Source organism: Anas acuta, chromosome 4, assembly GCF_963932015.1.
Source record: "Anas acuta chromosome 4, bAnaAcu1.1, whole genome shotgun sequence".
NCBI classification, from domain to species: domain Eukaryota; kingdom Metazoa; phylum Chordata; class Aves; order Anseriformes; family Anatidae; genus Anas; species Anas acuta.
In genome coordinates this window covers 45,383,694-45,527,872 of record NC_088982.1, presented here as the reverse complement: position 1 = coordinate 45,527,872, position 144,179 = coordinate 45,383,694, and the positions used below count along the sequence as shown (strand labels likewise).

The following is a 144,179-nucleotide window of genomic DNA, read 5'->3' as shown; positions in this document are numbered from 1 at the left end:
AAATGAACAGTGTCAGGTCTCTGCTAGACGTGTGTTCTGGGTCTCAGCTCCACAATGCACCTGGCTGCTGAGCAGTGTGTTAAGAGATGTTAAGAAGAGAATGTTGTTTTTTCCCCTTGCAATCTACCAATGAAGTTGAGTAGAATAACAGGTTTTCTTTCTTTCTTTCTTTCTTTCTTTGTTTCTTTCTTGGGGGATCATCTCTCCCTTCAGGGGCCAAAATATCCAAATGAACCTGTTAATGTTGGTTACCATTTAATCTTATGCAATAGTAGTTTGTATTTGGATAAATACATTTGAATCAATGTATCTGAATCAATAATAATGAGCCAGCTTCTAATTCTGTGTCAGTGTCCCAACTGCTAGGCCAGTCATCTTGGAAACATTACTTTCTTCAGACCCTTGTCCAGCAGCCTGTGAGTAGTGTCTGAATGGTGTAAGATGGCATGCAACTCTTTGTTCCCTGTAAGTGATGCACAGCTAACCCAAACACTTCTGCCTTCATTCGAACAAGTGCTAAGAAGACTAAGACTGAGTCCAGTCATGCAACCAGCCACACACTGATCTTCAAATGTTCAGTCGTGTCAGTCATAATTGTATGGGCAATTTTCTCTGTGCAGTTTCTGCGTCTGATCTACTGGTACAGGAGCAACAGCAGACATGATGCCTTGTTACAGGTGGAAAACAGCAAGACTTAATATGCCTTAGCATGTCCATTTCTGACATGAAAGATTTCAATATAGGTGAAGTTTTTCAGTTAGGCTGATGGAACAAATTATTTACCAGTTTCTGCTAGTGTCTTCAAGTCACCTAAATTCACCTAAATAGTGTCTTCAAATCACCTAAATAGTGTCTTCAAGTCACCTAAATTAAGATCACCCGTATGGTGGACCAAGGGAAACCAGCTGATGTGATTTTTTTGGACTTCAGCAAGGCTTTTGACACGGTTTCCCATAGGATCCTACTGGACAAAATGTCCACCATACAGCTAAATAAAAACATCATACGATGGGTGAGCAATTGGCTAACGGGCAGGGCCCAAAGGGTTATGGTAAATGGGGCTGCGTCAGGCTGGCGGGCAGTCACCAGTGGGGTCCCTCAAGGCTCCATTTTAGGGCCGGTACTTTTCAATATTTTTATAAACGATCTGGATGTAGGAATAGAAGGTATTTTGAGCAAGTTTGCTGATGACACCAAACTTGGAGGAGTTGTGGACTCTGTTGAGGGTGGAAAGGCCTTGCAGAGGGATCTGGATAGGTTGGAGAGCTGGGCGATCGCCAACCGCATGAAGTTCAATAAGAGCAAGTGCCGGGTCCTGCACCTGGGACGGGGAAACCCTGGCTGCACGTACAGACTGGGCAATGAGACGCTGGAGAGCAGCCTAGAAGAGAGGGATCTGGGGGTCGTGGTAGACAGCAAGTTGAATATGAGCCGGCAGTGTGCCCTGGCAGCCAGGAGGGCCAACCGTGTCCTGGGGTGCATCAAGCACGGCATCGCTAGTAGGTCAAGGGAGGTGATTGTCCCGCTCTACTCTGTGCTGGTGCGGCCTCACCTCGAGTACTGTGTGCAGTTCTGGGCACCACAGTATAAAAAGGACATGAAACTGTTGGAGAGTGTCCAGAGGAGGGCTACGAAGATGGTGAAAGGCCTGGAGGGGAAGACGTACGAGGAACGGCTGAGGGCACTGGGCCTGTTCAGCCTGGAGAAGAGGAGGCTGAGGGGAGACCTCATCGCAGTCTACAACTTCCTCGTAAGGGGGTGTCGAGAGGCAGGAGACCTTTTCTCCATTAACACCAGCGACAGGACCCGCGGGAATGGAGTTAAGCTGAGGCAGGGGAAGTTTAGGCTTGACATCAGGAAGGGGTTCTTCACAGAGAGAGTGGTTGCACACTGGAACAGGCTCCCCAGGGAAGTGGTCACTGCACCGAGCCTGACTGAATTTAAGAAGAGATTGGACTGTGCACTTAGTCACATGGTCTGAACTTGGGTAGACCTGTGCGGTGTCAAGAGTTGGACTTGATGATCCTTAAGGGTCCCTTCCAACTCAGGATATTCTATGATTCTATGATTCTATGATTCTAAATTCAAGTGTATCTTCTCAGCTTTGTCATCATCATCACTGCCCGTCACCCTACAGCCTTCAGCTCAACACAATTACAAGCTGGTCACTGGTCCTATTTTTTGGCATAAAATAACAAATATGGATGTGAATATGGCCATGCAACAACTTTTCAATACTTGCATTATGTATGTTAAAGCAGCAGAAAACCAAATGAATACAAATAACAATTGTCAACACGGCACAGATGGCTAAGTGATGCCACTGTCAAAAGGCACAAGGATACATTTCCAACACCTTCCTACTTGTTTTGCTTATTGTCCTGTCAAAATTAAAGGGACCAGTAACATGTAAGTGAATTGCTAATGAAATTTTGAATCTGGAGGAATTGGAGGCAATGAATATACAAAGTCGTAGCAGAGCCACATAGCAGGGCACCTGACCCAGCTGTTTCAAATAACAAGACTATGTTCCTCTGTTCTAGTTAATCTCTAGAAAGATGCTTACCAATAGTAGCAAAGCTATAAAAATAGCCATTTTTAAGGAGTTGTTCCAGGGGAAAATGGGCATCAGGAGCAAACTGCAAACAGCTGGGTTCCAAAAGGTGTTCCACTTTTTCTTTTTTTTTTTTTCCTAATAAAATACTAAACATTTACAACATCCTTCTGAATGTTTTGTTATCATTCCCTAGGAGAGAAAAACAAACATAAATGGTACTGTTAAACACCAAATACTGGAACATATGCAGCCACAAAAACACAACTCCTGGACATGTAAAAGTGCAACCACATGGATGCTTTGGTAAGCTTGACTGTATATGTGAGGTCTGATGCTGTTTGAATGCTTTATCCTGGTTCTTAGTTGTAGTTCATGAAGTAACAATGCTACTTTATCCCACTTAGTGTCACATAAAGGTAATCAGTAGTTTTCACCTGGATTACCTAACAGGAAAAATAAATAAAAATAAATAAAAAAATCAAGAATCTAGCAGTCTGGACTGCCCAGGTGCATCCAGGTGTCTCATTCATTTGTGTGATCATCCCTTTACTAAGCTCCTGCCAGTACATTCATGCTACAGCAACTGCAGCAAAAATAGAAAAGAGATAGTTGTGTCCAATTTTTTGACAGTGAAGATCTGCCCAAATATTTCTATGCAGTGCAAACAAATAATTGAATTCTTCATTCAATTTAATGGTTAAATGATCCGGAACAAGATTTTTGTCCAAACACATCTCTTCCCCTCAATTCACTTTTAGGGAGGCTTGGATGTGACTGACTGTCTGGAAGATATTTATAAACCAGCAGGTCCATGCTTGATTTGCCTGTTGTCAGCAGACGAAGAGCAAAAGTTCTTCCTTTGTAGCTCATGCTCTATTTGGTTCTAATCAGTAAAATAAATGATAAAAGGGAGGGAGTTTTATGGAAAGATGTTTTGACTAATGTTGTTTCAAACTGCAGTAGTAGAAATACTAATGAGCTTGAATTGAGGGGAGGGAATAAAAATATTAAGAAAATGGGGATACTCTTTTTACAAGGCAACCATACTTTGAATTTTCTACCTTTGAAAATAGCATCTACATTATTAGGGCTGTTTGAAGAGGGGAAGAAAAAGGCAGAATCTCAGATGCTGGAGCCTAGCTGGTTAAGCATCTTTAATTCAACAGCAAATGCCTATCTTTACCACAAATGTGTCTTTCTAATTGCTATAGGGAGTGTAAAGCTGTTCAGGATCCTCAGACTGATTGATGGTAATGGTGAGCCTGTGCTTACTGCAGGGAATCTTTCTTTTTTTTTTTTTTTTTTGCCTTGCTATTCCTTACTAGGCAATGTCTGGAGCTGGAGAGACTCTTCAATCCTGTTTTAAATCAGCAGGGAATTGGGCTCTTTAAATTTACCTGAGGATTAGAGCTTATTGCTCTTAGGGTCAGGTCATCTGAAATCCTGGCACCTGCAGATATGTACTCAGAAGTGCTGATCAGCACTGACAAGCCAGCCATGGAGCGGCTGCATCTGAAAACTTCCACAGACTTTACATTAGGGCCATATGGCAGAGCATTATGGAAGCTATGCAGATATTCAGACCATACTCACAGCAGCTAATATTGTAGTTTCTTACCAATTTCCTGCCTAAATTTATAAAGGGCTTGCTATCTCATACCTGAGTTGTGCAAAGTTATTTTAGCAGAGACTGTGCATTGCAAATAATTTATACTCAGACTCACAGCCAATAAATTTTGCCCGTATATGCTGCTGTCTGTTCAAAGACAGATTTTTACCGAGAGCAATGCAATGTCTGCAGGTGAGACCAGGGCACAGACTTGCCTTGCATCACTGCTAATTCTTCACAACTTTGTCACCATTTACATTGTGCAGCACGACGGTGGCTTCAGTGACAAACCTCAGTTGCTTCTGCCCTGGTTCTGCTATGCCTGTTTCATTTTTTGATCCTTGTCATTGTTTCTCTTAAGGATTGTTATTGTCACTAGTTCATATCTTTCGGTTTTATTATTTTCTTTTTTTTTCTTTTTTTTTTCTTTTTTTTTCTTTTGTCTTTTTCTTTTCCTTTCTCCGGTATCTGCCTCTGAAATGATGGATATCTGAACAGATAATGCTTACACTAATGCTTTCCTTAGGCTTCAGATTTATTTATTTATTTATTTAATGAGCAAGGAAGATTTCAAACCCCAGTCATTTTTCAAGCTATATGTAGAAAATAGAGGAATAATAAGGTACAACTGAGCTAATTCTGGAATTTTGTCTTTACAAAGGCTTGCATTTGCACTAGTCTGTGTTGAGCTGGCCATATTTCCTGGGGAGGTGGGAAGATTTGGAACATCTGCTCCAAGCCAAGAAGTCTTTGTTTGTAGTAGCTTTTCAGGACACAACATCTCTGAAGTTGGCTGCTGAGCAGACTGCAGTCATTTTTAATGCATCTTTCAGTTACAAAGAGAGCCACAATAAATGAATCATGACATTAAAATCAATGCCACCAGTTACACAAAGGAAGCCTTTGGGCAAAACTTGCCCAGTGTTAAACTGTAGTAAAATCTAATTTTCTGCTGCAAGTAGTGCCAGAGTGGGGGACAGCCATGGTGCTTATCTTTCCTTCCTTCCCTCTTGCCAGGTGGCTCCCAGCCCCTCTGTAGATGGATGGGAACTGCACATGCTGCCCCTCATCTGCCTTTCTTGGAGGCACCCCATGCTACATGCCACATGACTATTATAGTTTGGGGCTTCCATGATGCTCCCTCATGTGCCCTGTCAGAACATGCCTTGCCATCATGTATGATGCACGTGGAGGAGGCAAGGGAAAGTGGTTTAGCTCATCTTTGTCATTATTACAGAAATATCTCTAGACTTCTAAACAGAATAAGTCTGAACTTCCTATAGTAAAATGATGAAAATTAAATTCCCTTCATGTTCAGGGTAATACTATGATACCTCATGGATGTTTAAAACCTAATGGAGCTTAGCCTTCTTTCTCATTTTGGGAAGGGGAGGGAGAATTTTTGTACATTGCAATAAAATGTAGCAGTACAAAAGCAATCAAATTCTGAATGCCAGGGTAAATAAACAATTATTCTTATTCACAGTCCTAGGATGATTGTGTAAAATTATGTTCAATAGCAGATTCAATATGAAAGAATATAATAGTTAAGAAATCATTTAAAGGAAAACTGCATCTTTCTGTGGAAAAAACGCTCTTCAGAAAAATAATGAAATCTGAAGCGAGTTTTTGAAAATCACTTTGTATCCTTTTGCTGTATGTAAAATTGAGAGAGGAGCAATTTCTAAGCCTCTGATGAATGATCCCTTCCGACCTTCCAAAATGCTTCTCTTCTGAATAAACACTTGAAACTACAGGTCATTTGTGAGAGTTAGGATATACTGGCCTAGGTGCTCTCATTGGTAATTAAATGATCTCTGCAAACTGATTTGCCATGCATCTGACTTGTGTGTGGGAGTAAGTGGCTCAGTGCACCGATAATGAGACTAAATTTTTATTATGAATTCCAACAAAGTTTCAAAACACACTGCATTCAACCAGATACTCAAGGATTTTAAATGAATTCCAGACAGAAATCAGGTCTTACCCTGGTACGTGTCCTAACTACTAAGCTTCAGCATTGTTCTGTTATTCCGTCTTAAACTTTCCTTCTAGTTAATGTCTTTCAGCTCTTTTGGGTAGTTAAATGCTGTGCTAATGGCAGGCAGTTCCAGAAGAACCTCACAGATCTGACTGGGAGGAAAAAAAGGAAAACAAGGCAGAAAGTTTTCAATGCAGATTACTCAGTTAAAGCAAAATAATGTCTCTAAAGAGAAAAATGAATAAATCTGTGCATATGAACTCAAAACTGGCAGGTGCAACTCCTGAAGGTGATGCCGAAATTGGACAGTTCTCTGAAGTCATAAGCAGGATGTGCCCTCAGCCAACACTAATACAGCAGTGGTGAGTGTTGGGAAGTGTAAAGGGAGTAGGCTGAATACTGGCCAGGATTATATGCTTTCCCTAATAGCACCTCATATTGATAGTCCAGAGAGATTCTACTTATTCTAGCAAGGATGCAAAATCTGTATTTCCTATCACCTGTTTGAATCCTAAACATAGCTGAAGTCTCTTACATAAAAATAAGTGAGTGGCAGCACCATCATCAATCCTTTTTTTTTTTTTTTTTTTTTTTTAAATACATACCTTCAGGAGAAGATTCTGGCCTAAATACCATTCTTGGGTCCTAAATATCATGTAACTACTTTAGTGCCTCGTATTTAAGTGTTGCAGTGGTGATAAGATTGGAAACCCTTGCTGTTTGCTTGCCTCCTGGAAATGACCCTGAAGTTAGCTGATGAAGGTAAAAATAAGCCTATTTCAGCAATCCTAGTGAAGCAACATGGTTCCTAGGTTTACAGGAAGATAAACACGTATCTTTGTGTACAAATCTGTGAATACCTCATATCATTTCCAAGAAATGTCTATTCCCAATTATGCAGATACATACAGAAATCATGATATAGATTAGGTATTTAGCCAAAACTCCCATCCTTGGTAGAGTTTTATCTAAGGAAGACCTTGTTAGCTATCTGGACTCCTAAAATCTTTTCCCTTGTATCTTTTTTCCCTCAGCTTGGCCCAGACTTTCATGATGTGACCACTTTTAACTTTAACTCTCCTTCCTGAAACACTGCCTAAATAAAAAGGCTCTAGGAAACACTGTGATTTTGGCATAAGTAAACGCAGCTGTGTTCTTTCAAGATGGCAAACCAAGTTTGCTCATGTCTTGATACTTAACTGCTTGTAAACAAGTAATTACCTGAATGTAAGGAAAACATTCTCCTTCAGTCGGTAGTTTGGCACTGAACCATCGTTTGTTTACATCAAGTCTTTATATTTGCCTAACACTTTTATTTCATTTAAACACAAAATTAACATCACCCTTCCGAAATGCAGAAGAATAACAAGTGGGAGGCATTACTAGCTGTTGATAACAGTCTATGAAGGTAAGCATATGTTCTGTGATGAGTGCAGTTGGACTGCCTGGTAGCTTAAGTAAGTTTTGAGGGATTACCAAACAATATTTAAACAAGACCGAGGAACTATCATGGTAGAGTGAATCCAATGTCCTGTATCCTGTTTGCAATAGCAGCTAGTACATGATGTGTCAGAGAAAGGTATAATCTAATAAGAATCTATTATGTCAGCTAAATTGGAACATAATGTTCCCTCCAAATTATTTGCTTGATTTATAATAGCAGTAAGACTTACTGAAGAATGGAGAGAGATCTCAAAAAGTTTGTAGATACCGAGGAGAAAATTTAGGATTAACTAAAACACAAGTCTTCAGCTGACAGATGCAGCTTGTTCTCTTTTTTAAAAAAGCTAATCAGAAACTGTTTAGAAAACTAGAAATTGCACTTTCATCACATGTACTGCTTTTCTGGCAATATTCAGAGCTGTGTTGCTGTAATATCCAACATCTGTAGCAAATTGGATCCTTAAGATTTATTACTGCTTTCTGAGTTTTAACGTGTGGGGTGTTTCCATTCCTTGAAAAGTTATTTTGGTGGTATCATATCACACAGCTGTGTGATCATAGGGGGTATGAAATTGAATAGAATGCATTTGATAACTTCTCCAACAGAGATTTTAAAGCTTTGGGTGGAGCAGATAACATAATGTTCTCTTCTCATATATGGAAATAACATTTAAAATTCCAATTTTACATTCATTGCTAGAGATATACAATGACTGCTGATCCATCAAATGGAGCTTCAGAGAAATCGTCAGATGTTTGGAACAATCCAGATTCTTTGTTCAACACTCAACTAGAGTTATGTAAATAAATAAGGCAGATTTGATATACACTTATGTCGCATTTCCATGTTACACAAGGTAGTAATAAAAATGCAAAATAGTATGATAGGATCTGTGAAATCTGTAAACAAGACTGAACTTTGTCTAAAGTCAGAGATTTCATTGGTTTTGAGACCAGTTTATTCATGGTAGAGGGTGACAACAAGATGTTTGTAGTAAGTATTAAAGGGAAGTTGATTTCTTTATTTCTTTTCTGTGGAATTAAACTGCAGTGTTCTGTAGTTTGGACTTGGTACTTCAGAAGACTAGCTATTGAAATAGGAAGATCGAAATGGTCAGTGAAAACTAATTTTTGTTACCTGTAAAGCTGCTCTGGTGTGTATGTGATAGAATCTTCAGCTGCAGCATCTCTCCTAGCTAAATTCTTATATCTATCTTCTGCAAGCATTTTCACACATTAAAAAAGAAAATGCAGGTAAATCATTTGTTGACAATATTAATAAATACAAAAAATTGTGAAACTGACCACTAGGAAGACAACAGTAAAATCAATCTAAAATGACATTTGGAGCATAGTTTACTTGCATACTTACTACTTTCTTACTGCAGAAATTTATCTGTCTCAGAGGAAGGTGAAATAAAGAATTATTATTTTTTATTCAGATCTGCACTTCCATCTGCTTATTCACCACTTACATTGGCACAATACTGAGCTGTTTGAGAAGCTGTTTGTCAGCTGTCATGAAGAAGAATGCAATGCAACAGGTAGGTATCGCCCATAAGATCTACTGTTTTGCAGTTCAGCCTTGCCTGAGACTGGCTGTGCCTCGTGGTGTGCAGTCCCTTGCTCCTTTCCTACACTGAGTCACTGTATCCTTAATCACAAATCTACCCTGAAATGTTCAGCTGGACCTGGCTGTCTTGGTCTGGAGCTATGCACTCTACTCCTGACTGAGGGAGTCCAGTGCAGAAGTGGCTGGTGCTGGTGTGGCAGGGCCTCCTTGTGCTTGGTGTTGCATCTCACCTGCAGGTCAGGGAGTAAGCATGGCTGCAACAGACGAAATTGCTGTCATGCCCTCCCCCTCCGCATTGTGAGATAGCTATTGGAGGGAAGCTAATGAAGGCCAAAAAATGGGAGATATTCCCACTGGCTTTCAAGAGTTAGGGCATACATTTCACTTGTGCCTAGTAGGAAATCTGCCCTTAAACTGTTAATTGCAGTCAGGTCTGAAAGTCTGCCCAGTTCATGCATTACTGCACAGCCTACCAAATAACTGGGTCAGGGTACTCAAACTGCTGTTGTTGAAACATTATCAACAGAATGATGCCAATGAGAGCATTTGCCCATGATGTTGTGTTGCTAGCTTAGAGGTTTCATTTCTGCTTGGAATTTTTCCTCTTGTGATGTCTCATGCTTCTGATGATCCTATCCTAGCATATAATGAGATCAGCAGCCTTCTGAGAATAAATACTGACAAACTAACAGCAACAATAGTTATAGCTTTAACTAACCATACACTCTAATTATTAAGTTCCCAAACTTTGAAATTTATCAAAAGACTAATTAAAGCATCACACAGGGCTATATGCAGAAAGTGTAGAAGATAATTATCAGGGATGCCATATTGAAATGTAGCCCTCCATTCTCAGCTTGAAAAAAAAGCTAACTGAGATATTCATGTGCATGTACATGTATTCCTATGTGTGATTACTCTATATTTAGCTTGTTCATGCTTCACAGCTTGAAAGGAATGTGTGCAGTGAAACAAACATATAACTCTTTAGTTTCAGATAGTTCTAAAAGATGACAGTGATTCTTTAAAAATAATAATAATTATCAAATCTTGTAAGCACTGAAGACACTGAGGGCACTATATCTACTGTCCCAAGCCAGACCAGAACACTTTACTGTACAGATGGTATCCATTTATTCCACATCAATAAGTATCAAGATTAACAGATATAGGAACATTAATGAGACTAGAATGAGGAGCAACAGTTATCAGAAAGAAGTTATTCAGAATATCTACTAGATCATTCATAATATATATCTAATGTAATGTATGAACCATAAAAGATTGCAAATTTCTTTAACCGAAGATGGCAAAATGTTGCATTAAAAGGCACAAAAGGCAAAGTTGAGGTTTATTTTTTTTATATATATATATGCAAAGAGCAGGTTAAAGATGATATTCTCCATTTATTCTCAGTTTGGTTGGACCTGACAAAATTTAAGCTTGAAGCAATAAACAAATTGCTTTAGCAGACATAACTGCTAGTGGTGATCCTAGAGTCTAGGAAGCTGTTTTTTCAACTTTTCCAAACACTGAGCTTATCTTGGAGAAGACAACAAAAAAGAGCAGCTGAAGAATTATACAGCTGTCATTTTAACAGATCCTGGAAAAATGCCAGAATATACTCAAATGATCAATTTGTAGGCATCTAGAAAATGATCAAGAGATGAGTAACAACTAGCATGAATGTACTAGTAACAAGTCATGTCAAGTTGATCTAATTTTCTTCCTTGACAGGATGAATAGGAGAGAAGCAGTAGGAGTCAAATAATTTGACTTTTACAGATTTTTATGCTCCCTCACCATGTCTAACAACTATACAAATATGCAGTAGGTGAGGCTATTAGGAAATGCAGAACTGGTAAGAAAAATTCAGTGGAAAAGCAGTGCTTCAAAGTCAAACCAGAAGGCTATATCAAACAGTATTCTTCAAGGATCTTGCTGGAATCTACATTCATTCAAAAAAAAAAAATACATTCAGAATTTTCATCAGCAAATCAGTGATTTAGATGAGGGAATAACGTTTTGCCTATGCAGATTGTATTAATTCAAAAGGCTATAAACACACTGGAGAACAACATCATGTTCTCAAACGCTTGAGAAACGATCTAAAAATTCACTTGAGATGAATGCTAGGATCAGAGGGACGGAGGGACAAGACTGCCTGGATTACAGGCAAGGATTTAAGCATTGCAGAGGATTGCAAGTTAAATGACTCAACAGTGCCATGCGGTTGGAGAGGGACACACCAGAGTGGATCTGAAGCAGAGTCTTGAAATAGGAGTCTCTTGCTTCCTCAGCACTGCATTCTGCAGATCAGGACGGATCTAAGTCAAATGTCAGAGTATGAAGTGGTGAGTGGTATGAGAGTATGAAGGGATCACAACACATCCTACAAGGACAGGTTGGGACAAAACAATAACTTTAAATTTAATGATGAGAAAACTGAGGAGACCTAAGTCTTCAATTACACAGAAGGGTGCAATGAAGAGAATTAAATTCCTCTCCCTGTGCTGCAGGTAGGGTAAGTAGTAATGGACTTACATGTAAATGATAGCAAGCAGACTTAGACAAGTCATTAGCAGAAATTAAGGAAAGGTGGCTTAGCACTGATATTGGTTGGGCACTAAAGAGATTATGGCACCCGGAGTGGGGGCTGGGGGGGAGGCTGGTTTAAAAGAAGGTTCTATAAATATTTATTAGGGATGACCGTTCTCCCTCTGGGCCAGGAGGTAGGGTAGCTGATATCGTGATGTCCATTTCTGCTCTTATAATTTCCTATGAGTTTTTTTTCTGCAGTAAAATTGTGTAAGAATGTTATCTAGTGATGTGGGTAACTTGTGTACTTGTTCTACTAATTGTTCCCTAGGATGCTGATAAAAGCAAAATAAACAAGAAGCAAATTGAAAAAGCTAGACCTAAATGCAGGTTAAATGTTGCTGGAGCCAAGTACCAAAAGGAAGGCAATGCTAGGAGTACATATCAGTTCAGCACCTTGTTCCAGGCAAGGGCTGCTTGAAGGCTTAAACAGCTATGCATGAATCACTTTGAATATTTAAGCAACATTTATTTTCTCCAAAATATGCACATATTGTATCAAGATCAAATACTTTGCTTAAGGTGATCTGTGTTGCTCAGTCCTCACTAATACTAAATCTGTATGCTCTAGTTCTGTAGAAAAAGTAGGTCATTTTGCAAAACTGAAGAAATCCCTTTAGGTTGCTAAATACCTTCTCATCCACAGGTGCCAGATTTCCTGCACCCTTCCCCTTTGGCCAATGTTGATTGCAGTGAAATAATGGATTGCTTTTTTAGTAATAAATAGGCAGTTGTTCAAAAACATTGAAAAGTGCTCTTTTGGAGAGAGATGGTCAAATAGATGTTGACTTGCTCACATTGCCATTGCAGTTATGATTGCCTTTAATTTGGGGGTGCCTTATGACCACCTTTAATGTGAACTGAAAAACTTTCTAAGATATGCAATGAAGACCTGCTTCAGACAGCCCAAATCTGCAGGAAAACTTCTGATGAGTGAAAGGTGACACCACTGATATAGATAAGCAGTCATACATTCCAGTGACATGACAAATATTCACTTGATAACTGACCTATATAGAATATTGTTAATAAGGTGAATAAGTACAATATTAGGAATATTATTTCTAAATCTAAACTAAATTAATAAATTTCACAAATTGATAAAACTTCCCTTTTCTTAGCATAAGATGAAGAAGATAAAGAAATATATCTTTGCTCACATTTATGTGAATACACTTTACTTTGAAGTCTTTTGGATGTATATAGTTGTTCAGTGTACTCTTGATGTTTTACCCATCCACACAAAAAGTCATTTAATGTGAATTTGGATTAAGTAAAAACTGTAACTGTAAAGACCAAGGCAAAGTGACATGTAAGAAAGCAAAGCAATCATCTTAGTGTGAGATTTTAATACGTGAATGAATACAACAAAATTGCCATCAGTCCCTTTTCCAGTAATCTGAAGTGCATTTGATCTCATGTAATCTCAGAGTAACAACTAGTTTAAAGGGCATACACAGTAAAGTATGTGCAGCTACTTTAATCTTTAGAGTTGTTGCTGACTCTCTCTGTATTAACATTTTTATGTGGGCACTCAAGAAAGTCTGCCTGATCCTGCTCCTTGAATGTGATTTCTTCCTGGTGCATGAATTGTTCTTTGATAATTAACAGAAGGATTTTTTTAATTCCCAATACAGGTATATCTACATAGGCTAATGAGTTTTCCAATGCCCCCTCTCTCTATTGCCAGTGTTAGTAAAATACATAGTTGCAACCACTACTGCTACTGCTGCAGCTTTTGGAAGGGGAAACATCCTAGTTGTGCTATTTCTCCCATTGTCTTTTTAATATGTTTTACACGAGCAAGGAGCAGTTTCAAAAGCAAAGTTTTTTTTGTTTGTTTTTGTTTTGTTTTGTTTTTTTGGGGGGAATGTGACAAATAATGTTACAAGTGTGAACATAAGTAGGTGGAAAAAGTGCATGAATGTAAAAGTGAGGCAGAGTGGAAGATACCTTAAATTTATGTAAGACAGTGATTGAACCCTTTTGAATGTTAGAGAACATTTTGATCAAAATATACTTGCATTAGAGAAATCACATATAACTATTTTTGTATTTTCTTGAAAAACGGGCTAAAGGATGAGAAGTCCATGTACCTCTCCATGGTGATACATTCTGGAAATACTTCTAGCATTCATTAGATTTTAATTAAAAGCTCAATAAATGTTTTCTGCTTGTCTCTTGGTATTAAAGATAATTATTCCAAATCTGTATTTTTTTTTTCCTTTATATGGTTCTAAACCTTAATATTTTTATTAAGACGGAAAGAGTCCAAACACTTTATTTCAGATAAATCTACTCACATATATTGATAATTGTCCTGTCAGTGTTGACAGTTAATGAGATTTCTATTAGATGAGCAAGTGTGGACTGCACTGTTACAGTGAAAAAGCCTGTGTCTGCAAACAACAGTTATTTGGTCTTTTTTACTCCCACAGGTACTGGACATCTTTCCTAGTATATTGCCAAGCAACAAAGTGGCATAATGCATATTTCAGGGCAAATTAATATGGAATGGGTCCAAGTTTTCACCTGAATTACCTGTGAATTGAATTTAGGTTGGGGTGGGCTACAGCACTTCATTATCAGAAAGCTATTTTTTAAATCTGGAGGCAAAAATAGAGCAAATCAAAATGGTTTAGAAATGTAGCAGACATGAACAGAGTATAGAACTTCAGGTCTGGAGTCCGAGCACCCTGCTTTGTGGCAACTGCGTGCAGATGAGATGAGTTGGAAATGAAGCAGAGTAAAATGGTCTGGAAGCATTTTGGGTCACCCACAGGGCAGTGGGGCAGCCTGAGAGAAGCGACTGGTCATAGTGTAGTGAGGTAAAGTTATTTATTTATTTATTTGTTTGTTTTCAAGTTCAATTTTCTTTTTATTGGCAGCTGGTTGGTTGCACACATTTGTCCCAGAGCAATTACAGGCAAGTTTTTGGCTTGAGGACTCCTCCTCAGCCTTGGTTTTGGGGAGTAAGGCTGCACAAAGGAGAGCTGGTGGAGAACAGTCGTTGAGCTTTAACTTCACATATGCAGTAATTTGCAGGAGTTCCTGTAGTTCAGCACCCAGGACTAGGGTGAGATCCAATTACTGTGAGTACATGTTACTTGCTATCATGATTTTGTAAGTGGCTGGGCGGTCAGAAGGAGAGCAGGATTTATATACAGAGCCTAAGCTGTACTGACTGAAGCTTTATCATAATGATTGCATATCTTTACAACCTCATCATTTTCTGCATGAGGAATCTGACTGTACAGAAACTGGTGTCAAGTGCACTAGGTAAACAAGCTGAAAAAAGAAACATTTTCTCTAATCAGTTATCCTTTCAGTCATCTTGGATTTCATTTGTAACAATAACAGATAAAATGCGTACAGACAGTCATATCGTGCCTTAAATAATGCAAAACCTGTGTCAAGCACAGGTTAGGTTAAATTTGTTTATCACCGTATTTATAATACTTGAACTGGTATGTATTTCATATCCATTATGAGGTCAAATAGTGATCAATCACAATATTTCAGAAGTGTCTAATCTTTACTTAGTTTCAATTGTTCTCTTCCTAATAGGTGAGATAGCAGGAAACTGTTTTTGTAGAAATGATTGAAAGAACAGTTCTTGATCTTCAGTCAGATGCTGTTTGCTTTTAATCCTTCCCCCAAATGTCTTTTACTGAGACTAAAATTGTACATTGCAGCAATGCTGAGACTGTTTTCTGTTTGGTACCCTACATGTGCATAGTCAAGCTGCTTTGTGCTCTACTTCTGTCTGGGTAGACGCACGCACTGCACAAAAATAGGTCCAATGCTGTTGCTGGAGCTCAGTCAGTGCAATATGCTTTGTACTTTCAGGCAGAGACCGTGCCGTGATGGCCTCAGGAATAGCTTTATCACTAGAACATGAAGATATTTATTATAAGCTAACCAGTTAAAATCTCTTTGAGAATATGCTTGTTAAGTTTTAATAAGTATATGTAATATGTATGTGTAAAATATACTGTAACACATTCATTACAGCAGTATATAGTTGATAACTACTGATAATCACCCATGTAAGGGTAAACCATGAAAGGCCACTGTGTAAGTTAGTTCTTCCTAGGCTTCCTGTTGCTGCCTCTGTCTAATTTGACACGTACATGTATGTGAATTGTAACAGGGCAAACTATGTTTTCCTTTCTATTTGATGGCACAGCTCCATAGAGAGGACCCAGGGCTTGATGTAGAATTATGTCCTTGGGTACTCACACAATACAAAATTATGAACACTGAATTGCCTGCAGTCCTCCCTGTGTGTCTTGATACAGTGGAAAAAAGACTGCGTAGGGGAAGTAGCTAATTCTGTATAAAGAAGGACAGGAGCTTTAAGAACTGTTAGGATAAAAAGAATATAACTCTGGGGACCTCTGATAGGCTGAAGAGTTAGGCAGTCAAACAGCAATGCTCAATGGGCAGTGGTACTCATTAGTGTTTGATCAACATATCTTATGAATGACTGCATAGTGGAGTCATACTTCAGTGGTATATCCGATGACTGATAGTGACTTTGTCATGACTGCATAAAGAAAATACAGTGACTTTATCTATTGGTGAGGGTTCTAGTCACCAGATTACAGAGAAATTATTAAAATGTTCAGTTTATAGGTGTGGAAGGTTTTGTGAGGCTAGACAGAAAGAGAAAATAGACTGGAAAGAGAAGACAGACTTATCAGTACACCCAGCCATGTTTTATGCTCAAGAGAAGGGTACCTGAAATCCCATCCACCTGTTCACAATTGTATCTGTTCATCTGATAAAACTGATCTCTTTCTACATTTTTTTTCTTGCTCTGTTGATACCAGATTACTTTTCTGCACTGTCAATGATCTTTGATAGATAGCTTTAGAATCATTTGGAAATGTTAAAATATGATTCCTCACCTGTCTAACATTGCCAGTTATAACTCTAGAGTTATATACACCATCTTCATCACAAAATTGCTCCACCTTCAGAGACACAAAATGTGTAGTTGGCAGTATGTTAACTACTGTGAAATAACTATTCTGATGAAAATCATACATGGAAACGCAATACTAGTAACAGTTACTGAATCAACTAAACAAAATCAATATATCAGCTAATGGGAGAACTTTATTAATAGTTTCTGTCAAAAATGTGAGACTTCAAGCAGTTCCATTATCCTCACAATCTCCATCTTGATACTCCAGCTTATAGTTCATAAAAAATTGTCCCCAAAATAAATTTAATACTTCATGTGAGGTCTAAGGAAAAAATTTAGTCAGCACAGTGAGTTGTTCTGCTTTGTCAGCAGTTTTAAAGATGTCATTTTTTGACTTGACTTAAAACTAAATCTTATTTTTAATTATTATTTTTTTAATTATTCTTTTAATTATTCTTTTTTGCACAGGTCACCAAATGAAAAAATAATAATAATAAAAAAAAATAAATAAATCCATGCGTTCAGACCTAGTTAGTACTACAAACCAGACAGAAAAGCTGTTTCCATGAAGTGACTGCAAGAAGAATAAATTATCTTATTCATAAACCCAAGCAAAATGATGGAACACAAAAGCAACAAAAAGACATTCAATGATCAGCCTAATTTTTATGTAGCTGTAAATAAAACCAATATGAAAATGCTGCAGCAGCTGGTCAATAGAAACTGCTATTCCAAAAAGCTTGGGCGAAGCTTTCAATTTAAAAAGGTTAAGAAATTTCTTTAAATATCCAACTTTGATTTGCCATATGTAAATGTGGCTTATCAATTATACCATAAAAATAATGGAGACAAAACATATATCACCTGTCCCATGTGAAGAAATGTATAGTTTTTATTTAGTCATTTATGTATTGCCTATTTCTTTGGGTTGTTTCTAGATAAAAATAAAGTTATTGGTGTCTTGGGATTTTTGGACCTGTAAAGTCCTGTGTGGTTTGAATTAATCTGTATTACTTAGAAGGTTCATTTTAGATAATGTGTGCTTAATATTTTTATTAGGCATCCATAGATAGGAAGGCAAACGATTCTGTTTTCCCTAAATGTCTTTTTCCTCCTTAGAAAATGTGGAGATGTAGCAGGTGTTATGAAAACTAGTGCGTGTTCACCCATACACATCTTTTGATTAATATGAACTTCTACTAAGTGTTAACAGCTGTCTCTGATATCTTGTTCTGCCCAAGGGTGCCAGTGGTTGAAACATAAATTAGATGCTCTAGATCATAATGGCTTTTACTTTAGCCTTTAGCTCGGCAAGTCAAAGAAATAAATCTGAAAACATTACAGTCAGAGAAAGGGAGATCACTGAAGTGATTCTGTAAAGTAGAAATGAAATACAGTTTCAGTTACTCAGAGATTCTTAATGGCATCAACAGGCTCACTGGAGTGCTTACAGATCTCAGATATGCACTGTGGCAGAACATGTGCTATAAATACCTTTCAAGAAAACATGAAGATAAAGGTCATGCTATGTAGCAAACACTTAAAATCCAAAGCATTGCAGCTCAGTTGCAGTCAGAGCCACAGTTTTCACACTGTTTGCTCTCACATATGTTTCCATTCTTAAAACGTGGAGGAAACTAACATTTCACTGTCTTGTTAACAATTTGCAGTAGAAGGAAAACCTATTCCTCCATTCCACCACTTTGAAATACACAAGTGGTGTGATGGCACATCAGTGCTCAGGAATGTGCATCTAACACAGGTAGGACAGTGGGAGATCATTGTTCCAGTGGGTATGAAGCCATTCCTCCTACTGACACCAGTGAGGAGGGGGGTGAGGCTCAGGGATGCATCCCGTGCATCACCGGCACCTTGAGGCTGGTGACTGCAAGGCCTCCAGTAACAACAGGGACCAGGGAGGGGGGAATGTGCCTTTGTGTGCATTTGTTTCCTGAGCACTCTGCTTGGATCCCTCTCTGGCATTTACATGATATTTTGAAGATATATTTGAAAATATATTGTTTTTAAAAGTGGTTTGGTTGAAAATGCATGTTTACACAAGGAGACTTTTTTTTAGTGATGTAAGAGCGTTTGTGTCTCTTCTGGGATTTGGCACAGTATCTAGTGAAAAGGGGCTGTTCCAGTTTGTTGCTTCCAACTGATATTTGGTTCTGTTGAAGTGCTTCTCTTATTCTGGAAATGTTTTCATGTATCTATGAGCATAGCTTAAAAAAACTAGTGCGTTCTGTTCTCTGATTTTCTAGGAGAAATATAGCTGAGAAAATTACAGATTTTTGGACGATGAGGGGATATGTAGGACACTGAAAGTGAGATGAAAATTAAATGCTTCTGATTTCTGAAATAGAACATGAAACTGAAAATTTGCATCCCTCTATAGCACTTCAGATGTAGCTGTAACTTATACTGAATAGCACTTACTGAATCTATGAAACCTCCAGGTTTTTCAGGCCATGGAAACACTGTAGCTCTATAAGTATGTCAGCTAAAGTAATGCTAGAAATCACACCGCACACTAATAACAAACCTCTTCTAAACTAGCTTTATTGCTGAGGTGTTCCTGATAATGAGCTTCGTCTAAGTTCCTTTGAATGAAGGAACTGGAATTTGCAGTAACTGCTTAACTTCTGCAAATCATATGATGTATGATGTTCAGAAATATGTGGAGATTTAAATGTTCCTTTTCGGAGTTTCTAAATCAATGTAAAAATCTAACAGCATAAACTTTTTTTCAGTAACCTGCTCCTTGCTAACAACCTTCCAAGTTAAAGATGCGAACAACCTGTGCAATCACAAATACCTTCACATGCAATTAAAGACTGTGTTTCTATTCATGTGCTCTATTCCCTGCTGTTACCTGATCACTTTGTTATGAACTATTTTCCGACTGGGAAGTGAACGTCAATTCACCTTTTGTTTGGTGTAGCAGAAAGCTAATGAGTGTTATGAACGTCTGTTGTACACAGCCATGCAGTTTGGGAAGCGTAGCTCCCTGTCTTCTGGCTATTCCTCAGGAAATGAAAGAATCTTCCCTGACTGTTTAAAGTGAGTTGCTGCAAGGTATGCTGCTAGCATTTAAAATGTGCAACTTAAAAATCTGTTCGTTATTTATGCTAAAACTGTACCTCTGAGGAATATTATTCATTTCATGCTGTCATCCTTCATTTTTCTGAACTATGTATGTTTAATTCAATTCCAAGTTAACCAAATTTTTCCGCTTTCAAACTATTCTTAAAACTGTTCAAGAGCAAAAGCGGAATGAAAGAAGAATGAACAATTGTCTTGTAATGATTTATATTACACTAAAATCCCTTAATACATAGTACGTATAAGGGTTTTTTTAAACCCATCATGCAATTTCTTCATATAAATTAAAGATCATTCTTGAAAGTACTTGATGCTGTTTGTGAGTCATGGACCCAGAGTACAAGAAGTACTCAATTTCAAGCAAATAGAATTCTAGACTTAGGGCTTATGGGCAAATTAGCCATTTTCTTAAGAAAAGTATCTACTATGATACGTGAAAACAGGAAGAACACAGACACACACACAAAAATAAAAAATAAAAAAAAATGCTGGTAAGGACAACTACTTGGAAGAGAAAATTCAGTGAGGTTGAAACTGTGTCTCAAAAGAAGTCATGTAACCAATTCATCTGACTGGTATTGAGCCTGTTTAGTAGTCTGGTCATTTGTGTAGTGGGTAAGATCAGAAACAGATTCACACTGAACCACCTATCTCAGCTGTGGTAGCATAAACCATTGTAGTGGGTTTACGTGGCAAGGTTTTGGTAGCAGGGGGCCACAGGGGTGGTTTCTGTGAGAAGGATCTAGAAGCTGCCCCATGTTTGGGAACGGCCCCACTGCTGACCAGAGGCGAGCCAATAAGCGATGTTGTTTTGCGCCTCTGTGAGAGCATATTTAAGACAGGGAAAAAAACGGTGCGCCACACAGCAGATGGGAGAGTGAGAGGAGTGAGGAACAGCCTTGCAGGCACCAAGGTCAGTGTAGAAGGAGGGGGAGAGGTGCTCCAGGCACCGGAGCAGAAGTCCCCTGCGGCCTGTGGTGAGGACCATGGTGAAGCAGGATGTCCCCCTGCAGCCCATGGAGTACCACGGTGGAGCAGGGTTCCACGCTGCAGCCCGTGGAGGAGACCACGGTGGAGCAGGTGGCCCTGCACCGACGGAGGCTGCCGCCTGTGGAAGACCCCTGCCGGAGCAGATTCCAGGCCAGACCTGTAGCCTGTGGAGAGGAGCCCACGCAGGAGCAGGTGACCTGGCAGGAGCTGCTGCCCGTGGGGGAGCCAGGTTGGAGCAGTTTGCTCCTGAGGGATGGACCCCATGGTACGGGCCCATACCTGGAGCAGTTCTGGAAGAGCTGCTGCCTGTGGGAAGCCCACACTGGATCAGTTCATCAAGGACTGCATCCCGTGGGAGGGACCCCACAGCACAGGGGACAAGAGTGACCGAGAAGGAGCGGCAGAGAAGTGCTGTAGACTGACCATAACCCCCATTCCCCCGTTCCCCTGCGCCGCTCAGGGGGAGGGAGGTGGAAGAGGGTGAATGGGGGGGAATGTGCTTTTGGTTTCTTTCCTTTGTTTCTCACTTCTCTAGCTTGTTAGTAATAAGTAATAAATCTTACAATCTCCCTATGCCGAGTCTGTTTTTTCTGTTACAATAATTACTGCGTGATTTTCTCGTCCTTATCTCAACCTTTGAGCCCTTTTCATCATATTTTCTCCCCATGCCTCTTTGAGAACGGGGAGTGAGAGAGCGGCTGTGGTGGAGCTCGGCTGCCCAATCGAGCGAAACTACGACAACCATCTTAGATGGAGAGTGATTTCCAGATGTTTTGCAAGCAAGTGAACAATTTTTTTCCTGCTTTGCTAATTTTCTGTAAAAGCTATCAATATGCCAACTGAAATGCACTAACAAAAAAATGTCCTGTGCTAACCATTAATTCCCACTAAGTACCCTTCGTTGACCATTACTGCTTAATAAAGGAGTCTTTTTCAAGATGAAATGCTCAGTCACTGTTGTCTTAGGGATATCTGTTCTCAACAGTCAAGCTACTCGCAAACAATAGTTCTGCCTTGATACTTTGCTTATAGCTGAAGTATATGTAGGAGGACAAACATACTTGGTGTCTTGAGAAGTATCTTGGTGTCTTTTTCCTTTTTTTTTTTAATTCCCCTCTCCCCTCCCCCCCCCCCCCTCCCCCCCCCCCATTCCTCAAGTAGCACATGGTTTGAAATGACAGATGACTCAGACTTATTATTATTTTTATGGGACCAAAACCCAAAGTAGTCTACTTTCTTATAAGGTATATCATACTGTGTGCTTAGTAACAGAAAATAAGACGACAGATTTGATACACCAGCTTCCTTTTCAGTACTTTCTGATTATCCACACTGAGTATAGTGGAGGGAATGCTGAATGCAGACTGTTGTGGATGTGACAAATTATTCAATTGTCCACACAAGTGGACGTGAATAAGGTACTGTACAGCACAAACAATATCCCTCTTCTACGGAAAGAAAGATTCAGCTTGATTCTTTAGCACCAACTTAGTGTGTAACTGATGGTAGGAGGTTTCTTTGCCTTCCTGACTTCTTATACAGCTATATATTTATAGAAGAAACCCTGGGATGAGTTTCTGCGGTCTGTTTTCTGTTAAACCTGATCACTGAATTGATTTTTTATGCACTTAATATTTGAGTCGGACTTAAAACCTGGAGCATTCCTAGTAAAGACTCGAAACTTAATGTTCTTTTGCACACTTTCCAGTTGAGTCAATTTCCAGATTCTCTGATTATGATAGTTACCAGATTGTGATCAACTGCATGAAGGAATCAGTATTGACCACGAAACCAGACAGTAATAAGTGAGATATTTTTTCTACCAAAGCATTTTCTTCCTCTACTCTGTGCTGTTGCATGCCTTCTCTTTGTCTGCTCTGGATCAGTATAACTAATCGTGTCTAGACTAATGAGCAGGTGCTGAATCTGCAGTTTCAGTAGTCTCCCAGAAGAAACTGGAAAAAGATGTTGCTCTAGATGCTGTACAACAAATAGGCTGATTTACCCTGGCAAAACTTAACAGAAGGTATTTGTCAACCACTATTATGAGTCCCATAAAAGGTTTTCTGTTCATGGTGTACAAGCGATCAACAAAGCTGCAATGGTAACTTCACTTAGTCCTTCATCATATGCACAAGTTATTTCACAATCTGGCAAATTTTTGACTGATTTTACCTCATTATTAGTAATAAATGTCACTAAAACATAGTCTGCACTTATTTACCATAGTTGCCTTGGTTCAAAATTAAGAGCATAAGAATGCTGCACTACTTTACTGATATTGGAACATCAGTAGGAATCACTCTGCATTTAGATTTGGACAAAAAGCAATACTGAAATAAGTAAATGGTTTACACTTCACTAGCAAAGAAATTGGCTAATAAAAGTTTTCATCCTGTTAACATCTATGTTAGCATGTATATGAGAAATAGCTATTCCTACAATCTCTTTACAAATCAAAAGCCAAATGCTGTTACCCTGGAAGACATAATCACATTTGTTGCTGTTTAGAAAAAGAGTAATGATTTTTTTTTTTTTGGTAAAAAGAACTGTAAATTCCGTGGTTTCCTTGTTGAAATCTCACCAAATGTACAGATCTCCAACAAACAAAACTTCTAGTAGCAGGTGTTATGCTGATGAGCATTTTGTAAAGTAATAAAATTTAGATAGAATGCCATATAGAATGTAGAATTTGCACCACTTACTGACACAATTCTTATTTGAACTAAACATTGAAGAAATGCCTTGCAAATACTAGACATATTTTGTACACATCTCTGATGCTTCAGGCAATCTTCATCATTGGCAGCTGAATTATCTAGAATATCTGAAAAGGCGTATAATGTACATTATGGGGAGGGAGGTGAGAAAAAGTCTATAAAGCCTTTTGCTCACTGTTTAAGGTCTGCTTTGCAGTTCTCTTGACAGATGCTAAGATAATGCTAATAACCTACTCTGGCATCTGATGATAAGAAGAGGGAGTTCGATTTAGTATACCGTATCAATAACTGCTGCTAAAATAACCTTTCCTAAATTGTGTGCCACTCAGCTGAAGTCTGCTCTTCCCACACCACTGTGCATTACTGAATCTTGATATATGTGATCAGGATGACCTGAAAGCAAATAGCAGCGTTGCAATATGATCCTTTTTGTGCCTCTGTTACCACACATGGCTAAGATTGTAATGTTGTCTAAAGATTCCCGTGAGTAATCTGAATTTTTAATAGATTTACACAAAGAAATAAGAAGGTTATTTTTTTAAAGCACAAGACGGTCAATGACACCTGGTTCTTTCCTTAGTGGTCTTTTATGGAAAAACATCCTGGAAAGTTGGCAAAGCTGCTGAAGATTTGAATTACTGGCTGAGGTCATTCAAGGTCTCTTAATGGAAACAGATGTGATGTACCCTTAATTTGGATGTCAAGACTGAGGTCTGAAATATATAGCACTTAATAAACTGTTGTCAGGAGGATCCATGAATGAATGGGACTTGCCAGTAGCAACCTTCGGGGAGCTACTTTACACCTGCTGCTAATCATTCATACATGCAGAACAGACTTTAGAACAAGCCTGAGCAGGCGGATAAAGGACTTGATTTATTGACCTGTTTTTCCAGTCTTACTGAAGTGAATTATAAAGTCTTCAGTTATTAATCCCTGTAAATTAACTAGTATGGAAGCTGTTTGTATTTGGACTTTGAGATAGAGATGAAAGCATAAGAGCAGGTCTTTTACCTTTGAAGGGACCCTTATATTTTGTTGTCTGCATTAACTTAATGATTAATCTTTTGTTCAATTTCCTGTTTCAGTGGAGTCCAGGAAGGCGACTGGCAATTTAGCAGTACTGATACATGTAGGTGATTTAGAGCATGAGGCTGCAATGCTAATAACTGTTTCTATAGAACAAATACTATAAATAAACTGATACAAAACAAATTCAGTCTTAGATCCTTCAGGAATTGTCAGATGTGTTATGGGCGCTGTAATTCAGGGACTGTTGATTGTTCAGTGTGAAAATAATCAGAAGACAAAAAATCCTCAGGAGAATAACTTCAGAAAACACAAAAATCACATATGAAACATGAAGCCAGTAGACTTCAGAGTTGCTTCTGTTCATCAAAGGCAAATTTCTTTAACTGTATGAAGGCAGTATGAATTCAAGCAGTGCATTTCCCTCAGTAGTTGGAGTCCTGCTAATTTAGGATAAGGCTTTAATGGTATGTGTATGTTGCAAAGCAGTTATAAGGTATCAGTATCATATCTATTAATTTTCAGGCAGTTCAAGTGAAATAGTTTGAGTGGAGAATAAAATATAGAGGGCCAAACAAAGTCTGCTTTGATTACTAATTGACTGACATTGGTTGACATTGATCCATGTCTTGAACACAAGTCTTTGTCAGATATTTATAGGTTGCTCTCCTGAGCTTATGTTGTCAATTGCACGAAGCAATAAATAATAAATAAGAAATAGCAAATAACAAATAATAATAATAATTAACATAATTTTTCCATTTCCTGCTGCAGTCATCTTAATAGTATCTTTTGCAGGTACATTTTGATGAGGTCTCTATATACTGTCAAAAAGGAAAGTCTGGACAATACGCTTTCATTCTGCTTGTCCTTTGTTGTCATCTCCTGTCTTAAATCTGAAAGAGAAAGCAACAAAGATGGTCACACTACTTAACAGTTCCATTTTGTTCAAGTCATCACAGCCAGAGTTATCCAAGTCGTCCGTTCTCATGCTGCTTGTTGCAAACACCTGACTGAACAGCACCATCAGTTGTTGGTGCCATCGTGTCCCAACGGCTTACCAGTAGGTCTCCAGAAAATGGCTCATACCCTTTTGAACAGCTGGGGAGAAAACAATCTTGGCCTGAAAGAAGAAATCAGTATTTATCCCTACAGCTTCTGTAATCTCAGACGCTGTCCTTTTATGTAATGGGGCACTAATCCAAGCTTTCCTTTTTTTTCTGGCTGCTGAGGCATTCCACAAGATGAACTTGGATGGACTGGATGCCATTTAGCGCTGCCTCCTGCCCACCCTGAGGACCAGTGCTGTTCTCCTGCAGGCAGTCCTGGTCTGCTGCCCTTGGCCAGTGATACCATTACTGCTGACAGACCCACTAAAGCTACTGCCATGATGCCGCATCCTGGGATGAAAGATTTCCTATCCATCTGGAGCCTGCACTCCCAATGAGCATGCTGATGATGCTTGTTATTGCTTATCACCATCTTAACATTTCAAATGGGACTCTCTTCTTTCAGTGACATTTATGCTTCCTTCTAAGGTGTTTCTGTGGCTTAGAGATACCCAGGTGGGTCACACTGGTGCCCCAGGTAACCTGTGCCAAAACAAGACAAAAGCATGAGGAGTGTAGTTGGTCTCATGCCTAAAAAAGCAGCTCCCAAGGCCAATTTTCCCTCCATGGGCTGGCAAGGGGCTGCTTCTCTGAACCAACTCTTCTTTATGTATTACACACACCATTACTGCCTTGCTTTGTTCACACCTGTCACTTGCTCTGTCTTTTCTTACATTTTCTCTGTTTTCACTAATTGCGACTAAGTTGTCTTCATTCACACACTTCCCTTATTTCTTATGGACTACAGGTTTTTCTTTCTTATGCTCTCCAGTCTCATTCACTGAGCATTCCTTTGTGTAGATCCAGGGGCTTGCTCATGACCAGTTTGTCATGAAAATACTGAACACCACTCTTTTAGTGGTAACATTATGTGTCAATAGAGGAAATTTGTGAAGCTTATTTTTCATCAAATATATGACGTTACTCTTGCCTTTCACCTCAATTATTGCATACTTTACTGCACAGTGATTTTTCCGATGGCAATTAGATATTAGAATGGAAAAATCTTCTTAGCCTTTCTGGGGAAGTGATCTAGTAACTTGTGCCTCTTCCTGGACAGTAAGACACTGAAGCAAGTTTTGCGAAAATATAGTAGACTTACTGTACCATCAGAGCATCTTCTACTGCAAATGATATGATTTGAGATGTACTGCAGTCTCGCTTTGAGATAGAATACTTCCTTTTTCCAAGGGGGAAAAAAGTACTCCTAGAGCCTAATTCCACCCAGATGGGTTTCCTGAGCCATGTGGAACTGCTGAGTATACTGAGTGCCTACTTCCATCAGAAGCTGAGTTCCTGCCAAAGCTGCTTTGAAAATGCTGTCTGTTTTGCCTGCCTACACTGAAAAAATGAATCCAAAAGACCTCCCTTTTCCCTGGAGGTGAAAACAGTCCAAAAAGAGTTTGTAAAAAAGTTGATCAAATTCCACTAATTACTACAGTAGTAAGAAGGCAAAGATGGCAACAAGTTAGTTCTGAGAGAGCTGCTCTTTATTTTTTAATGTTTTTGAGGTAGTCAAATGTATCCCAATTGCTTGTAGTGCTTTATGATATGTTTGACTTTAAATGCATGATTTATTTCCAGTGAGCACCGAAAGGCATGGTATTCAAAAGAATGCATTTTCTGACCAAAAAAAAAAAAAAATTCATGATTTGTTATGTATGGAAATTAAATCTCCCCTCTGCTTGTCAGAGATCACTGATTTTTCAATGAGGAAACTAAAAGTGGCTGTATTTCTTCCAGGGTCTTTGTGAAAAAATACTAATAACAATGGGGAAGAAAGATCTTGCAAAGGAATTTTGGTTAATGGTTTCACTGATGTGCTTCAATGAATACTTGCTTCTCTACCTGCTGGCATGAGACTTCCCACCCTGAAGTATGAAAAGCAACTCTTCTGTATTACCATCACTTCATGGAAAATCCTACAAAGGCCTATTCTGTAGTCATTGACTTGTAACCTGCTGTGTTATTGAAATAGGCTTTAAGAAAGGGACAGAAATACATAAATCTGTAAATAACCTGCCAGACCAAAGCTTTGGGCACATTCACTGAGTGCAAATGTAGCTGGGACCACCACAACTCTCCTGTGAATACATTATTTATTTGGTTTTTAATGTGCACTCTGTTTGATTTTCCTGCCTCCAAGAGTCTTTAGGGTGATTTGACAAGTGTGCAGAGCTGTGAACACAGCTGGCTGAATTCCCATTTGACTTTCATTCCTCATTTAAGTAAGGAAATGACATGATATTTTGTTTCACCCAGCAACAGAAGGATTTCCCTGCCTTGAAGTAGATTTGCTATAGTCAGTGTTACCCGCATGTAGAGATTAGATAAACAGCTGCATCAGCCTGCTTTGATCATTGATTGGTTCCAGGACAGCTCTCTTCTCTCTTTGAGTAGAAGGTACCAGCAGACTGATGTTCATGTACTGAGCCACATTTTTCTCCTAATTAAAGTGTGCAGCTACTCCCATGCGTACCAGAGCATAAATATGCTCAGAGCATGTAGCAATAGGATTTGGGGACCCGCTCTTTTGGGACAGTGTATATATTTTCTGCAACACCAAGCACTATGACAGTAAGGCAAGAAAATTAAAATTTAAGGATGACCTTTGAAAGTAACAGAACTCTGTGTTGTACTCTGTACAAGCTAAGTTGATTTTTCAAAGCTTTTGAGAAATAATATGAAAAAAAATAGTTAAAAATATGGCCAGGTGAACAGTGCCTAGGCTTCCATCACACTTTTATTTTCAAGAAAATTAAACATTTGCATCAGAACAAGATTTTATTACAATTCTGAAGCACCTGCTGTTGGAAAAGAAAAAGAAAAAAGGTGGAGAGGAAAGGGGGGTATCTTTGCTGATTCAAGGCTGTACTCTGTTGTTCTTGCCTACTATTAGAAAGAAAAATCTACAGAAATTATTTTCATCAATTTACTGAAAAGATAAGAGGTATATTCTTATGCTACTCATATCACTTCCTGAACAGTATCTGGCATGGAAAACCAGTCTCCTGGCTGTTACAGTTACATCTGTTGATTCTTCTGAGACCACTTTTGGGTTCCTTCTGTTCAGGAAGCTTCATCACAGCTAAACACAACTCCTCTCCATCTGCCTCCAACCCCTGCTGTACTAAAAACAAACTAAAGTGGGAAGACTAATGGCAGTTCATATTAAGGACTGAAGTTGTTTGACCGAGTCTTCTGAGTCTCTCTATTTTAATCCTGGAGTATGTGCTTGTTTCAAATTGAATTGCATTTCATTTGAAAAAAAATAAAAAAATATTTGCAACTGTTTTTCAAGTATAAAGAAAGAGAACTATGGAAGCTCAAGATTTGATCTTCTGAGTTATAGTACTTAAAGAGCTACAGGGGCCATTTTTTTTTCTTTCTACTCTGTGCTTAGAAACCCAAGTAAATTGACCTCATTTTCTTTCCTTTACTGAATTTTCTTTTCAGAGAGCATTAGCAACTGAATGCTATGCTTTCATTTTTGTACAATTATAAATGTTTTCAAGCACTAGTAAAGTCTGTAATACTTAAAACCTTTCTTTTCACCCATTATCTTTCCCCTATACTGTAACATGTCTACACACACTTGCTGTTCCAAATTCTGAAAAACTTCAAACTGAATCATGATTTCAGATTCTTTTAATAAAGCAGACATTGTCATAACTTTGACATTGATCTGGCTTTAAGCCAAACATCAACTTTTTTAATTATTATTTTATTATCAAGATGGAAGAATAAATGGCCTTTCAGAATATTTATGCAGTAAAATCCATAAAATAGATAAATAGGCTTGGAGGAATTTTCATATTCTGTGCAGAAAAAGTTAAGCCTTCATCGTGTTCTTAGAGACCTGCATTTTAAAGGTTTAGATTTAAAGGTAATTAATCTCAGCAATTTACAATAACCATTTGGGATCTTAGAATTATTCTCTGTAATGTGTTGGTGTTTTTTTTTTTTCTTCTCCTTTTTCCGCGAATAGCATCTGTTTAATAATTTCTGAGAGACAACTTAAGGAATGAATGGAGCATAGACATTTCCTTTGATACATCATGTAATTTGTGATGAGTTTTACTTATTGATCAATTTTGCTTTAAACTGGTTGGTAATGTTGTTAATGTATGGTATAAGGTATATATGAAGAATAGGTTTATTTCTTCAGTGGGTGACCCACAAGAGAAGTCTACTTCCAGCACCAAATATTTGACTTACTGTGTCAATGTAATGGTGATAGCTTCCCTCCCACCGGCATCTGGCTCCCAAATGTTCTACCTGTCCCATTCCACAGGTTTCAGGGCTGGAAGCTACAAGAGCAGGCAGAACACTTTTTTCTCAGACACAGAAGGGCTTGGTTTTCATTTCACTGTTGACTAATGCCTTTTTCAACACATTTAGAGTTCATACTTTTGTCTGATAAAACATAGTCCTCAGTGTTTCCCAACATTGTAAAAATCAAAGGATGTCAGCATTTCTGACACAATTGATAGAACATCTATAAAACACTGTAGTGGCAGGGTTTTTTCATCATCTTCTGCAATTTTTGACTAAACTTTGAGTTTTCATTTCATATTGTTGTTCTTGTCTTGTATGCTCAACTACAAATATGTATATGTATATGGTTTGGGGTACATTTTTTTTGTATATGTTTTCTAAACTACTTTCAGATGCTTTTCAAGATCACAGAATGTGAAAGAGCTTGAAAACAAATATTTGGAAGCCACCAGGAACACAAAACCTATGCTTTCCCTAAATCTTTCATGCCTCACTCTGTTAATATTTTTGGAAAATTGCATTGTGTCTGCACTTCAGGATCCAGCTGCTCCTGGACTCTCTATTAAGGTCACTAAATAAGAAGCTATTACTTAGTACTGCCGAGAGCACTTCAAAGAGTGATATGTTTTGCTCCTTCAGCACTGCCCTGCTTCTCAGCAAATTTTAATGTGAGTTAATCTATTTATCTAGACCATGTTTGCTACTATAAGGAAAATTAACAGTGAGGTTTTAATTTGACTGAATCTTTATATTACTAAGTTGAAATGGGAATTAATAGATACTAAAGGAGACTGCAGGGGAAAAAAAAAAAAAAAAAAGGTACATTAGCATCAGTGACTACTCATGATTCTGAACACTTACTTAATCCTTCTCTAACTTGAATACACCCATAATACACCCATTGCTTTGTTCACTTGCATGCTTTCTGAGGAGCAGAGAAAGAGAAAATTTAATACCCCCGTTATTGGCATGCAATTAAACAAAACTACTCTTCAGTTTTAGACGCACTTTTTGAGTGTGCAGTTACTTCATGTGTCCCTAAAATGCATTTACAATATTTCCGCATCCAATTTTGTACACCCCTCATCAGTTTCTGATGTGAAGAATGCTGAGATAGCACCGAAGTCTCCAAGGAATTTAAGCATTTAAGCATATGTTTTAATAAGACACATTTATAGCAAGGACAAAGCTAGTTAAGTTTAATCTTTTACATCAGAAGAAAAAAATCAAAATGCATGGGTCAAGCAAGGTTTCTATATTAATTCTAACTTCATGAAACAGCTTTTGGTAAGATTCACAAAAAAATCACTTCAGATGAGCATATTTCTTGTGATAAAAGCAAGACAGTGACTGGACTAAAGACATGATTGTCTCAGTCAATGAGTAAAATGAAAGGAGACAGAACATCTGTGACCACAGAAGAATCCACATAATATAAAATTGAGCACATTTTACTTTGGAAGACTTGTACTGAATCAAAAGAGTTGGATCTCACTCTGCCAGTTGTCCTTTCTGTGCTCATTCTGAACTCATTCATAATGAAATATATATTGGACATTATTTTCTGAAGACAAAATATTTTTCTTCTTCTGGCTGTTAGAAAAAATTATCTTGTAAGCTGCCAGAATATGCATCTTGCTACAAAGACTATATTTTGAAAAGTACTATAGAAAAGTACTTTGGTTATAAAATATTTCACAACTGAAAATTAGAAGTTTAATTTTAGCTCCGAAAAGCCTATTTAGCAAAACAAGAGCTAGGTAAGTACTGCTATGAAAGTGTAGTTTAGCACAGCATGCTTGCATAGTAACCTAATGAGTCAAAAGAGAAGATGATGGCATGTATGTAAGTATATTCTGGACATCATTATTAGGGTATTTCATATCATTATAAGGGGATTTTGAAAATCTGCTTTTAATTTGAAGACATGATGTAGTGCTTATCAAACAACCATGTTCATTACAAATACTTTAATCAGTTACTGGTACATGGTGTCATATACTTAGTAGAAGATTCCAAGCCACCAGTTGCAAATACAAAGTGAAAGGTTGGGTTTCATAGCCTTTAAGTGCCCTGGTATGTTATGTATTCCTTTATTCTTAGACTAATGCTGTGATCACTCAGCTGGGAATCTGATTCTTGGGTGTTTCTGTGGCACTCTGCAACGTCTTCAGCCTTGGTTTTGATGGCAGAAACTACAGGCAGATTAAAATCCCATCTTTTGTATTCTGTGTGTTTGTCCTTCCCCACCAGCCTGCCCTGAAGCTTTTTGGTGTTCATGGCAGTGGCACCACACATTCCAGAGTTGTACAAAATCCCAAGCCTGACTCAAAGGTCAAGAGACTTTTTAAAGAAGTTCCATGTTTTTATGTTTTGCTACTGGGGCTGTGGTTTTAAGCTCTACGGGAGAAAGATGAAATGACCTTTTATTTTTAGAGGAAAGCAGAATTTCCAGCATGCTGTTTAATACAAAGATCAGGGGGAGGGCAGGGGTGGGGGGGTGTTAGCAAAAAAGCATTCCTAACTCCTGTGATAAAATCCCACGAGCAGCAACCCTGATTTTGAGCTCTCTGATCAGACTCCACGACTCAGTCTCTGCTGGAACTACTCCTGCTCAGCCTGTGCTGGAAACATGCTCTCATATTTAAGGTGTTCAGCCTAATTCTGACTTAAATATACAAGCCTAGTTCCCATCAGTTCCCCTTGCACAGCTGTTACTGAAGAGAAAACTTCAACCTTTTTAACTTAGCTCAATGCTATTTATACTCAGTCACAAACCCTATAAATGACTTAGGAGAAAAGACAGTTATTCATATCTTACAATACTGTCCTTATCCACTGCTTATGTTTTGTTTGTTTTTGTTTGGTTTGGTTTGTTTGTTTGTTTTTGTTTTGTTTGATTTGTTTTTATGGCCAGGAGAGGGAGAACCATAAGCATGTTAGCTCTTCTGTTTGACTAGCACTCAGGAAAATAAATAAATAAATAAATAAAAGTTCCTTTTAGGTGTTTAACTGCTTAGTTAGACAATCTGTATTTGTACAAAAAGAAAAAAGAAAATTTGTCAATGGTTACTTTCTATTCACTTTCTATTATCTACCCTGGAAAATTTTTTGCTGCATTTTAACACAAACTTAGCTTCACTGTTCCATTTCCATCAATGATAAACAAAACAAAGTTGAACTTAAAAAAATATCATAGTCTTCAAAGCAACATGAAAATCAGTAAAAAATATGAAGTTTCATCAAATTATTTAAATCAATTTAAATCAATTAAAGTAATGAAGAGAATGTAGGGAATTATTTTAGATTAATATAATAACCTATTGAAACTAGACTGCACCTATATTTAACTGGCAGCATAAAATAATTATGGGCTAAATCTGGAAGAAGACTGTGATCCACCTAATGATTTTTAAATGAAATTTACCTTTAAAAACCACCAAAAACATGGCAGGTTTTCTTTATTATGGAGAGACAGAGATTTTTATATGTGTTTACGCTCTGAAAGAATGGTGATATATAATGTACCATCTGCTCATTTCTACCATTTCCATTCTTATCATCAGTAGAGGCTGAAGGTTTTACTTATAGGCCTTTCCCTTGGATTGACCATGCTGCCTGCTGAGCTTTCCTTCAGATGCCATACCAAAGCTGTAGCAGCTCCTGCAGACTTCAGTGATTAAGGACAGATACAGTTCTTCTTCAACAATGAGAAGCCTTTTCTTAGTTTTTGTTCATTACCAAGTTTCATGAATATGGTAACTTTCACAACAGTCAGGTTCCTAATTCCCTATTTTACTTACTGTGAGTCATCTCTGGGGATGAGCTGTTGCCAGTATTTCTAGTTTGTCCTTTTCAAAATGTTCAGCTTGATTTTTATTTTTGATTTTTGGAAAAAAAAAATAACATTTGGTGTGATCAAGAAAAAAAATCAGCTAGAGTTTTGCAAAAAAATGACCTCATTTTCTCATTTTCAGAGATGAAATCCTAGTAAATTTGAGTGATTGTATGGCCAAGGGATTTAGATAATTTAAGAGCTAGAAAAGATTCTGCTTCAAATATAGGTAGCTGAAAAAAAGGTAGAGAGTAGCAACCTGTGATCTCTCTTTCCCTTTAGCTCTCATTCACAAAGATAATGGGTAGGCATAGACAATTCCCATTAGGGAAAAATTGTAGTAGCAATGAAGAGATGAGTCTCCAATGAAAAGAGGGAGTAATGTGCTGATAATTTGTGTCGGTGATAAATGCACCTCTATACTCCCAGATGCATAAAGTGGTGAATATTTCAAGGCTTATGAATCACTATTGTCATGAATTATGAATCATCAACTGATAAAAAACAAACACACAGAGGTGCCAAAAACACCCTATGAAAACATACTAATAAAGGGGAAGGAAACCCACAAGACAAACATTTTGAGCCAACGTATGATTAATCTGAATGTTTATGGCTAATAAACCACCCTCTCAACTAATGTACTTCTAATCTGTATCATTTTTATCTGATTTATTATATGGTATTTGAGATAATTATCGTCTAGCTTGTTAATTAAAGAAGAGTAGCAATTGGAGACCGTGATATAGGTAACAATAATGTTTGAATTAGCTATAAAATATATTGTTAAATGATCTGAGTCTTTTTCACCATTAAAAAATATCACATCCAAACTAACAGTTGGTATTTCTCTTTCCACAGTGCTGATCTGGACTGAAAAACTGCATCACTCTAACCAAACTTCTCTGCAGTAGGGACCAAAAATGTTTGAGCTAAACAAATAATCTACAGTGAAGAACTTATTCCACAAATGAATAATTTTCTCACTATGTAACATGATAATCATGAATCTTACTAATTTGATCATTCTCTAGTTAGACTGGATTTTTGGTAAGGTAGGTATTGCAATTTTAACTGTGTATGCCCACCAATGGCAAACTCTTTCCTGCAGTTTCTCATAATTTAAAATACTTGGATTAGTTATTGCTACACAGATCAGTTCTGTAAATGCAAACTCTATGAGTACAAACATTCACCCTGAGAGAAAACCAAAATGAGCTTTGAAACTGCTGGTACATAAACTATGCAATTACATTTTTCATGAACATGGCACAATTAAAATTTAATTATTTGTGTGTTAGTTGAAAGTTAGCAGAAAAAAAAAAAATGCTAGTTTGAATTTTAATGTAAATGCATAATCACAGGATTTTGTGTTCATCCTTCTCTATAAAATAGTTTTAGTCAACATTTTATATTTACCTTGCTATAACTCAGACCAGTGCCACAGTAACAGAGGCTGTTGAATATTCTACAAGTTTTCCTGTTTCTAGAAGTCACTGGTGAAGAGCTAGGGCATGTGTCGAAAATGCTGTGACCTTCCTGGACAGCAAGAATATTGTACATGATTCCATGCAGCCCCAGGGACCAGGGATGGGGATCAGCACCTTGGAAAACGGCAGAAGGTTGGAGCTCATGAGGTGGTGGCTACAGCCTTTGTGATTCTGTGTCATGGGCTGGAGAAGCAATGTGTGAAGAAGCAAAAATGGACTTTTTCTTAGGAGTGTCAGACCTGACAGTAGACATTCTGTCATCAGTTGCAAAAGGAGAAATGAAAACCAACTGAACAACTAGTAATGATCTCCAGCGAATTACCTGGGTTGTGGGTTAACTGTTGCATGTTGTTTCCTCCCAGAAACTGGCACTTTGGCATGGAGCCTATCTGAATTTAAGAAGAGATTGGACTGTGCACTTAGTCACATGGTCTGAACTTTTGGGTAGACCTGTGCGGTGTCAAGAGTTGGACTTGATCCTTAAGGGTCCCTTCCAACTCAGGATATTCTATGATTCTATGATTCTATATTTCATCAGGTTTTATAAGTGTGCCAGCTCACATCAGCCCCTGTTGGGGAGTAACTGTAGATTACAGAGTCAATGACCTGTCTTTTCTTGCCTTGGTGTTATGTAGAGGTACTGCAGAGGTATCTTTTTGCTTTGCTTTCTGCTATACTGTGCTCTTATTCTCTTCTCTCTGTGTACTCTGGAAAACATAGAATTAACTCTGTGCCAATATGCAAAATAACATTAATGCAATACCATTCTTAAAAATCACACTGTGGACTTAAAAGACAGGCAATCAGCTACAAACACCAAATTGCCCTGAATTTCAGTTTAAATTTAGTTTAAATGTCAGAAAAGATGAATTCTTTAAAGACTGTGGATAAGCTACAGCTTGGCCATTTGTCTCAGTGTGAGCATTATCCTGGAACAAGCCAGAAAACGGGCTGTAATTGGAGCCACTGTTCCTTCATTGATTACTTTCTTTGACTTCTAAGCGTGTCCAGCAGAAAGGAGGGGAAGGAGAATAAATTCAATATTCTGCTTTTGTGCAAATCCTCAGGCTGTGCTGGCCTATACTGGCTGCACTCCTTACAGACTGGTAGGATCCTAGTCCTCTCAGTCTGACTTCTGTGAACTGAGGGACCTGAGCAGTGGTGACTTCTTCCCTTTTCTTCATTAAGGCAAGAAAAATGCTTCATAAAGGCAAGGGAAGGGGATTGCTGCTTTAAGGTTCAAGTCTGGCATATGCCTGAGGTTAGTCCTGTGTGCCATCTAGCATGAACTCGGCATCAGTTCATCCCCTCTCAGCACCACTCTGCATACACTGGCCAAAACCACAAAAGGGTCCAGGTAAGCAGAAACTCTCATTTCCTTCTTACTTGCCTACACACCGAAGGACATACCTGTGGGTAAGAAGGGTAAAAGAGTCTTTGGTCCACTGTGCAGCTCAGGGTGGTGACAATCTTACTTTGGGTAAATAAAGGACGTAACTAAAGTCTTGCATGTGCCCAGGCTGACCAGCAGCTGGTGTCCCCACCGGCAGCCTGCTGACAGGCTGACACACATCAACCTCACTTTCTGTCTGAGTCCCCTCCACTAGGAAAAGGAGGAGAGTGTCTGAAGGCTCCTTGTTGGTCTTGCAGCTGGATGTGGGGCTGATGTGGCAGTCTTTGATGTGGCCTCATTTCTTAGGAGAGCTCACATCCCAAGCAGCAACAGATGAAAGAAACAATGGTATTCCCAGGGCACAGCATTTCTGACTTCTCTTCAGATGCATGCAGAGAGTCTGACCTCAGATACAAAATGATGTTCACCCTGAGGTCCATGCTGGAGCTGAACACCACAGGCTTTCCGTGTCCTGGCCTGCAGCTTCACTGGGAGAAGTTCTGGTGGAAAATACAGGACTGGGACCAAAACAAAGGAGCATGAATGTAGCAATAAGTACATAGACTGAGAATTAGTCATGTGGTCTTTGTGTTCGCTGATAATATGCAGGCAGCAGCCACAACTGTACCTTTTACCTGATGTAAATTTTACCTTTAAGCAGTACTATATAAATAAGCAGTACTTACTATCCTTATTAATAATAGTGCTTCCATTGTCTCTCTATCAACAGCATGTATTGTTTGCATTCTCTTTCCTGACATTATGGTGGAGTTTTTTCTTTTAAAGTTATTTTCATATTTTTTTCCTGTTTTCTCTTCTTAAAAGTGGTCAAAACTTTACTGGGATATAGTAGCACTGCTGTCCCACTGAGAACAGCTAGCCAGGTTTAGTTTGTTTGTTTGTGTTTGGCTTCTGTTTGTTGTTTTTGTTTGTTTTGTGTTTGTTGTGTTGTGTGGTTTTGTGGGGGTTTTTTTGTTTGTTTGTTTGTTTTGTTTTTTGTTTTTTTTTTTCCAATTAGTGATTTTCTGACACTTATAGACATGAGAGAGAGAGAAAGAGATCAATTTAATTCTCATTTATGAAATGAGCTGGCATTTGAACCCAGCTAATTGAAAATGTTTTTTCTTTGTTTAGTCTGCTCAAGAAATTTAACCAAAGTCCCTGTCTCTCACTACTGGCTTTACAGCTCAGCTTTTTGGGTACACAGAGCAGAGAGATGTAACTTCTTATTGTGGCAAACAGATGTAGGGAAATCAGAAGCTCCTCTGCATGCAATTCCCTGAATTCATTGCCCATTCTGTTTTACAAGAGCTTTGTAGTTCCGTAGAGCTGCTTAGATTACCATAACTATTCGACATCCTGTAGATGTGTCTGCTACTGTCTGTTGTTACTCCACTCCTGCCTCATTTTCCTTCAACCTCAGCTTTATTTTCGTACTCTAAACATACTTTTGCCCATGTGGTATAATATCAGTAACACCATCAGTCATGCACAGGTTATCTAAAAGTATAAAAAATGAATAGCTATTCATCCTCAAGATGATGGACAAGGTCTGAGTTTTAAACCAAGAGGCAAAAACAAGGCACTGCTTAGCAATAAATTATTAGAACATCCTTTTGTGCAAAAGACTGTAACATAGTGGAGGAAGGGTAGAGGGAAAGCAGGTAGATCATTTGCTTTCTCTGGTTGACTGTCGCTCAGCTTTTCACCTTCCTCATCCTGTTACCAGCTCTGCCTGCAGGACAGCTGCCCTTTGCTGGGGCACAGATCCTCCTCAGCTGTCCAGCCAAGGTCCTGAGGGCCACCACCATCTGGGGAAGGATGGTGGAAAGCATGAGCTCTATCCATCTCCTGAGACAATTCTGTTCAGTCCCATTATTTTCTTGCTTTCCATGATTCACAAGCCTTGCAATGCTATTTGAGTCACCCTAGCATAAATATTTTGTTAAAACACTCATTTGTCTTTCTTTCCAGAGCCATCCTTTCCAGAGCTGCTTTCATTCCTCTCTGCTTCTGTCCTTGCAATTTCATCATGAATTTATTTCCAAACCTTTTTTCAAGGTATCCAGAATTATCAACATCAGAAAACGATTCTTTTTCTGAAGAGCCTGGACAATTTTTATTTTAAATATTGGAAGTCTGAGACTGTTTTTCAGTGGAAAAAAAAAAAAAGGAAAAAAAACTTTTTTTAAATGGAAAATAGGCACAGTTTATAGAGCTTTAATCAAAATCTCATTTTTTTCACTGAAAAAAAAAGTCATGATATAACATATTTGTCAAGTAAGCATAAGCAGGAAGTGAAATGTCTTTCCTTTGACAACATTGATTTAGTACTTCTAGCCTCTTGCAGTTCCTTACTCTTTAAATTTACACAATATGAAATTATTGTCAATTATGCTAATCTTTTTAATACACATTCTTAATGTTGATAATACTGTAATCTGTAAGACATTTAATTGTTTTCACATTTATCTTCCTCCAGGCTTGATAGGCAATGAATCCCTTTCCACACTTTCTTTACTTTTGGGCTTTCCGTTGTAAGGCATGTGGTCTTAACACAATTTGACCTAGTTCTGCATGTATCTAATAAATGCAGTTCTTCTGTAGCTAGCTCTCCTCTTCCACTTGCTTTACTCTCATCTGATTCTCAGAGGAAAATTGAAAGCCCCCAAATGCTCCTTTTTCAAAGAAAGGATAGGCACTTTTCCCAGTTATTTCACATTCCAGTAGTTGTAATTCTTTTCTGTGGTTTAAGCTATGTTGAAATAATGTTAAGAGACTACCATTACAAATTATTGGAACAATGAAAAAACAAAATTCCACAGAAAGCTGGTTTTAAATTTAAAGAAGTCATTTTAGATGTTTTTAAAGTTTTGCCACTTGTTTTTAAGAAATTAGAAAGCTTTCAGAAATCTTTATAAAGAAACATTTTTCACTTTCCTTAGAAGATTTCTTTGGCGAATGCCACTTTCTGCTCTGGAATTGTCAGCCTGGTTGTTTGCATTGTTCTCTCTCTCTCTTTCTGTGGAATAGAGACTGCAGTGTAATCCTATGGATGTGCCATCACAGACCGTGCCCATGTCCTTCTGTTTCTCTGGAAATGTATTCACAGGTCTGTGCAAAAAAATCATATTTCACTCAATTCATAATTTGACATTTTTATTGCTTATTTTTAAACAGTTCTTCCTAAAAGTTATATGCCTTTAATCCAGTTTCACTTATAGTTATTGGTAACTTTCATATTTGAGTCAGTTTTTTCTTAACATAATATTTTAGTTCTATGATCTGAGATTAAAAAATGCTCTTATCTCTGTTAATACTGCATGCTTTCAACATCACCATGGGGAACTGAGCAGCTCCTAGGACAGTATTTTGAAAATGTGTAGTCTTGCCTGTTAAATTGCTCATCTTGCAGAAACTTTAAATTAAAAATAAATGTAAACTAATACTATTTTGATTCTAAAGCTGAACCATTTAAATGATTCATTCTGCCCAACAGATAGGCAATTTTTCCTAACAGGAGGATATTGTTGTTTACTACTTTGGGGGAAAGGTACCAGAATGTGGCAGGCAATAGACAGAGACATCTACCTTAGTAGCAAAGTCTTTTTTACCATAAGTGGTATACATTTATTTTTCACTTTTATGAGGATACCTTATTGTATTTCTAGCTTTTGTCAAGCTTTGCAGAAAATGTATCTAATTTCTGTTTCAACTTCACAGTACTTCATAGTTCATTATGAATATAATATGCTGCCGGTGTCATTCCTGAGCAGCATTGTGTACAGAATCTGTAGAGTCTTTTGAGGAAATTGACTGTTTAGACACAGTGAATAAAGAGATTCAAATGAAAATCGCATGGGATTCATTCCAACTCTGATTTTTTCATCATCTAACTTGCTCAGGGCTTCATTTTTTTTTCCTTATCTGTAGTCAGATATTTAATTATTTACTCCTGAAAATCTTAAAAAAAAAAAAAAAATGAAAGAAAAGTCATTCTTCATATAGAATCAAGTGTATGTACATATTAAATAATTGGATAATAAATCAGATTAGAAGAGACCATGATTATAGGATGTGACAGCACAGTGTAATATCTCATTTTAAGAAATATTTGGTTCTTTATCATCAGTTGGTTATTATCACTGACTGGTCACTTTAAGGGGCAGAAAATGTTAAGAAAAAAATCCCTGGGCAGCCCTTCTTTGCCCTGCCTATTGTTTAATTTGACTTTTCTTCTGTTTATTCCATTGGAAACTGAAAGTGTCTTTTCAATTTTATGCAGAGGAATTTTGCAGGGCATTGGAAGAGAAGAAAAAAATCTCTAATGCACTTTTTTCTCCTACAATGCCAGACTGCAGTCTTGATCAACTTCCATGCTAGAGGTGTTAAGGATCCTTAACACAAGCAATAAATCTTCCCAACACAATGGAGAGAAGTCAGAAATTCAGATACCACTATTGGTAGGAACCATGACCATAATACCAATTTACTCCTCATACTAATTATGGTGTTGGTACACTTTTTTAAGCATTTAGGAAGAGGAAGATCTCTTCTCTTATACAGTTCTCTCCTCTCATACAGTTCTCATGCCCTGGACCTCTCTTCTTAAAACACATGCAAGACTGGAAGGTTTCACTGTTTTCCTAATCTGGATTGATGTATACTATAAAAGTAGGAGGGGGAGGACTGGGCTACAAAGTGAAAAGTGTTTTTAGTGTCCTTTTGAAAATGTCTGTGCTTTGTTCTTTAATCATAATGAATTGTAAAGTGTTAAGTCAGTACTTAAAGAATTGGCAAATAGAAGAAATTTTATATGCAGGAGGGAGTGATGAAGACCCCTGCTGAACTACAAAGGCAGAGATTACTTGTCTATATTGTGCCTAGTGGTCCTTGTTTGTATGTTTATGATAAAAAACAGATTTCTGGAAATAGACAGCCAGGTTTATAAAAACTGATGACTGAAACAGTGAAAGCATTAGTTTTCTCATTAAATGTTAGTTACTGATAACACTTGACTGACCTACATACGTCTTAAACAAGAACAAGGTATTTCTGGAATGCCTGGGGAAATTAGCCATTGCTAAATATTCTTTAGATTTCAGAAATTATGTTAATCACTTTCTGCCTTCAAGTTCCATAATGTCGTTTGAGTTAGGGCAGTCGTTACTTAGGCCATTGGTCTCATGCGATGCAGTAAGCTTATTGCCTGAAGAAGTGCTTCAGGATCTAGCAGTGTAGCAGTATATTAATGACCTGGCTTGCTAAACCTATGTGGTGCTAACCTATGTGGGTGAATAAAACCCAAAGAAGATGTGAAATACTGAATGAGCTTGTATAGAGCCCCTAGTGCGGGGCTAGCTCTTTACCTGTATTGCAGAGAAACCCTGAGTCAGCTCTAGGTGACTTAGCAGTCATGTTTAGAAGTTTTCTGTAACCTATGAAAAGGTTCTGGGCGCATCTGCCTGTGTACCTAAAGTGCTGGAATAATCATGTCTATGCAGCATGATAGTCCAATTTATTTTTGAACAAATAGATGTGATTTGGGACAGGCAGAAACTTTGAAGAAAAGTCTTGAATAAACCTCATCATGCTTCAACCACCTGCTTCAAACCTAGCATCCAGCTGGTAGAGGTAAGACTTCCAATGTTTAAGCAAGTATCACATATCCTAAGCCTACACTTCTGCACACAGAAGTCCTAATGAAGTACTCAGAGCAACCTGGGTTATGGGAAATGGCATTTCATTGGTGGTATACAAGAGGATGATTGGCAAGTGTTGTGCTGCCACTGCTCCTCCCAGTTTCGGTGGGTGCAGAAGGCAAGTTCTGTTTCTATTGATGCCAGGCCAGCACCTTTCAAAAGCAACATATTCATAGCACCAGTAATAACTACAAGCAGCAGAGGAAAAATTATGAAGCAGAAATATCTTCCTGTTACATTCTCGTGTCTCAAATAATGAGATGCTTGATGCCTGCCTTTCACTGATAGCTGGCCTACTGATTGCTTTTATAAGAACTGATTTGCTGACGAAAAACCAAGCAGAAAAATGCTGAATGTATTACTATTTAATTTTATGTGTAAAAGATGAAAACATCCTGCTCCTTGAATAATAACTAAATATTGATTTTCTAATGGTGTTTTATCTTCACCCAAAGCATCACTTATTGATGGAGACAGTCCAGTCTCTGGTTTAAAGGTCATTTGGTATAGTTTATGCAAGCTGAAAAAATTTGTATGACTGCTTGTAAAACCTTTACATATTGGAGTAGCTACTTTGTTTCCTATGTGATATCCTAACAGATCCTTAGTTAATTAGCAGTGAATACAGCTGTGCTAAAGGTGACAAGGAGAGGACGTAAGGAAATGTGGTTGAAAATGTGATACTCATAAAGTCATTATAATGCTAGTAGTTTCTGGGTTCCACAACAAAGGATGGAGTGACTCCTTTACTAATTTATTTTTCATATTTTCTGGAACTGCTAGAACAAACGTGCAAGATATAGATCTACACCCCTTGTTTGGTGTGTATCAGGGTAGCAAATAAACACACAGAAGGTTCAAGCTGGCAGAAGCTAGGCACCAGCTTCTGAGCCATGCCAGGTGTGGGAAGGTGGCCCAACCTGGTGCACCTTTGTGAAAGCCTACCCAAAGCTCTACAGGCGCCCTGCAGAGAAGACTGAGGGATTCACTGTGAAGGAATGGGCTGCAGACCCGTCTTCTCATGCCTTACTCGCTCTGGACCTTGGTTGTGAATAGTAATGGCTCTATGCAAACCAGTCTCCCCCTACTTCTCTTACAGTATAGCTTTGTGTAAGTAATTGATTGAGAAATTTTTTATCAATTGGCACAAGGCAATAGTATTTCAGACTTTGTGGTTGAAGTCACTGAGCTTTGATGAGGGAATCAGCAAATATAACTGACAACAATTAAAATGAAAGGAAACAAAAGGAGCATGTGTCTTTACTTCAACATGTAGTTAAGCCTTAAAATCCTTTGGCCAGAGAGTATTAAACATTTAAATGGGTTTAAAATGCAAGACAAGTTTTCTTGGACAGCTTTGTGGAATACAGATATATCTATTTTATAACATTCAAGCATTTATTTAATATAGAGATATTACTTCTGTCTCTAATGGTCCAATAGGTAGCTCTCCAGGGAATAGAAAATAACCAGGGATGTGTCATTATATGCCTGCTCTGTCACTGTTCGTCCCTTTCTACATTACTGACTCATCCCTTCTGGCCTTATGGCGTTAAACAGACCTTTGATCCAACCTTGTCCAGCCATTCTGATGCTCTAAGAAAATGAACTCTTGCACACTGCAGGTAATTTCCTGAGCGACCTTTTATACACAAGCTGCAATCTCTGATATAGGTGAGCCAATTCATGAAGTAAGAGTTTGCTTTGTAAGCCTGCTTGAGTCTCAGGTTATGCATATAAATGATACACCGAGTCCATGTTCAGTACTGAGAGAATTTCAGCTTCTAAGTCAGCTACAAGGGAAATGGAATAAATTGGTTCATGAGACACTAAGAGGACAAGAATACCAAGAGACACCAAGAATACTAAAATGGAGAGACTAGATTCAGCTGCCTCCTAAAACTAACTAAATCTAATTTTTAACTCTCTTAGCAGTTTTGAACTGAAATTACAGATTTTTGTAGAACAGATTTTAAGAAAAAGCAGCACTCACCATTCTTTGGCTTTTTATGACATGTGAAATTGCTTCCTTCCACTGCAAGTGAGAAAATGATGAAAGGAAAGCAAGTGCTCTTGTTAGAAGCTAATCTCAAATTAAAATCCTAAAATGTTCGTTATTAATGAAAACCACCAAGAAATCTCTATCTATATTACAATGCAAAAGTGTTATTGGAAATAGATGTTTCTCCCTCATGAATACAGACAAGAGTTGTTGTTTTCCCTCAGCCATTTTATTACTCCCGTCAATCACCAGCTCAGTTAGCTCACTCATCTTCTGTGTTAGAAATAGCTCAAAGCTACTGAGGCCTGAAGACTACAAGAATCATTGTCTCCCTGTATCAGGCTCTAAATTATCACAAAAGGCCATCAAAAATTTTGTGCAAATTAAATGAAATTATATCGCAATACAAAAAATAGCTCCCAGAATGGTGGTTTTCTTTTTACAGTAACTTTTGGGATGGGTATCTTCCCATTCTGTCAATAAATCTGGAGGCTGTTTTTTAACTGATGCCCACTTGATAGTGTAATGTCTCAATAAGAGAATGAGAGAATGTTGGCCTTTGAGGATGAGGAATGCCAGGAAATGCACACATTGTGGAAATACCACCTGCACCATTAGTCTGAATCACTGTTATTTATATATCATATATCTGTCTGCAAGAGCAGTGACTGTAGTACATAAGATCCACCAATTCTGAGGCAGAAGGTACCCCTGCCTGGGAAAATTACTGTATGTTTTCCTCTCCCTTTTGGCACTTTTAAATGCCAAGTAAAATTGTCTTTTTTTTTACAGGAATGTAAAAACATACATACACATTGGGCCAACTTCTGCTCCTCTACACTGTTAAAAAATAATTTCAGTAGGAATGAGAGCAATATATTGCCCAAAAGATGTGTGAGCACAAGCATTCTCAAGACAACAAGGCTGTAGCTTTTCACAAGATGGATATTACAAAAGGAAGAATTTAATTTCAGGAGCAAATGTTTTGATTGTGTCTGTCCATGGCATAATGAAAGAAACACAAACAATATATTCTGCTTCTTACTCATTAGAACAAATAAATACTATTAAATTACAAAGAGATTAACTCACACCAGTATTTTGTCATGCTTTTTATTTATTTTTTTTATCTGGTAAACTCATACTGATTTTTTTTACTACTGTTGACTCATTGTCTGTGTGCTTTTCTGAGGAAATATATAAATATCACTCTCCCACTTGAGCCCATACCACGCAGTTTTCACAAGATCTTATGATTCTGTAGCTGGTTGCTTGCATTCTGCCAGTTCCAATGAAAAAGAGCCCCAGGTCACAGATAACAAGTAGCACTTTATGAGTATCTTTGCTGTTGGTTTTTTTTGTTTGTTTTTGTTTTTGGTTTTTGGTTTTTGGACAAAGAAAAGAAGGAAAAGGAAAAGGAAAAGGAAAAGGAAAAGGAAAAGGAAAAGGAAAAGGAAAAGGAAAAGGAAAAGGAAAAGGAAAAGGAAAAGGAAAAGGAAAAGGAAAAGGAAAAGGAAAAGGAAAAGGAAAAGGAAAAGAAAAGAAAAAGAAAAAGAAAAAGAAAAAGAAAAAGAAAAGAAAAAGAAAAAGAAAAAGAAAAAGAAAAAAAGAAAAAGAAAAAGAAAAAGAAAAAGAAAAAGAAAAAGAAAAAGAAAAAGAAAAAGAAAAAGAAAAAGAAAAAGAAAAAGAAAAAGAAAAAGAAAAAGAAAAAGAAAAAGAAAAAGAAAAAGAAAAAGAAGAAAAAGAAAAAGAAGAAAAAGATGAAAAAGACAAACCTAAGTTTGTCTACTTTGGCCCTGTTTCTATGGGAACATACTTGAACAGATGAAAGAGCAACTGCCAGACCTCAGCTACATTGCTGAAACTCTGGCCAAGGCAACTGACTACTATGAGGAGCTTCAGGCTCCATTTGGACTGTCCACTGGGTTGCTAAGCTCAAACCAGTTTCATCGTCTTGAGGGAAGAAACAAAACTGTGTGTCAGGTTTAAATAACCTGATAAAGTGAAAATATTTTTCTGTAGGAAGGGGTCTACAAATCTTGTGTTTATCAGCACAACCTAAGAATAAAATATTTTTGACTAGAAGTAAGAACACAATGACAAGCAAAACCTTTCTGCTCAGGTGACAGATTGCCTTTGGACTTTCTTTTAATTTTCATAATACTTGCAAAGTATGGACGTTGGTGGGTACCACTGTTATTCTAAGTACATCAAATCTAACTCTTAGCTGAGTGAAAAGGACACCTAGTAGATATAGAATTAATGGGTCTATATTTTTATTTTTATTAAAATTTTTATTACTGATCCCTGACCATCTTTCCAGTCCCTGACTCTCTCTTACTACCAAACCACAGAATTGTTGTGGTTTTTTTTTAATCAATTTCAAGTTTCTGGTCCCAAGCCCTCTACTTCTCTTTCCTATACTTCATGCTTTCAAGCTCTTGTAAAAAAACAAGCAAAAGAACAAACAAACATCTTCTTGTAATCTTGGTCCCAGGCATCTCTGTTAGTCCCAAACTTGGCCTTCCACCATGAAGACCCCAGTCCCAGTCACTCACCACTCACATGCCCTGGTGTGATGGTTGCACTGGCTACCCTGGCTTGCAGACCCCATTTCCCCTCTGTTCTCTCTCCTGCTTCTGGGAGTATTTCCAGTATGAGGACATAAGCTGCATTTACCAACAATCCATCCAAACAGAGCTCCAAAGGCAGGAAAGTAGGACATGTGAAAAAGATCCATCATAGTGCATTTCTTTTTATAGACTTTACCTGAAATTGAGCATGTGAAGGGGAAAACTCTTCAGGCTGGTGCCACAATGTGATATAAAATGGGCTTAGTGTTATGAGGCGCACTGACCTAATTTATGGGAGCTGAGAATCTGGTCAGCAGCTTACAGTGCCTACTGTTATGTTTGTTTGCGCTCTGTTTTGGAAAACGCTGAACAGGAGTGTTTAGCTATGCCCTGTGCCAGCAAGAGTGTATAATGTAAATCTCTATTTGAGAAATTATTTTTCTTCTTTCCTGATCATTCATTCCTAGTCAGCATCATCTTCAGATACATTTGCCTGATTTCCTTCCCTCCTTTTTCATATAACATCTCTCCCAAGGTAAGCATCTCCAAGGGAAAAAAAAAAAAAAAAAAAAAAAAAAAAAACAGTCATGATCCAGATCTGTCTTAGGCAACTAATAATTTGTTTATTAAACATAACACAATAAGGAAGGGTAAAATAAAATAATAAGAAGATGTCAGGTTGGTCTTAAATTCTGTCCATGAAAAAGAATATTTTGATCTGGTATGATTTTACAGAGCTCAGTAGAGGTCTTCAGCATGGATTTACAAACCAATCATGACCTCAAGTGGCATGCTGTTCATCTGAATAAAATACCTGCTGAAGTGCATTAGGATTGGAGTACTCCTGAGTTGCTAGGTGCCTTAGTGTTCAGATCTACCAGGGTCTGCATTAAGTGTTTCCAAGATTATAAGCAATGGGAGCACATCTGTGCCTTAATAACCCACATCTCCCTTTTACCAGTCGTTTGGTCACATTATAAAAACATACTAGGAACACTGCCTACAATCATACTTTTAAAATGAGCTGCTGTAAAAATCAATTAATCCATATGTGTTAAAAAATGAAAACCCAATGAATTTTTGAACTCTGATAGCTAATTGACTGTGTAGTTTCTGTCTCTCTTTAAGGTTGGATGATGAAACTAGGCTGTTTGTGTTGGCTTTCAGCTTTCTCCTCCTGAACTGTATCCAGAGAGAAACTGAAATCTGCAGCAGGAAAAGGTTCTCAGCAGCCTCTGAGAGGATCACCCTCTAAATGCAGCTTTATATGAGTTTCAGATGTTATACAAATGAATTCACACACCCCTATTTCAAACGTTACCTGTGCTCAGCTTGTTTGTCATTTTAATTGCATAAGCAATTTCATGGCATTTTGAAGAAATTGTGTCCCTGATTTGTATCCATGTTACAGAACAGAATTGCCTGGAGATTAGAATCAGCAGCATTCTTCTAGGAGAAGAGTGGGGAAGCAGGGTGAGAGCTGTCTTGCCTGCAGACTCAAACCACCCAAGTGATTTCTGAAAGCTGAAACCTGACCTTGGTGACAGCCCTGAGGGAAGTACCCACTAGTGATCAGTAAAGCACCTCAGGAAATGAAGCAAGCTAAAAGCCTGGCCACACAAAAGACCTTCCTGCCTGTCATGCTTTTCAGGATGGTTATAGTGATGAGTCTCTTAAGAGCTGCTACAGAAAAATATACGGTCTCTAAAATACCAATGGAAATACCGCTGCACGTTTTTTCCAAACAACACTGCTGAAAGCCACTTTTCCACAACATCCTAAAGTGTAGGCTCTACTGTAAGGGAAGAAGTGCATCAAACTACACACACTGCATGCTTCCAATTAACTTTGCTGATGTTAGCCTTCGGGAGCCTGCTGATGGACTGGGCTGTTGAGTCATTCTCAGCCTTGCTGCATCCACATGGCATGGACCAGAATTTTACCAAGAAGAACCGGGCGCCTGCAAGCTTTCCATCCCAAGAGCACTCCAGCTTGTTCCTGAGAGTGTATGTGCTTGCTTAGGGCTTCAAAGGAGCCAGGTAAAATGAAGGCACGGTACTTAATTGCCTTCAGGCACAGCAGTGGGATAGATCCCATGAAATTTTAGTTGGATGCTGCTGATTCCTCCATATTACTGAAGGAGAGCAGGCTATGTGAGCTAACTATGCATGTAAAGGTATGAAATTGCTTATGGAGAGATTTTTAAAAGAGTATAAGGGATTGGAAGCCTAAATTCAGAACCATTTTTCAATTAAATTTGCCTCCCTACATCTCTCAGCACTTTTTGGTAACAGAAACCGGTATTCATCCATCAAAGTTCAGCAGTAAGCACATTAGCTTGCAAGAGTTCAGATATGGACACCGAACCCAGGAACGACAAGCCCAGTGGCACAAAAGATTAGAAGTGCAATTCAGTCTGTCTGTGTTGAAAAAACAGTCCTGTTAATTTATGTCTTTTATCAGCTTTTTGCCTTGGGAAATATGATGCTGGATAGGTAGAACTTCAGTAGAGGAACATGAGTGAAGTATCTAACTGAAATTATCAATGTAAGTAAAGTACACAAAAAGGCATCAGTGCTCTGACCTTCCCCATTTTACCTGTTTTCCTTTGACAAGTCAGCATTTCATTTGCTTTAAACAGGAAGCCCTGCTGTGATGGAGTTGTAGCTCTGTTTGCACTGTTGGCTGCTCCCTGCTGTTTAAATGTCAGTTGTTTTGGATTTGCAAAGACATAAGGCTGCGAAAGTGCCTGTGAAAGACTGTCACTTGTAGATCTCAAGAGGAAAATATCTTCCATAGTGAACTGGGTGGGGAAAGGTGCAGTGATAGGTTAGGAGGGGTGGGGGGATGTATTTCAAGGCCGCTATAGTACTGTCATCATCAAGCTCAAAAGCCTGTATATTCTGCTCACCCTTTCAGCAGCAGAGCCCATGATGAACAACTGCGAGGGCCAGAAGAAACAAGCATTCTGTGTACCAGGACAAAACAGATAAGGAAAACACCTTCTTGAGCCAAAGATCAGTATCTTTTGAGATACACTGCTCTCAGGAGGCAGGAGTGGTTCAGACTACCTCCTCCTGCCCTCCTGTCCTGTCCAACACCCATGCAGCTCTTTCTGCTGCTTTATTTGTGCTGAATTATTGTGTTTTGTGTAGTGATTTGAAATTGTAAGTTAAAGCTGTAGGTGGGAGGGGTTCATAAAAGAAATCAAGACTCAAATATTATGCATCTTAAGATTCGAGTCTTCTGTACAGTACCAAGCTAGTACACAATACATCCCATATATACTATCTCGTAGAAATATAGAAAATTTCTGGTATAACCTGTCTTATATTTCAGAGAAGTAGTAAACTGAGCAATAAAGATGAAGGATTGGATTTGCATTTACTTATTGGATTGGAACAGCTGTATTCTACCACAGGAAAATCAAAGAAGCAAGAAATGAGCTGTATCATACATATGCAACCCATGCATCTGAGATTATGAAGTGTTCTTGGAATTTGTCAGGAATATCTAAATAATAAAGACAAAGTGGGGTTAGAGGAAGTTACTGCCTGATCTTACAGCTCAAGCTAGAAGTGATTATGAAAGATACTAAGCAGCAGTTTATCAATAATATGGGTACACACTGTTGGGGGTTTTCAGCTATCTTAAGAGTCAGTAAAACATATTCTTCTGATGTTTAAAATCAACATTCCAAGCATAAGCTGAATGACTACTAAAAGGGAAAGGATGATGAATTGGACTGATAAACCTGCAAACATCCTTTTAGGGTATTTTTCAAGCTTAGGCTTTTGAATAGCAATTATGGAGGGCATTATTTTTCATTTCAGTTTATGTCCTGGTAATCAATTATACACGGAGTTGGATTGAAGCCCTTTTGCTTCCCCGTTAGATGTAAGAAAGCAAATAAAAATGAGATTACTGAATGTAATGAGTTCTTTTCCCTTCCTTTCTCTGTCTTTGATTCCAGTTAACTGAGCTAACCATGGATTTTCCACTTTGAAGGAAGCAAACTGGCCATATGCATTGAGGCCATCTTTGTCATATTCTAACCCTTACTTCATTTCATTTCTAGTTCTGCTCATTATTGCCTTTTTTTTTTTTTTCTTTTCTTTTCTTTTTTTTTTTCCTGGCTTAATTTGACTCCTGTAGGAGCTCAGCACTGGAGATCATAAACTGTGCAGTTCTATTGCTGATGTTTTACCAATCAACTACAATAGCAGGAATTAATCAGTTACCCAGCTGAACTTTCTTGACCTCTTGCATATCATACTAGCTGGTACATGCTCCATAACTCTTTGTGTTGCCAAGTCCCTCTACTGCAGGTAACTGCTATCTCTAAGCCTACACAGGTACCACTTGTACAAAACAAATAAACAGTAACAACAGTAATGAGTTAGACTAGCCACACAGAAAATAAGACCTTTTTTTTCACATTTTCATATTTTTGCTTTCAGAGAGCTACAGTGTCCTAGTGTCAACTCCACTATTTACTCACAGCAACCACAACTATACTGCTGAGTTAGCTTGGGGCTTGAGTGCAGTACTCAGGAAAATCCTTGCTGCCTACATGTTGGCTTACACAGTCTAGAAAGACTGAGAATTTCCTTCTCCATGCATGAAATTCATACCCAAAGGCCACATCACTATGCAATTGGGCCATGCACTGTTCTTCTGGCCCTGTGGTGAGGTGACATAGACTGGCAATAACTCTCCTTCAAAGTCTGATATTTAACCTTAGGTCACCTCTGCACCTCTTGTGGTATCCCTGTGTCCCGCAGACATTGCTTCAGAGACTTCAGGATCAAGGGAGAGTTGTGTTGCAGCCCACCAGGAAGGAGTTTTCATAGCATGATCCTGTGGGTATCTGCTGCATACCCTGAGAGGTGGCACTGAGGGCACTTTTGAGGGTGCATTGATAGGACAGCATTGGTGACTGCTGGCTGGCACAATTCAAAACAGTGCCTAGGGATCATACTAATGAAGTGGTTTGCTCTATCAGCAGTATACTGCTCAGCTTCTCACTCTATTCTTGTTTTATTTAGGAAAATAATTGTAATTAGAGGGACTCCCAGCCTGTTTCTACAGATAGTGTGGAAGCCTTCAGCCATCTGGCACAGCAAGCTGCGCCCACACACAGGCACTGCCACAAGCAGTGAGCTTAGCCCATATGACACCCAACAAGGCTTTTACTTGTCTGTGCCCTGGTTTTCCCATTTCCAGAGATGGCTGAAGCTGGCTGAACAACCATAAGCAAATTGACAAAGTCAAATTCAGGTTTTAATTAAAAAATCTACAGTCTTCCGCTTTCATTATAAAGCATCTTTACAATCTTAAGTATAAAATCCTATTGTTCTTGTGTGTGATTGCCTCTTGTAAGTAATGTAGTTTTCTCAAAATGTGTTATTCATAAATCTTTATTTTTACAGCCCTATTTGATGGTGCCATTTCAAAATAATCAGCCAGTAGTTAAATTGCTTTAGACATCAAGAATGCATGCAAACATAAGAAATCCCTGTGTGGTTCTGCACAAGCAGAGGTCCATTGTCCATCACAGTTTCAAAGGAACCCCCACTAAGTGCAAGGAAATCACTAGCTCCTCTGTTTGAGATAAAGTATAGATTGTAAAGTGTGTATTACTGTTTAGAATTAGTATTGGTATTGGTATTGGTATTGGTATTGGTATTAGCATCATGGGATTTTCATGAAAAAGCAAACATTGACCATTGACCATTCTGACAAACAAACGTGACCAGAAGGTTTATAGAAATATATCAAGATGTTCCACTGACTGTAAGAGCAGATTATATCAACAGTTTGTGTCCCATGAGATAAATCTGACAATGAAATATTGGATTTTAAATGGAGGCAGCTTTTCTGGAGGAGAAAGTTTGTTTTGCCCCTTCCTAGAGCAGCAGATGCTCCATGCTGTGGCAACAGAGGAGAGGTTATGCTGCTGCACACTCACATCCCACCACAGCTACACCCAGCTCTGCCTTAAAGTATTTATATTTTGGCATACCCATCTGTCAGGCAGTGTTTTTGTCAGGACAAGAACATTATCACTTCTTATGTGTAAAATATGCTCCCCAGTGGATCACACTGCCAGTTCATTTCTGTTAGGAGCAGGACTGCTGACGAGGGCACAGGGAAGAGCTGTGCTACTGAAGTGGCAGGGTTTCTCAGCACTCAGGTCACATATTATGGAGTGTCCACCAGTGTTTGGTGCCACAGGGCACATCAGTGCTAGCGTCTGTGGGAGATACCCTAGCTAGTCTGCAGCTAGCGCTAACATGGGCGGGACAAGCCAGACAAATTGATCCTTGCCCTGTCACTTACCTTCCGTGCAAGGATGTGCTCATTGTAGCGCTGCCTGTGGACACTTGATTTATTGACACCTTGATTTCAGCTGCATTTGAGCTTTAGAAACAGATCTATGCTGAACTTGAGAGGCTGTAGACATATGGCACTTAAGCTTTGTGGAGTCATCAGCATCAAAGTGTAGCTGGGATAAAATATCACCAAACACAAAGTGTATTGTCCTCACAGCAGAGACTTGCTGAAAAACTAATTCATGTTTCTCCAATCCCATCTGCTGGGAGTAATCACCACAATCCACCTCGGAAGGACATATCTCCCCCAGCTTGTGTCTTCAGGTTCAGTTGGGTGAAAATGGCTGTGGAGTTGTGGCCATGCTCCGCTGAAATGTGCTCATACTGCTCCAGTGTGCAGTGGGAGCAAGGCCAGCTGTTTCACCAGCTTGGTTACCTCAAATAAATTAAAAAGTCACAGTGCTGCCAGCAAACACTGAGATCCATTTTAGTACAAACAGCTCTAATTCTGGAGGATGGCAGTGAATAGGAGAAATGCCCTAGACCTCTATTTTTCTGTGCAACCTTGGAGAGCTAAGAATAGTTTGGCCCCATGTATATTTAAGCACAGATTCTACCATTGAAAAGGTCTTGAACTGCAGGGTTAGTAAATTATTGCATGAGAGTTGTGAAGTACACAAATAAAAGTCTGTTTCATATAAAGCCCAGTTGTGCAAATTCAACTCCAGGTTCAAGGGTCAAACCACAGTCTGGTTCTTTTATGCAGTATCAGCAAAAAATATATATATATACAGTATTTTTTTCAAACTAAATTATGCCTCCATCATCACATACGTAATTTCACAGTCTTTAAGTTTTATAGCTTGAAGTTCTCTTCCTTTCGGAAGTACTCAGTGAAGTCTGAGAGGGAAAAGATTTTAGCACAAACAAAGAATTTTTCATATATCCCATCTGAAATAAACTTTATGAGGGGTATGCATGCATTATTCATCTTCTGTACTATCTGGAATTAATAACACATCCATTGCATCTGACACATTATCACCACAGAGCTGTTTACCTATACTACATTCAGGTAAAATAATGTACGGACACAGACTTGCTTGCTTGAGAACATGACACGAACTTTAAGGCTCAAATTATTGCAGGAATTTCTCCTCAAAGTTCCTCAGTTTCCCCAGGCAACACTGTCCTTTGTGCATAGAAGTGATTTATGTCTTCATTTGCCCTGGTTTCATTTGAACACGTTTCTCTCACTGCCCAGACTAGGGGAAGAAGGAAAGTCTATAAATCAATTATGCCCTGACTAGCCCTGTTCTTGTCTCTTCCTTGCTTCATGATGGGGGGTTTTATTCTCTGACATTCTTAGTTCTCCAATTTTAACCGCTTCAGATTTCCTCACTACTGTCATACCAATTTTCTTTTTAAATAATATCTAGTTTAATATCTTCAAAAATGAAGATATGAAAATCACTATTGATTGCATAAATAAGCAATTTTAATGAAGCATAAAAAACATGTCTCTTCAGCAACACTAACTTTGCATGGATTTACATACATCTCCTAGCTTCTTAGAGCAAAGAACCTGGCACAAAGTAGCTCTGTTATTGTGGAGTGGTATTTATAATGATAGCACCAGGTAAATAACTCAGGAATTCAAAGACAAAATTTATCCCTTAAGGTCATTACCTGGATTAATACAAGAAAAGTCCCCAAGAGAGTTTAGAAACTACGAGGCAAGGATTATATTAATCTATGAATTCAGTGGTTCTTTTTGGGTCTGACAAATAAAATGCAGATAATAGTTTTCATTCAGTTATTGCTCTTAGTGTTATTAAGATGTTGGTAATGTATGTATGTCCATTACACATTTTATACAAGACATGATTATACCAACTATGGGGCAACAGTCAGTTATGCCCCACAACCAGCCTCTGCCCAGCCATGTGGCACAGTTTTATACACCAAAACATACATATACTAAGCCCGTTTTTGTGCAAGCCTAGCCCCTCTGTTTCTGTCGCTTATACTCTCAAACCTAATTTTGCTCAAATTCACTTTGACATGCTTTCTGCTTTGGCTACACTGTGTTGACACACACTGAATAGCACTGTATATATAATACTGAATTGTTATATATACAATAGAACAGCTCTAAGAAGATGTATATAGCTACCTGAGGAGAGGTGGCAGCGTGGTGGCTAAGTCATTCTCCTGAGAAATGAGGCCTGTCAGTTCAAATTCTTGCTCTGAATCAGCGATGACATTTCACCTTGGGTGTTCTACCGCCTCCTTGCAGATCCTTAAACGAGTATTGCTGCTGACATTCTTTGGCTTTGTATAAAGCTTGTACCTATTCAATGGGAAAAGAACATAGTGCTTAAAAAAAATAAAGTACCAGTGTGTGAATGGGGAGACCTAGGTTCCTATTTCACCGCAGCAGACGAAACAGGATCCTCTGCAGACTCCTCAGTCTGTTGGTTAGAGCCTGCTTATAGATTCATTTTCTCTTAGTAGGAAATGGGGACAAACCGTGGGTTTCCACATCCTTCTGACAGCTGGGATTTGGGGGAACTCTGAGGGAAGTTGCTACCTGATTGCTTTTGGTGAGAAAAATGCCTAATTTTCCTATGCAGCAAGATACTAAAGTGAACCCTTGCATAGGTAGCTGTTGAATCCACACCATGCAGTGGTGCACCACATGGAGGTCTGTCACCCTCAAACAGGCACTGTCTCAGGCACCACCTCACCTCCACACGGCACAGTGGAAAGCAATGGGATAAATTAGTGCAACTTTGGTACAAAATGATACTTCAGAGAAAGCTCAGGAAGTAGTAACATAAAGATGCCATGAATAGACAGAAAGATAATTTGTAATTAATCACTTTCATCCAGGATGATATAAAGCGGTCTTAAAATCATTGAGAATTAGCCCAGCAAGTATAACTTCAGCACACACTGTCATGGTTACTTCAAAACTCTTTATATACCACACTCTAACAGGCTTAAAAGAGTTGAAACAACTTTTAACCAGAGGTGGGGGGTGATGGGAAGAGGATTTACTTTTTAAATAAAGGATGCTATTTGTGGAAATAATACAGTTTTGATGAAGGGTTCAGAGTCAACTGTAACTGATACCTATGATTGATGTCCATAATAATCGCACACTTCTGTAATCCTTCCTCACCCGTAACTGTTTTGAGCTTACATTTTGGATATTATTAACACTCAGACAAAAATAACTTGTGGACAATATCATGAAAGTACATGGTTGAGAATTAATCTATTTTTGTAGAACTGTTTAAGAATGATGGATACTTTTTCTTCCTTAAGTAAACACCAGCTAATTCTCTAGACCTCCCTTCTCTGCTCATGAAAAATCCAAGTCTGAATGATTTCATGGATTTGTAAAGGATGATAGCAAGATACAGTATACACAAAGCTGAATTTCTCCACCTGACAAACATTTGACACCACTACATTGTTAACACTTCAGTACTGGAGTTTTGTTTGGTTTTGTTTTTGTTTTTTTTTAAATTTTTAAGAGAGAACACAAGAAATTTAGGAGCACTGAAAAATAAAAAAATAAATAAATAAATAAAAATGAGGAGGCTGAAATGTACCAGTAGAAAGAGACTCCAAGTGAAAGTATCACGTTTATTTTTATTCTTGATAAGCAACAGGGCAGTTTGGAATAAACAACAATTGAAATTTTCTTCATCTCTTTAATGAGTTCAAAGAGGCTAAGCAAAGACACAGAAGAGTTGAACATTGCTGTGTACAACACAGTAAACAGATTAAAATTTTATACCTGAGCAAAAAAGGAATTTAACTATTAACTACAGCATGCAGAATAACTGATAAGTTATCACATAAACCTAGCATACTGTTATTAGGTTACACTCATTCAGATGTTTTAATTTTTACAAAAGCTAAAGATGGAAAAAGCTCCAAGATGAGATGAGTGTGTGACATAAAACCACAATAAGGAAAAGCATATGACCATCTAGCAGCCTTTCCAGAGGATCAAAATTATCTGCTGTTTTATTATGCAGAGAGAAAGCAGCAAAAATTCAAAGCCTGCAGAGTTAATAATACGTTAGGCATTTAAGCAGGTCTTGAAAATTAAAATATTGGCAGTTTATGAAGTGTTCACAGAAGACCTGAGCCTGTATCTCCTGCCTTCAAATGCCATTTTACAGCTGTGTGTTTTATGAGCTCTTCCAAATGTGGAATGAAAGGTAGGGACCTGCAGGGAATGAGCCATCAGGTCACAGGCTTGCAGTTTTGTCACCAGAATAACCACAGCCGATTCTTAAGGAATGACTTTCTACCCCATTTGATCGGCCAAAGCCTACCTTTTCCTTTCTTCACACCAAAACTGGTATTTTTTCATTTTTGCTTTTTCTTTCCTCTAATCCATTTTGAATGCTTTCATTTGAAGTGCTTCAGTACAAGTCAAAAACAGTAACACATTTCTCATCCTAATTCCATTATTTTTGCAAAAGGTTCCTGTGGGAGAAAAGGGGTCTGAAAACCTTAATCTTTAACCAGCAGAGACCATTCTCCCCAGACAGATTTCATTTTCCCAACAGACTTCTATTCTCCCCAGTCTCCACATGCAATATACAAGTTGCCTGCTCCCATAGTATTTCTGTGCTAGAAATCAGCTGTATGTCTCCCTACAGCAAAAGCAGCAAAATCTGCTTTTGTCATTTAGATTTGTCATGAAGAGATGGGAAGGATGGGAGTGTCTCTTAGTATGAGACAGCCATAAATGAAGTCTCTCCCTTTTATTTCCTCAGCTGTATAGTCACAGCCTTGTGGTGACAATCTAATCTTCCCTCAAATCACACCACCTGCCTTGACTTCCCTGCTACTCTTCTTTCACCATTTATGAGTAAAACTATGCATTAAAAATGCATGTGTCAAAATGGATTTGATTCCTTTGTCCACAACATATGCATATCTTCCTTAAAGTCAGAAATTTTAAACATTAGTAGGTTGTGTGAAAGAGTCTCCAGGGAACTGACTCCTCTTTGCTTCCAGTTTCTTCCTAGCTTTGAAAGCTGCTGATACTTCAGGGTGGATGGAGTCCAGCCGCTGCTCACACTGAAAGGCTGTGAGGAAGGCCGTCCTGTAGTTGTTATTCATCCAGCCATAGAGAAGGGGGTTAGCAAATGTTGAGCACATGGCAATGACGTGAAACACCGTGTAGATCAGTTTGTACTCTTTCAGGTCTAGCACCTGACTGTCAATATCACTGACCAGCTGGAAGGTGTGAAAGGGCAGCCAGCTGACAGCAAACACCACAACCACGCACACCAGCATCTTGGTGGTTTTCTGCCGCCGCTGGTGGTAGTGGTCGTTCGCCGCCCCTGGACTAACGTGGTTCTTGAGCTTGGTCCAAATACGGGTGTAGGCGTAGGAGATGACCGCCAGAGGCAGCACGTATTGGATCAGAAGCATGGAGATGCTGTAGATGGTACCGTAGTTAAGCTGCCCCTCCCCTGGCCATTTCTCAGAGCAGACCACAATCTTGAAGTCAGGAATGATCTCAATCAGTGAGTATTCACGGAAGATGGCCAGAGGACTTGCCAACAGGGCACTGACAGCCCAGGCAACTCCTATGATCAAGAAGCTGATCCGCTTAGAGATTTTGCTTTCCAAGTGGTAGACGATGCAGCGATGCCGATCCAAAGCGATCACAGTCAACGTAACAGTTGACACGTGCACAGCAAGAGCCTGGGCATAAGGCACCAGGTGGCACAAGACTGGGCCCAGTTTCCATTCACCCAACAGTGTGTAAACTAAAGTGAAGGGCAGGCACAGTGTATTCACCAGCAGATCAGCCACAGCCAGGTTGGCAATGAAGAAGTTAGTCACTGTGCGCATGCTTTTGAACTTGATGATCACGTGGATCACAAGGGAGTTTCCGATCACCCCCAGCAGGATGATGGAACAGTAAGCAAAGATGAGGATTATCTGCACTTCGACTAGCGTCGTGCTGTCCTTCAGTTCTGGTTTTGGGTCGAGAGCCAGCTCGTTGAGTGGCGTGGTGTGTCTCGGCAAGTACAGCTTGGTGAACAGCTCCATTTTCATTTCATCTGTCTGGTTTTCTTCACCTATTGCTTCCAGGGGCCCCATCCTTGCAGCAGTCTGGTCTAAGCAATAGAGCTGTCCCTGAAAAACAAACCAATACAAGAACATGTGGAGAAATCAGCCTGTGGTGGTGAAGACCAGAAGTAATGAACGGCTACAGCTACAGTAATGAAAAGCTACAGCTCTTTCCCCCTCTAACCCAGGTTCTACATCCCAGGATTAAGAGGAGATCTGTCTTAATATATTTAAATTCTGTTGCCCTTACATTTGAAGCCCGATCCTGTAATATTATTCAGGCATGACTCCTGCTGAAAATTGGGACAGATTTCAAAAGCATTTCAAAGACAAAGTTTGCTTCAGTAAATGCAGAAGGATTAAGATCCAGCTGGGCAGCATATCCTTTTTTTACAATCCACTACCTAAAACTATTGCTGATTTAGCACAAAACTTCCATTAATACCTATGGGAATTCTACATGGAACTGCACCATCCAGACTGTTATTAGCATAATTCCAGCTTTTCCTTAATGGAAAGTGTCCTTTAAATAGTTACCAAATTCTTATAGGTTTAGGCCCATCCTTAACGCCAGAGAAGAGATTATTGATGTCTTTTTTAATGAAAATTTATTTTATGAAAGTTAGTGCCACAAGGCAAGCAAAAATACCCTTCTAGCAGATCTGAAATAGTAGCATCTCTCTGAAATGACTGTACAATGTATTCATGCTGAAATTTAACTCAAAACACAGCTAAATCTTGGATACAAAAAATATTTTCTTTTTGTGTAATGTTTGAAAAAACACAGTTCCTTGGAGGCTGCCAATCATTTTTTGACTGCAGCCATAGAGAAGAGCAAATCATTCCCCTTCTGATGTCAGTAAGAATTTCACCACTGGCATCAAAATCACATTTTGTTGACTTCCCCACACAGGCTGAGCCAAATTCTGCTCAGCTAGCCTACGCTACCCTAAGAATTCACTAGGCATGGATGGATAAATGCATGCTTTACAGTTAATTTCTAACTTGGACTTCAATCCTATATAAAGTGTGCCTGTCCCCAGGTAGACTGTCCAAACCATGGATGGCGTCACAAGTGCCATGCACCTGTGGACTCCCTGGCTTGACCTGTGAAAGTACTAAGCAAGCATTCGTCAGCACAGTGGGCTCACAGAAAAAACACCGCCATTTGCCACTGGTGGGAAAGCCAACGCTGTTACTACTCTGTTTGCCCATTCATACATTCCGTAAGTAAAGCAACAGAGTAGAGAAGAAATGTCACTTACTTGACACCAGGTGTTACACAGTTTAGTCCACCTTGAATTCAGGTCTGCCTAAAGAGACATTCAAGCTATTAACAACTGTGTTTTTGTATGTTGTTTGTTTGTTTTAATTTATTTATTATTATCATTATTTAAATCACATCCACATCACTGCAGATTTTCATTCCTACCTCTATCTCCACTGACATTTACTGGCAACATCGCTAGGTGTGATTTCCTAACAGAATTGCTGTACACGTGCACCTGCATCTTATGACTGGCTACTACATTATGCCTCAGAAACAAGCACCATCTGCCAGCAGGTGACCGAGCCCTTTGTGTTTTGCTTGCATACCACACAATATCCCAAAGAATTTCTCAGTGCAAGCCTTTGGTTCTTTCAAAAGGTGCAGCTCAACCACATGAACTGAAAGCTATTTTTCCCCCAGAATAAGCTGGTCATTATTATGCTATATTGTTTAGTCTACACTTAGTGTAAACGTAATAGTGTAAGCCTGAGAGATACACTGTGAGACATAGCTGAGATAATGTAAGACCGTGAGATACATAGCTGAGGTGTGCTAGGTGTTTGTAGAAGCTTACAGTGCAGTTTTTGGTAATGTAATCAGTTGTCACCTACTAGTCTAAGCAAGGGCGGCAAGGCAGGACTCCTAATCAATACACCTTCAGTCCACCAGGTAAAAAATGTAAAAGATACATGAAAATTTGCACCACCAAGGCTATGCAGATGTCCAGAACTCATCTGAGCTTTTCCCTTCAACCTGTGTGCCTATGCCCAAGAATTATGCTTGCATGTATTAGTAAAGTAGAGCTTTGGTGAGGTCCCAAGATTGTCAGGTACTCCAAGATCTCATAATGTTTTAATTGCAAGATAAAAGCAAGTCATAATTGCACATTACATGAGATGGGTAAGAGGGAAGGCAAATTTCATACATTTTCCCTTCTTTGCCATGAACCCAGGGAGGATGATGGAACTCAGCCAAAATAATAATAATAATAATAATAATAAAAGGTATAACAAAACAAAACAAAACAAAAAATAGTATCCCTTTCTTCCATAGCATCCCTTCCTTCCCGAAAATGTTTTTGCTTGTTTCTCTAGTCACAGGCATTCTCCTGATTCCTACTTCCAACCCCTTATTTAGCAAAGCCCTCTTTTCTTCTGCCACTTTCATTCCATTTGTTACTATTTGGTCTGTTGACAAGCATTTTGGTCTTGTCAATAAAACAAAGCTGGGGGAGGGAGGAGGGACAGCCAGGATTTTGAGCCGAGATGCACTGGTGTGTCACTAAGGGATGCAATAAACTGGACAAGTTTGACATTGCCAGTGGGACAGTTGAGTGGGGGAAGAATCAGCTCCTTTCGTTGTACAGGGGAAAACTGAGGTGGCGTTTGCTACCTGAGGAAGTGTTTGGCAGGACCCTTCCTGGTCTTTTTCGGTACAAGCTCTCCATCCGATGGCAGGGCATTTGCACCCCTATTGCACATTGCTGTTTGTTTGGGTGTTTTGTTTTGTTTTGTTTTTTTCCATTTTTCCCCCAGCCCCTCAGGGATGCGCATCAAATTGCACCCAACTTTCGGCAGAGGAAGGCCCGGGGCGGATCTCTTACGGTTCCTGCAGCAAAAGAAGAAGGGCGACCAACCCCCGAGACCACCTCGGCACGCACCCTGCCTCCCGCGGCCGCGGCGCCGCCACCGGGGGCGGCTCGGGAGCCGCTGGGGACTGCGGGGGGAGGCAGCAGGGACCCCGCACCCCTTCCCGTTTCCCTCCCCGGCCCTGCCCGGCACGGCACGGCACACTCACCGCGGCGTTTCTCTCCTGGCTGGCGCTGGGGCACGGCGGAAAGTTTGGAGGTGGCGGCGGCGGCGCCCCCCGGCATGTCGGGGGGCGGGACGGGGCGGGACGCGGCGGGGGAACGGGGACAGGCGGGGGGGGGGGGGAGGACAGGAGGGACGCGGCTCCGCCCCGCAAGGCTGAGGGAGGGGGGCTCCTTCCCCGGGAAGCAGCGGCCGGAGAGATGCCGGAGGGAGCGGGTGGAGGTTTGGGGGAAAAAAGGGGAGATTCTGGTCGGTGCCGGGTGCCGCTTCGCGGTGTTCCCGGAGCGCCTCCCGGAGAGGAACGTGAAGGGGATGCTCTCGCTGCAGGAAACTGCTGAAATCCTTGGCTGTGAGCGCCCCTGCTCGCGGAGATTTGCTGCTCCTCGTTAGAAGGGATGTGCCTAGTGCTAGAGCAGGTGTAAGGGTGAATAAAGCATCTACATATTCCATCAAGAGCGAAATGGAAAATTGCAGGTTTATTTACGAGGCTGCAAATGCAAAGGCAACAGCTGCTGTAGTAAAAAGTTCTGTGCCCAGTAACCTTCCAAAAAGCCCTCCTGTCAGCCTAGCTCCAGCCAGCACTATCTCTCTCCAGGGTGTAACTTACAAGATGAGAATCAAAGGAGTATCTTCTCAGTGCATGGCTGGAGGGCCTTATTCACCAAGCAGGACCTCAGCCCTAATGTCACTCCCAAGAACAGGAACCAGAAGGCTGTGCTTTCTCTGAGGCTACAGCTCCAATGCTGGGACAAATCTTTCAAATCTTACAGAGGCTGCTATCTGGAAAGGGAATGCTCTCTTCTCTGTCTCTTCTTTGCATTAATATTTCAGGTAGCTTCAAAGTTCAGCAGCATAAGCTTCCCTCTTCTGTCCTCCTTCCTAAGATGACCCTGAACTAGAACTCTTTCTTTGTTGAAGGTAATGGTCCTTACCTTGGTTGTAGCTCAGTATGGTACTCTCATCAGAGCACAGAATGTAAGTAGAGTATCAAAGAGTAACTTCAGCAATTTAAAGTTGTTTTTGAAATTCAAAACATGTCTTAAGAACCCCCTTAGATCTTTGCTAATTCAGGCTACCTCTATGAAGGGCCTTGCTCTTTGTCCTTTGGCACTTCTGAGGCTGTTAATGGAATGCTCCAAGCTTCTTGCAAAATAGATTTCTTTGATGACTAAATAAAGAGCCAGGAATTTCAGTTCTCCTATCCCTGTTTATTTATTTTCCCAAATTAATTTCACTGTGGCATTTATTTTTTGGTGTAACATCAGACATGACTGCATGCCATGAGTTTTAGTACAGCACTGTTATAATGCATGGCTGTTACTGCAGTTCTTGACTTTCCTTCTCTTGCAAACAGTGTGTGCTGGTGTTTACTCATCTTAGGGGTGTAGCTATTGTGCTTTATGCCACACACTCTTTCTAAATTAAGATGTGTTTTTGCTTCTCCCAACATCTTGAAGAATATAGCAATGCTACAGATCTTTACAATCTGTATAGCTCAAATCACCTCAGCATCCCATAGCTAAGGAAAAGCTGTTCCTTTCTTTTACTTCCAAGCTCCTGGAGAAAAATCAAGAAGTTGTGCAGGCTCCTAGAAGCTGTTAAGCTGGCAAAGGTCACAACCCTCTCCAGGCAAGGCAGCACATCCCACAATTTGACAATCTTCACTGTAAGATAAAATTTCATTGTGTCAAATCAGAGTTTCCTCTGTTCCAAATGCCTCTTGTCCTAGCCCTGTGCTCCTGCTGGTGTCTGCAAACAGTAGTTAGATCTCCCTTTAGCCTTATCCTCCTTAAGGTTGAACAAACAGTTCCCGCAGCGTCTTTGAAGGCAGTGTGGTCCAGCCCCTGTTCATCTCGGTGGTCTTTCCTTGGGCTCACTCCCATCTGTCAAGGTTTTTCTTGCAGCGAGGAAAACAGAGACAGTACTATAGAGGTAGTTTCACACCTTCTGAATGGGGGGGGGAATAGTCGCTTCTCTCAACCTGCTGGCTACACTTTTGCTATGTCCTGATATAGACCGTAAGCTAGACTATGTCAGTTGTCTTGTATTAAATAAATGAGCTACCCAAACTTTAAATCTCAGCTTCCTATTTAAGGCAAGCCTACAAAATGAGCTTTTTCTGTGAATATGTATATGTACCAATGTGAAATACAGGCTGTATAGCTGAAGAGCTTGAAAAAAATATCTGTTGGACATATGTTGTTTCTGCTGGAAATCACACTTAAGGAAGAACTGCAGGATGTAAGAAATTTGATATGCGTAGCTTTCCTCCAGCAGTAGCTGTTTAACCATCTTTACAGTTAGAAAGTGGTCTTGCCAAATTCTATCCAACATAGGGTTTCTCAGAAGCAATAATAAGCATTCCTGCCAGCACCTCAAAAGTTTACCACTTCTCAGAAGCAAAACAAACAGATAAAAAGTTCTGCTCATAGTACCCAGACTTGAAGCAGTAACACCTTTTGTTTCATAGACACATATTCATAGTAATAGAACAAAAAAAGTCTTTGTCCATAAATTGTCCAACATCAGATTTGCCAGAGTGGAGAATAATATTTGATGGACATCATCAAGGCAGAAAAGTCAGAATCTCACTCCTCCCTTGTGCCCAGACAGTGTTCTCCTTATTTAATTGTGGTAAGGAGTGAATTTAAAAGAAACCACTTTCCCTTGAGCACTGACCTTTAAAGTAGTATTGTGCTGCATGCCACTTACTTGAGCCAAACTCTGCCAATCCTTAATCACACAGATATTCCTGGAGTGAGTCAGGTTTTATAGCATGCAGCATTCTACCTAACACTGACAGTGGCTTAAAATGACTTAAATGAAAAGACAAATAATAATACCTGAAAATGTGACCTCAAGAGAGAAAATCTGTCTCAAATTTTTTATGTGGTGCCAACACCAAGATTATGGAGTATAAAATTATTCAGGACCAAATATAAAAGGCCTGAACAGAAGTGTTTAAGTAGCTAAAGAATGACGTTTCTAGTTACATAGATCTGTGAACACTTTAGAGTAAATTTATAAAATGTCCTTTGCTCTCATTCTCTTTTGGTTTAGATTCAGCCTCCCAGGTTCAATTCAATCTCTCTCTCTTTTTCAAATGCAGTAATAAGAAAAAGCTGTATGCATAAACAATAGCAATCAATCTACCTTAGGCAAATAAGGAGATAAATACAAGACAGTGGGGAACAGGAGAAATTGATAGATATGTGAAGTATCAGCTTCAAGTTGCTAACAGCAGTACTTCACAGCCACTGCTTGTTAAACGATCAGTTTAGTGCATCTGGTTCAAAAACTAATACCACTAAGGGCTCAATTCAATTGCCTGTTTGTCACAGGCTGTGATTGAATCCAGCACCATCACCACATAAGACAGCACTGCAGAGCTGAATGTTTTGTTTTAAACATTGTCTTCTCAAGGCATCTAACATGTTGCCATAAAGTTGTTCCATGCAAAGAAAGTTAAAACTGTAAAGTACAGTAACTCACTTAAGAAGTGACAGATTTAAAGAGGCCCATTTAATATCAATACAGTCATTTTTGCTTTTATAACTATGATACAGTCTTTAAGTAACTGGTCACATATTTTTTCTTTGTCACTGCTTTATTCAGAGCCCCAAATTAGCAATATTTATGCAATGAGTAAATTATTGGTTTTCCTTTTATTTATTGTTTTTAGTATATATTTTGCAGTTTCATTAATTTTTCTTTACCAATATGCTATGTTTTCTCTGCAAAGAATATAAAGATTGCCATTTCTTTACAGGATTTTCAATAGTGTTTTCATCACTAGACCTTGAAAAAAAATACTCAACTAAAACATTTAATTGTATTTAAAAAAATATGGGGAATAAACATTAATTCCTTTTTTTTTTTTTTTTTTGACACATAAAGATTTCTGCAAACCCCAAAATGTAATGTGGAAGGTGATGCTTCAATAAGCTATTAAAAGTTCGGTATAAAGCCAGTTGTTGCAATTACTAAAGACTTTTTAGATGTTCCTGAGGCAAACCTAGTCTGTTTATTTTTAGAACATTCTTCATAGAAAATAGATTCTCACTTATAGCTTAAAGCTTGAATATCGTACACACTCCAGTCCTCAATTTCCGGTAGCTGGGAAAGCAGTATCTCTCTAAATGGTTTCCAAAAGTGAGTCAATTACATCTACTTGCTGTATGCTTGCTTGAACGTTGTTTATTTCTTATTCTGGAAATCCTTGTCTGTTACAAGCAACAATGCCACTCACCCTTTGCTTTGCCTAAAATGATTCCTGTAGCAATTTCAAAAAGTTATGTAGGTTCATAAAGCTTAATCATATGGTCATAATGCTTATTTTCCAGTATCCTGATGAAGTTCATTGAAGTGCTGCATGAATTGTCTTTGGAACAAAAACAATTAAGCTGAAAAGACAAATATCTTTGTTTTTTACGTCCCCTCTCCCGCACCCTTCCAAATTACATTTCTTAGAATGTAGAAACAATCATATAGTTTACAAGATGTGCCATGTAAAGCACATCATGTTCATTGTGAGGTTAAATTGTTAAATATAAGATGTGATTAAAACAGCTTCTAGTAGTTTATGGAACCGTGTCATTTAACATAAGGAAACATTTTTTAACTCACAGTTCATGGGATAGTGACACAATAGTGAAAAGCCAAGTTAATATCTTTCCCTCTGTTGAAAGTGAATTAGTATGTTTTCAGCAAATTATTTCAGTTCATTTTTTCATGTTTACAAAGAAATTTCAAGCTGTGCTAAGCCACATCACTGTCTTCATCCAGGGTTATTTTGTACCTCTGTATGGCATTTTATGGAATAATGCAATTTGGTAGCAACATATGACATTAAATTCATGGATTTCATTTGTGAGCATTTTTTGTTCTTGAAAAATTAGTTTGATTACTAAAGAAATGAAAAAGGAACACTTTCCATACCTGTTATCACTTCACTTCATTTTGAAATGAAGTATTTACTGCCTTCTTTTGTGCACTCTGTCACAGTTTTAGAACTTCTAAAGGACATCTGTTCTAGGCTAAATGCAACAAACCTGCACAGTCCTGTTCTCCAACAATAATCATATGACTCAGACACTAGCATCCAGAAATGTTTAACAGTGTCAGCTGCTCCATCTTCTCCCTTGCTGATACACTGACAGGATACGTTCCATTACAGTCACCACATCTACAAGTATCATGAAACTTTACGGTCCTATTTTTGACTGACACCACTGTACGTGAATCAATTAAGCTTGTCAGCCTAGCTTCACAGAGTTGAGAGAGAACTCTAATACTTTCATAAAGAGTCTTGCTTCCCACTCAGATTTGAACTGGCAGTTTTCTAAATGAACCCTTTGTTTTCCTTTGTTAATTGCCCATGATTCACATCCACATTTTGCAGAGATTGATGGCATTTTAATTGCTAAGGGTATTTAAGGATTGAGGATAGGAAGAGGCTTGGGGAAAAGTGGGTAGGGGGCTGGTATGTTTGGAAGGCTAACTGTTCTGTGGTTGCACACAGCCAGGAGATCAGCAGCCAGAGCACCATCTGTGCACGTAGCTTATGTGTATGACCCGGCTTCCTCACAAAGGAATGTGTCAGCTTCTGCTTTTCCAGATCAATTGAAAGCCTCCTTCATGCTCCAATGAAATTCTGTGACTGTTCCATGAAGTCAGATCTAATCTCCTTGCCCAGCATGCCCAATGGATACAGGTTTCCTTCAGCAAGAAGCTCTTCCTGCAGTGCTGCTTCCACACATTGGAGCTGGGAAGGTTCAGCAGCTCTTCAGCGTCACCTCACCACCCTGTGAGTTGTGGAAGAATCATCTCAGCATCCTGGAGAACGGTAAGAGATATACGATCTCTCACGGAGATGTAAAAGCATCTCAAGAGGCTGTGTGCAGTTGTCTATGGTGGAGGTGTTTGCATCTGAGATAGTTATCCTCAACTTCCATGTAGATGATGGCAGGCTTAGATAGATCTGCCATTACACAAAGTTAATGCCACATGTTCTTGTCAACAGGTAGCTGTGTGGAGACTCATAAAAAGCAGATTTCTCTACAGATTATATAGCAGAGTTGTCTACTAAAGACCACTCTGCTTCTGTGGATCTCCACACATCCTGTCTCACCCTGGCTTTTCTGTTATTTCTGTTATGTACAGAAATTTTCATTTGTGTCTCTCACCAATTCATTCCCCTTTATTCCAAAAGCTTTCTGTGATCCTAGTTGCCCTCCAGCCTTGATTCCTATCAGTCAGGACACTCCCATCCATTTCCATCTTCTTTCATTCCTGTCACCTTCTTCCAAACTTAATCTTACCCACAGCTTCTGTACTTGCTTCTGTGTCTGCTATTGATCTCCCCTCCTGGGGATATCAGACGCACTCTTCTCTCTTCTAATAGCACAATTTGTTCACCATCAGAAAACAAGAAAATTGTGTTAATGTCTCTGTGTGAGAGGGAGGGGGAGCTTCTTTATCTTCCTCTTTATCTATGGTCCAATATAAAATTTAAGAGTGAAATTTGGCACATTGCTTCTTTACCACCTCATTTCTCTCCTCAGCAAGGATGAATCGCCACATAGTTTTGCATGTTTTTAGCATTATGGTCCAGTTCTTTATAGTGCAAATATATCTGGCCTACTTAGTGGAAAAGTAGTGAATGTCATTAATAGGAATAAAGATGAACTCTTGAGTAATTTCTGTTAGATTTTCTACCACCTTGTGGCATTTCAAAGAAAATTTACTTTATGAAAAAGTCAATTGTTTAACTGATTTGACTTGTCAGAGTCAAAAGGAAGAGGCATTGAAGAAAATAGCTTTATTTTTTCTCCAAGCAGTCCAGGACATTTTATCTTATACTCCGTAGTTAAATGTCAGTTATGACCATTACAACCTAACCTACAAGCAGTTTTCTGAAGCAGTCTGAGGAAATTAGCTTTCCCTTAAACGTAATGGGAATTGGGTATCTGTCTTCTCAGCCACTACTGAAAATCCTAACCTCAAAGTTTTAAATTATTTGTACTCTGGCAGAGGCTTGTACTTGATAGTTTCTCGGGTAAGTATTATTTCTGACTGTTCAGCAGCAGAACAGAACAGACATTCCTGTGTCAAGGAAGAAGACAAAAAAAAAAAAAAAATCAGTAAGTTCTGTATATCAAGCGGTTGCTTCTCCCTAGAATGGATTTGCTCCAATAGCTTACATCATTCCCTCAGATCTTACAAGTACAAGTCAAACTATGAAATATGCAGAGCATAGTACAGAAAAGTATTGCCGAGTAAAAAATAAGCACAAATCTTCCTGACCTCTGCACAAGTCCAAGTATAAGTAGGAGCTGCTGCTGGGAACTTCTGTGATATATTTTCAGGCCAGCTTTTGGTTGCATAGTGTAAAATTAAAGAAAAAAAATAGCAGTGCAAAGAGATTTAGCTTTTGCTCGCAAACAATTTTCTTGTTCTTTTAGAGTCATCTGGCATTATGAATACCTTATGCCTGGAGGCATATGACCTACAGCTTGTTCCTTGAAATGTTAAGGGCTGCTAAGCAAGCCTTGGCTCCCAAGAAGAACATGGGGTTGAAAGGTGTTCTTGTATTCCCATTGAAAACAGAAGTAAAATTCACACCAGGTTTGGACAGGGCAAAACAGGATTTTTAGGCAGTGGTACCTGCTGGTGTAGAAATTCCAGTCAGGAATTGTTTCCATGCTCTTATATTTCTTTGAAAGTAGGCCCTAAGAAAGCAGTGTCTTCCACTGAGCAATATCTTGGTTAATGTGAATTGAGGAGATATTTCCACCTTGCAGAAAAGAAGGTAGAAAAGATCATCAGTTAGGTAACCCTTGTAGAAAAGGTCATCAGTTAGGTAACACTGATGGTGGGCTTGTTTTCTTGGAGTAACCCATTTATGAAATGGCCACACAGTGTGATTTTGTGAAGAGAGATAACTAGGACCTGCATAATGCTAATTTTATTTTAAAGAAATCTCCAATTAGGAATGGGTGCCTCCAGGAGCCTATTTCTCTTAGAAATTCCAACACCTTCTAGCTTAAACATACCCTTCTGTGTCTTCCCTCTACCCTTCCCTCTATTTCCTGTGAAAACATTTCATTTTGGAAGCAGCCTTATGTATCAAATATTGTTTCTGCAGATGTATTTTGCAATACAGGGCAACAAGTCAATGAATTTGAAGACAAAAAGTGCTCCACCACACTCAAACAAACAACTCTTTTGGCAGGATAACCCCATGGTTTAATCTATTGCAACAGCAGTGACTCATAACATCCACAATGCATCACCTCTTACCTTATTATTAAGTACAATAGGCTTGTGCCTCTTGAGCATATTTAAATCCTGTATCAACATTTATTTGGAGGTGTCCAAATTAGTTTATTAAGAAAATCTACAATAGTTTTACTATTGCAATATTACAATAAAGTACTAACATACACTAGAGGAAGAATATTCCCCTTGTTAGTTATGCTTCCTTGTGAATGTTTACAAAGCATAGTAGAAAGAATAGGTCAAGCTTATAGATAAGAAAAACATGTCTTTAATATAGATAACACAGGTCTGTGATGTTTTTCTGGTAAACTCAGTAGAACAATGCAGTAATGCTACATTGCACATTTATAAATATGATTGCAGGGATATAGTGTGCTGTATCAACAAACATTATTCTGTAATAATTCCCATGTCAAATATAATTAATAATTTATGTATATAAATGCAAGAAGAATTTGCATTGTACCTTTCTGTGGAAAATATCCATTTATACCGCAGAGGGTCCATATTAACAACCACTGATATATCATGAATAAATATAATAGATAATACCAAGCTTAATGAAAGGGAGAAAACAGGCATAAACTTAAAAATCAGGTTTGGGGGATCTTTCCATATGTCAGGCTTTATTTTATTAATATTTTTTTCATCTTATGTGAGCTGACACCACAAATTTCTGATGCTGTACAAATAGAATTGCTAGTCCTATAGTGGGGGCTATAAATTTGTTCCAGATTTGATCCAGATTTTCCAAAGAAGTTTATACATGTGTTATACTTTGGAAATTTTAAAGACAGTCATGCAAGAAAGGCCAATTTAAAACAAGGGCTTGGATCCTGCTGCTCACCTTTGTTTTAAGGAAACAGGACTTTAATTTGGTGTTGAGCACTACTTCAGCACAAGTTCCACAATTTAAAAACATGTTAGGGAAACATGTCAAGATCCAGAGTCACCTTCATGTCTGACAACAGCCTTGCTGTCTGCTTTCCATCGGTAGCTTCACCTCCTGCAGAAAACTGGTCAAAAAGAGTTTTGGGGTTAAACTAAATATACGAGGGGGTTTCCATGCTGGGAAGGCTTTTACAGGCACTGTATTTTGTTTTTGTCTATCCAGAATAGATATATTTCAATTTATTGCAGACTTCTTAACATCCCCTCACTTGGGCTGTTTTGATCTAAGCTTCTTCACCCTAGATAGATTTGCTAAGTATTAAGTCTATATAGAAAGATCCATCCCTCTCAGGTTCCTGTTGCTCAGAAGCAGCTTCTAGCTGCCAACACTTGGATTAGCACAGAATCACCCAAAGAGGATTTTCTACCATTTCCACACACAAGTGGTGGGCTTCACTGGGCTTACTAATGCCTGTAAAGGGAAATCCTGCCTCACTAGCTTTTGGAAGTTATACAGGGTATCCATATATCTGTGGTATATTTTACTTGGGTTTTCAACAAGCCATTGACGAGGTTCCTGACAGAATACTACTGAAGAAAATAAGTTGCCATGAGACTGATGCTTGGGTGAACTGAAAGCTGCCTGCAGGTAGAAAGCAAAGGGATTAATTGTTGCTATCCAGGATGAAGAAGAATTAGTAACAGCACCTCTTAGGGAATGAGTATTATTTAAGATCTTCATCAATTACCTGCACAAGGAAACGTTGAAGAAATATCTCAAAGTTTGCAGATACAACTGTACTGCTTCAGGGAGTCAAATGACACACACGTGGCAGGGAGCCCTAGAAAGGCAATACAGTGCTGAGTGGGTGTGGCAAAAACTGGTAGATGAATTTCTGCATAGATATATCATGCACATAGAGAGAATAATCTAAACCTTACTTACCCAGTGCTGAGCTGCAAACTGGCAGCTGCAGCTCAGGATGGAGAGAATGGGCATTGCTGCTGGCAGCTCTCTGAATTCATCTGTTTCAAATGCAGCAGCAGCTAGAAAGGGGAACAAAGTTTTGGGTACTCTCAGAACAGATGCTAAGAGCAAAATAGAAAACAAAATCTTGGTGCATTCACATCCTGAACACTGTGTGTTTCCACATTTTATAAAGGACATAGAGAAATCTGAGAAGATGCAGAGAAAGACAAGAAAGATTATTAAAGGGATGGAGCTGCAAAACCGAAACACCTGTGACTTTCATGATCTTATCCCACTCCCACACCCAAAGGCTTGAGGGTCAAGGCTTACAAAACCGTGAAGGCAGTGAGTAAAGCAATACAGAATTGTTCTATGGTATCTTATGGCCAAGTTCTATGGTATCTTATGGGTACTTACTGAAAGTAGTTGGAGAGAAGTTTAAAATCTGTGAAGGAAGATACTTGTTTTATACCACAGATACACCTACCCTACCTTCTGGAATTTGCTGCTACAGGAGGCTGTGGAAACCCATAGTGTCAACAAGCTGAAAAAAAAGGTGAAGCAGACAAACTCCAGGGCAGCAGGTCCATAAAAAGATACTGAAAGGCACAGGCAGGAATGTGCTCGCTGCCATCCTCATCAGGGTTGTGGGTGCTGGAGGGGTACCAGGAGGAGGACTGCAGAGGGGCAGGGATCACAAATTTTCTGGGAGCAGCATTTCGTATTGCCACTGTTGGAGGTGAAACGGATGATTAGTTTGACCCAGAAGGCCATTTTCTCTGTTGTCATGAAAATAAGACCCTGCACTCCTTTGGTAGAGCTTAAAGCTGCCACTTCAGAGTTATTTCCACCCATTTAATTTTGATTGCATCTCAGTAGGCAGTAAATGATGTGGGATATTTCTCAACTGAAAGAACTATGTGGTAATTATCAATGGCAGGATTTTGTGTGTCTGTGCTTTTTTGGCTGTGTCAGGATAGGAGTTGAAGAAACAACTTTAAATAGATTTGGATCATCAGTATAAATCTATAGAACTTTAAAATGATGTAAATCTATTCAAATAAGAGAAATATGCTGAGCTAAGAGAATGAGTTACAAACAAGCAGGCGCATAACACAAATTTTATTTTTAATGAGTGTATTTTTTTAGGACCACATTCTGTTACTCTCATTAAAATTTCTGGATCAGAGTCCAATTTATACAGCTGGATTTTGTTCCCAGGTGTTCTGATGGCATGACTGTTGTACTTTGCATAATGAGCAAATCATTGTTTTCAATAATGAGGAGTTGCTCTAATAACGGTTTGAGGCCTAAATCATTTTTAAAAGGACCATAAGGCCAAGAGGCTGTAAAACCCCCTGGCCACGTGGTGCCAGCTCTGGGGCCATCAGGAGCTCTTCAAGCTTCTTGGAGCTGCTCCCACTGAGCCATTCATCTCAGCAGCAATTCTCTTTCATCTTGAGGATTTCATAGGAACTTAATGTGGTAGCTTCTCCTCACCTACCCCTTTCTGTCATACTTAGTTTTCTTTCACTGCCCATCTAGCTCTAAATACTCTGCACGGCAGAATGCTTCTTTGCTTTTCTCTATTTCTCCTTGCTCCTTCTCCCAGTTCAGAGAAACAGCAGAAAAAAATGATGAGCTTTCCATCACCCCTCAACCAGAAGGTGATTTTCTGTTGCAGAAAATACTGAAGAAAATATTTGTGTTACATATAGCTAGCTATTTTTTCAAAAATTGTTCTGAGGCATGCTTATGTCTACTTATTTATATTCATCAGGTATCACATTCCAAGACAATTAGTTGTGGGTTGCAGTTTTGATATACATTTGCTGTGTCACAATGCAGAGAGAAGAATGCCATATCATGTCATCTGTAAATGTGCTTTATTTGAGTGAAAGTTTGAAGCATGATGTTTAGTGTATTTTGTTGTTGTTGATGTTGTTTTGTTTTTGTTTTCTTTTCCTTTTTTCCTGAAGAGTAAGAGAGCAAATAGCTAATAATGGGGAAAAAAAAAAAAAAAAAAGTCTCTCACAGACTAGTTATGTGTGAAAAGATGCCATTTGAATTAATGGCTGGCAATTTGCTCTGCATATAATTTACAGTTTCTGTGTCCCTATATATAACAGCAATAGTAAAAACCAACATCAGTTATGCTCTTACTGCTTTTAAATTTCATTTGCTGCTGCTTGCATTAGCCTTAACTTAGTTTGGTCTATTATTGCCACAGAGAAAAAAAAAAAAGTCGTGCTATAATTAAGGGTGGGAATTTGTCTATGTTTAAAGGTGCTCTAAAATCCATTGTTTATTTCAAATACAGTGAAATTTGGTGGGTGTATAGAGAGTGTATGAAGATGTAGTTGCATTGCAATCTGGGATAATATAAACTGGAGATTGTTGAGGAACAGTGCCTCAAGGCAGAAACTTTTCATTTTCATGTTTGACAGGTTCTTATAACACATTGCTGACATTGTCCCTAGACAATCAAATCGTAATTCTGATCATGTCTGATTGATCTCAGTGGCTTGACATTTCCCATTGCTAGCACATGAGACTCACATCCCAGCATCAAGTAAGGAATCCTGATTTGTAAACCAGTGCTCTCTAAACTTTTTGCAACACTCCCACAGCATTTTCTGCCCCTCACGGCGAACTCAGCTGAGGCAGCAGCAGCAGTTCTCCCCATCTGTGTTCAGTTTCAAGAGGGACTGCATAAAGGCTACTGGGATGCACAGCTCAACTTTTTGGTTCTGTTTTCAGTGCTCTCTCTGCATTATATGTTTCAGAAATGTAATCATAAATCTTCCTCTGTTGCCAGCCCAAATAATTAAGGGCTAAATCATGCCATGAAATATGAGACCAAACAATGTTATGCTGTCTGGGAGCAAATCCAGAGGCAGAGCAGCTACATCTCTAGTGCTGTAAAGGCCAAAATGGTTATCCCTTACATTCTTTGCTCACAAATGCCCTCAGAATCAGCAGTGACAAATACCCTTGCTGGTATTCCCCTAGGGAAGCTTCAACAGCATCCAGTATTTAAATCACCTTTGGAGGCTCACTAACTTTCAGACTCTCTTGTGTGACTGACTGACAGAATTTGTAGCATAGTTGTGTCCCATAAACCATCATTGCAGAGACCTCAGTAGCTTCCTGAAGTGGTGGATAGCTCCACCTCTTGATTCAGTCCACAGTGGCAATACCGGCTTGAAACCTAAGGAAAGATCAGCAGAGTTATATCACCTTTACAATCAGTTTGAAACTTGGTTCTTACTTCTCTCTCTGCATGAGCACTGAGCCCCAATTTTCTCAGTCTATCAATATATATCCATTGTACAATAATCCTCATGTTCCTTCCTTTGATTTCCTTTTGTCCTATCCTCTCTACATGTCTCTGACTATTCTTACTTTATCTTTAAATGATAGAAGAAATATGCAGGCTTCTTCAAACAGCACATTTTTTTTCTTACGTGAGCCATAAAATGATGTACCTCTTTACAGCTGATCTACTTCCCTCATGAGGTAAGACACTCAGTGCATCTTGGAAAAAAGAAATAAAAGATGTGTTTAAAAATAGCTTTTGGGGAGTGAAGGTGGAGGTGAACAAATAGTTCTGTTATAAATGCCAATTAGCCAAGCCAGCTGTGATTGTTGAGATTATCTCATTTTGTAGCATTTGCTTCTGAACATACATATTGTATACACATATATGCACATATGCATATGTGCATATGCATATATGCATATGCATATGTGCATATATATGAAATGGTAGTCTTTTTTTTTTTTCCAGTTCTTTCTGCTTCTAGATTGAGGAAAAAGTTAAAATCTGAAATTTCTTAACTTTAGATAGAGGTTGAGCCAACTTTACAAATTCTTGTAATGTTATTCCAAGTATCACAACTGATAATGCTTTCTCTTCAAGGCCCAAATGCTAGCAGCGAGAAATTGCAGAGGAACATCCATTTTCAATTTTGAGTACATCTTGAGCTCTTCTGATCTCATAGAGAAGTTTGAAGCTGGCTCAGAAATGTAGCCTAAAGAAAAAAAAATAAAGTAAATAAAAAAAAATCAAGACTTAAAATCATATGACTTTTAAACAAGTCTGATGTTTTTCCAACTATATGAATTTTGAAGACAGGATTTGCAATACCGTGCATCATAGCTCTAAGCCAGTTGAAGAAAATATCCCTATCAGGTGTACTACTAAAAATGCACCAAAGTGCTGTCCTGACTATGAATTACCTTAATCTTTTATGTTCAAGTAACTGTCCTGATTCAAGTCTTTTCTATGTTTACAATCTGAGCAAGACCCAGAATGATGTTAGGTACTTTGCAAAATTAGACTCAGCTGTATAGACAGAATTCATGTCAGTGCTGACATTTTTTCTAACAACTTTAAACCTAAAACAAAATTTTTACTCCTAAATTAGAAATTTATGAAAATTCAGCTAATAGTGATAAAGTTGCAGCAAGATCTTTCTCTTAATAATCTTGCATTGCTCTTTCTAGCAATTTCACTGTGATATTAATTCCCTTGACTTCAGAAGCAACAGCACAGTAGACAGATCTGAATTATGTCAGTGAGCGTATTTTGCAAGCCATCTATAAATGCTTCACTGGTAGAAAATGGCACAATTTTATACTACCTTCCCAAATTACTGCAAAGTGCAGCTTTCATATTGAAATAATAAATGTATTCTTAGTCTCCACAGGCCAGACAAACTGAAAGAAGTCTTTGTTATAGGTTGTCAGAGAAGCTCACTGAATCTGCGCTGGGTCAGGTTTACTAGGACTTCCAAGCAGCACACAGTCTCTGCATGCGGAAGCAATCTGTTCAATACTCCAGAAAAGCTGCCAACCTACTGCTGCTGCACTCAGCTTCCTCTGCTCAGGGGCTCTTCTCTGCAAGGCTTTAGAGGCATTAAGAATTCAGTTGGGCCATTTCCCTGATTCTTCTTTTAGGGTACCTAAATAGGCACCCTAAAAGAAGGTGCAGCAAAATGTATGAAATACATGTTCTACAAACTGCCTTGCAGTGCTCTGGTCCTCCTCTGGATGTGGACTCATAGCAGGTCCTCAAGCTCCCAGTGGAGATGAAGTCTATTTTATGTGTGGGCTCTGAGAACTGATAAGCCAAGCTTTAGGGATAACACCTTATCCCCTTATCAATTACTCTTCCCTTACACAGCTCATCCTCCTGGTTGCAGTTTCCCTTTGTAGACAGTAGTATTTGTCATTTGTTTCAGCAATGATAATGGAAACTAAAGGAGACATACAGTGAGATAAATGCCGATAGCAGAGGTTCTCTGGATTTACACAGATCTATCCCAGACTTGCACCTAATCCCCTCCCAAGAAATTTTTATGAATGTGTGCCTTTGGAATGGGCTCAGACTGACATTTACAGCTACAAGCAGTGAGAGAGGTGAGATACATTTATTTATTTTATATTTGTGCTTGTCCTTCCAGCCTTTGGGATATACTATATTTGTTGGAGGATGGGCTTGCCCTTCTGGACTCAGCAAGGGCATTTTTTATCCTTTTCAGAATCAGGGATATTTGGCAGTACTTTTTATCTCTTTGTCATATGGAGGTGATCAAAATCTATAAAAAAGGAGACAAAACCAATTCCTCCAGACTGGGCAACATATCAGAACCGCTTTTTGCACTTTATTGTGTCTGAGAAGAATGCTTCAAATCATAATCAAAATGACTCTCAGAAGAATGAAAATAGCTTGCTTCATCTTTACACAGGAAAAATAAAAACAAGTAAATGATAAGTGTTAAGCATAACACTGTAATTGCCTGTCTAGTAGCCTATATTCAGGCTGAACTCCCACTGTCTTAGCTTCATTTGTCACGCAATTTATTTAACGGGTCCATCATCACAGAAATGCTTTAGATACCAGGAAAGACAAGTCAAGAGATAGTGGTGGCCTTTTAAAAAGATTGTACAAAAACATGTTGAAACCCTAAAAGAAATGAGTAATTTCAAGCAAAATCAAGAATGGTATTTGCCTGACACTATAATGAATTATAAGTAAAATGGAATGCAAACAACATAAATTAATCCAGACTTCCTGAGCATAGAGCTCAGAAAATTCATTAAATGCATAAATATACTGTATTCTGTGTACTTGGATCAAAAAGTATGAAAAGTATACTGTAGCTGGAAATTAATAGAGTAGCTGCTTGAATAGTAATACCTTTTATTTTATTATTCCTTTTTTGAATAGGTAGTTTTTTTCAAGTCACCATTTAAGTCAACACTTTTCTAACACTTAAGAGCTATGAAACAATCTTTGAAACACTGATGTTGCTTATTTCTTGGGCTGGTCCTAAAGTAGCACCTCTGATATTGTAGTAAATTTTGGAACACATGAAGAGCCTCCTAAGGCTATATCCCCAAGGAAATTGAAGTTCTAGGAGATCTTCCATTGATTTAAAGGGGGAATACATCAAAATATTAACAACATTGATATTGAGGAAATAATAGAAATAATCCTGCAGAAGTATTACTGCTTACTTAGTGTAATTTAGTACCTCACCTATATAGGGTTATGTTTTCTCTTGAGCTATACTAATTACTAGTAATTGATTACTTATGTTCACCTTGTTATTGCAGGTCTGTGACAGTAGGGACAACAAATTAAAGAGTCCCTGAACACTGTTTTCAGAGAACCAGATAAGAGATGTTAAGCTACTGTAAGGAGCATCATTTCAGGGCCTCACAATGCATTTTTATAAACATAGGTACGCTTATATATGCACTTCATACAGAGAACAAAATATTTCTCTTTTACAGGAAAACTCAAATTTTGTGAGGTCAAAATGCTGTTAGATAACTCTACCCCTCAGCAAACACATGTTGTTCTGGAAATGGTTCCAAAGCAAAATCCTGCATCCAGAAAGAAATCAGCCCTTGCCTTGGCCAGAAGAACAAAAAGCCATTCCCTGGACTGCTGAGCAGGGGGTGGTCAATTGTTCCAACCCAAAAGAGTGAAGATGAGAAAAGGAAGGGCTATAGGCTGGTTGACTTGCAAGAAACATGTGCCCAGCCTATGGTATGTGACATTGAAGAGCTGCCTCTGGAGAGGATTATGATCTTTAAATTGTCATCCCATTTAGTAATCCTAATGGTGACCACTATCATTTTCATTTTAGGCATACTGCATTGAGCCACAAATCTAAAGGTTTGATTGTCCCTCTGTGAAGAGTGAATGATCCATCTGCCTTTAGCAGTCTGCAATACAGGAAAAACTCTGTTATATGCTTGCAGTTATTCTTCATGGCAAAGAATCTGTATTTAGGGATTCAGATGTATAGTTCTTCCAAATGCATGTTAGAGTAATTTGAGAGGTTATCATCCGCAGCTGCCTGTCTTTTCTCTCTGCCAGAGGTTATTGCCTCTACAGCAGAGAAAATTGAAAGGCTGGCACATTATGTGCACTGCTCATCGCCTGGCACATTGATTTCAGCTTACATAATCAGTGGGCTGGGCTATGAGTGTAGGTGGCAGTAAGCTTTAATTCATCATCCCTACTGGCAGCAGTAAAGTACTAATCAGCTTCTACAGGTGATAGCCAAATCCCACAGGTATTGAGGGCAAAGCCCTAAATGCCCACCATGCAGGGTGCTGAGCATTGCTACAAAGCACCATTTCCCACATTGCATGTCACACGGTTTGTAAGGGGGCAGGAGGAAGAAGTGCTGGCTTCTAGTGTAGCTGCATCAGATAACCCTGGGGATCAGGAGAGGGCTAGGCACATCCAGGTCTAGTTGGCCCAGGAGAAGTAAGCCCGAGAAACTTTGCAGTTAGGAGTTCAGGCAGCCAAAGTGCTAGAAGTAGCCATTGGAGAAAAAGCCTGGAGAAGGACTTGGAAAACTTAATAATAAGCTCTGTGAAGCCAATCTTTTAAACAGTACTTGAATAGCAACCCCACTGGGCACCTAGAAGGAAATCCCAGGAGGCATCAAGTCAACCAAGTATCAGAAAGTGAGGTGATGGGCAAGTCCTAAATGGTATCCCTCCCAAGGCAGCTGTTTTCCCAGACTTGCCGTGGAGCCTGAGAGCATCTCAGTCTGGCACATGTTGTTCAAGTATTCACTTGAGTAATGAGAAATGCAGCTCCAACACCTGTTCTAGTCCTACAGGGGAAGGGACTGAACAGTTGCCTCCTAAAGGGACTAGTTTACCTCAGCAAAGTGCTATTGTGGAAATTCCACATCACTTCTCTTTTGTCTGAATAACGTGCAGTCTGAGAATGACTAATCTAACAGACTTTGGGGGGATCTAGTGTGTGAATACATCTGAAGCTGCTTGGCATAGCCAGGGTTCTGTGAATGCCAAACAGCAAGAGGCACTTAGGGACCATTTAGGGATGCAAATCAGCAGAATTTAAGCACCTCGGGGATGAGGAAGCAGTTAGTCAGAATGTCTGAAATTTCTAATAGTAATTTAATTCTGCAAGCAGACATACTTGATTCACAAGTAGGCTTTAGGTTCCTTGGTGGATTTGGCCTTTTTGATCTGAAGATATTTCAAAATGTATCTGTGAATCAGTAGGAGTTCGGGGCTTTGATGTCTTCTGTGCTCATTTCCTTGTAAAAGAATCTAAATACCTTTCAGTGTCTGGGTCATGAGGAATTCTGTGAAGCACACTGGAGTGTGAGGCTTTTCCACAGACAGAAGTGACCTTGCTTGAGCAGAGATGTTTCAGCACAGAGCAAAATAAAATTTGCACGGTGTTTAGTAACACCAGAAAGACCCTCTAATCTGGGCATTCCTGCATAGAAAAAAAATATATATATTGAAGACACCCAGGCATTGTTAATTATATTCAACCCATTAAGCACAAGCATCATACAGAGCAAAATCATTTAGGATTGACAGGTTTTCATATTGCTACCCTTAGGCTTACCCCATGTTTAGAGCAACTCCCATTGATTTCTGTTGACATTAATGACCCATTAACAGCGGCTGGCAGTCTGCTCTTGCCTACACCCATCCCCACCCCCTGCTCACTAAGCTCTCTTCTCTGGAGGTTGCTGCTAAAGCAGTGGCCAAAGAGTGGGGCAGCAGCAACTGCAGTAGAACCAGACCTTCCTAGCATAAGTGAACATCACTGCCATGGCTTTATCTTCAGGGATCATGGTGATGGAAAGTTTTGTTTTCCAGGGTCAGACTTCATCACCTGGCAGCCCAGCCCAGCTACTTTCCCTTCCTCTATCCCAGAAGGTGCAGCAGACGGAGGAGGTCCTGGCTGCAATGAAGCAATGGGATCCTTGAGTCTCGTAGGAGTGGAGGGTGGAGGTGTGAGGCTGAGTGGGACTGGGTGCTGGGAAAGGGTGACAGGTGTGCAGCTTCCAGTTCTAGGGTGGAAATTAAGCAGGCAATGATCCTAGGAAAAGAGGCATGGTGAAACATGGGAGAAGGGTGGAGAGAGGAAAAAAAAAAAAAAGTGAATAAGACCTGCTTGCCCTGCCAGACTTCCACAGCTCCCTTAAACCTTTCATTCATCCTGCTCAGAGCCCTTCAGACTTCACTGACCCCCAGTTCCTCCAGGAGGATGAAGTTTCCCCTGACCTCTTCCAATCCCACCCACATACCTGTGAGGCCATTAGTGATCTCCATCCTAGCCCCTCTGCTCAGTCTTCTCCAAAGCCCTTCAGTCCTCATGTAGCACCCGGATGGCCTTTGCTCACCACCCAGTGGCCTTTCCTACCCCAGGAGCCTGGGCTAGTCACTCTTAATTACATTGCCAGGAACCCCCACGTGAGCTTGACTGGCTGCACTAACCTTGCTCCTGGTGGGGAGTCTTTTCTCACCCAGCACAGCCCTTTGAAGTCAGCAGGGCTGTTTTTGTGTGGAAGTGCTCACCGCTGAGATGAAGGAGTGCATAATCAAATCCAAAGTATTCTGCTCTGGCACTGTCATCCGCCACACTTCTCCCAGCGCCCAGTCAATACACATTTATGGGTCTGCATCTAGGTGCTCTGCATAACTGGTGAAGATAATTATTCCAGTCTTTCAGTCTTTTTCACCACTACCACTCTCTGTCCCTGTTCTCCTATAGTGAGGAATCCCATAATGAAGACATACTGTAAAGTTTACATGAGACAGTGTTTCTTCTGTATCTTGGTTTTCCAATACTATCTTCTATCTGATACCAGGCTTCAAAGTTGAAAAGTAATGTTATATTCAATGATCAGTGACCATGGGGTTGACAATATCCTTGTAATATGTGATAGTTTTTTGAAATAAGCTATTCACTTTTGATGAATGTTGTTGTTTTGATGAATGTTGTTGAATTTTTAATCCCTGATTAACAAACGACCCATATACATGTATATTTTAGGTAGGGATACATTTGATTTTTAATACATATCTTATATTTTAATACATATCAATGTTAACTAAGCTTCAAACAATTTTAGCTGCATGGAACAGATGATAGCTGATTCTTTCTTTCCATTCTTCAGTTCCTCCTCACCTAAGTCTGATCATTTTGAGGCAATGGAATAAGTTGCTGGCTAGAAAGAAAGTTTGGTATGGGATCTGAGACTGTGATACCAAAGTAAAGATAACTACACAGAGCACAATGCATGTAAATGAGACAGAATAAATAACAAGAGAACAAGTTACTGAAAATGGAATTAAAAGAGAGAAAAGAAATAGAGAAAATATAGACATAAAGTAAAGAGCAGAATATAGAACTTTGTTACTGCTTACTATTGTAATGGCCTTGCTAGAAATGCATAAACTGATCCAATTCATAAACTTTAAATCCCCTGCTCCAGATGAAAAATAGTAACGATGTAAAATTCATGGTATTTGTGACTGGTCTTTATTGACAAAGAGTAAACACCCATGGCTCTTAATAGAGCTTCAGCTACTGATATAACATTTCCACTAGAGGCTAATGCTAGAACTTCAGACTGCACAGGAAATATGTCACAGGAGCTTAAGAATCTCTTAACATAAAGTGATTATTATATATCCTAGTCTTATTGCTCTCCCAGCTATTCATATTCAAGCTTTGAAATGTCTGCATTTATTCCAGCTCTACCATCCTTTCTGCTCTTCTTAAGTTGCACAGAAGTTGTTCAGGAAATCAGCACCAGTGTCTTTGTGACTGATATGTAAATCAAAAACAAGTGGGAAAAATATAACAAGCCTTTAGGGAAATGGAGGGGCTCTTTATGGCACTTGCTTGATGCTCTAGCTCCTCTTAGAGTAGCTATTTCTAAGCTATCAATTAGACAGGGATGAGTAAGTGAGGTTATTAACATTAGAGCCATTCAGTTCAGGACTGTTATTTCAGCTCTCATTTAGGCAGGTAGTTCCTGAAACCTGTTAGCAGCGCAACAAAGCTCTCTGCTGTTCTCAGTCCATTTCTAGCAAATTAGGGCTGAGAGAACACTGCTAGCGTGAACTGTCTCGTCAAAGAGACCTCTTATGAAGATTCAAGACCTTGATGTTTCTAGATGCCAGTTAAATAGCTCCAAAAGGTATCTTTGGGCATTGTAAGATCTGTTTGTAGGTGAACATTAGCAAAAACTCTAAAGCAAGGAAATTCTTACTTGTTATTTATGCTCACCTACAGACACAGTTTTCTCAGGTGCTGAAATTAATTTGTTCTGTTTTGCTCACAGGGTAAGAGTGGCATAAGTTTTGTTGGAGAAATAATGAAGTAAAAAATAAAAATCAACAACAATTACACTAATGAACAGTTATACAAAATCCATTCATTAAGAGGCAGGAAATGAAAGGGATTATAAATCTGCAAGATTTTTAAATGTGGGAAAGGTAACACAGTGGTTAGATCTGCTACTAGCTCAGAAACAATTGCATATGTGATATGTGAGAGGAAAATTAGAGAAGCAAAGTTTTCTTCCCAATTTTCTATCTACAGCAGAAAAAACAAAAAAAAAAAAAAAAAAAAAAAAAAAAAAACCATTTGCTTAAATTATACTAGTACCTTTAACATTTCATTTCTAAAGAATTAGCAAAGAATAGGGTTGACAGATTTCCCATCCAGCCACTAGTCATTGCAGTCACAGATTGATATATAGTTATTTAAAACCAGAACACAGATTATTACAGAACAAAAAACACAGAGGCAAGGTGAAAATTGAAAATGCCTTGGTTTGCAGTTGTCTTATTTTTGTCATACTGTCCTTTTTCCTTCTTCAGTCAAAAGAAAGAAAAATGCAAAACCAAACCCAATCTAACCCAGAACTGGAAAAAGAAAAGGTATTTAAATTTGCTATGAGTTAAAGGCCTGACTAAAATTTGTAAGAAAAAATAATTAAAACTGAATCTATTAAGATGGATTACTTGACTGACAACAACAAAAAGTCTCTGTCAGGTACTCATTAACCTCAGCAATATCAAGGCACAATGCAGATAAAGCACTAGTTTACTGCAGTACAGCAACAAAAATTAAAAGTAGGGAAATGCAGAAATTTGAAACTGAGTGGTGTTTTTTTCTCATATTTTCCTGCTTTTGCAATATAGTTTCCAATTATTGAGGGTCAAACTGACTTTCATGTGATCATAGATTCACTATTTCCTTAGTTCTTAAATCAATAATTATAACAATTCCCCATGTATTTTCATATCATGCTTATTACATTCATGAAAAATATCTGAAAGTAATAATATGACAGCAGTATCTTTGTGTTGAGATTACATTTCTTACCAGCTTTGAAGTCGGTTCCTGTCTGAAGTCCCGTGCCCAGTTGTGATAGATCATTAAAAAGAAAATGATCTTGACATTTTATTTTAATAGCCCGATTTTGCTTTGGCCAAACATGAAACACTGACCTTCTAGGGTATGAACTTTCCCCACTAGTGTATGTTTTGGGAACAGAACACTGGGCTGAAGAGGGAATCAAGAAGGAAAAAACAGTTCAATCAATACCAGACTAATAGCTCCTTACCAAATGAATTACTTTCCAAGATGGAGGGAGGGAAGAAAAATCTTGCCCTATTCTATATCCTGATATTTGTAAACATAAAAATTATTTACAGCATAATCTTGGCCTTTCCTGTTCAGGCTATAAACTTAAGATTCTTATCTTCAGGACAGTCACCCTTTATAAAGCCAGTAATGGCTTTACCCTGAGCTATGTAAAAGTAGAAAATACATTTATATTAATAGAAGAACAATCTGCACATGTGATTTTAGTGAAATGTATTTTTTATATATATATATATATATATATATATATATATATATATTTGCATGCCAATTCCTTATAGCTCAGAATTCATATTAATGTGTCTTCTCCTATGGGACCAAGTGGAAATAAGGCAGATGAGGGAGACAAGGGTGATCCACTGAGTAAGAAGTTTGCTTCAAAGACAGATTGAAGGAACTAGCATCTTCTCTGGAGGAAGAGAAATGAAGATGGGCAATTGTCTAGGTGCCATCATCTCTACCACATGAGGCTATCATAATGTGAGTCACTAGAGAAGTTGGATGTACCCCAGGAGAGGGACCTGTATGTGTCTGGTCTACCTATCCATCTAGTATTGACCACTGTCAAATACAAGTAATTTGACTAGGTGGATACAACCAAAGAAAAGAGCTTCATGTCTTCTTATGTAAGATAGAGTAGAATTTACCCTTGCACACTGTGCTTGTATATTTATAAACTTATTTCCAATCCACAGCTTAGGAACTTTTTCCAAATATATTGGCTATTGAAAGAGGGAATGACATAGTGGGAAGGCTGAGAGAACTGAGAAGGGATTCTTATCAGCACTGCTGCCAGTAAGAGGAAAACAACAAGCTTAAAACAACAAGCTTACCGACCAAAGGCTTGTGATTTGTGTTTATACACCTGAGATTTGGAGTCAAAGTACAGGCTGTTGCCCATAGTTTTATAAGGCTTCTATTGCTAGAGGGTTAGATAATTCATTTTTCTATCAGGGTATTTGAGCTAGTCATCTGAAACCTTTTCTTTTTTATTTTTTTTATTTTTTTAAACAAATGATCGTATTTGATAATATCTGTATTGATTTTAGTAGCATAACCAGTATTCTAAATTCATTGCAATTAATGAAATGAAGAATATCTTTGTCTTTTTTTTTTTTTTTAATGTCAACAATATGTGTGGGGAAGTGCGATGCCAAAGAGTTCAGAATTTTGGAAAATCTCTGTAGTTCCCCCTGGAAGTATAGGTTTCCATGAAAGCAATCTGAAAGCTGGAAGCAATTTGCTCTGGAATTTCACAATATATTTTTTGATTGAAAAGTAATAATATGTGCTAGGAAATGACTGGACAAGAATATTTACCTGTGCATAGACCAACACAGGATAATCTACAGTACAAGAGAATGCAAATTGTCAGGAACGTTATAAAAATACACACAGTATGTGCAGCAGTAAGTCTTTCAAGACAGTCTGTTAAAACTGAGACTTTTTTTTTTTAAAGCTCATGCATGATGAAAAAGATGGAATAGGAAATGTCTAGGTCATTGGTTATTCTTTAAAGGTAGAGGTAACAGTTGTAGAGGTAACAGTTCTCAGCTGCAGCTGTGAAACTTGCTCAAATCTGATCCCAGATCCTATGTTCTTTTCAAAGTAAATAAACATAGTCAGTGTTTCAAAACAGGTCTTTAGTGATCAGTCCTATCACATGTCATCTAAGGTTCCCAAAACAACATGTTTAAATTGTGCTGTCCTACTGATTAAAAAATAACTGTAGAAAAGATAGCTTTAGTACAAGTGCTAGGCCCCTATATCAGATCAAGACAATTTTATGAAATCCTGTTCTTATACTACATGGGCAAGTGAAGTCAGGAAATTCTTAAATATCACATTTTTTTCAGCAAGGGAATAAAGTAGTACAAACAGTGTTCTCAGAGAAGAGGCAACAGTTGCATTTTGTGATTTCAGTGTGCTGCTCTGTGGGAAATGTAAAAAGTATGCTTTAAAAGTATGAAATAAAGTAAAGTCCAGAGAATTATATCTCCTTAGCTAAGCTGCCAAAAATATTTATGGAACTAAAAATCTCAAGAGCATAAAGCAATTCATACTATGTTAATGTTTGTACTGGGAACTTTCCATTAGTAAATATATGAGAGAGAATAATCATATCCATCCATCTGCTTGGTGGCTGTTCAACCACGGAAGCTGCTATATGTCAATTATTAATCCTCCTGGGGATAGAAAAGCTTTTTTTTTTTTTTTTCTCTGGAAAGCTGGTTTTCTGTTTATTTGTTCTTATTTCTTTTCTGCTATTTAAAAATATCTTTTTCTTACAGATTTTTACAGATATTGGCAGATACATTTTCTTCTCAGCAGTATGTTCCTTTTTCATACAGGTCTACTATCAACCACATTACTTTTTTCATTAGTAAAATGAATGATCAGGATACATGAACCAAATCTTTTTCAACTCATTCAAGTTCTTCTGAGACTGTGACTTCAATGCCTTTCTTGCAGTGATGTTTGTTCCACAGATACTCATTAAGACATTTCAGCAGCCATGCTGCTACCTTTTTCTTGATCAGGTAGTGATCTTTCTAGTTTCTGGCACAGCAACAGATGTGAATGCAAGAAAAATATTTATAAAATATAAATCAGCAGTGTCTAATCTAAATGTAGCAACAACAACAAAACAGTGAGCATGGCTTCTGGTACTACTATTTAAAAGCTAATCAAGCAAGCAATGTAACATTGAAAAGAAATTAACATCAGTGAAGGAGGGTCATTTGCTGATGCTAGCCACATTGAGAAATCATTGATTTCAGCTGGAATCAAGAAAGATTACTTAGTTGTTTGTTGTTGCATTATGCTACTTTTCACAGGTTGATTTCTGCTGGGACAGTCTGCATTACTAATGTCACTTTAATAGCATGAGAACGTTGAGTACATTGCATCAAAGAAAATCTTTGCAGTAAACATGAGTACTAATTCAACTTACTTCTCAGAACTGTCACAGAGTAAAAGCTAATTTACTCATGCTAATTATTGAATGTGACTCAACACAAGCAACTAAGTTGAAAATTAATGAATAAACAAGAAAAAACTAAGCTTCATATATTACAGTTATGAAACTATTTGCTTAAGTCATTTTAGGAACATGAGGAAAATCTGAGGATTACAAATTTAAATTTTAATTTACCCAGAAAGTCTTTCGGAAAAGAGGGATAAATAACATTGGGTATATAGTCTGTACAAAAGGTTTGCCCACACAATATATCAGTGTTTCACTTTATCTTATTTTACTATTATCTGCTAGTAAACAGAAAGCCAAGGGAATTACAATCCCTTTGTGCTGGGCAGTGCCACGTGAATATCTACATCAGGAGCCTGTCTCAGAGACACCACGCTATGTAGACAGTTAGTAACCAGAGGAAGGAAACAAAAATCTTCCCTCCAGCTCACTGACTTTCTGAGTCTGGTCAGTGACAAAACTCAGGGCCCAGGAGCACTCATAGTTGTGTGGCTTTTGTTTCACCTTCTGCCCCCCTGCCTTCTTGCACTTCCTCCAATGCTACAGCCTGCTCCAGGCTGAAGTTTTCATTCAATGTTTGAAAGGCATTTGGATAATCCTGTTAATGGTATGTTTTAACTTGTGGCTAGCCCTGAAGTGGCCAAGCAGTTGGACTAGATGATCTCTTGGGCTTGCCTTGTTCTGCACCAGGACTGAGCAGAAGTGAATGAAAAAAATACAGAAATTAGAGGAAATGGCACCAGCCCCAGAGGACAGCGCTGCCACACACAAAATTTTTATGCTCACCTTGCCCCAGTCCTCAATGAAAGTGCTTATGGCAGTGAGGAACCTGGCTGGATTTGTGGCAGTGTTCCTACCATGTCCTTCAGGCCTGCAGAGCTGGGAGGAAGGTAGACCTCAACATGCAGCTGCAGGGCATTATTTTCAGAGATACTGAGCAGTGCTGTTGCCTAAGGGAGCAGAATGGAAAGAATTAAAATAGACATCTTTCCAGATTCATACTGTGGCTTTTTTCCAGGCAGTTATCAAAGTCCTCTGGGTTGTCCGTATCAAAAGCACAAGGTAGAAGTTCACATCAAGTGCTTTAGACATCATAAACCCAGTCAAAAATCCCTTGTGCATTTCTCAGGATATTTCCAGTTGCTCTGGTGTGCTTTATTTCAGGCTTTAGGTGGAATTCTTTGCTGTATTAGAGATGTATTTACAATCCTCTCATTTTTGTATTCTTTTCAAGTGTTTTGGTTTGAAGTTCTTTAGCTTTGCTTTTATTGTCAACACACTCCTTTCATCTTATGACTTTCTTTGTCTTCTAAGAAAACTGATAGAGAATTGGACACCAAAAACTTATGGGGAGGTAGACAGGGAAAGATTTTACTCTCGAACGGGGCTTGTTTACATCCTGCAGGCAGAATTGTTTGGACATATTTCTGTCAGTAGTACATTGTATTTTTAATGCCATTAAGTAGTGTTCTTTTGTCCTTTCCAGGAGAAAAAGGTTAGATCCCTGATTTCTGCTGAAGCAAGGTAAAATCTTATTTCCAATGGTATAAAAATCATGTTTGTTCTCGCATAACCTTATGCATTTTCTTCAGGATCAAAACCCACAGACCCTATGAATAATATTCAGGTAGAAACACTAGGCTTCACCTGCTTCCATGTCAAAACGAAAAATGTAAAATGTAAAGCTATGGCAATTTCAAAGAACAATCACAAAGCAGTCTTTCTGCTGATCAGTTACTACAGCAAAATTGGCCAAGATTTGAGAATTTTTTCAGTTATGAACAGTGTGTCAAGTCTGAAATGAAAACCAAAACCTGACAGATTTTGCAAAACTTGGGACTGATATTATTTACACTGATCTGCTGGATATGTACCTTGGATCTGAAAGATTCTTAGCTTTAAGTAACCAATGGCCTCTAATCCTGTTCCCCCTGTTTTTTCTGCATGTAGGGAAAGTGTTGGTTTTGTATGTTTTTTTTTCCTCTGCATTTAAATAAGTACCAACTGCAAAACTGGGATCCAAATCCCAATTCAGACTTCTCCCAATTTTAGAAGTTTGGGATCTACAGCTTTATTTCGGGCACATTTGTCCTTTCAGGCTCTCTGACACATCAGTTAAGCATTTTCTTAAAAAGCAACACCCAGCCCATCACAACTTGTCCTGAAAGCAGCTCACTACTTCATAGCATGACTTACCTGCAGCCCCAGTGTTCTAAGAAAAAACAAGACTATAATGATACTTGCATATGTATTAAAATACCTTTATACTTATTATAACTTATGTGTATATTAAAAGATAATTTTAGTATATACCTGATGTAATTTATTGCTTATCACTTCATGGTTAGTTGCAGTTCTCAGTTTGAAGGATTTACCCAGCAGAAAACTTGAGGATATAACAGGGTAAGTCTTATGCAGTCTGGAGTGGTGAATGATATGTGTCTGAAAAATTGTTTATTTGCAATTTTTTACACTGAAATGCTTCTTAAGTATTTATCATTTTTCAAGAGCTTGTCCTGTCTACTTAATGGAGAACTGCAGAATGATACCTTCATGAAATAACACATTCGACCAAAGTAACTTGATTTTCTGTCTCTCTAGTACTGTTTCTATCTGACAGTTATTGAAGGAGGTATTTGACAGGGCTCTTTAGATGCTGTGCACATCACTTCACCCATCTGTGGCCCTAATATGTTTTAGTTCCATTTCTACAAATTAAATAAAATTCCCACCTACCCTGATAGGACTAGGTCTTTTATTTACCATTGCAAAGTCATAATGACAATTCTGCAGAGACATAATAATAATTTAAAAAAAAAAAAATTGTGAAATCTGGTTGTTGCATAACACACTCCATCTCCAGATGGTAAAATTAAGTTGTCTGTAAACACTTTCCAGTATTGCAGGGGGAAGGGACGTGGAGAAGAAAAGTCAGGGCTGTGGGTTTGTGACAGAATTTAAACCCTTGCTTACCAATAACATTGCAGGCAAAATCTTCTCATTGCTTTCCTTTCTTGTTCCTTCCAAGATCCATCATTTATGACTTATCATACAAGATAGGATATAAAATTGCAAAGCATTAAACTGTAGACAGAATTAGCTTTTTCACAGGATATCTCCTGCTACTGTGGCAATTGGAGGATCATATCTTGTGCTGTAGAACAGATCCAAGTATTTCAGCATGCAGCAAGGTAAAGCAGGTCAGGAACTGTCTCCAAAGTGTACAGACACATCCAGGTTTCTACTTCTAAAAAGTTACAGTAAAACTCTGACTAAGTCCCCAGTCGGGGAGGGGTTTTGGGGCTTGATTTTTTTGGCTTTTTAATATTTATGGAATACATGTTTTGAGTTCATATTTTGAGCCCAGAAAAGTTGCAAATGTTCTACACATTTATGAATAACACATACTTTAATTTAAAAATTTTGTTCTTGTGTGAATTAGTGTCACTCTAGACTATAAAATCATTTTTCTCCTCCACTGCTTCCTAATGTTGATGTCTTTAGACCAGATCAACATAACTGGATAGGTGTTAGCTGATGACAGCAAATTAATTTTTGTCATCTGACATATAGAGGCAAAAGAAGCATGCAAGAACCAGAAGAATATCTCTTCTCTGTGACCCCACCTGAAATTATGTTCTGTCTCTTATCAGTCATAGCCCCATCTCCTTGATGCTCCTGAACTGCTGCTGCAGAGTGAGATACTCCAACAAATCATTTCAGTTAGTCATTCTCCAAAGTAATCATCATGCTGTCAAGAACTGAATCAGTCTGTTTATTTACTTTGATAAATCAGCATTACATTGTGGAAGAAAGCTAGAGAAAATATTGGTACAGTACTATCCCTTTGACCTTGGTGGAAGTGAGGTTCCTGCTTCTGCAGCTCGTCCCTTAGAAAAGTGATCAGGAACCTCAGGGCAAGAATAACCCCAGTCCTGTGTCCTGCACTTCAGCAAAGAACACTTTCAATACAAATGTGTTCCCATGCTTCATATATTATAACTACTGATGTATAATTAATATTTACTGTTAAATAGAGATTCTTCCTCAAGAAAAGTAACAACGCAGGAAGAAGGGAGAAATATTTTTTTAATCCTTCACTTATTACTAGCTTCTCCAGAAAGTGTGAGGCCAGAACTGTGCTTACTCTGATAGTGTTGCATTTAAATCAACTCTTGTCATGAGTGACAACTCCACAGTGCTGTGTCTGCTGCTCTGAATGCACTTCACTTTAGCTGTGGAAAATTGTAGGCGTTTACATTTGGAGATACCTGACCTGACTCTCAATCTCCTGCAAGAGACTGCTGTGCATTAATTCCATCAGAATTCTTAGACCAAATAAGCTTTAACAATCTCTCTCTTCACCATTGTACTCTAGCAACATCATCTAAATGTAAGTAATGAAAAACAAACTCTGATTTTAGAAGAATAGTCTTGGGAGCCTTGATTAGCTGTTGCATTCATGTTTCTAATACTTACATCTGCATAAAGCAGTGAGAAGAATAAAAGATCAGGGACAGAGTCAACACAATTTTGCCAGGCTTGTCAAAATCTCCTTGTCCAAACTTCTTTCTTCTAAAAGCAAGCTCCTAGACTGCAGGGCTTCTTTCATACTCTGCAGCTGCCTTCAGCGTGATGTGCTCTATGACACTCTGGCTTTTCCCTGCCAGCACCTCTTCAAGAAAGGTTACGGCTCTGAAGGCTTGATATGAATGGTGAGTAAAATTTTTGCACTAACTGTAGACATTTGGGCTCTCACCGCCACCTTGGATAGCTTATCCACCACTGATTTTGATTCTGGGCATATTTCATGAGAGAGCCCAGAGGATTAATTCCCAGACAGAGTCAAGACCCATTGGCAGCACCAGCAATGCCCCAGCATGCAGCAGGCTGTGCTGCACCGAGCTGGCCTGCCCAGCTTCCTATGAAGCCACCCATAAGATATCATCTAATAGCAGGTGTCTGTGCATACTATGAAAAAAAAAAAAAGAAAGAAAGAAAAAAAAAAAAGAAAAAGAGCTACTCTGTAGTGCTCTGTTGTCTTTCAGAAGGAAATTCCAGGTTCCAAAATGCTGGCTGACATTTTGAAAATCTTTTCTCCTTAGAGCACAGCCCCAGCTCAAAGCAGGCGTCATTTGCCCTTCTGTGCTAGAAACATCAGGCTTGCCAAATGTGAAGTACATTTGACAGGAAGGTGATCTGCTGCCATGAAGATGTCTCTCTGCAGCACCCCATTTCCACCACACTTCTGCTATCTTCTAGGTCTTCGAACTATGGGTTTCAGGACTATGCTGAAGAGCCCCCCAGATCAGCCTGTTGTATAAATTTGTATTGATTTTCTCTTAAGGTTAGAGCTCAGGCAGTGTTTGCAGATAACCTCCAGTGAATTGCTCTTTATTATACCTGCCTTGAAAAGTTTGAATTGCTTGAACAGAGTATCACTGAAAGCTGCCCTTGCCCCCAGTTTTTCCCTTTTCTCTGTCATGCTTTGTTAATCCTAAAGCACTAAACCTAATATATGATTTAGAGAAATAAAATAACAATACAGCTTTATTGTATGGGGCAACAACTAGGGAAATTCAGAGAAAGCAAGCTGTTAAATTAAATATACCTCTGACTTGGAAGCAGGCAAATTAGGAGTGAGGGAAAGTCAGGAAAGGGAAACGTTACTTAAATATAATTAAGCAGCAAAATGAGGCAGGATAGAGTGTCCTGGTTAGATATCTAGATGTGTGGGGAATATACTGGCAGTAGAAATACATACCACTATAACTATAATGAGAGTCATATTTACTTGAAATAGAAGGCAAAATACAGTGATACCAATTTATTACCAAGTTAAAGGAGATCAACAAAGCTCCAACATATTTTAAAACATAGTATTGATAACAACAAGAGAAAGCCTTAATGAGGCATTTCATAGCCCAATGCACTGAACTTCAGAAATTAATATTTAAGGAGAGTCTCAAGTCTTATTTCTTATTTATTGGTGTTCTGAGATTTCCTTGCAGTAAGGCCTTCTTACAGCCCAGTTTCTTGGCTACAGTTTATTTTGGATAATTATGCCATGCCTATCTAAATACATTCTGGTTTTTGTTTGTTTGTTTGTTTGTTTTTTGCCTCTCTATGGGCATTTTCCGCTATTTGTGAGTCTGCGGCTAGGTCTATGCAGGAGTGGAAAGGGAGAAGTGAGGATCTTTTCCTCCTTGTTCTGCTCACCTTCTTGGGCTCACTGAGCATCTCTGTAGACCCACGCATAGCCTGCCTTGACATGCATTTAAATGATTAACAGTTGGCTAATACACATCCATTTTAGTCTTTTTTTTTTTTTAATCATAAAACGTTGCATGATGTTGCAATACAGATATGTGTTTACAGATGAGGACTATGTGCAAAACATAAGGGGTGGACTTTCTTTGAAAAATACCGATAGTCACAAATTTTGTAGTCACTATTAGGGAGATCTCTCTTTCCAATGCAATATGCTGTGAAAATCCACAGAGGAGAGACTGTGATACCCATTACATGAGATGTTTGTGTACATCTGGGAGTATTATAATATAAAAATAAGGTTAGATATGCTGTTGATAAATTGTCCTTTTTTTCTTTTGACAAATTAAAGAAGTTGAAGAAATGAACTCACTGTGTAATACCACTGACAGCCTACAGAATAGTGCCAACCCTTCAGAAACCATAGGCTCTTTCAAATGTGCATGAAAATGTGAGCAACCTGCTAACATATTTGATCTTGAAATCACTGTATTCCCAATAGCAAAACTAAGTAGAGCTTTCCTGTCCAATTCTATTGCTTCAGCTTAGACTGAAGATAAAATGCAGCAATGAGTCACACATTCACATACATTGTCCACAAAATTAAAATGTTTATCCTTTAAATTGCTTTGTGGCACCCTTGCCACACAGGATTCTTTTTATCAATTTAGCAATACGTTTGTGAATTTGATAAGTGCTTATAACATCATGACAACTCTGAAGAAGTTTGTAACAGCAAAAAATGGGTAAAACATGAACCCAGAACAAATCTGTTACTGAGAATAGATGTGGACCCTCATATTATCTTACAGTACCTCCAGTACCTAAAGGAGGCCTGCAAGAAAGCTGGAGAGGGACTCTTTATCTGACAGTGTAGTAATAGGACAAGGGGGCAATGACTTTGAACAAAAAGAAGGTAAATTTACCTTACATATTTGGAAGAAATTATTTATTATGAGGGTGGTGAGGATCAGGTTGCCCAGAGAAGCTGTGGATGCCCCATCCCTGGTGTGGTGGTTTTACCGTGCTGGGCAGCTAAACCCCACAACTGCTCTCTCACTCCCCCTCTTTTTAGATGAGGAGGGGGAGAAGTAAAGCAAAGAACAACTCACAGGTTGAGATAAGGATAATTTAATTAAAGGGAAATAATAATAATAATTAAATAAAGATTATTATGAACTAAACAATTTAACTAAAGGGAAATAAAAAGGGAAAGGGGAAAAGGGAGGGGGAAAGGGAAAATAAAAAGAAGGGAGGAAAACAAACAAATAATAAAAAAAAAGGCTATGTGGAAGTGCAGAGGAAATAAATCACTCTCTACTTCCCACAAATGAGCGATGATTGACCACATCCTTGAAGCAGGGCCTCAACGCACGTAGCCGGTGTTCAGGAGGAGGACCAACTTTTTCAAAACGAGAGCCCACCCCTCCCCTCTTCTTCCTGTTTCCACCTTTTATTGCTGAGTGTGACATCACATGGTATGGAATATTCCTTTGGTTGGTTTAGGTCAGCTGCCCTGGTGATGTTTCTCTCCTCACTTTTTGCCCACCCCCTAGGAGGGTTAGAGAGAGGCCCGATGCTGTGCCAGTGCTACTCAGCAGCAGACACAACACTGGTGTGATAACACTGCTGTTCCAGCTACAAGTGCAGAGTACGGCACTGTATGGGCTGCTGCTGGGAAAGTTAACATTCCAGCCAGACCCAGTACACCTGGAAGTGTTCAAGGCCAGGTTGGATGGAGCTTTGAGCAACCTGATCTGGTGGGAGGTGTCCCTGCCCATGGCAGGGGGTTGGAATTAGGTGGTCTTTAAGGTCCCTTCCAACCCAAACTATTCTATGGTTCTGTGATCTTTGATGTCTTCAAGATGGCATTAAGCTGTCCACTGAGCTTTTGTCATGTCTACTGTCTATCATCTCATCTCTGTGCTATTTCCCACTTGGCAACCAAAGCAACTCGATAATCAAGTCAAGGATTTTTAGGGGAAGAATAAAGTTGCCAGCAACCACTTAAACAACCATTTGCACCATAAGTACGACAAAAACTTCTGTTCCAGCTTCTGTGTTGCAGGAGTAGAATTACACCTGAGATACAAAGGCAAGTTTTATAAGAACAGAGGCATCCGTCTAGAGCCCCAGCAAAAATCTTTTCTATTTGAGTCCTTTCTTTAAGGATCTGAACTGTTCATCCAGCTTGCTTTATGCTGCAGCAAATCTGCCTGCATATGTCCCAGACAAACTACTTTACAGTGGTGGAGGCATCTTTTCCAATATTCAGACTATGCAGAATATATTTGGTATCCTTTTAAATGTGAGACCTGATATTAAATAGTTATGAAGACATTGTGAAGAACTGTACATCTTGTAAAGAACTCTCTCTCCATGTTTTTCATGGTTAAGAAAAGCTGCGTTTCCATGGCATTCGCATGCCCATCTTGCTGATTGCTTTTGTACTGTCCAGAGGTGCTGAATCACAATTGGAAATAAACAGATCTCAATTCAGTTGCTGAATCATAAAGGCAGGGTATTTTTTATTTTACTTCATATATTTTGTGTAATGAAGTATAGGGACAGACAGTTGAAATCCATGGTATGATTTAAAATATGATCACATGCTTCAGCAAACCAAAACAGTTTGAGTGATATCTTTCTCTAAGAAATATGGAAAAAATACCAAGAAAAAAAGGTTTGAAGTTGACCCAAAACATAGTTTAACTTAAAAGGAAACATTTTATTTCATTCTGACCAGCCTAGTTTGCATTTGGTTGTGTATTTTTCAATTTTGTCTTTAATATATATTCACTTCTAAATAATACATGAGATTTTGAAAATGAAAAAAAAAAAATGTTTTGATAAGGCTGAAACAGAACATCTCAAGACTTTTTAAAAAAAAGTTTGCTCTGTGGCCAAAACTGTTTGTTAAATTTACTCCAAATTCTCAAAAGGTCTGATCCTCTGAAATGTCTTTTTCCTCTAAATTTCCTAATCTGCAAAGTATTTTCCAGATCTTCCACACCTTCCATTCTAGTGGATTTATTTTTTCATTAAAACATGCACTCCAACAAGTAAAACAAATTGATACATATGTTTATAATGTATGAGATACCATAGAATTTTCCTTGTTCCCATACAGTTGTCTTGTTTCAACTAGGTGTGGCTCTACGACCCTTTATCACGTGATTAACTAGGAATGTGCTTGCAGAAGCATCCTCAGAGTGGGCACTGTACAGTTTAAACATGGGATTCAAAAGTGGTACTGAAATATGTGAAGACAGAACAGGTACTTAAATGTAACTACAACTCAGCATATCCCAACTTTCACCACAGGTGTTTTGACAACATGTCCTTTGCTAGAGAAAACACCAAAGTCATTTACTGTTCAAATCTCTCTGAAATCAACCAAAAGGTCTCCCTTGACTTTATGAGACTCATGTGTTTGCCTGGCATATGGTGAAGTCACAGGACCATGTGGCATGTCAGGGGTTTCACATGCCATGCTTTTACTCACAATGCCAGGGATTTCACCTACAATGGAAAAATTAGGTCACCTGACAGTAAAGGTTGATATATTAGGAACTATGACACTCCATTCAGTAAATCCAGGTAGAATGAATATCAATCGATCAGAAACATGAAAGGCCAAGAATATTTATTCAAAACTATCATTACAATATCATTAAACTATTATTAAATATCATTACAAACATTAAACTATCATTACAATAGTTACTGTTGAATATATATGTATTTTTTTTTAATATTTACTTAGTATGCTTTTCTCTTGGATTTGGTAAACATAATACTGTATTAGTGTTCCTGCAATGACTTATGCATGTGCATATAGTTGAAGTAATATCATCAAATAAATGCTCAAAACAGCTTTGCAATACAACTTCATGACTTATTCATGAGGCATGCTGTTTGCAAATGAGACCACAAATAACATACACCAAAGGAATTTCTTCTGAATCTCTTCTAGTGCCTGATAACTTATACACAAAGATGCATATGTTTATATGTTTTATATTACAATTGGTTTTGTACCAAACTATTTCTAGGTGAGTCAGATAATGAGCAATAGCAAAATACTTATCCCAAGCTTCATATTTTGCTACTATGTACTCCTGGAGATATTATTAACTATGGTTTTTCTCTTGGGATCTGTTTCTTTCTTCAAACACTAACTGTGATATTTTTATAGGGAAAATATTCTTCAAGTTTACATCCTTCTTCCAAGTTTGCATCCAAATTGTTTACAGAATAGTTACAGAATACTTGGGCTGATTTTATGTAGAAAACGTATATGTGTGACATTTATCTGCCAAAGATAGGCTTATAAATGTAGTGCCAATAAAAAGACAAAGATTTGTTGTCGACTGCTTCTCTGTATATCAAGGCTCTTCTGTTATGGTAACGTCTGAGAATTTATTGTGAAAATAACCTTACAGAAAGTCATTTTTCTTTAGGCATATTCTCATAACTGTAGAATTTAAAAGCCAGGGATCATTACTGTACTCATCTGCATAAAAGGTAAGCCTGTTAAGAAAAGACCAGACTTGCTAAGGATTGGTCTTAGGCAAGCTAGTGATTTTCTATACCCGTATCTTCTAAATCTTTCTCTGTATAACTGACTTCTTAGTTTACAGTTCAAGGTTGCAAATAATAGTGAATGTTGATAACCTGGATTCTTTGAATCCAGGTTATCAACAACAGCAACAAATGAATGGTAAATAATGTTAAAGTCCTGCTTTTATGCAATGTGTTTTTTTCTATTATATCCAAAATAATTTTGAAATTCTCATTTCACTCACAAAAGGATTCAGAACATACTTCCCCATGTCAGTTCACAAGTGTATAAAGTAATATTCAGACAGCTTCTTACTGAAACCATTGTTTCTCCCTTCCTCTTTCTACTTTGTTAGTGATCACTATTACAGTGTGTTTTCATACCATATCCTAAAGATACTAATTATTTTCTAAGATACTCCTCCCTGGAGAGAGAAGGTCTAAATTCAAAAAGATGTTGATGTTGCACCATGTGACTTCCATGCGTTCCTTCTGTTGAAACAGTGCTGCGTAAGTTACCCTACCTGCCTGCATGATGTTGGAGTTTTGGGCTGCTAAGAACTGGAGTCATGGGAGCCATCAAACTGGTTAAGGTGAGCCTCAAATTAAGTAGGTATGGCAACATAAGGAGATGGAAGTATCTGGTGAGGATTCTTGACCATAAGTTATGATGTGAGAGGAGATGTCAAGGGCTTTTTTTAAGAAGTCAGAGACAGTGATTAATGCATTGTGGCCCCCATTCCACCTTCTCATTTTGCTAAAGTTAGTGTCAAGATTAGCCATAGGTGCTCCATGTGCCAGAAGGATGTCTTTACTACTGTGTGTTTGGAACAACGAGGGTTTTTTTGTTTGTTTATTTGTTGTTTTTGTTGGGGGTGTTTACTTGTAGAAATATTTGGAGATCATCTAGTCAGAGGCTTGAACATGACTGTGGTATACAGACTCAATCCCTTCCCTGTAGACACTCGTTTTCTCCTTTTTTTTTTTTTTTTTTTTAATCTGGTTTAATGTATATTCAGTTACTAATGGAAGTTAACTACCTCCAACAGGAAAGATTGTGATTATCACCTCTTAGCACAACAGTCCCTGCTGACTTCAGAATTTTGCTAGTTTCTAGGAAACCTGTATCCAACTCTAATTTCTATCAGACAAAATGGAGCTGTAAAAACAAGAATTTTCACACTCTGAGCCCTCTAACCAGTGATCATTAGAAAAAACACAATATCTGCATGAAGAAGGTCTTGTATCTTCTGTCTTCTTTGTGAAACACAGCCTGGTTCTGAGAACATCTAGATAACTTGACCACTGGAAGTGAGACAGGCTGGGGAAAGCCTGCAGTGAAATTTTTGCCTGGGCTAGGACATGGTGCTATTTGGTGACATAAGGACAGAGCTGCTTTTGCACATGGCTACTGAGAGAAAGGTAGTACATACACTTACAGGGTATGTGACAGATCAGGATATTAGGATACAAGGATATTAGCAGTGTAGCAGACTACCCTGAAGCATGGCAAGTTAGGACTACCATAACAGTAGGCCGAGAAAGCGGGAGGACTGTGATCATTAAGACTGTGTAGCTACTCATCAGTTGTTAGTCTCTTGCATCACAGAAGTTTCTATTACTGCTTCTTTTGAGGTAGTAAATTGTTTAAGCAAAAAATTGAGTGGATCCAAGAGAATAGACCTAATTCAACAAGACTCTCTAGTACTATATGATTGCTGAGTCTACCCCTGACTTAAGAAGGGGAACTTTGAGCTCCTCTTTTCTTTTGTCCATTTAGTATTTCTTGAACGGTTCTCATTTGGGTGTCTGTAAATAAATAATTCTCAATTTTCCCTTAAAGTGTAATGATCACCGTGTAGTAACTGAAAAACAGTAGAAGCACACTTGTAAATGAAATTGCAGTTTCCTTATCTAGTTAAACATAGGATTTAAAACTGATGCTGTTACTCTGAAGTTTACCCTCAAGATGTTTTTACCTCATCTTCAGCTTCATACAGATATCTCTGTATGTGTACAATGAGACCAAGGAGTTTGTCCTTCGGTAACTAGACCCTTGGAGGTTATTATCAAAGCAGAAGCAAACAGCCCGGAGGTTTGTACTGACTTTCTGTTATAATAGACCTGTGTGACTATGTGAGAAGTCTGAATAATAATGAAATCCTGCTCCTTATCAGAAATTATTCCAGTGAGAAGCTGGAAGTGGCTGAGTTGAAGTGAAAGTTATATAAGAGTCAGGATAGTTGAGGTTTTGAATCAAAAGAACTTTCTAAGAAACTCCCAAACTTCATATAACTATTTCCATTGCTTTTTGCTAACAACATTTGACAACCAAATGATACCATCAATTTCCATTCAGCCACAGCATCTTGAAAAAGGAGTGATTTGCTAATTCCTGAAAAGGCAAGACAAAGAAGAGCTCCCATTCACTTACTACTGATAGTGAGGAACCCCTGAGTGTGAACAACTGAAAATATATGACATACTTTTTTTACATCTCATTTATTAATAAATGCTAACTAATATTTTAGGGCAATTGAAGGGATAAAGTTTCAGCCTGAGCCATTTTAATATCATTGAGCATTGGGCTGCTATTGTGTTTCAACATTCTCAAGCATTTTCAATGTTTATATATAATATTTACTTTCTGCTGCTCTTATTTTCCTCTGTTGTGATTGCTATTGGTGCCTTTGTAGCTAAAAGGCCAGTGCAATTTATTATACAATTACTTGTACTTACAAGGAACCTAAATCTACCCATATGTAAAATCTTCTCCCCTAGGCTTATATCATAGCTGAATTGGGTTAAAAAAGTCCTTCATTCTGAAGTACCATCAGGTGATAAAGTCATCCCTTATTCATGCTTAGCAACATGTAGGGGAAGAGGCAGCCTCATGTGAATTTATTTAGATTGAGAGACCTCACTTCACTTTTGTGAAAGATAATTTCCTCTGTCAACGCTGGGACTGCTTTAGAGCTACAGATCAATGCTGGATAAATTTTACTTTCCATGAGAACCTCCAACAGTAACAACTCAGCAGGATGAATCCAATTATATAAAGAAATATAGTGTATTTCTTACAGAACATAAAGAAGTTTCTTGAATGGCATCTCAGTATTTGCTGAGTTAGAGATGAAGATCTTCATTCAGCAAAGACCAGATTCTGTTGTCAGAAAACTTAACTCAGCACAGTCACCTGTTCCAGTTCGTTGGCTGATTTTCTGCTCAAAACCAGATGCATCTTGTAACAGAAGTTCAGTTAAGCAAGAACGACAGAAGCAAAGGGCAAACAGTCATTTTTTTACAAATTAGAGTCATGAGAAAATATTCTGAATATAAATATGCAGAATGTAGGTATTGTGCATGACATTTTAAAATAACAGGCAATGGATTGTGATATCAACACTAAGCTATCTTTAGGAAAAGAGAGCAGGTCAGAGCTTCACAGAACTGCCCTAGCAACGCAACGCATTGCTGATTCTTGTCCTCAGCCAAATATCTTTTCATGCATAAAGTGAGATGGTTACTCAGGGAAATGGGAAGTGAAGAGGAACATGATGGAAAAGAATACAAAATACAAGGTTTTGATTTAATTCTAGTATTATTAAATGAGTGATAAGTATTTATTAAGTATAGCAAAAAATAGTAACCTGAAGTACAGAAAAGTGATGAAGTTCCTAGTTTCTTCTTACACTTTTTTTCCTTACTAAGCCATTGGAACCACATTCCCTGCAGTATTACCTGCCAACTGACTTAATATCAAAAATATTTAAGGAAACAGTATATCATATCTGATAGATTCTCTGCAAGAGAATAATAAGCATACAAAATAAATGGCTGGTCTCTGTACTGGGGAAGCTAATGTTTTTGTGGATTTGCATAAACTCCTTAAAATTGTGCAAAAGTCTATGACTTTGTTAATCTACAAATGCTTTAAATATCAAATGGAAACAACAGCAAGTCTTAAGAGTGTGTCTTTCACAACCAAACCAGACATATGAAACTACAGTCAGTCATTGCTCCAAGATTTGTTTGTCTGTCAGTCAGAAATGGGCCTTATCATCTTTGGAATAGATAAATAGTGGGAGATTAAAAGATCTATTAATACTGGTCCATAGGAATCAAGACTTTGTAAAAACTACTTACAAGCATGGGTGAAAAACTATCAAAATACTAAAACTCATGAGAGACAGTATCCTTTGAAGCTTCAAGAAAAATGACAAAAATTGGTATAAAATAAACCATTCTCCCTCTTATCCCAAGCTGAGATAGATTTTATTTGTTCTTTTCCATGCTCCAGAGTGTATGATAGAAGATCAGGTAGAGGTCAATGTCCTGGGAGGGTCTCAATGACAGAAAAGTGCTTTTGCAACTCTGGGATTTACATAACCAAGATCTGCCCAAAAGTGTACTTCATTCACTGGGACTAGATTATGCCTGTAAGAGTACTCTTGTATTGTACTCAGGAGATGTAATTATATTGGAAGAAAATATATCTAGGCAAGTTTTATTCCTGTGTTTTGGTTAACGTCACCACCAATGCAGCTAGGGCACCGTGTTTTTCAGCAAACCTTAGCTAACAAAGAATACCATGACCACTGGAGGAGGAACAGAAATCTTGCTTGTACATTCATAGATCATCTGTGGTCAGGAGCAGGAACTGGCACAATACATGAGGTACTTTTGAACAGTTCTAATTTAGCTCAGAATTCAGACCTTATTAGCTCTGAAAGGTAAATGTAATTTTCTTTTGAAAGACGCCTCTTGTAACTCATAACCTAGCTCTTTCCTGTATACTAAGTCAAAGAAGATCTTTATCTAAAACAGGAAGTACATAACAGATGGCGGCTCCATGAGCAGTTACATTATTATTGAATAATTTTATTAAGGGACAAAACCAGGACCATTAGGCCATGCAATGAGTAGAGATTGGTCACATCTAATTCATTGTCTCAAACACAACTGAGGAAATTATGTTAGCTATTAAAAATTAATGCAATCTACAGATAAAATTAAAAGGCAAATGTAATGAGTGGGGACTGGATCCTCAGGTGGTTTCTTTCACTAAACTCTGCCTGCAGGAAGTAGAACTTCACTAATGGTCCTCAACTGAGAATAAACGCTTCCAAACATACTCTTTTTCAGCTATATTATGTAGATAAATTATCATTTATTCCTGCTACACACCTGTAACTTTAATAACTGAACTTATCTGAGTGCATGTCATGACTACTGACAGAGAATAATGACTTGTGAATCAGCAGATAGTTGCTATCTCCGTCGTAGCCTCTGATTTGCCAACTAGCCACAGGCAGAGTAACCTTATCTCCCCCATCTGGATTTTATCAGCTGTTTTGTGAGGTTAATAAAATAGTGGAGAGCTGTAAATAAAAAGTTATTATATGTGTTATATTACCTATAATACGTAGCAGGTCAGTCACAAACTACAGAACATTTAAATGCAAGAGATGCTCTATTGGTTCACTAGTCTCTGTGGAGTATGCAATTTGCTTGGTCTGGGGTCAGGGTGTTTTCTCCAGCCCTTCAGACCACCAGCACTCCTGCTTCAGCCACCTTGCTCTTGTAGCTGGCACCAGACAGGAGCACACAGGGGTATTAGACCAAAAGGCACAAACAAGATCAGGTAAGATGTGGTTTTTAGCTTTCACAGATATCAAAGCAATTTCCATCAGGTACAGGTATTGTAAAGACCCACCCACCACTCCTAGTAAAAGAGCACAACTATCTTTGCAGCAAAATATAGTGTGGACATACCTGAGTCAGTCATCTCAAACTCCCAGCCAGTGTGATTTGGTGCAGGGTGGTATGCCTTTACCCGCTGAAATCCGGGAACGGTTTAATGTCAGGTCCAAAGAGCTGGTGTTGCAAACCCACTGGCTCTGCCCCCAGCTTAAGTTTCAAGTTCAGCTTGCAGATCGCCAGTTTTAGTGACCTAAGTGTCAAGTGTATTCATAGCTCCAGGCCTCCAGCAACTCTGTTTTGGACACTGTCTATTATGCAACCAGCATCAGACAACAACTGAATGAGGGGCATCTGTAGCTGAAAGCACAGGGAACGTTGCCAGCTCCTGCAAAATTTTCCAGAGGGAGAGAAAGTCAGCTGGAGCTGTTGATGTGATGAGGGGAGATGCACAAACTCACTTAGAGAGTTGAGGCCCGCATAAGAGTCTCATAGCTGCCTGGCTGACCGCATCTCCAGGGTTGCAGACTCTCAGTTGCAGCTGCTCCGGAAAGCCTCCCTTCATCAACTTAATTAGTCGTACCCTGACAGAAGAAAAGGGGAAGAGCAAACAACATTTGCTTTGCCTAATTCCAGGACATAAAGCCGTAGTATTTTTGCTCTTCTTTCTGCCCTTTGCCTGTGAAAAGAAAACGAAAAATCTGGGAGGTGAGCCTTGTTTAATGTGCTGAGCTTTATCAAGTAGTAGGCATGTGTAGGAGCTGCATCAGACTGCTGCATTTGCAAGGAGCCACAGGTGTGCTACCCTCGGTGTGTGTGGATGTGTGGGTAGGAGGGAAGTGCAACATAAAACCCCAACTCCCTTTCTCAGTGAACTTAGGATCCTCTGTGATATTGGGCCGCTTCATGGTGTGATTGGGCAAAAGGTTCATTCAAAATCTACCACACAAGGAATGCAGCTGATTTCTTGAGGTGCATGTGCTCATTCTTGAGGTTTATGACTCCACAGAAGATGAGGCCTTAGTCTAAAGTGGCAAACTGGCAGGTGTGGCAAGTGACGAGTCCTCTCAGATTGGCATGGCATCCACGGCAGATGATCCCTGGCAGGCTACAGGACTACTAGGATGCTGTGGGAGGTGTGTATGGAAAAGACAACAGTCACTTGCAGCTAGGCCTGGATGTGGTTTTAGATGAAGGATGTGTAGTGAATACACATAAATGGGAGTGGTATCTTCCCAAAGTTGCTGTGAATGGCTTGTGATTAAACTTTCTCAGCAAACTTATAGCATGAAATGCTTTTTCCTGTGAGTTATTCAGAGCCTATAAAGAACTCAAGGCTTAAACAGAATCAGCTAGTGCTGTCAGGTCTTGCCTCTTGGTTGCCACTTGGAGACAAAGCAAACACTCCCCTGTCTCCAGTAAAAATGAGCTTTCTGCTCACATTCCCCTTTCTGAAATACATTCCAAGAGTGGAGAGGGAGCAGTGTCTTCCTTGTTAATAATTTATCTAGTCTTCTTTTGGGTCAGATGGGAGTATTATCTCACAAGTTACCTGAGGGCATGCAGTAGCACCCAAAACACAGGGAATAGAGCCTTGCTACTAGAGAAAATATAAAGTATAAAATGTTTTTTCCTATAAATGCTTCTCAGATATATTTGATGTTCTAATAAATTACTTTAAAGCTGAAAGAGATGTTTTCATATTTGTTGACTAAATAGTTTTAGGATAAATCATCATGGGGAAGCAGAGGAAGGAAGCTGTATGCCTTAGAGACTACACGCTTATAAATTGACTAAAAACAAAAACAAAATACTTAAATATGTTACTGACAGCAATCCACACAAACCATTAAACAAAAGAGAGTCTTCCAATTAAAGTGGGAAACAATGGAAAATATTTCTAGTAAATGTGCCCTTCTTTTGATTCATGAATGGAACTTTAACTTGTGAAAATGAGATCAAGTTACATTTTGGTTTCCAAGAAAGGAGTGAAAATTGAATTTTGACTGCAGACTTGCTGTATTAGCAAGGCCTGAATAACGCTTTTATTTTACTACATCCAGCATAAACTTACATGTTGTAAACAATCACGTAATGGCAGAAATATAAATGATTTGCCAAAAGTGACTCCTATCGCAGATGACCATCATTGCAGATATATAAAACAGGAGCTCAGAGTGATTAATTAAAAGGTCAATTTCTGCTTGTAATAGGGAGCAGGCAAGCTCACAGAGTAAAAAAATGTCTCTTGGTACAAGTGTCACTGGCTGAATTCAACAGAACTGATTTCATTAAGAACAGCAGAATAACTTGATTCACAAGTGCACATGAATTTGTATGAGAAATCTAAGACATAATAGAGACTTATGGAAACGTAAGTACTTTTGGATGGATGTAGACACTTCTTACAATAAGGTAGCCTCTACAAAGGAAAACAAGCAGTGGTATACTTTAATGTCGTTGACTTCAACCTGGACCCAGGCCCTTCTGTCTGTTGGGTTCAAGGCATGAACCAAGTGGCAAGCTATTAGAGAAAAATGGTTGACCCTAACAGCATGGCTTTCTGATGAGGATGTTCAGGTTGTTTTAGTACTGCTGTCTTCTAAATTGTGCAAGTTTATTGCATAATTGCTGTTAACCTGGTGAGTCTTAATCAGAGGTTTCTTATTCAGTGCTTGGACATCATTTGTTTGGTGAAGTGGAAATAAGCAGTGCAAGTGAACTAAATTATATTCTTGCTCCTACTGACAGCAAAAACAGATCAAACAAAATGAAAAAAGTAGATGTAATGTTGGAAGGGAAATGTAAAACTTATTTTGGGAGACTTACAGGGGTGATTAGGGTAAGGAAGAAACAAATCTCTTTTTCTCTCTGGTCTGTAATGGAAATGCATGCAATCATAAGACAGCATATCAGAACTCATTCTGTTTGTCCACATTATCTCATCCAGCCAAAAGAGAATTTGAGTTCTCTGATGCAATCCACACTGCAACCCACACTGGCTCTTAGACAAACAGCAGTACAGACGTAATTTTGATATGTTTATACTTGTGACTGAGATCTTTGTGCTGTGGTACAACTCCACAGGAGCTTCCAGGGGAGAGACTGACAGGGAGGAATACCCTAGCAGTCTCTGTGAGTCTTGTCCTCATGGTGTCCCTCAAACTCAGGCCTGGTAGCAAAAGGTTTGTGACTCCACACGGATTGTTGCTGCCATGTCTGTAATATGGTCATAATAAATAGACATATGGAATGGCTAAATATGTTTATCAATAATTTGGTTTTGGGGTGGCTTTTTTTTTTTTTCCTTTGGAGTTACTGTACCACAAAATGTCAGCCCATGTAGTTTCAAAACACTGCATGGAATTAAACACACAATAACATTAGTTCTGACAGATTTTACAACCAAAATCTCACACAGTGCTCTGAAAATGTATGACATTCTGAAGAGTTTAGTAATCAAACCCAACAGATGGGCAAAAGTAATAATTCCTATAAGCTTGAAATTAGAAAGCTGCTTTGTCTACTTGTTTGTGATTCTTCTGACATCAGAGTTAAGTGACTTCCTAAACTGAGGTATCCAGTGACATTACAGATTCCCTTGAGTGCCCTAAACCATCTGCAAGGCATTGGCAAGTATGACACAGAGCATATGGGAGACCTGCTGCCTTCTGCAATGGCAGCTGTATGCCACTAGGCATTTCAAGAGGCGTTGGACACCTATGCTTAGGAAGCTCTGTCCTTTCCCTTAAATCCTGTATTTTTCCATTAACTGTAAGTGTTAGAACGTGCAATAATTAGCTGAGAATTATTGTTTGTCTTTTCACAGGTAAGAGCGAGATATATTATCTGTGAAAGTCTGACCATCACATGAATTAATTCTGCCTTTGAAAAGTGACACCAAATGTTATCAACAAAGCTAAAAGGTAATGTGTTTGGATGCTTTAAGTGAGTCATGTGAAGTCCAGTTTCTTGTTATATTACGGGTAGGATGATTCTAGATGTTTTTTGCCAAGGCAGACCAGTACGGTTTTAAGTGAGGGGGAAAGATATGATTGTCTGCTTGACTGGACTGTAAGTGAGCAAGATGTTCTTCATGGTCATCAGGTATGGTACATGATATACAGACTAGGCATAATAACGAAAAATAATGGACCTGGGTAATACTGGTCCCTACATATGCCTATTTCACAGGCAGAAATTCAGGCAACTGCACTAGAGAGAACAAAAACCATTTTGTGTGTATTTAAGCAATTATTATACATCCAGCAATCAGCTTTCATATCTCTCTACAACCTTGTTTGACTGGATCTGTAGTGATACCAGGGGAAGGCCCAGGTCTCTCCATTAAACCATTTCCCCATAGCATGTGTTATTTTCAGGTAGGTTTGTTTCATTTAACTCCTAAAACAAGTGGGCTAGGCCAGCTTCTCAGGCTTTTTAGAAGCTAATTAGGACCCAAGATTTAAAACTTTGAGCATTTCTAATTCTATTTAATCGTTGTTTTATCTCATTGTTATTCGAGGAGGAAGCAATGAATCGTATCTGTTAAATAATGAATGTGCTGTAATGGAACATATTCCAAAAGTTTTAACAGTTCATTTGCAGTTAATGACAGAGAAAGAAAGCATAAGGAGAGAGAAATGCATCTGTCAAGATGTAATATTGAAAGAATACATTATGATTATAGATTATAATACTAAAAGAATAGATTATTATCAAACATCCTATACAAGTTAAGTAACTTGTAACTTAACTGCAGCTGAGACAGTAATCATTCCAATCACAGCAGAGGAGTAGTTATCTGCAATTTGTAGAGGTGAAACAATTTCACCAGAAAGCAATTGTAGGAGTCATTTAAGGATGGAGAGAATGATGATACCTGATAACTGCCAGCCTTTGCCATAGGCTATGTCTATCCTTAAGGACTGGCAGTACTGTTTCTGGATTCAGGTGATTATTACAATTACATGATGATTCTGCGCTAACCCAGAGACCAGCATATCCCCATGCTCTATTTCACGATTGACTGAACAAGACAGGTTTGTCTCAGTCAAGGTCTGGCTTTGGCCAGCTGCAGAAACAGGACCCTGGTGAATGCTGAGAGCTCTCATGTCCTTACAGACCTCCCTCCTTTAGGCCACTTCATGCAGACAACTTCAGTTTGCACAAAAAAGCTCTGCAGGCAGGATACATACAGCTTAAATGCATACTGTATTTTTTTATTGGCAAATGTGAACTAAAGTCAGATGAAATTTAATGAGCTACTAGGCTAAGCATTAGTATGCTCATCACCTCTAATAGGACTCCTGGAGGCTTTCTGCTCAGGCAGAAAGGTCAGTCAGGTATCTATCAGTCGGGAAGATGGTCAGGCTCTGCTTCTCTCTGAAACAAGTCCTTAACATTGCTGAGTTGCCATCTTCCACCAAGCCTGTTTTCTTTCTGTGAGGATTTTGTATCTTTTCTAGTGGGTTTGCTTGTTTGTTTGTTTTTATTTTGAATCATTAGCTACTCATGATCATCTTAATTGCCTTGCATCTTAATTTCCTTAGAGGTCTGAGCCAAATTTATATGGCTGGGCTCCATCAGTAGAAGAGCTGTGGGTCCTTAAAGCATAGATGAAACCTTAGAGCATAGATATAATCACTGAAACCTGGGGTATTTTTACCTGAATTTTTAGAAGACTCAGAATTTCACTTGTGGAACAGAGAAATTTATTGCCAGGTCTTTATTCTCATTTTTGACCAAAGGAGCTTTATGAGAACCAACATGGGAGGGAGATAGAAGACAGAAAAACACTCGAGTATCACTCCCTCTTTAGGAACATGGTGTACATTTCTGATCTTGAATGGTGATACATTCTGAGAAATTTTGACTTCAACTCACATTTTTAAAAAATATCTAAAATACATCTTTATGTTAGAATGCTTTCTTTTCAATTGCACACTTAACTTTCTTTAAAAGAAACTCCAGTTTCTTTTAAATATTGTACTGTAGCTAGTGAAGATTGTTTTCTGAAAAGATGAACAAACAGTTACTGTAATCTTTATGCCTCAGTACATGGAACAAAAGAAAGAAAATGCAAATTTAGGGGTGGGGGAGGACCTGAAAGAAATTATAACATTATTCTTTTCTACTGTGTTAGTTAGCTGTAATGCACTATTCATCTGTTCTCAGGCTAGATCAGTTCCTGCATTTTTTTGAAGTATTGAGTAGTTTACTAAATAGATTACGTATGAATACATCTGGAGTATTAAGATCTTTCTGGTGGCTTACTAAAGCTGCAGCCTCTATCTTTGTAGGTGTTTCTACAGAAAATTTTATCAGAATTGCAGGTCACTGTTTCTTGGAAAAGTGTGTGCCATGTTTCTATACATCTAAATGCACTGGGAAAACAACAGAATGATGATCTAGCAACAGTGATTGTGCAGGTGGAGCTGTTGCAGGCAGAAATTTATTCACCTGGAAGAGACTTCTCCCCAGTTCCTTGTAGCCTGCTCCCCTGGGTAGGCTGCTATTCCTTTCCTTGCCCCTCTGTACTAGCATTGGAGTAGTCAGACAGTTGGGTCTGATGGTCTTTGTAGCTCCCTTCCAACTGAACTATTCTATTCTATGAATTTGTAAGAGCTATTTAAGTACACAAGCTAATACAGGATTATTTATTTACTTATTTATTTACTGTTAGTATCTTTCAAGGCTTATGATAACACATAAGAAAATATTGCATGTTTTGTGACAAAACTTGAACCTGCAATGTACTGGGTGGTAGAAAGGAGGAATAAGGGCTCTTGTTTTTGTGTTTATTTTGTTCCTTTTTTCTTTTTCTTTTTTTTTTTTTTTTAAACTTTTCAAAAAATAATGCTATCAGAACATCTCTGTTAAGTCCTGAAGCACAGAAGATGAATGTCTTATGTTGTACAGTGCAAGGTTCAAACATTTTGTCAGTAATGTCCTTTTCTTTTAGTGTCAGTTGATAAAGCATATTTCAAGGATTTTTAGTTTGTTAGTTTTGGTCAATCTACTTATTGAAAACCATGAAGCACTGAAGAAAAGCATTTTCAAAACTGTGGAGAATGCTACTGGTTCTGTGAAAATCCTCTGTGTTGGAGACACTGCATTGCCCTATGCTCCCTATATGAGATTAACTTCTTTCACCCACTCTTTCTCACGGAAATACTCTCTTCTAGCTTTTGGTAAGAACAGGAAATTATTTTTATTCCTACTTCATTGTGATTTTTTTTAACGTAAGCTTCTGCTCTGCCCCCAATCCTGCTTCCTCTACCATCCAGAAAACCCAACTTCATAACATAAATATTCCCTCCAAAACAGACAAAAATCTGAGATGAACCTTGCCTCGTGTGGGGCAAGCATGTGTCAGCTCACAGAAAGCTTGATCTAAATCAATGTAAAAGCAACAAAACTATTTCCATTGGCCTGATCAAGAATTAGGTCATGTCTGTTGTATTTACCAGAACCTAATAATAATAATAATAATAACAATAGAAAATATTTCCTATTATAGGGAATTTTTCATCATTAATGTTGTGAGCTTCAGCATCCCTAATGGATGAAAGTATACCTGAGGTAAGAGCAAATGAAGTCTTGAAAAGAAATGCAGGCACATACCCTAGCAGCTCCCACACGTATTTAGTAACACTTTAAATTTGGTAACATTTCTCTCTCCTGACAAATGCTTACATCTCTGGACTTCAGGAAATAAAACATATTTTACTAAATAGCTGTGGCACAGTGCTGAGCTTCACTGACCTAAGTAATCTAATGGCTCATCTGGCTATCAGATGTATGTGTTTATAGTATATATTTTTATGTTCTAGTAGCTGTCTGGGGGCACATTACCAAGAAAATGGATTTGGACCCCCAAGAAAATGCCTCCTGGTACTGGAAAATCCCAGAACATAGGTTAATGCCCATAAGTTGCAATTTGAGAGTGCAGATTGGATGTTAGGAAAACCTTCATGCAGCGCTAGAACAGGGTGCCAATGTGGTTGTAAAATCCATTCTCAGAGATTTTCAGACTTGATAGATGAAGCCACATGTGACTTTATCTAGACTGGGCCTAGTCCTTCTTCAAGTATGGTGTTGGACTTGATGACCTCCAGAAACGCCTTCTAACTGACATCCTTATGAGAACAAAAGCACAAGGAAGTGCAGAACAAGTCTCCTAAGTTTTGTAAATACTATCTGGTATGTTTCATTTTCTTCAAGCTTTGGTATGAATCAGAATTCTGCTTCAGGCACTTTCTAACCACAACAGAAGATGGTGTCTACCCCATCCAGAGTGATGAAGCATGCAAAGTTCAAAAGACAATAACAGTTTCTCTAGGGATCATGCTTTAAAAGACTTTTTCCTTTAAAAAGATACCCAACCTAGATGGCATCACATATAGTAACTAACCAGCTTGGATTTGTAGTGCAGGAAGGAAGGAACCTTTGAAAGATTTCTACTCTGCAACTGCAAGGAGTGACCTCTAAGGAATGAAGCTCAATATAATTTGGCCTATCTCCTTCTGATTAATGATTTTCCTACTGTGAAAGAAATCTATAGTTGTTAACAAGACTGCCATGACCACTTGCAAATATCAGTTGCTCTGTTCACTGAACTCTGTTTTGTTGTGTGTTTTTTTTTGGTTTTTTGTTTTTTTTTTTTAAATTCATAGAGGATATATTGTTAATAAGAAATTGGCAGCATAATGAATTAACTGCAGCATTTATCTTTCTAAATGCTATGGGATTGTGATACATGTTTCAAATCATGTGCACTGAACTCTGAAGTATTTTCTGTCTCCTTGAAAGGCCCACCTTAAACATAAGCAAAACCAAAGCAGAAAGTATCACAGAATTGGTTATGACTTATTTCCAGTATAATACTCAACACTTGACAAGCTACTAAAAACTCATTAAAAGATTACTGCAGTAAGAACCACCTAACAATACCACATGATTTACTTGCAAATACAAACTTAAAAGAAATGTAGGAAAATGAGAATGCTGCAAATGAAAATATTTGACAGATGAAGGTATATGTATGTCTTATTTCAAACATTCTTAGTAAGAGCAAAAACGTGTGAATGGAGTTTGGTTCCACTTTTCAGTATTTGAGCACACAAAAAGGTCTTTGGAACAAATCTCTTTCCATTTTGAGGAAAGGAACGAATTATTCATGACACTGTCAACACTCTAAAATAAAATGAAATTCTAAAATACATTTTCAGAGTGAAATAGATAGTTTCAAAAGTATACCTAAAAAGTAGAAGACCATGACACATTTGACAAGCAACTTTCCTTCCTGTGCTCAGCTTGTGATGGCATCTATCCTTGTCTTCTTCAGTTCACTCATTCAGCTTGGTCACAGATTTAAAAATGCACCTTTTAATGCTTCCTGTCCCTGGTGACAGTTTGTTGTTGTTGTTTTCACCACCCTCTCACTATCCATTCCTCTTCCTGTATTTTGCAATCAGTGTTTTATATCCATCATACCTCAGCTTCGCCTCTTAAAAAGGCCTAGATTATCTTTCCAAGCTCTTCTACTTATTTCTCCTTGCAGTCTCAGTGTCTGCAATGTTTCCTCACTCCAATGCCCTGCACTGACCTCTCCAGCTGCCTTACCTAATAATGAAACTGATCCCAGCATGCTCTAACACCTTCTTCCTCAACAACGCATACAAATGGCCATTTACCCCCACCTTATTTATGTCTCTCAGTGTCTTGGTGTCCACCAGCATCTTAGCTTCTCTGGCCTTGTCCATTCTTGTTCCTCCTCCTGTTGCTCTTCCAAGGGGTTCTTTTCCACTAATGAGCAGGAATATAACTTGTTACAAGCAATCAATGTGTTTCATGTACATGTATTCTTTTAAGCAAGGGATCCTGCTAAATTCCTGATATCCCATTTCTTTTGTCTTAAAGTTGTATCGTTGTTTCTAACTGGTTAATACAGATTTTCTGTTATTATGAACATCAAAAGGAAAGTCTGGAGACTGTGACAGCAGTGATAATTTTACAATCAATAAAATGCATGTTTTGCCTCAGACCCCAATTTTATCTTTGTAATTTACCTTCTGCCTCAGAAAAATGCTCTGCCAGTGGCTTTCATCCAGTTTGCTCTTTAATATTCTCTGCATCATGAGTAGCATCTCTGAAGTTATTCATTTTTTCACCTGCTTCCTGACTGTGATCAGAAGCTATGTACTTATCTGAACTCCATGCAGATAAGGACATAAATTTATTCCTCTTCTTAGGAGCTCCTTTCTTTTTTGTACTCTGGTGTATAGATAGAAGAAGCTGTAAGTCCAGACATCCCCACTGATATGGTGGGAAGGAGATACTGTCGTATCTGTATTTGCAAAGCCAGGTGTCTTTCTATCACACGAGCCATTGGCCCACTCCTGATGAATTCTGGAATGTACCAGACGCTGTAGGAGAGACCTCTCTGATGTTGCCTGGTACATGTTGTAGGACAGCATTGTCCAGTTGGCAGACTACACTGTTGGATCCCGGCAGCAGGATAGCTCTGTCTGTAGCTAGAGCTGGGAAATGGAAATAGTGCTTCATTTGCCAAGTTCTCCGTAGGGATGACAGGTTTACTGCAGCAGGAACCCCCTTGATGACAGCAGCAACTAGTCATTTTGTAGGGCTGCAGCCATGTGGACCGTACTCTGCAAATACCTTCTGTTACTGATGCTGATGTGGCTGAGTGTCCAGAAGCTTGTTCTTCCCATTAAAGAAGCAGCCTTCTGTAGGTGTGAATGGGATACAGAAAAGCTTTTCATGGCTTCTTGTAGCCACTATTGGTTCTAGATCAGTCTTTACTCCTGGTAAGGAGTAAATGTAGTCTCTGAGATGGTCCAGATAACTTAGTGCTTGTTCTTCATTCTGTCACTCTCATAGATAGACAGAGGGATAGACAGAGGATTCTTCTGACCTGGAGACAGAAGTTGTTGTTTTGCCTGCAACAGAGAGTTTGAAACTTCATTTCAAAGTATTTGGGGAACTTCGTGACACCTCTGTGAATTCTCCTAGCAGCTGTCCTCAGGCTGGGACTCAGCAACTGGTATAAAGCTCACTGTGCCATGCTCGAGGCTCACTGGGGATGTGGCAGTAGAGTTATGCAGGAATAATGTGGCCCTGAAGAAGTGCAATTAGCAGACTAGTAAATATAGAATGAGGGAACAACAGCATGCAGAGGGTAAATAGGTGAAATAACAGTCCGATTCCCAGTAATAAAATAATAAATAAACTGTATTCCATTTTCTTCTTCTGCATTCTTTTCTTTCATGGTGTGTCTGCTGTTTAATGATTTTTATGAGCAGCCCTCAAAGGTTTATAATGCTCTTTTTTTTTTTTTTTTCCAGTGTGGGTTGATCTATTTCCATTTCAAGTGTTGCCTTTTAATCACAAATGCCATTCAGCTGTGCATGGAGTTTAAGCTCTGTGCAAATCCCTCAGATGTACCAGAACTACTGCTTGTTTAAAGTGAAATCTCTGAGAACTCTGTGAGGTGGAAATCTCTGCAGAACTTTGCTCCGAATTCGGGTAGTGCTGTGGAAAACACCCCTATGTCTGAGCAGTAATCAGCAAATACAGAACAAGTAGCCTGGGATTCTTATCTTTCAAACCCTAGCAGCTCACACAGACCATAAAGATATCATGGACTCCAGGAGGAGAGCACAGCTGATACACAAAGCTGGAGGGGAAGCAGGGAACTTGACAGAAGAGAAGAATGAACACTACAAACTCCTTATCATCCAACATCAACTTCACATTGTTACCTAGCATGTAGAAGAAATGGATGGAGTCATCATTCTAACTATCCCTAGGGGAACACAGAAGCTGTTTCCAGCATGTTGAATCTGGGCTGGTTCCAGACCAACCCAGATCTTGTAGAATAGTTTGTGTCAACGTTGCCAAAAAGTGTCAGTTTCCAAAGCTAGGAGGTGACAAGCACTGAGACCACACATATAAACTCTTTGTTCATTGCTGTTTGTGTTGATATTTCTATAAAAAGAAAAGAAGATAAGATAAAAATGAATACAAGACAGGTTTTGTTGTTGCCTATAATAAAGTCATTTCATTTGGTATTGATGGGTCATCTGTGCATTAGAGGAGTACAAAAAAATGCACAACTGGTCTTGCAGTTTATTGTTCTAGTGCTGACATACACCCTAAAGTACAGAAGAGCCAAAAATCCACCTAATACACCTAACAGCATCTAATAATAATGGACTGTGTAGCATGCAGTCTCATGATCCCGAGTTCCTGTTATTATTTGTCAACTGAATGAGACAGTCTTTCTCTGATTCTACCAACATGAAACTTCTACTTGGACGACTTTCAGTTCTGATGGTTAGGCTGCCTTCTCTATTTTTTGCCACTTTATTTGTGACTAGGTTGCACCCATCTGTCATTACATTAAGACTATTCTCTGTTTAAGTAATTCTTCTCCGTGTGGTGTTGCAGACATTTCCCATGCTCGTGACATGGTTTCTCTGTCCTCCTGGTCATCCTGCCATTTGTTCCAAATGTTATGTGCACAACATGGAAACGCGCTGACTACAAAGGGTTAGAGCAGGCTGGAACAAGTTAGGAGAGAGGCACAGCAAGGTGTATTATACCAGAACAACAGCATTGATGATTATCAGGCTATCTGTCAAAATCCAGCTGTCTCTCTCTTTCTTTTGGTAGGTGTGTTCATGCATCCTGGAGCTGCACTGGCACGCATCACTCTGGCTTCTCATGGTCAGCCTGTGATTACTTGGCTCTTCCAAGACATAACACTTTTATGTGTGTTTCCAACAGATAAGAGTGTATGTTTAGGAAAAAAAAAAAAAAATCAATTTTGTTTCACTTTATATGAGACAATTGCCAAAATATTTTTTTCTTTCTTTTTATTTTTTTTTCTTCTCTCCATATTCTTCATTATTGGCAAGCTGTTTTACAACTCTTCTAATGTCAGGGATCCAAAATTCTGTAGTGTGTTTAATCAATGTAATCCGTGCATATGAATGGCTTTTCTCTATGAACATCCATGTGCCTTTCAAATGTTTTTTTAGAAGAATGAATTATGCTAGTTTTCCAACTAGTCAGAAGTATTGAAGCCTTTAGACTTCTGCTTCTGAAGTCTGAGTATAGCAGCTGATCTGTAAAGCAATGTTTGTCCTTTCCCTCTTGTCTCTTGCTGTTTTCTGTTGTTGTCTGCTGGCAGGTTTTCCAAATCAATTTTGAAAAGAATGTAAGACAGGACTTATTAAACGATAATATTAAATATCCCCCACTTTCACTTTGATAGTTTTTCAAATTAAAAAAAATGAAAAGTAAGCATAACTAGATTCCTTTGCTTGGTACCAATTCTGCTTTCCTTGCAAGGGTCTTCTGAAAGAAGAAATGACAGAAAAGTGTTACTTTTGCACTTATTTCAGTGGCCTGAAAATTTGACGCTACCATCAGACTGCAAAGAGAGAAAAAGATACCACAAATGTGTGTACCTCAGCAGCTGTCTCCCTTCTGGATCTTCTCCTTGAAGAACTTAGTCTGTGTTGACAAGGCATTAAGTCTTACTATCAGTGACATAAAGATATTATGATCTAGAATGGATAGGTTAAATTAGTCATGAACAGATTAACTAGAATCAAATAAATAGACCAGGGTAGATTAAATTATTTAAAGAGAGATTAGGTTAGGAGTACCGGCTTAGGTGGAATAGATATCTCTAAGAGCTATGTTCAGGTAATTTGAAGGACATTCAACAGTTCTTGAAAGGTTAACAAAAAGAAATCCTCAACTCTGAGTCTCTATGGTGGTACAGCCATGTGAAACACTAATGAGATCCTGGAATACACAAAGGGGAGGCATTTTCTTTAAAGGGAGTCTGTTAAAGATGCTTCAGATAAGTAAAAGCTTATCTGAAATACAGGTACTATAATTATCATTCAAAAAACAAATTCAGACTAGAAAAAATAAAGAGAAAAATAGGTATGGCTATGAGGGAAATTCTAAGTCCTGTTTATTAGAAGCCAGAATTGGCTTTCATTCACTATAATAGGTGAAGTGAATATCAACCAGCAGCAATATCAACCTTTTAAGAAAAATACTTATCTTATGTATGACAATGACAGAGACTTTCTTAGGTCAACTGAGAGACTCAGCCTAATATTCTTGATATATTTGATTGAAAACCAGGCATATTTTTTCATAGTGATGAGATAATAGTCACATATTTTAGAATAGACATATGCTGAAATACAATAAAAACTTCCTGAAGAAGGGAATCAAGATATGGCCCAGGTTAAACAGAAGATACTCAACACCTTGCAGAGCCACAACACCACAATCACAGCCTAACATGGGTCATAACTGGGTTCTTTTCCTAATTCTTTTTTGTCATATTTTTTCATTTTTCTTTGTTAGACATTTTCATCGGTTGTATTCCTAACAAAAAGAATGTCATTTTTTATTTATGTTCTATTTCTGAATTTTTCCCTGGAGTTAATTTCCTAGATTCAGAAATGTTAATGAATTTTTCTAATGAAGAAAAATCAAACAAAGCTGGCAGAAATAAGGTCAATAAATATGTTATACCATGACTGCCTGTATTTTTTATCAAATTCATTATGAAGAATAACCTCAGTGTAAAATGTGTTCACAAAAATCTAAATGAATTTTTGGAAGCTGGCACTTCCATGGCTGCTGATGTTGGCACTAACATACTTTGCATTAGTTTTCCACAGCTGGAGATCTTGATTCACAGACATGAAAAGAATCAAAGTAATTTCCTTCTTTTCCCTTTCTTTCCTTCCTTCCTTCCTTCCTTCCTTCTTTCATTTCTGCTTATAAACCCATTTGAATCTCAGTGTAAAATTGTGCACCAGCAGGAAAATATCGGCTGTGGAATGAGGCAAATGGTCCATTGCACAGAAAAGGAGGCAATCCAATTTTTTCCATTGTTAATGTGGAGGCTAAATGGAAATGTATTTATATACAGAGGACTGAAAGGATATATACCCACTATTTAGAGTCTCTGGGGGTGATGCCATAATGGCTGACATCTAGGTATCTGAACACCAGACTTCAACAAAACATTTTAGCTTTAAGTTTTCCTCTGAAATCAACTAGGCACCTAAATAAAAATTAAGAGTACAGATGTTGTATTGAATCTGGGCCACGGTGTACTTTTATCCCCTTATTCTCAGTATTGCTGAGGGTGACAGGGCAGAAGGCTCTCACTGAGATCATTTTCAGTCCTGTCAAATGCTGAAAAAGTATTGAAAATTACTGTATGGGTAAAATCAGTTCTAATTAATCTCTGCTGGAGCATAAAATGGGCAAAGGATAGTGAAGGGAGGATGAAAAAAGAAAAATACCAAACACAGGGCTGGTGTCTGCAGGTTGAATGCATCGTGTTTGGAAGGATGCTTGCAATACCTGTAATTGAGCTAAATAGAGAATGTCAGAGGAAAAGCTATTTGCTATTCTAAAGATAAAAAAGAGCTTTCTCTTGTATATAGGTGTGCATAATGACAGTAATAATAATAATTTGACACACATTAAGGTAAGGACTCTTTCAGTTCTATGTGTCCATTATTTTGTTCACATATTACCCATGGCCAAACAAAGAATCTAGCATGCCTATTCTATCGTTCCTGCTCCTGTTAACACTGGAGAGAAAGCATTTCTTCTGCAGAGCAGAAAATCTGTGCTTTCTTTGCTTCCCCCTTTCTGGAATAACTCCCTTCACCCTTCTGTGAGGACCAGAGATGGGGAAGATGTGAGCATCCCTCAGACACTGTTCTGATGGACAGAGAGGGGAACCACAGCCAGGATTTATTTAACACCTTTTTAGCAGGCAAAGGGCAAACACAACTCCTACACAAGAAACGACCTTTCAGTTTATTTTGAGGAGTATTCAACACTTACAAGGACCTGGCCTCAAGTTTGTAACTCTAAAGATCCCACAGTTTGCAGAGATTAAAACTTCTGTTCCTTTAATGACAGGGATATTTGTCATGCTGATGTGGCAGACAGGTAGGTGTTCTTTTTGCCTCAATAAGGTGAAGATTTATCTTAGACTTATGAGAAAACCACAGTGTAAAGGTACATCCTAAATCTATTCCTCAGCTTTATCTTGGCCCAGCATATGGCAGTATAGATTTATATTGGTTAATCAGAATTCCTCAGGAAGTTAGTCCTGTCTAATACCAAGATCATTAATCTTATGTCTGAGAGATACTCTGCAGATCTGTTGTCACTGGCACACATTAACTATATGACTGCCTCCACTTAGCGAGCAACAATAATGAGTTCATTTCATTTTCAGGATTTTTTTCCAGACATACATTCATCTCATCTGATGTTTCTTACTGAGCCTTCCCAATGCTAGGAATATCATAGATAACAATTATAATCTACTTTATTTTGTAGGAAAATTGGAAGTATGAATATTAAAATCCAAATTATGCTAAAAACTGGGATCAAAGTTACACTTTGTAAAACAAAATAAAGTTTAATCTTTCTGCCAAGAAACCAAACATTTAAATTGCCTTCTTAATTATAATTTACTAAGTCATTAAGTTATGTACTAACTCACATATATGTTCCCCCTGCTGAATTGTTGTATGCATTGCTACAAACATTTTCACATGCCTATATAGAGCATGCACCTACATGAAGATGCAAGTGTGTAAGAAGGGTAGAATTGTAACACATTATCTATCATTTTAATCCGAACAGAAGCAAGCTTTGTACCTTGCAAATGACTTCAAATTTGTATGCTGTAAGCATTGCATTGACCTATCAGCCAGTGTGCAAATATTTCATTTTTACGTTCCCCAAGAACCCATGAACACTTTCCAGTGATGTCAGGTTCAAAAATTGAGTTTGTGGTTCATTGCTGAGCCGGGACTTGTGCACCTCAAAGCTCTTGTCCAGGCTCAGAGCTTCCTGATCACAGAGAGCTACTCCTTGGAAATGAAGAGGGTAACAATGCTTACATGCTTCTAGTTGTTCATTCTGTGTTGCTCTTCCTCTCAATTTATTGATTTCAGGCTGTGTTCTAATCCAAGAAGCCAAAAGAAATAGTTCTGTAACACTGCCATAGCTAAAATCAGACATAGGATAAATAAAAAATTTAAAAAATAAAAATAAAAAAAAAATCAACACTTTCTGGGATCAGCCTACTATGTTAAATTGCATTGTATAAGCTCATGTATCTTCCTGCTGGCAGAAAGTTTATTACAATGCTGATGGCCAGAATGAGATTGTAACTGGTTCTGGCATCATTTGGAAAAGGAGTCTAAATCTTTATGAGTGTCAAGGAATGATACAGTTATAATCCCTTATAAACCAGATAGAGATGAATTGTGTACTGAGGGCTGGCAGGACACTTGACTGAACATGATTACCAAGTAAAAAGCTAAGGTGTACTCTATACCTCCCTCCAATCCAGGACATGCTAGAAGTGCACCTCTCAAGCCTCCTTTAAAACATTGTGGCCCTTTACCATAGGTAGCTTACAGATAAATACACTACTAGAATCTTAATTTCAGAGGCACCATGAGTATACTAGAAGTTAATAGGCTTCATGCTACTCAGTTCTTCCAAAACTCTGTGTATAGTTTTCCAGGGCATTTATGGTAGAAAGGGAAGATCAGAAAACAAAGTTATACAAATATTACAAAGATTATAATTGTGCACACACACACATTTACACATTCAAGTTCTTTCGTTTGTATATTCAAGCATCCTCAAATTTTATAAATGTACAAAATGGATTTCCTTTAAAGGACTGGCATTCTTCAGCCAGCTTGCTAAATCAAACCCAATTTACCAGAAGCAATGCAATTATGTCTATCAAAAGGCATTACATTTTAAAGAACTGAATCAGATAATCTTAGATTAATATGGAAACACAATATGAGCTTATAATCTTCAGTCAAACAAAGATGTTCATCCATCAGAAAAAATGTATCTGGAATAATTGAAAAGCAAAACATTAGCATGATTTAAAACATATCATATAGTTGCAATCTATCATTTGCCAAATACATTTGCAGTTTAAACATTACATATTGATCCCAAATAAATAGCTAGTTGGAAAAAAAAAAAAAAAAAGAGGACATCTTTATCTTTTGGGGGAATTCTGAAAAGTTTGTTCAGTTCCAGAAAGAGCTGTCTTACTGAATACAAGTTCATGATTAAGTTAAAAAAAAAAAAAAAAAAAAAAAAAAAAAAAAAAAAAAAGTCATTATGGCAAAGGAACTGTTCATACGAAATTTAGTAGATGTGTCAATGTATGGTTCATTGCATGTCAATAGGTAACTGACAGAAGGTTAATTAAATTACTTACCACAGTTCTTACATTCCTGCAAGAAGCTTAAGATTCTAACTATTGTATTAAGTAAATCATTTTCTAAAGCCCTGTCAGAAGAAGAAAATTCTTATTTTGATTATATCGTAATCATCCTAATGATATTTCCTTTTCACATCATTAAGCAATAATTCATGATGCAGTGCAAATAGTTCAGTTTCATTCTAAGAATGTCAAAATCATTTACCTATTTTGAACATGATACATGTTCCTGTGTCCTGGAAGCAGTGAAGTGTGTTTCTGTTTGATCTCTCAAATGTAATTTTAAATCCAATTTCAGTTTCCACCTCCATGTTTCCCATACACTCCTCCTCTAGAGTTACGCTGACAACATGATGACAACACTGGGAATTCACCCCTTTGGATGAAAGCTAATGACTTGTACAACCATGAAAACTGGATAAAAACAGATACTCTGGTTTGGGGGTTTTGTGTTTATTGTTTGTTTCAGATCAGTTTCTGAACTTACAGACTCCATTAAAGCTCTCTAGACTGGAAACACAAAATATTTCCTTCACTCAACATGCAGAGACTGAACAGTGTAAGAGGTGCTGGGACTGACAGTTGTACAGGCAGCCCTGTCTGACCAACCCATCTCAAAAATACAGTGTAAAGAATAATTACATAGAAAATAATGCTTCATAAGGAATAAAGTTCAGGGAAAATGTCAATATATGCAGGGTTAAAAATGCAAAGAAGAGTCTGGAAGACCTGCAGTCACTGCACTTTATAATTTTCATGTCCGGTCAGGGACATCTTTCAAGGGTAGAAGTAATACCTGGAAACATCTTGACCATGTAAAGGAAAAATCACTTAAGCTGCTTGCAAGATGTAAATATATAACATTCAGCAAATGCAGCTTATTTCATCTGCATAAACATGTGGGTTTACCCCCTTGCTCCCTGTGGGATGTCTGCCTTGCATGATGTGCTCTTGGTAAGCACAGTGAATCAGCAAGCACAGTGTGTGTGCTGGTGCAAGTAGCTGTGCTCTTTTTGAGAGGCACATATGGGTGCCCCTTCCTCGGTGTCCTACTAGAGCCCCAAAGCAAGGTTCCTTTGCTTCCTTATGGGAGAATAACTGCCCACTTTAAAAAAGTGTATAACTGGAGGTAACCCAAAGGTGTCTTTTTTAAACATCCAGCAGAAAGATGGTGCAAGTGTAGCAATTAATCCAGTCATGCTGTCCTTCCTTAGGACAACGGCAGAGGATTGACTCTTCTTGTTTAGGGGCCTGGATTCAGTTTTCCAAAGTGCCAGATATTCAGATACACTGAGGTGCTTATGGCTCCTGTTGTGCTTCAGCAGTTCCAAAGCAGTTCCAAAGAATGGCTGGAATTGGAAGGGACCTCCAGAGATCGCCTGCTCCAGCTCCCCTTTTGTCTGTGTGCTTTTAACAGCTATAATGCAGACTACTTATATCTGTAGCACACTTCTAACATCTATTAATAATTTAACTATCTTCCATAAACTATTCATAAATCAATTCCTAGTAGAAAGTGTAGCCAAAAATCCAGTATTTTCCCTGATGTGAAGCAGAGCTCTAAGAATATGGCCCCAAGGGTGGGTACAGAGCACCTAAGTTTTGGACTCAAGCCATAGGTCAGTAAAAGCCCCTTCAAGCAACCTGAACATGCTCTCATAGTCCATCTCTGGATCTCGACAGGATGAAAGCCTGGCAGCAGATCACATCAGCTGTAAGGTCTTAACTAACCCATAGTGCAATATTAGTATTTTAGTAGTGAAGTTAATTGAATATTATGCTTAATAGATTTCACTCTACAGAAACACATTAGATTGGTGCTTTGTGTGCATGATTAAAATAAAGGCACTTCCTAGATTCCTAGATTGCCTTTTACCTATTTTGTACCTCCTGATAGATCAGTTTCGGTAAAATTCTGGCTGATTTTGCCAGAATGAGTCATATCAATACCAAAAAGAAATTCATTTGGTTTAATTTCATTTTACATCATTAAAGAACCCATCTGCTACATAGCCTGGTTTTGAATCTCCTGCACCTGGACTGTAGATGAGCAGAGTTATTTGATTATGGATGGCTCTGAAGATTGCAGTTTCCTAGGGCTACACATGTCATGCTTTCCATGTCCAATGGCATCTCCCCTGGGGTGGTGTGGTGGAACACCACTTGCCTAAGGGAAGCTCTGCAAGTGGATATTTGTACTTCATTCTGCTGAAATAATAGATTCTGTTTGTTCAAAATATAAAATTTTCTTTGCTCTAATTACAACTGAAGTGTACTGTAGTGTTTTACTGACCCTTTTAATAGGCAAAATGTAATTTTTCAGTAAAAAATGAAGCCTGGAATACATGCAATATTATAATACCCTATCACCCTTGACTTATATTCCTGTTTGATCATTGCTCCATACAAGGAGTGTTGTGGTAGAATTAACTTCCTAAATTATCAGCAAGAGAGAAAACTCATACCAGGTATGTTTGCTATGTTTTTTTTGGATTTATACAACAATTTGGATTTATACTTTTGGATAGATATAATCACTTAATTATTTTGTTGTTCTAACAGACATAATGCTCTTTTAAGTTAATCTTCTATACTTTCACTGAATCAAAAAAGAATAACACATACTTTTTTTCCATCTCACCAAACATTCAGTTTTCTTAAATTGCACATCATAATCGTCCCCTCCACTCAGACTCCCCAGTTCCCTGGCATCCTTCATTCACCTTCTCTCTTGGTTATCTCTTGTGCAATGCATCATGGAGATAAAAACTTCCTCTAGTCTTTGGGCTGATATTACTCTTAGATGGGTGCACGTCACTTTGGAGTGAAAGTCTTCACTTCCTAATGCAGAGCACTCCAGGTGTTTGAGAGATCTCAAGTTCCACTTAAAGTTGTACAAAAAACATGAACCATGTGCTAATAACTTCATAATTCATGATAGACAGGCCATGCCTCAGAGAACTTAAACCAGATAAGGGGGAATGTTTGCCTTCAATATTGAAGACATTCTTCTATCTATCAAATATTTAAATACTGCACAAATAAGAACGTAGACCGAGGTCTTTAAATCCCTAAAGATGGGGTTCATAAACTACAGATCCTTAGGATTTTCATAAGCCCTATACCCTTTGTGAAACATGTTATGAGCATACAAAAATATAATTTTTGCCTCAATAGATACAAAATCACTAACAAAAACTTACAGAGAGCAATCATTTTACATTCACTCTCTAAACTGCACTGTTTTAATGGCAAAAGCATAGAATACACTGAGCACCATGCCAAACTAATTTGTCTTGAACAAAATAGGAACACATTACTCTGGAGGGAAATATTCGTTAGAATTGTTTCCATTGTACCTGCTTCCTCAGGTACCTCCTACATAACCAACTTGGTGTTTTGCAATTAAGTCAAGTTGTTCAATGCAGTAACTTTCCTTTTTCTCTCCTCCTGTCAGTCAAATCATATTATAAAAGCTTCTTCTACACTCAGCCAGACAGCTTGTTGTAAAGTGCTCACTTTTCTCTTAAAAAATAGACATGACATGCAACCCACTGCTCTGTACAGTCTGTCATCAAATCATCTGTGTGGCATAATCCCCACCCTGTTATGTCAGAAAGGTAGAGTGTATTCAGCTGTCTATCACTTCTTTATGCTCGTTAAACCTTTGATGAAGTCAGTGAGCCAAAATAGGATGTGAAAAATAGACGATCCTTTGAAGGCTTTATGAAAGGGTACTCAGACATGCAGTCATTTAAAGGAAAATATAGTATGTAAGTATGAAAAGAAAAATAGGTATCATATGAGTGCATGCTATTTTTAACTTCAATTCCCATTAAAATAACAATCTGCATTGTTGGTTATATATTAATGAAAATAACTTCTGTGCAGCTTAATGGCAACTTTACAGTAAGCTTTAGGCAGATGAATGAACTTGAAACAAATAAAATATCATTATCCTACTAATTCATTTAAGACATCATGGAAGACAGACAACTCTGCATTTCTTACCTGTGGGAATAAGACAACAAAATGTCATCTTGGCTATCTTGGGTATTTTGGCATAATCTACTGATAATATATATACCTTTATATGTCTGCATAAACACACACTTTAGATCTTTGTCTACATTTATTGCTTGCATTAATCAATATAATAATACAAACCCAATGTCATACCAAAGACTGGTGTTCTTAAATGAGGCTCTGCATGATGGATTTGTGTAAATTGCTATTTAGTGTGACAAAAGGAGGTTTCTTCACCCAAGTGGTGAATAAAAATCCCTAAATTAGGTGTCTTAAACACCCATGGGATTTTAATCTTAATTAAATATACATATTTTGTGTGCTCCTTGATTTAGAGTCTCTAGGTACACTTTTTACATGGCTTCAACTATATTTTTCTGCAGCCCTGAGAACTAGAAAATTTAGTTCCTTATAACGAAGTCTGAAGCTGATTAATTTCATGACTGTGCTGGTTGTCATTAATGTACATAGTTTGTAAGGCTGCCAACAAAATCTTGAGACCTGGCCATCCTTACACAGTCCAGTTTGCTCAGTGGTCTAACAGGCCAGCTGGGAGCCTACTACTACATCTTCACAGGCAGCAAACCTCCTCTTCAGCTAATTATCCTGCCTGGATTTTGAAGATAAATTTAAAAATGTTTGGCCTATGCATGACTATTCGCAATAAGAAGTGCATGGCATGTTCTCCTGATAACCTCTGAAGGTCAGCATCTGAAGAAGCAGTAATTTTAAGCCACTAGAAAACTGAGACTTTATGTAACTTTATCTACAACAATGTTTAGGATTCAGGAGAGAAGATGCAATGAAAAGTTGTCTTCTGTCCTTCCTATATAAAGTGCCTTTGCTAGCTGAGAGAAGTAATCTTCCCCTTTTGACTTAAATATGCTTTTTCCACCACATAAAAAAATAAAATAAATCATAACATAATATCCACCAAAATACAAATACAGGTAGCCATCAGTGAGTAGAATATAACATAGATTTTAAAGATGAAAACTACTTTCATTTTAATGGTAGAATTCAAGATGACTTGAAGAACCCATTGACATATGCACTGTTAAACCTATGTACAGCCTTTGAGTATGTGTCTTTGTTAGCCAGTAGTGCTGAAAAGCAAGAACAAATCTCTGCAATGCAGAGCAGTGTGCAACAAATGGGGATGATTGGATATTTGCTTCAAAAGCACACTTCTGATCTGAACTAAAGTGCTATTGGAGAAGTTGCCTTTGTCTCCTTTGCCTAAGAACCTCAGCAGTCCTTATCCATAAGGATTAGAGGAGGTGATCAGAGTATTAGAGAAAGAAGGAAAAAAGAAGGAAAAAAAAAAAAAAAAGAGAGAGAGAGAGAGGATGCATTTGTTACTTGCCCTACCTTCAGGCAAGTAAGAAAAAAACAAGCTAAAAACCATTCTGAAGACGGATGATTGTTTCTCTGATTTTTTTTATTTTTTTTTTGTGCAGCCAGTATCATTGCAGAATGTTTTGCATTTCTTCACTTGTTCACATACAGATTTGAGTAGGAGATATGAGCATTTATCATCAAAAAGTGTGATGGCAGGCATGGGCAAGTGCAAAGACAACTGGAGTGCCCTTTCCCACGACTGTGTTATGTTTGTTTGGTCATGCACGTAATGACTTAGATGAAACACATCTGAAGCTTGGTGGTTACACTGGTACACCCAAGGCAGGTAGAAACAAAGAAATTGAGTTTTTGAGCTAGAAGAGAAAGGTCACAGGTGTTATATTTTGGAGATGAGAAGAAGAAGACTAATTAAGAGGGGAGAGTAAGGCTGTCGAGGCTGTGGCAGTGAGGCAGTCACATGCATGACATCTACCACAAAGTAAGTACAACAGCCCCTGTTCAAGAAAGTTGTTTTGTTTGCAGTTAAGATTATATAACAGAGCTATTTTGCATTGTTTGTTTGTTTGTTTGTTTCCTTGTTTCAGTTCTCCAAATGCAGTGCAGTAAATACCATGTGGAAATGCAGCTACACTCTGTCACAAAACCTCTGCTCACTGTAAATTAGTTCAACTCTTCAGTTACAGCAAACACCATCCTAAGCATTATACTGATTTTCAGAGCAACAAACATCAACTTTTAATAGAAAAAGGCAAATGTATCTAGATTTATTTAACTCTGAAGCATTCAGTCACAAAGAAAACTGCCTTCCTCCAGTGCATCCTCACGGACAAATCTGTATCACTGGCTTTTTCCTACATCAGTCACAGTTTGTTGCTCTGCAAAAGTCATACCCTGTAGATATTACAGCAGCCAAAATATCTAATTACTCCATGTGTATTATATCTTTTTAGGCAGCACGAAGAGGACAAAAGTACTTATTATGCTGCTAATTATATACGTATATGCAGACAGAAATAGGCAATGGAGCATGGGGAAGACAAAAAAAAAAGGGATATGTCTAGTATTCTTGTCCCTCTTCTGTGAGTTTTGTATGAAAACAAGAACTGCATATTCTGATATGCCCTCTGTGAAAGTCATCACTGTTTTATGATTCAAAGGAATATAATCAATTGCTTTAGCGTGCCACTTGTTTCAACTCTGGATTGTTAGCATCTAATGCAATTACAGAGCTGATTACAGACTCACAAATCTACCCATCTACTTCCTCAAAATCATGATGAACTATACTTACGGCATTCATAGCACATGTTTGCCATGCACTTCTCATAATGAGGATTCAGCCATCTTCCCAGGCTCTGTCCATCAGTGCTTTTACATCCTTGCTAGTAGAACAGCTTAATGTGTGAGCCAAGTCTTGTCTGTTGCAATTTAAGCCCATCTCAACCTTAGAGAACACACACACACAAAAAAAGTTTATTTCCTTCCTACTTACTGCAGCCCCTTTTATACCTAAAGATTGCTCTCACATCCCTTTCCCTCTGCTTGGACCTAAAAATTTACACCTGGAACTTTTTATGCATCTTTTACACCTGGAACTTTTTATTTTTTATTTCCACAGAGTTTTGAATGGCAGTATTTCTCAACAGACATTTGTACTTGAAGTTTTACTTCTACAGACCTAGGATCTGTACTAAGGTCTTTGTGAAAACCTTCATTTCAACACTGAAAGTCTTGCATGGCAAGTACCAAGCTACAAACCTGGGCCAGTGGAACAAGGGATTTCTAAATTCATGCATAAGAAATGAAGCTGATACAGAAGGAATGACATGAAGGCAGAGAGAATAAGGCAGGAAATTAGAAATGGATAGACTGGTTCCGTTTAAATGAAGTTCTTACTAAAAGGAAACCAAAATTAAACATGCTGAAGGCTCAGAAAAGAATCATGTGCAACTCTCCAGCTCATCACTCTTCTGTCAGCAGTTTTCTCTTTTGGAGAGGTCTGCTCTTCCAGCTGCCAGCAGGTGCTTTGTAGATACTGCAGAGATGTGCAAAAAACTTCAAGCAACTTGAGTAGAAGCATTCTGACAGCCCCACAGGTTCTGCAAGAGGACTGATCAGGGCAGAGGCTGAGGGGCTTTGCTCTCAATTGCAAGCACACTTTGCTTGCAATTTACGTGCTGATGACAAACTTGGGCACAAATAATTTTGTTACTTTAACAAAATCCTAAGCAAAGTGTCTGAGACAAGATCCTAGAATTCACAACCATTTTTAAATTCATTCCTCATTCTTCAGTAGGAATAAAAGACTGAAAACAAACTGTATAGAAATTGGATAAGAAACTTACTAAATGTTTTTTTTTGTTAGAGAAATATCTTAGCATGAAGATTCATGAAGTTATATTTCTACAAAGATCTAGTCATTAGAATTACAAGGGACAAACAGTCTCTCCATTGCTAACAAGGTATTTTTTTTCACATTGTATCTCATTGGAATATGTTTTTCCTTCTGCTCTAAGTCACCACCAGTTCAATCTAATACACAATTATGAAAAAAATATATTATTCATCCCTCCATTTACAGTTACATTTATGGATGGAGAAATTCAGTGGTTGATAAAAACAATTCCTGAGCAATAAAATAATTGATTATATTTCAGGGGAAAAACAAATGTGCAATTTTGTGTGTGTGTGTGTGCGTGCACCTGTACAAATGATAAATAAGTAACCCAAGGATTAAATTCTGAAAATGACAGAGCTGTTTATTTGAGCAATGCATGCAGCACTATGTGTTAAGTAAATAATTCCAATATACACCATCTCTGTAAAAATGCTGTCTGAATGGTCTTTTTTACTAAAAATTTCCCCTAACCTTAGCAGCATTGCTGCCTCTTGAGGGACATACCAAGAGGCATACAGACTTCTAATTCAGTTCAGTCACTGCCTAAATTTGGAGATCAAAACAAAGGCAATAGATAGACTGTCAAGGAGGGTGGGTATCTGTGGGTCTCACCCAATTCAACAGAACAGCCAATAAAGGCAAGCTATAACAGCAAAAGTGTCAAGACATAACAATAAATAGAAGATAGCTTAATGAGGCTGTCTTCACCCCAATTATGTTACGTGTGTCATCAAGTTCTCTAATACCCAAAGCTTTTGCTCTAGGTAATCACTGAGGGTGCATTTTCAGAACAATATGCTCTGAAAAAATGAGAAGAAATAATAAAGCTATGAGATCTCTTCTTAATTCACTAGAGAAGAAAGAAGAAGAAGAACAAAACAATACTTTCTAGACAAAGCAGAAACATTAAATCATTAAAGATGTATGTCACAAGGTTTTATGTATTGTCAGATTATAGCAGCTCTGGGCATATGAGGCCACATTGCGTACAGTATTGTTTAAATATAGTTTTCTTTCTCATCTCCCTCTGCTTCTTCTTCCAGATATGTTATTATTATTACTAATATAATAATAAAATTCATATCGTTTTTAGAAAGAGGACGAGCAACCAATCCACTGGAGATCAAGACATGAATAATCAACATCAAGAGAAAATTTATAAAACATTTCCTGGTGTTACTACACCCACTCAGGCTCCAAGGAAAATGATTATCAATACTTCATACTGAACTTTTATCAGTTGCCTTAAGGACTGTGCTGTTATGCAAAATTACAAATAATTTAAGATCAAAAGAAGCATATTAGCATGTAAAATTTGTCTTCTGATAAAATTAATAATAACAAAGATAATTGACCTGCTTATGAAAGATAATTGCCTCTGAAGAACAGTTAATGTTATATTTATTAATAGTAAGCACACATAAGGATTACTAACTTAATAAGCCACATATTAACTAATATATTGAAGAAATCATGTAAGCATGCTGTGTTCATATTTAGATTTTATTTTTTAAGTTTTCTAGGTTTCCCTGTGATAAATAAAATTAAAATAAATATTCTTAAGTTGGCTATATTTTATTAAATCTTCTGTATGTGTACAATACTCGTATTTTATTAACCATTTTTAATAATCTGTTTTAAAACTCGAGCCGTGGCTTCATCAAAGGAGCTCAGTTATCTCTCAATTGATTATCCATTATCTTGCCAAAATGAAAGAAAATTAGTTCTCCTAAAAGAAATAGTTGCCTTAAGAAGTCAGCTAATCTATCCCATAGCCAAAAAAAAAAAAAAAAAAAAAAAAAAGAGCAATGTATACCCTGTGGGGTAGAAAATAAAACCATAAAACCTACTGTACTAAGCAGTAGGAAGAAAACAATTATGAAGTAACTGCTCGTCAAAAGCTTGTTTCCTACCTTGCCAAATTCTGCATTACCCTATAACTTTCTGACCTTATGTGGCACTCCCAATTGCTCAGTAGAATGGCTGTGCAAAATGAGGATAAATGGCTGAAAGGCAGGGCAGCGTGGAGAAGTTGCCATTTGTGAAATAATAGAAAGAGCTTTCCTCCAACAGCCATTTGCAGAGTCCTGGGCTGCGAACCAACAGAAAGCATGTGTTTTGCTAAGACGAGGAATTTATGAAGTGCTGCAAAGCAGCTGAGGACAAAGAGAACATCTGGTGCTAAATGTAACTGGGAGTTAACAGGACAGTCACCATCACGCTCACAACACGACATATCTTTGCAGCTGAAAAATGCAAATTTCAAGAGCTTAAGACAAGGCTGTCTCTGTGGACACTGTGGCATTGTGCCTTGCCTGTGAGTTGCCAGAGGAAGGTACCCAAACCTCTCCACCTGTAGTCAGGCTTTCTCTGATGGCAGGTGGATTCTGCCAGCTTGGCATGGGCAAAAAGTAAAATGCTTCTTCAATCAGTGTACAGAGCTTGTGAAGTATTTGGATACACCAGGGTGCAACTGTAGGTGTGATATTTTAGTTTTCCAGCAAGACTTGTTAAGAAAGTCTGAGCTCCTCTTAACGGAGCCCTGTTAATGGCCCCCTTGCACCTGACACCAGAGATGTCTTGCCCTTTTGTTGTATTTTGGGATTTTCTGTAAAGCGTTCTGCAGGCATGAGACATATTTTGCTGTGTAAGGGCTACCCAGTGGAAAGGAATTGCCAAGCACACAGATTTTATTAGTTCCCCAAAGTCCCGTGACTTTCTCTGTCACCCACTCAGCCCAACACAGGATAGCTCCTTGGGAAAGGTAAGAACAAGATCTTAAGCTCAGGTTCTTGTCGTCTCACTCCAGCCCTTTAACCTCATGCCCAAATTTCTCCATGGATTGCTTCAAATGTAAGTTCCTTTGCCCTCACAAGACCTTTCAGAACTTGCTCCCATCCAACCTCATGCTCCTCACTGCTACTTCTGACCAGCCCCTGACACAATCTTATCTCCATCATCTCTTGTCACGCATCCTTAAAGGCATTTTCACGCCTTTCCCCATGCCGCTTCTCACTTTCAGAGGCGTTCCCAATAAACACTAACACAGATATGCCATTCTTCCCATTTATCTCCCGACTTTATTTTTTTTCTTTCTCTAGATGCCAACAATGCAATTAGCAATAGTTATGCTACTAGCATGCTGGTGGCTATCTGTCTGGCTGATCTGATAACATTTTTTCTTATACCATTTCTCCTATTTTTTTCTCCTCTAGCTGCCTTGGTACATAATAAGCTGCTGAGGACAAGAACATGCCTTTTCTGTAGATTTTGTTCTCTGCCTAGTACAGCTGGGTCTCTATGCATAGCCTGATCCCCTCGTGCTACCCAAATACAGATTAATATATTGCTGCAATAACAATCGCTCTTGAAAATGACCAATATTGAAATAACCCATGCCTTCACAGCAGCAATTAGCAAATCTTCATCTTTTCAGATTAGATATATTATTTAGTTATATATTTAAATTATTATTTATATATATTTTTAAAATTGTTATTTAGTTAAATATTTATATTACATAGTCATATTATTTCTCAGTAGCTTTATAAGAGATTCTGGTGAGGTACGACTGGTACCAAAGACCAGTTTGATGGGTATGACCATCAGCATTTAACCCACACAGCAACACTGTAAAGGAGACTTGTCACAGTACCAAATATTTCTGTCTTGTGGGAATTTAATTATATCTCTCCTGTTTCATGGAAACTGTAACCTAGATACAGAGCCACCAAACTGATAAACATAACTCAATATTTGGCATGTTATGAACAACCATATTTCAGAGGAAATTATTTGAATTCACTCATATAGATCATAAGCCTTGAAAGTAAATTACAGTCACAAATTTTGGTTCAGCAGAGTTCTCTGAACTGTAATAGTGAAGTCTGAGATAAGGTCTGGTTTTTTAGACTTCCAAAAAACAGAGAGAAATTTTGCTTTTTTCTTGTAATAATGTCAACCCTACCACTGTACATCTGAGCCTATAGTAACATTTTAATTATAAACCTAATTTTCAGTAAGTTGGACTAAGTGAAAAACAAAAGTGTTTCAGGTTGAAAGGAATTGCCAGTTTGGGAGCAAATGATAAACAGGGGTTATTCGGTTATCTTATGCAAATATAAGGAAAAGAACAGATTAATACTGACTTGGGAATGTCTTCACTTTCCTCACAAAGTTAAATTTGACCCCCTCACACTTTTTTCTTTTTTTTTTTTTTTTTTTCAAACCACTCAAGGTATTTTCTAATGAAGAACATTAAACTTCCATTTTCATATGTAAATACAACTGGTAATTCTAATTTTAGAAAGTATGGCTTTTTTTTTTTTCCCAGCATCCTCACAAGAAAAGTATCTTCCAGTCTCTCTGGTTGTTAAATGAATAATGAAATTAGCTCATTATGCTTCAACAAGGGAAAATGTGTGATATAAAAATCTCAAAAAAAAGAACCAAATTTTCAAATCAAACATTGCTGTAACCATGACCTACCTAGAGATGTTGTAGATTGACATTTGTAATCCCATGCTGATTTTGACTATTAACAACTTCACAAGCAAAACAATAAAAGCTCAACCTAGCTTTAAAACAGTTGTTCTTATCAAGCATCTAATTTATTCTTATGCAGCATCAGAACACAACAGGAAAAGGGCATGGCACCATAAAAGCATAAACTAGAGCAGAAAGTCAGTGCTGCTCTGCTTAAAGTTTTTGATTGTGTCACCAAGGAACTTACCATAACATGTGGATTTCTGAATTCCTTTGTAAAAATTAAATTTTTATTCTTAAATATTATATGGCATTTAAAGGATTTAAACTTGTTGGATCAAGTTCCCATGCTCAGCTGAGCTTTGCTTGAAAGAACACGCAACATAAAAGTGACTTGTGCCATCTCAACTTTCTTTTCTTTGTCCTGTCTCTGCCAGTTTCCACAGTAGGTTTTGAGTGCACATTCATATCAAGGTGCTTCCTATTTCAGCTGTACTATCTTCATTTATCTCCAGCAATTATACACTTATCAGGATGACTAAAAATAAATCAAAGGGAGACTTTGTTCCACTCTATTAAGGAGTTTTCAGTATATCTGATACAAGTTATGAAGTGATACAAGCTGTGTTATCTCACAATTAATTATTCTATTTGCTTGTGTAAATGATGCATGAAGTTTTGTTACCAAGAGAAAGGAACGGTCTGTTATTCACTGAGACATTAAAATTACTAGGCATTTAGATGTGAAAATGTACACTTAATTAGGATTACCACTTGAACTTACAAAGCCAAGAAATTAAAAAAGTTGATAATCATTTTAATGTACCTGATGGAATTTTATTGTCTGATTGAGCTTAAAAAAGTAATATTATTATATTCTAATTTATGGTCTTCATAATTTTATTATCTTTCTGAAAATGTAATATTTTGTGTAGTTTTAGAATTAAATTGTACATAGCCACTTGTCATCTTGCTCCACGTTTTCATGTTTTATATGAGAGGTCTTAAGACTGCCAAACTGACACTTGGCAGTGGAGACTGTCAGAATAATGAATTTTTTTAGAGACGGCTACTAAATGCCGTTGATACGGAACATGGTGGCTGTGACTACAAGGTAGGAGGCTACTCACTCCAGTGAGACTAAAAGGTAGAGACTGAAAGGTGAGAGTGAAATGTACGCTAGAAATCAATTCTTGTGTTGACAATTGCTCACCACAATTCTCTCAGAGAATCTTTCATTTTGGTGTTTAATGGTTTGTGAGACCAAATTTTTAAAGTTTTTGTGAATTCTTGTCCCAGTGCCTTATCTGAGAAGAACCTAAAAAATAAAAATAAAAAATAGCATCTGCAAAGAAAAATAACTAGAAGGTTTTGCTCAGATTCCTGGCAAGAGCACGCAAGTAAACAGTATTTCCTACTCCACGAGATACTGCAGTGCTTTTACATACAGCAGAATCTAATTATTTTGAACTTCACTAGTCATATCTTGATTAAGCCACACAATCCAAGCAGCAAAATTTAACGAGTTATTTCCATATCCAGTAAAATAATTAACAGCAGAAGCTAAGGGGTGCTTTATTTCCAGTAAATCATAGGTTTTACAGAAATAAAATTTGCTGTTTCCACTTGTCTGCAAATAATTAAAACTAAAACTGTATTGCCAGTATTAATTAAAGCTAATTCCCAGATTTCACTGTACTTCAAGATAACTATACTGTTACTTTCATCAAGAATGCATTTTCTTTTCAGAGGAGGAAGAGGTATAATTCTGCCAACAATATTCCTGTGAAGCTCTGAATCTTCCCCTTCCATGGGAAAGTATGTAAACAGATGAGTGAAATGGAAATTGTTACATGAAACACCGAATCTGCCAGAAAGAATATTTTTTTCTTTTTTAGTTCATCAGCATGAAATGATACTAATATGGAATCCAACCAATTTTCTACTGTAAGCAAAACTAAGGATCAGCGCAGTATCTCCTTCAGGTTGGACACATCTTCAGTGCTTTCAGTTTAAAGAAGTCGTGCTATTCATGGAGTCTGATGATAGTATAAGCCAACGTTTCAGAGTAAAACCTTAGTGGAAACAAATGATGTGTGGCAGATACAGAAACAACATTTAATTAAAGATATGCAACATTGCCAGATATTTAATTCAGGTTCTGAACAACTGTTTCCTGTTTGTTCTTTTTTATTTATTTATAACCCATAACAATCTTGGCTGGGCCGAGAATGCCAAAAATTGAAAATTAAACTGAGTTGCATTATATAAAATAACAGATGGGGAAATGAGTGGTTTAAACACAAAGAAAAATCCCACTGCTGAAAATTAAGCACAAGAGAAGGAACAAAAAAACACTTATTCAAAGGACTAAGTCCAGCAACTGAATGACAAGAAACTCATAAATATCCTTCTGTACAACATTAAAAATAAGAACACCTGTTTTACTAAAATTATTACAAACCTCCAGGTTTAGCATAAATAATGTTGTTTTTTATGTACAAGCCCATCATCCTAATCAACAAAAGAACAGCACTGCAAAAGTGGGATGCAGCCCAAAGGTTTTGTAGAGCTTGAAATCTTGCAGGCTTTTCACACCTTTGTAGTTTAATTGGCAATGAATATTCAGGCTGCTGCTTTTTATCCAACTTCTGTCTGTGGTCATACTTGCATATAAAAGATTTTATGTTAATTATTTGGTCCTGCAAGAAATCCAGACAAAAATAGAGTGACAAGATTCTCACTTTTGATTTTTGAAAAACATATAAAAATAAATAAACAGACAAACAAAAAGTTTATATGTGGTTAGGGACATGTTATAGGAGGTACTGACCTCTACTATATCACATATTATGCCTCTGTTTAACATTGCTTATCTTTCCTGACCTGGTGCTGCTTTTTTCTGAGAGTGTAGGGAATAGCAAAATGGCTGCTCTAACTCATCCCACTTGCAAAATACCTGTAATGCACTCTGTGCCAAAGAAAAATGCATGGCAGAGGTCTGTTGTACTGTTCTGGCTCTGACACTGTGTCCTCCCTTTCTCCTAGTGGCATGGTGAATGGTTGAGTATCTCAGGGATAAAGCAGAGCTCTTCCTGCTGCACCTGAGAGAGTGTCACCATCACTCCAGTCCTGGGGAAATGAAGCAGATGTCAAAGAGCAGATCATTGCAATACAGATTCCTCATTCTGGTCCTCGAGACTGAAAACTGCATCCATCTGGCCCAAGTGTCCAGCTTTTTTCTCCAGATACCTGAGTGTGATAAGGAGCTTGACATATATTACATTTACAGTTAAACTGATATTTGTCAACTATGGTACTGTAAATTAAAATTAAAAGTAAAATGCAAAGCATAAGTTCTTATCTTGTTTGCAACTGTATGAGTAGGAGCACAGGGAGCTGAGCAAGCTGTATGGAGGAAATAGATGGAAAACTGATGATTCAGAGTGAGCCTAATTCATCACAGGCACATGTGGAATTGTCCGCTGTTCTAGCATCTAATTAGGACTCTTGTGCTCAGGAAAGTAAATTGAAAAATATTCTTAAGGCAATCCTCCAGATGACGGGAAAATCAATGTAAAAACATCTTGAAAGTTTTTAACATTGTATTTTAATCTGTATTTTAGTAGACAAAATGCGGCCACTTACACTGCAATTTTGTCACTGACAAGTGGTACTAAAAAAAAAAAAAAAAAAAAAAAAAAAGAGTACAACATAATCTGGTTCTGAATAAGGTTACAATGTAGTTAGCAACCACCAGCCAGCTTCCTACCTCATTGGAATTCTTTGAACATATCCAGATTAAACTACACAATAACACAACAAGGCTGATAAACTTTCAAATACTTTCCTTAGTCTGGAATAGATCAGAAAAAGTACAAGGACAGCTTTTCATGACCAAAACTCATTCAATACCTTTTATTCAACCAAAGGAAAGTGAAACTGTTTTTTAAAAAATTGCTGACCTTTTTCATTGTAAAGAAAAATTGATTGGAAAGTGTCCTTGTTTTAATCTAGTTGCCTCAACAATTTAAATATCTTTTCAACTGTCTCAGATACCTGAAGTCCCTCTTCAAATCCTTTCACTGGGTTTCTTTCATCTGCCACATTAGATTTTGTCTTTACAGATGAAGCCCTACTCCCCTCCAACTGCTCTCTTCAATAAGGATAGAGTTCTACCTTTGAAACACCTGTTTGAAAGTGAGGCGTCAGACTTCTTACATTCACCATGTCCAGATGGTCTAATCCTTTCTGCAGAGCACTTATTGCCAACACATGGACCCATCTTGTGTCCTCTCACCCTGTATGTGCTGACATTACTCCTCCCTCTCTTTCTACTTTATTGTTTCTCTAAGAGAAACTTTTTTCCTTCACATCTGTGCAAAGAAGCGCTAATCTAAGAAAACAGAGGACAGCAGGATTACAATAATCACTTTTATTAGAATCACCACAGGTTTTATATGGTCACATTTATTCCTTATATTGCGGATTTTTAGACTATAAAACCATAAAATCTCTTTTTCAACAAAGCTCCTAAGACCACTGGGTCATACAGGAGCATCAGTGCTGCTGAGCCAGTCATCCATCAAATGTTCCAGTTCCTGCTGGCATCAGCTACAATGTCCTGGTCTTGCACAGCTGCAAAGTGGCTTTACATTGAAATGTCTACTCCAAATAAATATACCAGTTTGTATGGCGGAAGCTTGCTAAAGTTGCCTTTTGATATGAAAGCAGATCCTGGACCTCACTAGTAACAGCCTCTGCATTTTAATAAATAAATAAGTAATATAAAATAAAATACAACATGTGGCAAGCCAGTTCTGTCTAGTTTTAGAGGATTTCAAGAAAGTATCACACCTGCCAAAGCTCAGAAAGGTTTGTTGGAAAATGAGTTTCCTGCTAGAGTTCTTAACTTATGATGCTGGCAATAAATAAATAACAACAAATCATAAAAAATAATATATATATATTTTTAATTGTAATGTTCTCACATTCCAGACAATGGACTTTATCAGTTTATCAAGTTATTGTAGCAGATAGACAGTGTGCCAGTCTATATGTGTATTCAAACTGATTGAACTTTGCCCACTAACTGCTCTACAGTTAATTTCAGAAAATATGTGCTGGTGGGTGATTTAATCTTGCATGAAACTATATAACCTAACCCTTCATTTGAAAGGGTTTTTAAGAGAATGTATTCCTTATGTCATCGGAAGTAATATTTTTTTCTCATCCATACTTAGGCTTCAGCTTAGAGTGGATGGGTTTCTTGATTGGATCTTTTGTTTGCTGGTCTCTGTGAGACTGCAGAGATAGAACTAGTCTTGCTGTGAGGTGAGTCACTGTTGTCATTTCAATTACCAAAGAATTGTTTTGCCAAATAATATAAGCATTTCTTGTTATACAGCATTTTGCATTTCAGAGTATATGAATATAACTCATCAACATCACAGTCCTCTGTGTTGTTTTTGTTCTCTTCACGCTCAGTGTACAACTAGTAACACTTTTAGTGACAAATATCTTTCACAGCCCCAAACTCTCTGCTCACACAGCCAGAGACTCTGCTCTCTTTCCTTGTTACAGCACTGTAGAGTGGTGCATCAGCATGCAGCACATTACAGCTACCCAGCTTTCCAGAAGACCTTGTTTCTTTCCAGGGTTTGCTTGTGTTACTTCTGAAAATACCTCTCACATTCAATACCCCTCAGGAGGCTGCTGCAGAGACTTCCAGAAGCTTCTTCCCTGGTGGAGACCTTGTTGCCTACCTCCTTTCACAAGGTGGCCTCCAGAAGATATCTAGTCCGAGTATGCTATCACATTTCCTGCGACACTGAGTCTACATCAGGTTAAGCCAAATTTCTGTAACATCCACACTGAAATACATTTTAGATTATGGGTAGTCCTGACAAGAGGAAGAAACAAACAATACAGAAAAGAGTACGCAGATTTGTCGGCACATGGTGCAGCTGTGCCAAGGATGGGTAGTAAGTGAACATGAAGAGAAAATAGTGTCAGATGGTTTGGGTGAAGTAGTCTATTTTCACTTTTTGATTGAAGTTCCTTGTAGCTGAACAAGGACTGGCCTTGAAAATATTCCCTTGACCAGTAAATTAGGAAGAGACAGTACCTGTCTGTGTTACTGTGTTTCCTGAATTAACCTCCTAAAATTAGTTTTTTCAAAATATCATACCTCTAAACGTGAATAGGGTACAGCAGAATTACCAGGTATCCTCTGTGATAGAGGGAGAATGTAATGCCAAAGAATTTACCAATGTAAATATCAGCATTGCCAGGTTCTTAAATAATAATAATAAATATAATAATAAACATAGCATGTATATTTGCATATCTAGCACAGGAAATGTTAAAACCATAAATACCATCAGCCTTATCTAGCAAATGGTATTTATTTGCTATTCAGAGTGGGTTTTAGGGATTCTTCAGAACATTCAGAGATAAACAGCCCTATTGGCAAGTATCATGCAAACAAACAAGCAACACAAACTGTGAAAGTAGCTAATCCAAATTATATCTCTTTACTTCCTTTTTTTTGACAAGTACCCACACTGGAAAACTGCATAAAGGCTAGGGAAGCAGGTAATGTTTAAGATGATGTTGGTTCTGTGTGCACACTGATTTTCTTCATTGGTCCCAACAGATTTCCTAAAATCTCAGTTTAAAAACTTTTCTGTTAATGAATCATATACGAAATTGCTCTACCAACCTTACAGCTATGAAGCAACAAACCCAATGGGGCACAGTGAATCACAATATTTGGCAACTGACGAGAGAACTCACAGAAAGAAAGAAAAAAAAAAGAAAGAAGGAAAAAAAGAAAGAAAGAAAGAAAGAGAGAGAGAGAGAGAGAGAGAGAGGTAAAATCCAAAAGCACAGCTGCAAAAGTAAGATTCCTGACATTTCCCCCTCCCACTGATATCCAGCTGTACCAAGTGCAAATGACTTAAGGTCAAGTGCTCACTAAGCAAAGCAGTGTATGCTCGGGTAGTATAAACCCCACCACTGTTATTATCACAAAGCCTGTTTACAGTGAGAAAATGAAAAATGTCAATAAAAATATTTTTACCAGGGAAAAAATTTTAAGAAAGTTCAGGGCTGAATGGTGCTGTTAGAAAAATGATAACATTTGCCTCAATAGAAGTAATGTCTCCCTGGATTGGTTCATTATCCCCCTTATCTGCTGCTTCAAAACTCTTATTTACCTTCAGACAATACCACTTCCCTTCTACCAATTAGAAATTAACTTTAGACTAGCAGCCAGAAAGAAGGGAAAAAAAAAAAAGTAAATGAGTAAATGTTTCCTAATAAAATTCTCAAAAATATGTTAATCCTTATTCTGAAGATTTACAAATGAACCACATTTGCTAATTTAATTTTACTGCATTTTTAGCTAAGATGACTTCACTGGATTTTTTTTCCTTCTCTCAACTCTGCTTTTTTGTGCTTCATGAGATCTGTGTGGATGTGAAGAAAGTGCAGAGCCCCTCCATTAACGCTCATGTACCCAGGTAGTAGCCATGAGGGAAGAAATGAACTATGTTCCCCAGCTTCTCTGGAGTCTATTACAGAAGTCAATGATTCCTTTACATCACTAGCAAGTGGTGTTTTGGGAAGAGGAATGAATTCTTGCAGCTTAGCAGTGAAACATGTTTCATAAAGACTTTGGTCCGTATTTGAGGTTCATCCTGATTTTTTTTTTCACTCTGAAGTTCCTGGAACTTCAATATTTATGAACAAAACTCTTCTCCTCTCCTGATCTGATGTGAATTACTAATAAGTAGGGTGAGACCTACAGAAAAGAGCTTGGGCTTTTTATATCTCTGTCTCTGCCAAGAGCTGAGGAGAAGGGCTCTGGCTCTGGCATTTCCTGGCAGAAGATGACAACCAGCTCCCTGCTCCTCTTCCAGTTTGAAATGAGCTGGAACAACCTAGCTGAATCCTCCCCCTGGCCTGATGGCTTGACACCCCTCACTTCAGTATTCAGATAGCCAGCTGCTGTGCCAGCTCAGCCCCTGCTGTCCATGACATGACATACCTGAGCTTAGGAGCTTCATTTACACAATTCAAGAGCCACACGCTGTTTCAGACCCAGGAGCTACTTTCCCTGGTTTAGATGGATAAATAGGGGCATGCTGTATCCTAGCCCCTACAAACCTGAAATATCCATATTCCTCAGAGGAGATGCCAGGATGTTTCAGAGGACCTGCTTCTTAAAATCCTTTCCTGTTTTGCTGTGGTTCACATCATGTGGTAAAAGCGATCTTACCATCATATGCTAAGAATGAATGGCAATAACATTCTCATTTCAACATCTGCACAGGAAATGGTCTTGTCAGCAAATTCTTTTTGCAATAAAATATGTGATAATTGGACTAAACAAAAAGTGTAAAAGAAATGGGGAAAAAAGTATGATGCTTACATAAATAAATAATAA

At 38.2% G+C, this 144,179-nt stretch overlaps 1 protein-coding gene and 4 long non-coding RNA genes across 11 annotated transcripts; 3 read left to right on the top strand and 2 right to left on the bottom strand.

The window, feature by feature from the left end:
• Positions 1-7,348: 7,348 nt before the first annotated feature.
• Positions 7,349-21,754, top strand: LOC137855254 (uncharacterized). The gene is made up of 3 exons (XR_011095640.1): positions 7,349-7,555; positions 9,033-9,134; positions 19,448-21,754. It is a non-coding gene; the product is annotated as an uncharacterized lncRNA (long non-coding RNA).
• Positions 21,755-56,898: 35,144 nt separating this feature from the next.
• Positions 56,899-65,811, bottom strand: NPY2R (neuropeptide Y receptor Y2). 5 transcript variants are annotated; one of them, XM_068681038.1, is made up of 4 exons: positions 62,440-65,811; positions 62,035-62,250; positions 60,638-60,685; positions 56,899-59,438 (listed from the first exon to the last, which is right to left on the bottom strand). In XM_068681038.1, the coding sequence occupies exon 4, from the start codon at positions 59,400-59,402 to the stop codon at positions 58,245-58,247; it is 1,158 nt and encodes a 385-aa protein (XP_068537139.1). In that variant the 5' UTR covers positions 59,403-59,438; positions 60,638-60,685; positions 62,035-62,250; positions 62,440-65,811; the 3' UTR covers positions 56,899-58,244. The 5 variants fall into 5 exon arrangements, with proteins under 5 accessions (XP_068537139.1, XP_068537136.1, XP_068537137.1 ...); XM_068681035.1 differs by lacking the exon at positions 62,035-62,250 and having other exon boundaries at positions 60,638-60,681; XM_068681036.1 differs by lacking the exon at positions 62,035-62,250 and having other exon boundaries at positions 62,440-62,985.
• A 2,122-nt stretch (positions 65,812-67,933) lies between these two features.
• LOC137856092 (uncharacterized) lies at positions 67,934-117,338 on the top strand. Of its 2 annotated transcripts, XR_011096191.1 has the most exons (6): positions 67,934-68,298; positions 90,052-90,089; positions 90,914-90,968; positions 99,903-99,991; positions 108,928-109,024; positions 116,468-117,338. It is a non-coding gene; the product is annotated as an uncharacterized lncRNA (long non-coding RNA). The 2 variants fall into 2 exon arrangements; XR_011096192.1 differs by lacking the exons at positions 67,934-68,298; positions 90,052-90,089; positions 90,914-90,968; positions 99,903-99,991 and adding an exon at positions 105,926-106,234.
• LOC137856091 (uncharacterized) lies at positions 68,287-76,335 on the bottom strand. Of its 2 annotated transcripts, XR_011096190.1 has the most exons (4): positions 72,571-76,335; positions 72,374-72,466; positions 71,581-72,267; positions 68,287-69,557 (listed from the first exon to the last, which is right to left on the bottom strand). It is a non-coding gene; the product is annotated as an uncharacterized lncRNA (long non-coding RNA). The 2 variants fall into 2 exon arrangements; XR_011096189.1 differs by lacking the exon at positions 68,287-69,557 and having other exon boundaries at positions 70,979-72,267; positions 72,571-76,330.
• LOC137856093 (uncharacterized) lies at positions 79,035-81,823 on the top strand. The gene is made up of 2 exons (XR_011096193.1): positions 79,035-79,346; positions 81,772-81,823. It is a non-coding gene; the product is annotated as an uncharacterized lncRNA (long non-coding RNA).
• Positions 117,339-144,179: the final 26,841 nt, after the last annotated feature.

Excerpts from the sequence above, each read along its gene's own strand:
- NPY2R (XM_068681035.1), bottom strand. The coding sequence starts at position 62,515 with ATGCCGGGGGGCGCCGCCGCCGCCACCTCCAAACTTTCCGCCGTGCCC. Across the intron at positions 60,682-62,439 it reads GCCAGGAGAGAAACGCCGCG|ACCTGAATTCAAGGTGGACT; the intron begins GTGAGTGTGCCG and ends CTCTTTAGGCAG. Across the intron at positions 59,439-60,637 it reads TGTGTAACACCTGGTGTCAA|GGACAGCTCTATTGCTTAGA; the intron begins GTAAGTGACATT and ends TTTGTTTTTCAG.